Source organism: Athene noctua, chromosome 5, assembly GCF_965140245.1.
Source record: "Athene noctua chromosome 5, bAthNoc1.hap1.1, whole genome shotgun sequence".
Taxonomy (NCBI): domain Eukaryota; kingdom Metazoa; phylum Chordata; class Aves; order Strigiformes; family Strigidae; genus Athene; species Athene noctua.
This window is the reverse complement of record NC_134041.1, coordinates 29832778-29976475: the sequence shown is the minus strand read 5'-3', so window position 1 is coordinate 29976475 and position 143698 is coordinate 29832778. Positions and strand designations below refer to the sequence as shown.

General features: G+C 40.8%; 5 protein-coding genes across 13 annotated transcripts; 2 read left to right on the top strand and 3 right to left on the bottom strand.

Annotated features, from left to right (window-relative positions):
- Nucleotides 1-1728: 1728 nt before the first annotated feature.
- LOC141961398 (14 kDa phosphohistidine phosphatase-like) lies at nucleotides 1729-5080 on the top strand. Its single transcript, XM_074908268.1, has 3 exons — nucleotides 1729-1941; nucleotides 2381-2505; nucleotides 4887-5080. The coding sequence occupies exons 1-3, from the start codon at nucleotides 1812-1814 to the stop codon at nucleotides 4977-4979; spliced, it is 348 nt and encodes a 115-aa protein (XP_074764369.1). The 5' UTR covers nucleotides 1729-1811; the 3' UTR covers nucleotides 4980-5080.
- A 4209-nt stretch (nucleotides 5081-9289) lies between these two features.
- On the bottom strand, nucleotides 9290-11045 carry METTL18 (methyltransferase 18, RPL3 N3(tau)-histidine). 3 transcript variants are annotated; one of them, XM_074908266.1, is made up of 2 exons: nucleotides 10989-11045; nucleotides 9290-10629 (listed from the first exon to the last, which is right to left on the bottom strand). In XM_074908266.1, exon 2 carries the CDS (start codon nucleotides 10435-10437, stop codon nucleotides 9394-9396), a length of 1044 nt encoding a protein of 347 aa, XP_074764367.1. In that variant the 5' UTR covers nucleotides 10438-10629; nucleotides 10989-11045; the 3' UTR covers nucleotides 9290-9393. The 3 variants fall into 3 exon arrangements, with proteins under 3 accessions (XP_074764367.1, XP_074764366.1, XP_074764368.1); XM_074908265.1 differs by having other exon boundaries at nucleotides 10879-10994; XM_074908267.1 differs by lacking the exon at nucleotides 10989-11045 and adding an exon at nucleotides 10768-10854.
- Nucleotides 11046-11119: 74 nt separating this feature from the next.
- Nucleotides 11120-29749, top strand: FIRRM (FIGNL1 interacting regulator of recombination and mitosis). Of its 2 annotated transcripts, none has more exons than XM_074906882.1 (24): nucleotides 11120-11286; nucleotides 11781-11820; nucleotides 12524-12612; nucleotides 13804-13908; nucleotides 14504-14644; nucleotides 15636-15798; nucleotides 16161-16245; nucleotides 16794-16932; nucleotides 17396-17476; nucleotides 18421-18485; nucleotides 20191-20339; nucleotides 21238-21346; nucleotides 21849-22035; nucleotides 23068-23150; nucleotides 23510-23561; nucleotides 23899-23988; nucleotides 24642-24827; nucleotides 25477-25599; nucleotides 26474-26569; nucleotides 26986-27099; nucleotides 27569-27673; nucleotides 27991-28071; nucleotides 28849-28962; nucleotides 29259-29749. In XM_074906882.1, exons 1-24 carry the CDS (start codon nucleotides 11188-11190, stop codon nucleotides 29442-29444), a joined length of 2682 nt encoding a protein of 893 aa, XP_074762983.1. In that variant the 5' UTR covers nucleotides 11120-11187; the 3' UTR covers nucleotides 29445-29749. The 2 variants fall into 2 exon arrangements, with proteins under 2 accessions (XP_074762983.1, XP_074762984.1); XM_074906883.1 differs by having other exon boundaries at nucleotides 23899-23992; nucleotides 24646-24827.
- A 430-nt stretch (nucleotides 29750-30179) lies between these two features.
- Nucleotides 30180-47162, bottom strand: SCYL3 (SCY1 like pseudokinase 3). 2 transcript variants are annotated; one of them, XM_074906885.1, is made up of 14 exons: nucleotides 47055-47162; nucleotides 43098-43296; nucleotides 42393-42578; nucleotides 41611-41724; nucleotides 40830-40886; nucleotides 39974-40076; nucleotides 39284-39395; nucleotides 38520-38597; nucleotides 36714-36853; nucleotides 35827-36014; nucleotides 35140-35311; nucleotides 33322-33465; nucleotides 31982-32718; nucleotides 30180-30627 (listed from the first exon to the last, which is right to left on the bottom strand). In XM_074906885.1, the coding sequence occupies exons 2-14, from the start codon at nucleotides 43260-43262 to the stop codon at nucleotides 30565-30567; spliced, it is 2259 nt and encodes a 752-aa protein (XP_074762986.1). In that variant the 5' UTR covers nucleotides 43263-43296; nucleotides 47055-47162; the 3' UTR covers nucleotides 30180-30564. The 2 variants fall into 2 exon arrangements, with proteins under 2 accessions (XP_074762986.1, XP_074762985.1); XM_074906884.1 differs by having other exon boundaries at nucleotides 43098-43388; nucleotides 47055-47160.
- A 5753-nt stretch (nucleotides 47163-52915) lies between these two features.
- On the bottom strand, nucleotides 52916-125619 carry KIFAP3 (kinesin associated protein 3). 5 transcript variants are annotated; one of them, XM_074906880.1, is made up of 21 exons: nucleotides 125487-125619; nucleotides 120734-120865; nucleotides 119379-119533; nucleotides 118435-118440; nucleotides 118187-118242; nucleotides 117548-117689; nucleotides 116076-116175; nucleotides 115227-115351; nucleotides 114670-114768; nucleotides 113800-113978; nucleotides 111305-111467; nucleotides 98023-98123; nucleotides 93433-93541; nucleotides 92808-92920; nucleotides 91676-91841; nucleotides 91340-91465; nucleotides 90855-90953; nucleotides 89280-89365; nucleotides 80332-80521; nucleotides 75907-76006; nucleotides 52916-53359 (listed from the first exon to the last, which is right to left on the bottom strand). In XM_074906880.1, exons 1-21 carry the CDS (start codon nucleotides 125516-125518, stop codon nucleotides 53251-53253), a joined length of 2388 nt encoding a protein of 795 aa, XP_074762981.1. In that variant the 5' UTR covers nucleotides 125519-125619; the 3' UTR covers nucleotides 52916-53250. The 5 variants fall into 5 exon arrangements, with proteins under 5 accessions (XP_074762981.1, XP_074762978.1, XP_074762980.1 ...); XM_074906877.1 differs by lacking the exon at nucleotides 118435-118440 and having other exon boundaries at nucleotides 91340-91468; XM_074906879.1 differs by lacking the exon at nucleotides 118435-118440 and having other exon boundaries at nucleotides 52916-53356; nucleotides 91340-91468.
- Between the last annotated feature and the right edge of the window lie 18079 nt (nucleotides 125620-143698).

The window sequence follows — 143698 nt, the reverse complement described above, 5'->3', positions numbered from 1 at the left end:
ACTTAACTGCTCCAACTCGTGTCAGGTCAAGTCAGATACCTGGTCTCCTTGTTGAAGATTCCTTTAAAATTTAGCTTCTATTTGAGGCATGCCATAAGTATTTCTTTTGCCATCCTTGCCCTCACTCATCAGTGCTACTATTGTTTGTTGCTAGTTTCTTCCATGCATCATAACTAAAATGGGACAGTAAAGTTTTCCACAGCCATAGCCATACAACAGACTTCTATGCTTCAGGAAATGAAATATCCTCTTCCTATGGAAAAAACAACAACAACAACAACAACAACAAAAAACAACCAAACAAAAAAAAAAAAAAACAACAAAAAACAACATTTATTCAAACAAGCAAGCTCCATGAAACCTTATTTATAGCATAGCTATAACACAATAAAAAAGAGTATCAGATATCAGGCTAAATCAGTAGACAAAATAATGAAGGAACAAGCTACATACACAAAAGCAACCAAAGCAAAAATAGAGTTCTTAGCCTGTTTGAAAGAAGCTTTAAAAATTAACACTATAATAACCCTACAAGCCTTTACTACTCTCCTGAACTGGCTTAAGCAACCACCTCAACTTCACAGGACTCACTCACCCAGGCACAGACTTTATCACTTTCCCGTATCCAGAACAGCTGAAGACAGTAGGCTTGGTTTCTACTTAAAGCCCCTTTCCCTCACCATTGCTTAAGCTATAGCTAGCAACAACTTAGCTTACTCTTCTAGGAACCTGGTCTTTTATTCTCACAGTGATAGTGCTACTTTGTGCTCCGGAAGGTAATTAACATTAGTATCCAAAATAGTAGAAATTTTTATTAAGGCTCAGGATAACTAATAAAGTAATTTAGTAAACAACTTTTGTTGTGAAGTAATAAATCACAAAACAAACTAATTCATAAATTACATTTATCTTGTCATACACCACTAAATGCTGTATTAAAATGACATGTACTTTTAATCTATTTTACTGTCTTTAATGCATAACGTCTTATGTAGTATGCTGCTTGTATTCAAGCACTAGTTTTATATTGTAAAACTGTTATAAAGAAATTCATGCTAATAATAATTTACTACTGTTACTTTTATTAATACTACTGCATTAATAGAATAGTTCAATTTGAAGTGACCTACAATATAGCACTTAAAAGATGTGACTATGTTGAAACTAATTTGTGGACATATTCTGAGACTTTTAAAAAAATTTGTCTTTCCGATGTGAGTACTCATTCATGGAGTAAGCACATGATAAAATACCATGTTTTCACTGCACGTAGACAATTCTTTCTCTTCCGCTAGATATTACAGGTTTGCTTTTTCAGTAAGTTGGTGTACCTCAGTCATTCTAGACATCCATGACTTCCCGATGAATCCGTGTGGAGCTTGCCTAACTCAAGTGGAACGCATGTAACAAGGTGAACAAGAAGTAAATTCGTATCTCATTTAATATATGTAAAGAGTAACCTATCGATTCTGAGGGCGTTGAGCTCTCCGTCTCCACGACCCTTCCTTCCCCTGGGCTGCCCTGTGATGGCAGGCGCCCACCGCAAGGCCGCAGCTTGGGGAGCGGGCCGAGAGGAGAGGCACGGCAGCCCGGGAAGGGCGCACGGACAAGGGCACCCCTAAGGCCCGGACCAGCAACTCGGAGGAGTAGCGCCCGCGGGCCGTGAGGAGAGGCGGGGCCCGGCTCGGGCCCCGCTGGCCTCGCGCCGAACCGCGGCGACAGCGGCTGCCCCGCCCCCGGGCGGCGCCTTCCCGCCAGCAGCGGAAGACGGCGGTGTTGGCCCGGCCAGCTCAGGGGCTGGCGGCGCCGCCATGGCGGCCGTGCGGGACGTGGAGATCGACCCCGAGGGCACGTTCAAGTACATCCTGGTGCGCCTGCAGCGGCCGGGCGGCGAGGAGCGGCGGGACATCGTCCGCGGCACCAAGGCGGCCGAGTTCCACAGTGGGTGACAGGCCGCGGCGGGGGGGTTGAGGGTCCCTCGGGTGCGGGACGCGGCCGCCGGCTCCCCAGCGAGTCTGAGGCGCAGGGGGAGCTCCTGGGCTGTGGTGTCTGGTGTCAGCGGGCATAGCTCAGAAGGCCCTTCTTTCCCTTCTATGGGTGCCTCGTGTGAATGTGAAAAGAGGGTCAGTATGTCTGTCAGATGTCATTTCCAACCCTGAAAAAAATTCATTTAGGAAAACGATGTGTTCACTAAGTAAAAAAACTGAAATAAAACACCTTAATTACAGCTTTTCTGTGTTTGTCCAGAGAAACATCCCTCTCTTGGAGGTGAAAGAAGGGAATTGGAGAAAAATGAGTGGAAAATAGCTGAAAATAAGAGTTCTAGAGGATTTGATGCCTTGTATGTATTCTAATGGTTCTAACCGTTCTTCTTGTGCAGATCATATATTTGAAAAAGTAAATCCTGAGATGGAAAAGCTGGGATATGAGTGCAAGTGCCTTGGAGGAGGGAAAATTGATCATAATAGCAAAGACAAGAAAATTAGGGTATTTGGTCTCTCTACAGTAAGTGCATTTCTTGTATTCCTTTAAATCCTTTTGTCTCTGATGTTCTGGGATTTTTGTTTTATAGTATGGTGCTTTTGGCAATTTGAATCACAGTGTAAACATTAACTGGAAAACGTGCCTGGCTCACTTGTGAGATAGATTAGAATAACATTAGTTTTAAGGGCAGGAGATGAAAGCAAAAATAATAACAATGTTGAGTAATACCAAGAGTAATACCATAATGAAGACTAAGAATGGAAGTTAACCTCTTCTGACTCAATATTTTAGTCTTACTGCTAGAGTAGGAATAACCCATTTGTAGCCACAGGGTCTTGATCCAGCTATTGTGTGATCTTTATTTGCCAGTAACAATGTTGCTTGGTAGAGACCAGTTAAATTGTGAATCTTGTTCTGTATATGTGTTGGGTGAGAAGAGTAGACCCAGTTTAGGTGTGAATTTTTAGTAGGTGAAGATGTAGTTTCACATAAATGCATTTTATGGGAATAAAAGTAGCTTACAAGAATACAGAAACTTGAGTGGTTTTGTTACCTGTTACTGTTCAGTCTAAGTTCAGTTTCTTTATGAAAGATTCAGTGATAATGATTTCTTGAACTTAAGGAACATGCTATAGTCTGTTTCTGGTGTTGCTCCGTGAAGCATAGTTACTTCTGTAGTAATACTCTGAGTAAAGATTCTAGGTTTCTAATGTAGACAAGAAGAAAACAATTCTATTAATTTTTTATAGCAAGTGATGGTTACTTCAAACCTGCTTACCTTAAATGAGCAGTGAAGGTTGGGCCTTGAATGTGTTAAATGTTAGTGCTGGTTTTGTTCCAAGATTACTCTTGCCACCTGGAATAAGAAAAAAAAAACTCTTTAGGATTTGTGTGGGGTTGGAAGGCAGTGTATTCTACTAAATTCTTGTGACTGTAGGTCCTCATCATAATTGCATCTTTTAGACGAGACTTGACACCTGTATTGTTAATTCAGCTGTCAGTTTAGTGTTAGAGGAAGTGGTTGACTCTTGCTCTTGTAATGCAATGTCTATGGAGAGTACCTTGTTTCTCTGGTTTCAGTACCTTGATGCTTAAGATGAGCACCATGTAAAAGCAGAGTTTTATTACCATGAGGGCTTCTGTCAGATAAGAGACCGGGAGGCTCAGAAGTTTGTATATTAATTACATTGGTTTAATGCTTCTCTTTACTTGGAGATTTGTTGTCAGACTCTAAAGCAGAACTATCATCATGTTTTATGTGATTGACTTCTTCTGAAGTAGATGCTGTGCTATTACTTGCAAAGCCAGATGGGGTCTTCAAAGTGATTACCAAGGCAAGAGTGATCTGTAGGTCTGATGCTTTACAACTGACACCATAAGCCTGCATATTTCTGACATAACTATATTACCTAGTATTTTTCAAAAGTTTGTATTTTATAATGCATCAAGAATTTTAACCCGTGCAGTTTAAATGCTGACTTACTTAAGCCGTTCCTCTTGGGGCAGTCAGTGATGAATGAGTACCTGTTTTGTTTGATAATGCAATCTTGAGGTCTTTCTTCAGTCTTCCAAGTTAAGTTGCATATGAAATATTACTGTAAATCACATGGGTTTTTTGTCAGTACACTGCAATGTTGTGCAGTAAAGGCTTTTTGACAGGGAAGAACTTACTTGTTCTGAAATGAGAAATCAAGATAGTAACTCAAGTCAGAAGACAATAATGGAAAGGCACTTTCTACTACAACCATCGTAAATTTCAGTAAAAGAGTGACACTGTGATCAGTGATTTAAATGAGGGTTAAAAATCACAAGAGTCATCTGACCTTGCCTTGGTTTGGAGTTGCAGTGACTGAAGAGCATGGATATTTAAAATTATGCCATTCCCAGCTAAGACAAGATTGCAAATAAATAAATCATGAAGATTATGATTTCTTTAATGGCTAGAATAGTACTTAAATGTTCACACCACACATGTGGTGGCTTAGTCCCTTTTCCTTCAGCTGAGCCAAATCAGATGTTTGTATGCTCATACATTAAAGTGGGTAATGTGATCTCTGTTGTTTAAAACAACATTCAATAAGAATGGTGGCTGAGGGTTTGGGAACATTTTAAAACAAACTTTCTGTTGGATAAATGATGTGAAAAATGCTTCCTCTACTGCCTGAGATTGCTTGACCCCATCACATGTATTTTCTACAACTCTGCTTGGGGGGGAATTACAGAGTACAATAGAAAAATAAAACATGATACTGCAAGGATAACTTTTAGAACCTGTATTTGATTTGTATGTGAACTACTTGAAGTATCAAATCATAACTGGATAATTTGTGTCGGCAAGAACTGAATGGTTCTGTGGACTTACTATCTGTACATGTCTAATAAGCATTTGTTCTTTCTTGCAGGGCTATGGAAAAGCAGATCATTCGGTGACTGTAGAGATACTGAAAAAAGTGTATACAGATTATGAAATTACATGGTCAGATGACAAGAAATAAATCAGCTACTTATTAACACAACAAGCAGTTCAAAACTGCTAACCGTGAGTTGTAATTTGATAAATAAAATTGAACGTGTCTTCTATATATATTACCATAAATCTGGAGTAACTGGACTCTGCTGTAATTTATAATACAGTTAGTATCCCCAGATGTATCTTATTTTTCATATTATTCCTTTGTGCAGAATCTGCAGTTCTAAGCCTTTTTCCCCTCCTTCTGACATGCCATCTAATTAAACTCTCCCATATCATCTTACCTCCAGTTTGCTTTCATTCAGTTTTGTCTCATCAGTATATTGTAGGATACATCAGTTTTGCCATCAACTTAAAATGCTGGAGGACCAAACCTGTTCCCTGGTCTTTTGACCACAGCGTTCTCAGTTTCCTTTATTTTCTATTGCTCTTCAGGCTTTTCAACTTTCTTATCCACATTTACAAAAATTGGAGGGGAGGGTTGACTGTTACAGTTCTTCACCAATGATCTAAATCTTCAATTTACTCCATGGTTTTGAAAATGCAGTATTTGTGTTCCACACAATGATCAATATCTTCTATGTTTCTGTAAGATTCTTCCCTTTAGCAGACTGATGGCAGTGTCAAATTCTGACAGCACTTGTTTCAGATTCCCTGTACTACTTTTATTCCCCATGAGTATAATGATGCTTTTTTTTTATAGCAGTAATTATAGTTAACTACCTCCCAGACAGTACACCTAGGCAGTGTCTGAATTACCTTACAGCACCTGCTTCCTCCTGTTGTGGCAGGATGTTGCACTTCAGTTGTGAAGTTACTTGCTACAGTTTTTGCTTGTTTCCTGACAGTCTTCCTTTAATGCTGTTGTGGATTTCAAGGGAGTATCTTTCGTTCTTATGCTTACATTGTTGACTTGAAGCCTTCAAGAAGGATTTGTATATAAAGCCCAGTTCTTCTCTTTGCTGTGGTTCCTACTGCACTTATCTACCAGTATCTGGTGGTATAGAGTGGCTTTTTCTTTTCAATGTCTATGTGACTCTTTAAGTACAAACTGAAATTTGAGAGGCTTGAGTCCTGTTTCTGTCACAAAAAAATCCTACCTTACTGGGTTATTACACTAATTGTCCATCTTATGTCACCCTTCTGTGTCTTTGGAGAGGAGTTTCCTGGGTCTCATCCTTAAACCTTTCAGTTCCTTCCTCATTAGAAGAGTTCCAGGTAATCACCTGGGAGTAGGATCTCTTGAACCTCGTGCTGCAGGTCTCTTGGTTGACTTCCCCCACATGCAGCCTGGACCTTCCCCCCCAGCGCCCTTATGCACTTTTGCATCTACTGTTTGTGCTTCTCTTTATGCTCTTGTGCAATAGTCTTCTGGCTGCACCACTCCAAATGCCATGATAACATTGACTGCAGATTTGATTTTTCTTAACAAGATTTTGATTTCAGAAGGTGATTAAATGCCTGTGTACCTAACAACCAAGAATAGCATATGAGTCAATAATTTGCAAATTGGGCATCTCCCACTTCGATTTTCCTCATGGGTTTTTTCCCATAAGCTTTAGTAAAATAACTGTAATTGGTGCCAGTATTCAAGATTGATCTTTTTAATAGCCTCATTTCCCAAAACTAGCAAATAGTCTTCAAAGGGAAGTCATCAGCGCCTGTTAAAACAAACAAGGTTTTCAGTTTAGTTTCCTGAGAAGTTTAATGACTGATTTTAATGTTTCTCTCCACAATACTTACGGGAAAAACACAATTTAGACCGGATTTCTTATTGTGATGACTCTTTCAAAAAGCAAGGGGATGGGGGCGAGGGTAGAAAAGGGGTGATGATATGGAATGAGCTGATAAATTGAGTTACCAGCTGACCTCTACCTCTTGTTTCTTCATGCAAGGAATTGGCCCTGATGTAAGGGGTTATTGTATCATCAAAAAAACACTTTGAGGGTCCTCCCAATTCTGTTTTCTAGTGCAATGTCATTTGGGGAAATGTTACTTCATAGCTAGGGAAATGAACATGTACAAATATTCTAAGTGAAAGATTTTTATTCCAGATCATGAAGAGAAGCAGGGAACTGGTCACTAAGGTGGTGATGACTTGGTAAGTAGAGAAAGCCTTAATGCAGATCAGGGAAACTAGTATTATTTGATGTTGAAACAGGAACAGAACAACCAGCCTACAAAACTAAGTGTTGAATTCTACTTCCTCTTGTCATCTATCTGCTGAATTTTAAGACTAGAATAGAACTCATCTGGAATTATGGAAATCCCAATGGTAATTTTGCTGATTTCACCTGAGAAAAATATCCTTTATTAATTTTGATCTATACTTCTGAAATGGGAACTTAAATTATACTGTGTGGGGTTTCCTGTTTTGCAGGTGTGTGATCACTGTGTGATTGTAGCTCTAGCAGTCTTAAGTCTTAAAAAAAATCTGATTCTGTATTTGCATGAAAACAGCTATCTGAGCAATCCAAGAATGAGGATGCTGAGCAAAGGAGTAGTATAGTAAACCCAATACAATAAACCAATGAGTTTGATTGTGGAGTATTTTCAAAAGGACGCATTATGGTAGAAGATTGTAAGTGTTGCCTTCATTTACTCATCAGAAATACATGAGACTTTTTAACTGTATTCTCATAATGGTCAACTTTCCTTATTACTTTGTTCTCTGAAACTGCACTAAACCTAGAAGGTATAGAACAAGCTATTCAGTCACTCCATGCAAGCCAACATTTGTCTTATGACTGAAGCTTGAAAAATGGTAAGCGGTAGTCACTTTGTTTCCAACTTCCCAGTTTTGACAAAAAAGAACTGTTAAAAGTATTGATCTGCCAAAGCTAAAACTTCATTTTGTTCTTCAATCTGTAATTAGCAGTTGTCTGTCATCAGTAAATTTGAGTTGATGCAGAAAAATTCCAAAGCACAATCACAGCCATGGCACAGCTAACTGCTTTTTTCCTCTCTTATAAATGAGCAACTTCAGTGGTTTCCGAAGCATCCCTTTAAAATAGTCTTAAAACTTGCAATTGTTTTTGAAACGGTAGTTAAGGCTCTTGTGTAAAGTACAGGAAACCCTCTATGACTATCTTAAGAGCAACATGGTCAAAATAGGAATCTTGCAGTTGATTTCCAGAGCCTTCAAGGATGGGAACTTAATGTAATAGTTAAAGTGATGTCAGTCATTGCTGTAGAAAGTTCCTTTCCATCCCCTCATACTATTGCCCTTGCTCCCCTACACTGAGTATCCTTGCATCCAGTTTACTGCAGTGCTCGACTGTCCTCAAGTTTGTATTACCAGGTTTTGTAGTTCTTTGGGTTTGTGTTTTTGGTAAGGTAATTTCTTCAGCAGCATCACTATCTTCAGCCTAGGAGACAGGAGTGACTTGTACACAGGCTTTTCAGAATGCTTGCTGCCCTGCCAAACCGCTGAAAAGATTGATGAGGTGTCAGTGTTCAGTACTGCCTCCAGCAGGCTTTTGGGTAACAGCGTTATGAGCAGTTTAGTTTCTGAAAAAAATCTTGTAAAAAGAAAAACAACACACACACACACACACACCCCCCCCAGCCCACTACAGCACTCTAGTCAGCAATCTGCTGTAATAGTGCAGTTTATCTCCTTTCCCACTTGTCACCTAAAGCTCAGGTCTGTCATCCTCCAGTTGCCTGGACTGCATTTGTAGGTTTATTGGTTGGTTGTTATAAGGAACTTCTCTTGTGTAGAGTCTTCTCTGAACTCAGCTTCTAAACCAGAAATCAGTTTTATTCATTTCTAAAAACAGTATGGCTATTTTCACTTATTTGCTCAACTCTTCTTGAGTGTGATCACGTCAAAATCTGAATGTGAAAATTTAGACCGCAATAGTAAATACTCTCTGGTACACTTTTTTAAACGTTTGAATAAAAGTCGTGTGTGCATTACATATGAAAACATTACAGAGGCTCTTAAGATTGCTAGCAGAAGCAAAGTGATAAATACAGTGACATCCCCCTCTGGCGGCAAAGCAGCAGAGCTCACGGGCACGCAAGTGATTCTGAAATCGGTTACTGCAATTAAACTGTATCTGAGGAGAGAGCCTGACCCCTGGGAACTGCTTCCTCACCTGGTTCAGGCAGCGCTCAGCAGCCACTCCTGCGACACACAGTTTTGGCACTGCCAAAGAATGTGAGAGGGGGATGGGGTCGGTGGCTTGCTTCATTCAAAATACATATAAATGATAATTAGTTGGCATAAACGTGGTGGTTTAAGCAGAACTCCACGTTTGTATGCAAAACCAGAATTGGAAGAGCCGTTCACTTCTAGACACCACTTGTCAAACATTTCAATAACAAGCATCCTTAATTTTTCAAACCATAATAATTCAACAGAGGAAGCAGAGAGATATGAGGATTAAAACATTTAATCTTTATTATATTTTTGAAGGACCTGTGGTTGAATTTTAACTGGAATCCTTAAAGGCAATTTCCATAATACATCGCTGCAGTCCTTTATCAATTATTTTAACTATGCTGCTCCTAAACACATTTCTCTCTTCAAAGAATTTCTCAAAGAGGTAGATACCACCGCCAACCCCAAAATAGTGTGCTTTGCTTGCCAAATACACACGGCCATTTCTGTCTAAGAGCTGAGCCAGTGTATCGTGCAAAGCACTGTAGTAGTCAGGATTATAGATGGTCTCAGATGTGAGAATTATATCATACTTTGATAAGGGTTTATTGCTGCTTAACAGGAGCTGGCTGACCTCAGACCACTCTCCAGAAAAAAATCTGCATTTGGTGAGCATATCAGGAAAGCACTCCACTTTCCTGGGCCTCTTTGAAGGGGGCTTGCTGTCTCCACTGTCCCTCCTACTGCCTGCCTTTAGACAGTTAGCCACTACATTAGGCAAGGTTATTTTGTCAATCACTGTGCTGTTGTAGTCCTGAAAATGGACTTTTTCAGCTTTACCCCTTAAAGCAACTATTCCCAGCAGTCCAGCCCCACAGCCAAGATCCAATACAGTCTTGTTGGTAAACTCTGTTTCAGCTTCAGAAAGGTAGTCTATGAGATCAAAGGTGCATTCCCAGATTTTCAGTCCTCCCTCATAGACTCCTGGGATGAGATCAGAGTGAGAAGAAACACTTTTGGACACAATGCCCTCTTCATCACTGCCATCCAAACACGTCAGTTCCACTGCAGACATATTTATGTAATACAGGTCTGATACTGTTTCCAAGACTTTATTTTCCAATACTTTGTTGAAATCTTCTGGTATATCGTGCTCCTTGGCAGCTTTCAAGCAGAACTTTGATGGTGTCTCATCTTGGTGCTTGTCGGTACCCGGCCTTAGGCTGGAGTCTGCTACAGTATCAGGAGCTTGCTTGCTTTTTTCTGCAGATTCCTGCTTCTGTTTTGAAGAGCACAGCTGCAAGTCCATCTTATCATTCGTGTCTGGTTCATTGTTCTCATTTTCATCGATAACAAAATTAAATCGAAAAGACATTTTCAGGAATCACAGTGAAAAAAAGAAAAATTGTTACAGCCGGAAATATTCATTTAAGAGCTACAGTGATACGATTTTTTTTTTCCTTCTGTTTTCTTGCAGAGGATGTTTTTATATAGTTATCGCTATAGGGAAGGATGCTTTGCAGGCAGAGTATCAGATGTTTTACCAATGAAATCAGGTGAAGTACTTCTGGAAAGAGAGTAAATACGTTTTACGCATCATTAAACTGCCAAATATTAGCACAAGCAAGCCGTCTACTTGTAGCACCCTAATTTTAATTTAAAAACATTTAAATTTACGAAAATACAACATTACAAGCGACCGCACCTCAGGCGCAACGTAGGTATACGCAGGGAAACCAGGGCGGCCGCTCATTCCGGTAAAACTCGCGTTTCAAGCCACGCAAAACCAACCCGCGCAGAGGCTGTTACGACCCACCTTCCCCACCCCTCGGATGAAGCAAGCAGGACGGACAAGGAGACCTAGTCGCGGTTTCCCCCCGCTGCCCGGTTGTGCCCCTTCCAGCCCCGGTCGCAAGACGCGCTCACCCTCCGCCTCTCCCACGTGGCGCGGCGGCTGCTTCCGCTTCCTTAAGCGCATGCGCGCCCGCGGTGAAAAAGGGGGCGGGGCGGCTGCGGACGCAGCCGCCCCGCCCCCTTTTTCACCGCGGGCGCGGAGGCTGCTGGGACAGCGGAGGTAACTTTTTCCCGCCGCTTGCTCGGCCCTGAGGGGAGCGGAGCCGGCGCTATGTCCCAGACAGACCCCGAGCTGCTCCTGCAAGAGTTGGGAGGCTGGGACTGGGATCTCTGCCGTCGGGAGCTGCCCGCCGTCCTGCCCCGGCTCCTTATATCCTTCCCAGGGTGGGCTGTTGGGTGGCTGTGGGGAGCTACCCCGAAATGGCGGGGGTGGGGATGTTCCTCGGTCAGCCTTGTACAGTTCAAGCAGGTAAAGCCATGGAAGGGAACGCGGTGCCCCCTTTGTGAAAGGCTGACACAGGACAGAAAAACTGGGAGCGGGGTATTTCACTGGAAATGAGTACAGCCTTTTCGCTGAAATAAAAGATCACGGTAGAAAAGAGCGTGTGGTTCATTTAGCACTGTAGATAGCTCCTCCCAGCCCCCCCCCCCAACTTACTCTCCCAATATATTGTAGAAATACTTGTGCTAGTCATACGGGTATTGAGGTGTATCTGCCCACATTGCTTACGGAGCGTCCTCACAATTTCTTACGATGGATGAAGTCTACATGGGACAGCGTGAAAGAAGTCGCTGTGGCTTATACAGATGCTTTAAAGATAACCTTTGTGATAAAATGAATTTGAGTTTCTTTAACGCTTTTACTCTATGTACCAAGAGTCTGAAGACTGGACTGAGCATATTCGTAAGTAGCAACCAAGAAGTACCTCTTCTTCCTATGGATCCTTGTTTTGCAACTGCATTATAAATTCTACACTACTTAAAATACTTAAGCTATAACTAGTGACCTTCACAGTCTTCAACAGTCCTGCTGAAACTTGCATGTTACACGAATTGCATGTTGAATAAAGTAGCTATGCATGTAAAACTGCTTTTTCCTTCCTATTTCTGATTTTTAGGTACTTGAAAGAAGGGTGCTTTTTGTCTTCTATTTTATTGTATTTTTGGCTGTTATCTTACAGGTGGCAAAGCTTTTGTAATAACTGATAGTGATAAGAAAATGAGAATGATATGTAACTGTTAAGGAGTCTTGTTAACGTTCATGGTTAAATTATGTATTAGTGCCAACCAGCACATTAAATACGCAAATTTTTGCAGTTTGGAACGTGAAAAATCCTAGTTCTTTGGCCAAACAATTATGCTCAGCCTTCAACTGAGCGTAGTCAGATGTGATGCTATTATTGATGGGTTTATGCATGTTGGGGCTGTTAAGTGTTATGTAATTTTTCAGATAATGCATATCTGGTAAATGTTATGTTGCCCCTCTCAAAATCAAATATCTGATCTGTTTCTGCTTGATGAAGTTCTTTGTTTTATCTGGTAGGTTGTTACTTATTTCTGATAATCACATGTTTTCTGTAAGGTTTCATAAATGTTTTGCTTTGCAGGTGTTTTGAAGATCCTGACTGAAATGTTTTTGCCCCATATCAGCCTTGCAGATTTGGAACAAACGTTTTTCTCCAAAATATTACCTAAGGTATGACAGCATCAATTAAATGTGGAATTTTCAGTCAATCCAATGCAAAAAACCTACTTAAAATGCAGTGATTCTTTTTTGAGGTCTCATGATATATTTATTGCTTTGGATACAGAACTTAAAATTGTACTGTTTAAAACTTATAACAATTTTGTGTTGTTGGACTCTTTCTGTGACTGTTACCATTCTTTTCAGTGGGGAGATGATCGAACATACAATGTTCTACTTTATGTATTCAGTAACAGAATTGGGTTTTATTTCTGAGGAGATTGGGTTTGCATAAAATGACCAAGGTGGAGAATTTTTATGTGAGCTAGCCTCTCAGGACAAATAAACTGAAGAACCCGACACTCATACATCATGAATAAACACTGATATTTGTGAATAATATAGTGAATAAACTGTCAGACCATACTGGCCTAACCTATGTTATCTTTTTGGATTAAATGATGGAGAATTTTGTGCTGTAGTTGTATTAAAATTCAACACCTACATTTTAACAGAAGTAAACCAGTGCTGAATTAATGATTTAAGTTTCAGGCCTCAGCTTGTGTATTTTAAGACGCCAGCAAAAACGGCCACTTGATTTCCATTTTCCTTATTTTATGTCTTGTAGCAGATTTTGGAGATTACCAGAAAAATGCCCTGTAACAAGCATATCCTGAACAAGGATGACTGTACCATACCAGTTTAGATAGTATCCTGGCACCTACCTGGAAGCACCTTGCTGTCTTTCCAGTAACACTCATCAAATAGCCAAGGACCTCAATCAAAGTAGAAATTGTTTGTAGGTCGTAGGCTTATTTTTTTATGTATTTAAAATGTTAGTCATCATTCTCAACAAAAGCCAATTTTTCTGAGACAAAATGAAAATAATTTTAAAATGATGTGATTTTAAGTAAAAAATCCTTGGTAGAACGAGGTATATATTTCAAGTGAATTAGCTGTGAAGTTTGTTTTACTAACAGATTTTAGAAAAAGTAACATACTATAGCTTGTGTCTATAATTTGGGAAAACCATAAGATGGTATATCATGCTTTATGATTCGCATGCTAGAAAGTGTTATTTTGTTCTGTGAGTTCTCTCAGTAGCCTGTAACTCCATGCCAAGTACGCAAGCAGATATGGAATGGTCTATTTGTGTGTGTACATTTATAAATAAAATATTTAAGCTTTGTTTTGTTCTGACAGACTCTACAATTATTTGATAACTTGATGTATGAATTGTCCAGTGAGGCCAAGGGATTAACCAGCCAGAATACAGAGTTATGCAGTACTGTAAGGAATCTTCTACAGGCAAGTCCCGTGGAATAAGCTGTCAGAGGAAAGTTCACGTTATTCTTTGATTTTTTTTATTTTTTTTTTCTAAACAATTAAGAGATTTTTAGAATATTTTTGCCAGCTACTAACCAGGTGGTTAAAATGTAATTAATGTAATTTGATCTTCCTTTGCAGCTGAAGTTCAATTAATGTTTTGTGAATGATTTGATTACATCTAGCATGTGGTACTAATCATAATTTTTTAAAAAAAATCTCAAATTCTGCTGAATTTCCTAACACAAATGGAATGTAATTCTCCATATTTAAAGAGTGAATCTGGCATGTATTTTTACAGTCATTTAATTCCAAGTTTTAAAATTTTTGTAAATTGAGAACAATAGTCAAAAGAAATATAAAGCTTTCAAAGGGTATATGGTATTAGAGAAAAGCTCTGGAATTGCTCGATATAATTTTACAGAGCTTCATTCATCTTTAACAAACTACTTAATTATGCAAACAGCAGTGAACTTTAAATGCCATAAATATCTAGGTTCAATTCAGCTAAGAAAAGATGCGTTTGAAATTACTGCAGGAGTGAAAAACATTGACTGTTGTTTATTCTTGCTTTAAGACTATGGTGCAACTCTTAGAAACTCTGACTGGCTGTGTACGATACATCTGCACGCTGCAAGAGTGTGTGCCTCTGGAGAGTATCCGTACCCTTCCGTCCTCAGTTCTTTATGTAATAAAGAACACATTTACACACTGCAAGGTAGGTCGGTGTTAGAAGGAGAAAAATTCTTACACTGGTTGTTTTTTAGGAAACACTCACTTTGTAAGAAGATCCTATTTTAAAATAATACTACTGTTGATTTTTTTTTTAATTTAAATTTAGTTATCAAAGAGTTACAGAATGTACTTCGTGCACAAGCACAAATATGATTTTTCAGCTGTCTGCCCAGCAAATCTGACCTGGTAGTGAGAGGCACAGACTACTGTTTCTGTATTTTGCACCAAAGTCAGTTGAACATTTTGCTTATGAATGTAGACTCTCTGTGATATCTGTGCACTTCTGATAGCTGAGGTATTTTCAGAGCTACAATTGGTTACTGAAATGGTGGTGCTTACCTTATTTCTATGCAAGTTCCAAAGTGGATTGAAAGTTGAGATTAGGATCTTTGTCTGTTACGACGAGTAATGTGTACCAGTTTCAGATCTGTTTTTTCAGCTGCAACAATAATTCCCTCTAGAGCAGTGAAAATAAAACAAGGTTATTGTAAGGGCACAGTAGCTTTAGGTCAGCTTTCACTTTTCAATTCATCTTTCTTACAGGAACGCTGCCATCAGTTTTCCATGTCAGGACTTAAACTCAGGTGCTATACCTTTATCTAACAATTCTAATTTGAAAGTATTGGGCAATACTCAAAATGCTCCTTCCTTTATTGCTGACCTTGTACTGTTGTGTGCAGAAATATGATCCTGGGCTCATACATTGAGGTCTAATCCAAAGCCCACTAAAGTCACTAGAGCCAGGCAAACTTCATTAGTTGTTGATGAGGCTGCAGGTGAATAGCATTTTATATTTAGCAGTTGGTAGCAGATGTTCCAGATCTGGTTGTGTATTGGGTTAAAGAAGGTACATCAATGCCTTGTTCTTTTTTCAGCTGAAATGCTCCCAGTGTTTTCAGCATGTGAAAAATCAGGCTGTGATTCCTGAATGATTTTTTTTTTTTTTTAAACCTCCTCTTCCCCATTTCCTGCAGGACAGTGAATCAGTATACTGTGGGCATCTGAACTTAATTTCTGACCTCCTACAAGCTATGTTCAAGGAAACTTACTCTCTTCAGAAGCAACTGATGGAACTACTCGATATGATTTCCATGGGCTCTGCCTCTACTGAAGATAACATCACAGATATGGTGTCAGGTACATGTGTTAATGCTTTTTTTTAGTCTTGCTCAATCTTTTTTTTTCTATAAAGAGTATGTCTGAGTTTTTAAAACAGGGTTTTGAGTATGCTCAGTTCCTGCTGTCCTGACCAGCCTCTCGGAAGGTGGCATTTTGCAGCTTAAATATTTCCATTTTTCTCTTGAAACTTTCTCTGTGGGATGGGGCATGTTGTATAGGTTTTTAGGAAAGGGGCAACACTGAGCCATATTTTTATTGGGTGTCAATGCCCTATTGTATTCCCTAGTGCTTGTGATTGCCGCTGTTTTCCTAGGAGAGTAGTGTTGCTATGAACTCACGGATCTGATTTAACTCAGTTGTTCCTGTTATTTCCTCCTTAGTAATCCACACTGTGCTGGAGATATGTTCTGTCATTTCCAATATGGACCATGCTCTTCATGCCAATACATGGAAGTTCATAATCAAGTATGTCATAGAACTCTTTGGATTTCATTGTGATATAAACAGACCGTAATTTTAAATAACTAGTGTTTAAATAGGTTGATGTTCAGAATTTTGAATAAAATTGAAATTGGAGAATTCAATTTAGCTATTTAGCTAGTAAGTAAATTTAGAAATTCAGCTAGTAAGTAGTATTAAAGGTGCTGTCAGTGAAGGCAGTTAGGGATCATGCATGAAAAGTAATAGAAGCTTGACTTCTTTTATTACAGTGTAGAAGAAAATTTGAAACACCTTAGTCTAAATAATAACCTTAAGAGAGGGCTGCCTTGCAATTCTGTGGGCGTTTTTGGCTTGAGTTGTGCTGTCTTGCACTTTCATCCTGCCTCTCTGTTTCAGTCCTGGCTGTGAAGAGGGTTGTTCTCTGCAAATTTCTGGTTTCAGTGTACATGGATATTGCACCAATTAGTACTGTATAAAAGCCTAAATAGAAGAATTAATTACTTGGATTTGTACTAACTCATTGCATGACCACTTCTGACCATTAAATATCTCGTTTTATTCTGATCTTTTAGGCAAAGCCTGAAGCATCATTCTCTGCTGCAGTGCCATCTGAAACACAGTGACATCCTCAGTGGCCTGTGCAAGGACACTCTTGTTTCTTTTCACTCCTGTTTGGAACTGGCTGAGCAAATGAAGGTGTCAGAGATACAGGTGAATTAAAAAGCTCCCAAAGCTGCTGTTGAACTTGAGGAGGGTAAATTCTTTGTGTTGTATTATTGCTTGGAGTGGCTTGGGTTTGGTTTTCAGTTTGTTTGACTTCATGTGGTAGGCAGAATACCATGTTCTTTTGAAACCACATGAAAATGAGGCCTGTAACTTTGTTTAGATTATGGCGGTTTTGGTGAGGCACTAAGTTTCCACTATACTCTGTGAGAATTTTTTATTTTTTTTTCCTAAGTTGACGGTAGCTCGATCAAAAGATAACATTTCAGTTCTGAATATTGCTATAAAAATATTGAGGCATAATGAAGATTTTTGAAGTTTTTTTCCCCATAGCTGCAGAGTCTGTAGAGAATCAAGTTTGAAATGGGTTTTGAACATTGTTAGCAATCTTTCTCTTTTATTGTATTACTCCATATATTAAGTTTCAGAACTGCTTTTTTTTTTTGGACAGGAGGGCACTGACCTCAGGCTGTTCCAGAAGACAGTCAAACTGTGCAGGTTCTTTGCGAATTCCCTTGTACACTACACCAAGGTAGGTTTTAATACTTGAATTCTATGTTAGTATTAAATTTAAACCTCTGGTCTGCAAATGGAATAATTTTGTACTGCAGAATATCTTAACAGTGTACAACTATGCCATATGGGTGGTATAAATAACATCTGTGTATAACCTGCTTCTAGTTCTTCCACCTGTATATACTCACAAGCCTAAGCAGGGTTACTGCTGTGATTTAACACAAAATCAAACAAGAGTAATGAGCTGTTACAAGCAGCGTCACCATGGAGTTGGCAGGAGATGTCCAGTCTTTATAATGTTAGCTGGAAGAATCAAGTAGATGAAACCTGTCAACATGTTTTCAAAATTGTTGCTCATTTCAACAATTGAAAATGATGAGACAGTAATAAGAAATGCCCGCTTACTGTTGTTAGCTCTGTCACTAACTTCCTGCTCCTTTCCTGGCCCTTCCACTTTGTTGCTGTGCTTTATTTCTCTCACTATTAGAAGGTATGCTGTAAATCTACCCATCTTAAGAATTTATGTGAAAAAATTTTGCTCTCTCAGAACATCTGTGACACTGCATTCTGCATCTGTTCTGTCCCATGGGGTAAAAGCAGGGGGGTGATTTTTTTTGTTGTTGGGATTTTTTTTGGCACAATATGAATAACATTGTGACAGGATAAAACAGCCTTACAGCATGTATGAGACCACTTCAGATTTTTGCAGCTCTCTATAGCTATTACAACTACACTTGCCAATTTTTTTTAAAACACACCTGTGAATTTGTTACCTACAATATATATACATGTAGTCTAATTAGAATTACTATTACTATTGTTTGCTTTGCACTTACTTTGTTAGAAATTAAGCAGTTTTTGCAGTGTAGTACTTTACACACCAATATAGATCAGAAAGAAAGTGTATTTAATCATGTATTTTATATTAAAAGTGCCATTCAAAATTAATGGCTTTTGCAGGAATTTCTTTCTTTCCTCTCTGATTCGTGTTCTCAGTTGTATCAGCTCTTTCTTCAGATATACAGGTAAGTGAAGTACAAATAATTGATTATTGATAGTATCTTAATAACATCTCCAGGTTGCATTCTTAGTTATAAGTATTTTGAGGAATAAAAATATGGTTCTTGTTCCAGAGATTTTGCTTGCTTTTTTCATGTACAGAAATGTAAAATATTTTTTTTAATAAATTGGGCATTTTTGTGTGATACTAGTTACCTTAACCCCATCCTCCATCAGTGCTGTGAGTGTCGAATATTGACAAACCGCTAACATTGTTGCAATTACTTTTGTCAACATTTCTTAACAAGTTATGTGCAGAATATGCAGATTGATTGTCTTGGACACTGGGTCTGTTTATGCAAGTTCATTTGAAAATTCTTGTTCCTAAAGTCAAAATTCCTGAAGGTAGGATTTACCCTTTGGTTACCTTGCAATGAAGCAGTTAGGCAGAGGTGAAACACAGCAATCCAGCAGCGTACCTTCCGCTTTGAAACAGTAGAGTGACATTACTCAAATCATGCAAAGTCAAGGCAATTCAGAATTGCTGTTCCCTAGTGATCCCAATTCCTTCGTTTCATATACAACGCAATAGCCACGCACTCTTTTTTTTTTTTCCTGTCTTAAATTCTAGCTAAAGAAAAAATATTAGATGAAATACAGGTGTCGGCTGCAACATTTGACAGATTGTTTCTACTTTAAGACAAAGTATGGAAGCATTTGTCCTGAAGGGGAAGAGGATCAGAAACAGAGTATCCTGAAATTTCTCATAGCTTTACTGTTATGCTTATAATCTTGCAAAATCTCACAAAAGGACACTGGTTCTCCTGGAAGCAAATGCTTTTTTAATGTTATGCTCATAAAGCATAGCAGACTGCAAGCAGCTTATCATTGTTCTTTCAAAAGTTGCATTCTATTTGCTGCAGTAGTGGGGAAAAGTAGGGGAAAGTGGACTTTATAATGTGGATGGCTGATTTCAGTCATTCTTCTGGAATTGAAACCAGGTTCTGTGGCGAGATGCGTGCATGAGTTCACTGCATGTTTCCCTGCGAGATTGGGTGGATGTATTTTTTATGAGTTTCCTCTTCGAACTTTACTTACCTTGTAGATCTTTCTCAAGCGGAAGGTTGTAAACTTTTATTCACTCAGCAAAACTGAGCAGGATCTTTGAGTAGGAAGGTAGCGTTTTTACAGTCATTTTATAAGCTGCAAGAGTGGAAGTTTTTCATTTCATGATCTCTTTTGCTTTATTCTCATATTGCTGCTTTTTTTTTTGGCTTATTGCTCAGGTTTGGTTTTTTTTCTTCAAAGAAGTTGTGGTACCTTTTTATTAGTCTCATAAGTTAAGTTACTCATGTAACGTGTTAAGTTACTGCCATCACATTTATGACTGTCAAATTGCATATACAGGTGTTTCTTGGCTTTTCATTCCTTGACTTTTTTTGTGATTCAGTGTATTTCTTTATACATATTATGTATTTTACATGCATTTTCTGTGAGTTTGAAAGGTTTTCTTTCAATGTTTAGCAAATTACTGGATTGTGATACTTTGTTTAAAGGCTGAATGCAGAATTGCAACTCTCGGGCTATAATAGAGATTCTAAAACGGGAGAGACTTTTCTGTCTTACAATAACAAGGAAATAATGAATTTGTCTTTTTGTAGTTCTTTTCAAAAGTAATGTTACTGAAAATGCTACGGGGAATATTTAACTTTTCTTTTCATCCTCCCTTAGCAAATTTCCTCCAAGTCTCTATGCTCCAGAGATCTTGGAAGTTCATCGAGATGAATTATCCCGGGTTTTTCTTGTGGCTCTGGATCCTCTCATCAACCATCTTCTTCCGTTTAGCCCTTTTATGGAGCAAGTGTTAAGTGAAAAGTTAGGTGGGTTTAAACTACCAATGCTATAGTACTGTGTAAGGATCTCTAAGGGATCAGGATTGATATTTTGACTTTCTGGACCACCAGAAATATTCTGTACTGGTTTACTTGTCTCTAATTCTTTTGTAAGTAATATGATCTAGCCTGTGTCATGCTAACTCAGATGAATACAGCAGATGGTTCATGTTCCTGTTGAGTGCATCTTTTTCAAAGTACTCACAATAACTTCAATATTAATCTAGTTAACAGAAATCCTGTCAATTCTACTGCTTTGCATAATTTCAATCCACATTAGTCACAAACTTTCAAAGTAGGCTGAAATTTTTATGCTGTTGGTGGGGGAAGACGGCTATTTTTTCCTAAATGAAGTATTTTCTGCAAAAAGTAGAATGCTTTCATACTGAAAAATGATCAGCTTTTTGTTATAATGCAACCCGTCCACAATTTCTGTCCTCACCAACATGTCATAATTCTGAGAGCTGTCTGACTTCTCTCCCTTGTGCACACTCTAGCCTTGTGATTATCCTGAAACACTTAGAAGAAAAGTTTGTGTTTTCAGTGTTTAAGGTATCCAGTGTTTTCAAGGAGATGGGAAGCGTGAGGCATCCAGATTGTAACTCCTTTGCAGCATCTTGCAGTGGCAGTTCAGAACTGGAATATTTTAGATTTTACCTGATACAGTATATTGCATTTATTTTTCACTTCAAACACAATGTTCATGAGGAAACGTTCCTTTTTTCCCAGCTGTGTTTATAGGTGATTTTTTGATTGTTTCACTGGGAATTTTTATGTTTCACTAGTTGTTCATCATTTGTCACTTCCTTAAAAGCCAGTTTATACACACAATATATTTCCCAGGGCAACTAGCATCACATTTAAAAGAACACCCCAACTTCTACAGGTCTCCCTCCTGAGCAGCAGCTGTCCCAGTGTCTTGTCCTGATTACCATAATGGACAAGCTGTCCTCTCAGCCTGAAGAAGTGCAAACTCTCTGGAACACAGAAAAAAGGTACGGAAAAGGTTTTCACTGTAGTTCACCACAGCACTCAGTCTGTACAGGCACACAGAGGGGGTCAGCTGCTGGGCTTTCCCTTGAAACCAGACCGTGAATTTACATCCTTATGCTGAGCAAATCAGGATCTGATGTTCAGTGCTTCAGGATGAAGGATAACAGAGCCAGATATGTCTTTGTTTTTTGGGGAAAGGAATGGCGTTTCCAGGATAGTGAGAGAGAGATGTATTTCATTTGTTGATACTTCACTAAGTTAAAATCTTGCATTTTTATGCCTGAAGCCTCTAATAATCAGCTGAATTTGTAAAAGACAAAGGTAGTCAGGAACATAAATCTTGTGTAAAAATATTGAAGTTACTGCCATCGTTTCCAGTCAAACAAAAAGATTCTGTAGTACAGATGTTGCTTGCAGGATTTGGGATTTGCATATCTCTAACCCAACTGTTTTTCTTGTTTCCCCCCCCCCCCCCGCCCTTTTTTATTCCTTTTACCCTTCCAGCTTGTCTTTGTTCTCAGCTCTTTTCTTCAGTTTCCAGCAATGTTCTGGCGAGCTTTCTCTCCCTGTTTGTTTGCCAGAGGTGATCAGTACAGGACACCCAGCAGTTCCCATCACCCTCTATCACTATGTCTGTGTTCACCTGTGCTCCTTCATTGCTTCCACACTCCCATCACACTTTCCTCAGCTGGTAAGATTGTTTTTTGCTTATCATCTCTTCAGCTGTTGTGAAGCTTAGGTACTGTTCACAAAAGAAAGTTCTTTTAATGATCCTACCTCTGAAGAGATGCTTAGGTATGAAGTGGTTCTCTAGAAAGCAGCCATGATACAATTGCAGGACTGGAGTTCAGTCATACAGCAAATGTCACTTCTGGGAGAGGGGACAATAAAGCTTCATACAAGTTCTTGAGAACCTCAGTGGCATTGGAATTTTTTGTTCTCTTTGGCAGGGGGAAGTCAAGTTGTTAAAAAAGCTCAGTGCTTTCTTTCATGCGACATTCAATTTGTATTAAATTTATCTGGTTATGTTAGTCTATACTGTGAAGTAATAAAGTGGCACTTAATATTTAGTGTAGATTATATTGTGATTCCAGCTAAAAGCATACCACAAAATGTTAATAAGCATACTTTTCTACTTCAGAGGACTATTCTGGGCTTTGGTTAACGTTATATAATGTTTTAAAAGTTTTTCACTTTTACCACACATAGACAAAGAACATCTAGATAAATGTAAACCTTTCTAAAGTTAAGAGCTGTCACAAAATTTATAGCCCTAATTTAGAGGGTTTTTTCTGAATGCTACTTTCCTCTTTCAGATAAAATTTTTGTTCCTAAAAGAGAAAGAGGTTTTACTTGGTTTTCAGTAAGCTGCCAGTAAAGGTGCTGAGAAAGCTGGCAAGAAAATCGGCAATACATTGTAAAAAAAAAAAAAAAATCATAAAAAGTTGCCTTTATGAAGAAGGGATGCACATGGTGAAATGTTTTCAAAAGTGAAGGATCCTCAGCCCCTTGAAATGAATGTATGTGTACTTTCAAAGTATGCAAAATGAAAGATGTAGCTGCTTACTTGATGGTCTAGCTGAATATAAAGTATGAGAATGAGGTTTTTTTAAATTGGATAAGCTGAAAATCTTGCTAGGTTTTATGCTAATTGGTGGAGTAGAAGTAATAGTAGGTCTGCAGTCTGTTTCTACATGAATTTCTATATATTTGTTCTCCTCAGGAGTATGCTCTGCTGGATGCTGTGCTGGGTTCTAGTATGATCACATCTCTGCTAGCAATGGACGCATGGTGCTTCCTTGCCCGGTATGGTCAAGCAGAATTTCCACTCATCCAGTTAGTTCTGTTGTACATAATTCCCTGAGAGAGATTTTTTAAAAGACAAAATTGTCCTAGAATTGGATTCTTTTCAGATACAGAGCATAGTTTGAAAATTAGGAGCAGAAATGGCTTAGCTGTTTTCACTGTCATACAGAAAGGGGAACATACCTTTTCTGCTATTTAATAATTATTTTTGGAATGGTTTTCTTAAGTAAATTGTGTCTGTTCATATCAAGTTTAAATATGTTAGAGGAAACTGCCATCTCTCAGACAAGATTTTTCATATTTAGTCTGTAAAGGAGTAGGAAGTACAGACTCACAGGCTTTTGTCTCTCACGTTCCAGGTATGGAACAGCTGAACTGTGTGCTCACCACGTTGTTGTGATCGCCCACTTGGTAAGAACCACAGTGATGTTTGCGATTCAGCACCAGTTTTAATCCTAGTTCTAACAGCAAAGTTTCTAAATGACCAAAGAAAGGATTTTTCATTATTTTCCAAATCCAAATTAAGGTTGTTTTAATTCTTCAAATTGGGTTAATAATTAGCAAAAGCAGTACTGTGAAAACATAAACCAATATGCTTGGTATTTCCAACATGTCCTGCATTGTATTATTTTGAGTGTTACTGCTGTGATCCCACATAGCAACTCTTAGAATATTCTGTATAGAATTCATTTGCTGAGTGGCAATTTTTTCTGTTAATGAGATGCATTACCCTTTTATCCTAATTCAGATAAAGTCTTGGCCCAGTGACTGTTACCAGGTCTCTGCCTTGGGTGTTCTGCTGAGGCGTATGCTGTTCCTGATGGCTCCAGATCATCAGGCGAGTATAGCACCAGCATCTTCAGTCTTTAAGAGATGTGAATCAGTGGTCTGTGTTACAATACCCTCTTTCAGTTCTTCAGAAATTACAAGATGTTGAGTGTTCGCTTGCTGCACTTGATACTGTACTTGTTATTACTTTGTCATAGTGGATCCCAGTTTGTGCAGATGTGTTCTTTAAAACAAGAAAGGCACATACACCTTTCAAAGAGTGCTCTTGGGTGGCAACGAGGTCCTTTTTTTGACTAAGTATGAAAATGGCACATCTCCCAGATTTGCTGAAACTCTGTCCTGCCATTGTGACTGGTGTTCATGAGTGTTCTCATGTCACCAGATAGAGACTAGTATCCTTTTCAGTCAGTGCCTCTCTATATAACTTCAGAGAGACTAAAGCTCACTCTTGCTAGGGCCGTTGCTTCAAGCAGCTGAAAGAATAAGTTGCTTAATCATTCTGATGTGCCAAGAGAGCAGGCGGTTCTAGAGGGTTTTCATATATAAAGTTGGATTTTATTTAAACAAAAGGTTTTACACAATTTTTTTTTTTCATGCAATATTTCTGAAGTAAACTGGTAGTGCATTTTGTTTTCTCAGCTTTCTGACAGATTATCAAATTGTCTTCTGGTCTGTTTAGTTCCTATTAACTTTTATTCACAGGTAGAATTTGCTCATAAGTTTCTTCCAGAAGAGGTGGAGAACTTAGCTGTGTGGCAGCACGTATCCCTCAAGGCCCTGAATCCTGACCTTAGGAAACAAGTGGCCTGTCAGCTGTGCGTGGCAGGGCTCGCGCAGTGCAGGCGATGGCTGAATAGCAGGCACGCTTTGGGAGAGCTCCGACCTGTGGTAAAAGAGATTTGGTTCTCTTTGTAAAAATGTGTGAACTCCAGATTTCCAAACTATAAGGATTTCTATGTGTTGCACAGCTTTTTTCCATGCGTGATTGGCATATGCATGAGCAAGAACTCTCACTTTAATGTTTTCTTCTAGTCTAAAGCGTCTTAGGACCCTCTACCCCAAGGGTGACAGTGGGGGTCTTGTGGTTTACTAGTTATTCTAGTTTTTGTTTGCCTCTGGATGAGCAGATGTATTTTTCCTTAGAATTTTTTGATTTATACTATGTCATGCAATTACTTTTAAGTTTTAAAATCCTGGCTGTTTTTATGCAGCATCAAGTCTGAAAGACGCTCACTGGTCTCCTTGGTGAAGGAGTGTGAGAAACCAGAGACTTCCACATGAAGTATCTGCTGCCAGCTTTTGCCTGCCAATGCAGCTAATGACTGCAGCACCGTGTGAAACTCACAGAAGTACCGGATGCTTTCCTTGCTCTGGAAGCTTTATTGGCCGGTGGCCTGGTGGATTAGCTGTACTGTACAGCTGACAGCGCACTGGGCTTCTTGCCATCTTGTATCATTTTAGATGTTTAATATGAGCCCGGGGTTTTGGTTTGGTTTATGTGTAGCTTTTTTTGGTCTTACATGTTTTTTCCTACTAGAATACTGCCCTTTCTGTCCTGCTGTCTGCCTGCAATTTTGCTGGTGACACTCTGGAGGCAGAACTTCAGGCATCTGTCTTGGGAGTGCTTAGTCAGTTCTGGACTTTTCTCCAGGCTAAGCAGGTATGAGAATTTGCTGCTCCAGTGATGAAAGCACAATGTCTTTGAGAGGCTGGTGCTGTTCCATCATGTGTTTGTTACTAAGCTGTTTTACTTGGACCTGTAAAGCACAATCTGCTGTCAGCTGGTTTATGTATTAGGCAGGTGGTGCTCTGGGAAGCAGAGTTTGAATTTTCCTGAATGTTACATATATGGCTCCTTGTTACTCCATCTGTTACTCAGTGTCAGGTTCAGACTTGGTTAAGAAGTCTGAAATACCTCATTCTGATTCATGCCCATTACAAATTTGGCCTGTTTCAAACGTTCATTAGGATGTGAACAAAACTCATGGTGATTTAATTAGTACATAGCTTAGCACATGAAAACCCACAGAGCTAGTAACCTTCCTCTTATATTTGAGAACAAGGGGGTAAGGTAATTCCCTTGCGACTGTATACCTCTTTGTGTCTGCAGTTTCAGTAAAGAACAAAGGATTGCCATGGCTCATACTCTGGATTAAAAAGAAGAGTTTGAGAGTGGGGTGAAGAAGAGCCAACAAAGTGCCCCTTTAGAGGTCTCTTCCAACCTCATGCCAAAGACATTTGTCAACTGATAAGTGAAAAGAAATAGTTTGAATAACCTTTAGCTGCTTATATTAGTGAATGGAGGAAGGAGATGAGGGATAAGAAATGATCTTAATAAAAATCAAAGGAAAGGGTCTTGTAAAATATGACTACCTAGAAATATTGATACGACTTTTCATATTTTTCTTCTGCTGCTTATATGTGTGAAGTTAGGCAAAGAATTTTGGAACACTACTATAACTTTATATTCTTTCTTAAGTAGTTATTCCATGAGCTAAAATGCAATGTTACTAATATCTTGTGATCTGTTGAAGGTCTCAGATGAGCCATGTCTCCAGCAGACACTGTGTTTATTACTTCATCTTTTGGAATTTTTCATCCAAGCATTAGATGCTCAACTGATTATTCAGGTAAAAGAACTAACCAAAACCTTCTTAGGAATAATTTACTTCATGAAAACCACGTTCTCTGTGATTCACTGAAATCTCAAGTTATTTCAGGGTCTGGCTGCCTTTTAAGACATGGAGGGTTCCTAATGTTATTTCTTCCCTGATTGCTTTCCTGGTCTTTGCACTTTGGTTGACACTGCTTTTGAGATTCCTGTTACTCTGTAAGATAGAGATACATATGAATATGCCATAGAGCATGCTCATTGTAAAATGCACACTGCGGCTTTATCCTAGCCAGTTTTATTCAAGGTGTAGCACACCTCCTTTTGTTTTCAGTCCAGTTTTCTAAAATCAGTGTCATCAGATTTAAGATGACAGAATTCTGTTTTCACCTGCGGTCTGTTTGATGGAGCTTTGCTGGGGCTTGTTTTCTGCAGGTATTTGCACTGCAGTCTTCCCTTTTCCAGTTGGATCCCCCAGATCATGTTCGTCTAGCAATGGTGGATTTTCTGTCTTCTATGGGAAAGGTGTTTATACCACAAGAAGCACAGGTAAATACAATTGTGGTCTTAATGAAATACTTTTCAGCCTTTTGATGAAAAGATATGCTATTTATTTCAATACAAAGTTAAAGGATCAAGTTCATTAAATACATACAGGAGCGCCAGGACATAATCATCTTGGAGACTTATTTTGATGGTCTGTGGCAGTTTTATTTTCAATCAAGACATGCTGAGTGCATGTAAGATACTTGGTTTATTTACTTGCTTGTTGCTTCTCACCAGTTAGAAAGGGCTGACTTTTGATCCTCCAAGAAGAAAGAGGAGAATAGAGTGTCACCTACCTCACAGTGTTGGGTTTTTGTTTTGTTTTGTTTTTTTTTTTTCCTAGACAGGGCAGTACAGTCGCATTTCACAAACCTGTCCCTTGACCGTAGAGCAATTCTTTAGTGATAAATCACAATGGTAAGACATGCACAACTAACTCTTTGGAACTGATAGATATTTGTTCCTCTTTCAGAGGCAAGTTATACCCCAGTTGTCGTGTTTGTTTGCTTCTCTGCTAGCTGACCAGACATGGCTGATTCATCAGCACGCATTGGAGGCATTCACCCATTTTGCAGAGGTAAGCATAGCAGAACTCTGGATGCCAGTATTTGGCTCTATTAACTTCTATTGTATGGAAATTCTTCTGTCTTAAATGTTTGCTGCTCTTCACTGACCGGTCTGATCTTAGCATTACAGATGCTATTGCACATCAAAAGTAAGGAGGGCTAATGCAGTTGTAAGTGATTTGAGGAGCTGGAAGTGAAGGAAGATTAAGCACTGGTTGCCTAGATTGGTTGCAACAGGGAAGGGACTGTCATAGAAACATCTTTTACTTTTTCTATTCCTTTGTTAATATGAATGCATTAAATAAGTATTACTTGACATTTTTGACAGGAAACAAGCCATGAAGATGTTGTTCCTCAGTGCCTTAATTCTGAAGAAACTAAAACCAAAGTTGTTAGTTTTCTGGCTAAGGTATGTATTAGGTTGTTTAGCCATTCACTGCTCTCTTTAGTTGTTGTACACATCCATTACAAGCAGTACGCAACCTCTGTCTACACCTACATCATCTGCATGGCAATTCAATAAGTAAGTTTAAAATAAATTGTTCTGTTAACTGGGCTCTGGTTGAACTTTTCTATTTGCTTTAATCTGCAGATTAAACAACTGCTATTCCTATGCATGCTGCTCCTCTAGTACTTCCCAACTTCAGTTTAAATGTTTTGCTTTTTCCTACTTGAACAAAAAAACTTACTAAATTGCACAGTTACTGGTGTAAGCAGAGAAGCGACCTACTAAAAAGAGGAATTTCATCATCTGGTTTATGTGCTTTCCTTCTCTGTTTCTCCTGGATCAGTTTCTGAAAACTAAATGAACATGTATGAAACATCTTAGTTGTTTTTGCATGTTAGGAAAAAACTGTCTTAAGAGCAGATGGCCATTCATGCAGAACATAAGACAGTGGGAAGGAGGGGGTGGTTATCATGCTGTAACCTAGGGCAGAGCTGTCTGGATGAGCAGTTTTTGACAAGTAGATAATTAGCAAAAGAACTGATAGCTGCCAGTGCTCCATCAAAGCCGTAGATAACTTCAGTCTCCTGCTCAGAAGAGTGTGTGAGGAAGGAGATGCATTTCTGAACTGCATGTTAAGATCTCTCCCTCACTCCCCTTTGTTCTGGCATACAAACTGAGCCTATGAAGGCTGGTAATGCCACCCTGGTTTAGTTACCTCTCCTGTGGCTTTCTCCCTAGACGAGGCAAGTAGAAGAGACAACAGAAGCACGAACAGAACGTATGAAGCGAGAAAGAATTACCTGCAGTGCACAGTTTATGAAAACGGATAGAGAACTGGAGTCGACAGGAGAGGTATGCGCACTTAACTGGGCTTGATTGTTGATTTCTGTCAGTTCTGGAAAGCAGCTAAAGAGGTTCAAGATGGTCTTGCTGCCCTCCATGTCCTAAGAAAAAAGGTGGCATGCAGTCCTGGCCTTTAATGTTATACCTGAATGCTCTGCGCTGTCTGCCAGCCTGCCAGAACTCTCACAAGGCAAGGGAGCCTCTTGCAGCTCTTTCTCCACCTCTAAGGGTCTTGCATTTGAATGAAGGCCAATCACTGATGTAGAGCATTATGAATAATGTCTCATATTTACTTAAATCCACAGCCTCTGGCAAAAAGAGCATGTCCCCCACCCTCTGAGGAACAGTATAAGTCAGCAGTAGGCACAATGGAGGGGGCAGTGGAGGCTGTGAAGCTGCTGCTCCGGAAAGGGTCACCCCCCACCTGGCTTGCTGTGAAACTGGAGGCTCTACACACAGCTCTAGCCCTCCTCAGAGACAGTGTACGGTAAGGTGCTCAACAGGTTGTAGAGACAATAAAACAGCTCAGCACCCTGGTCTGAGGGAAGAGATGCCTTTGTACGATGATTGCTGGAGAAGAAAAAACTGTGACATAGGGTACTGCTGGGTCTCGGTTAATGTGCCAAAACAAACTGAGGTGTGAGATGTTGGACTGTCTTTCACAATAACTGGCTGGAAAGACTGATTTATTTTAATGGACACTATTGTGCATCTAAGCTGTCACTTTTCTATATTGCTGATGTATGGCTTGCTCTTCTAAGCTACTGTATGGTGATAAACATTTCATGAGACTGTATTTTGAATACTGTTTGAATCTGTTGTAGAAATAAGTTACCTTTGTTCCTGTTACATGTATAGGTGACCAGGCAGTAGGTGTTCTTATCTTTTTAAAATACACTTAATAATTTAAGGCTCTGTACTCTTCTCTGAACACACCTCTGCTGATAGATCCATTCCCCACTAGGCTTATCTTTTAAAAATAATCTTTATTGGTCACAGTTAAGAGCAGAAGGAACATGGTGCTTAAGCAGTTTGTGTTCAGCGGTCCTTCACTGCATGGTTCCTAGCACCTCTTGTGCCATCCACTGACAGAACTCTATAAATAGAAATAAATAAATTTGGTACACTGTACATTCATCTTAGATTAAAAAAGAGCCATTTCTAAGGGCTTTACCTTTCTAGAAAAGGAGAAAAAAAAAAAAGAAAAAGGCACATTAACCAAGGAACCGAGTGTGACTTTCATTTATTCTCATCAGTTTTTTCAGAGCAGGGATGAATTCTGAAACAATAGCTTACACCAGGCTGGGCCTCCAGCAGCATGTCAGCACCAGCACCCCTGTTGTGCTGTTCCTCTTTCTGGCAGCAGTGGCATGCACCACAGCTGGGCATATTGCTTGAGCGCAGGCCTCACCCTTGCAGTTTTTGGCACAGACTGGAAAGGAGCATCCATTGCAAGAGATCAGGCCCCATGGGATCTTGCTGGCTGCTGCAGCAAGCACCTGCCTTCTGGCAAAAACAGTGCTGAGGTACTTATCCACTGTATTGGGGAAGCAGTGACTTCTCTTACAGAATCCAACACACCATAAGTTGCCTTTGGCTCTTTCAGTCTCATTACCAGTTAGCATCGTCTTCCCAGTTCAACTCTCCTTCTTCACCCCAGCCTGCAGCTTCAGCCTAGAATCATGTAAAATTATCAGCATTAAGACACATGTACTGTACTTCTGTCCTTAGCACAGTCCCAGGAACTAGGCCTGAGCATCTCGTGATGACAGAGCAAGACATTCATCCAGAATGCTGAAAGCCCCTCATAAGACTAAAAATGAAGTGACAATATTTGCAGCTTTCTGACTTAAGGAATTTTTAACTACTAAAGGAAACATCTTGAAGAGCATCTTACTTTTTTTTCCCTAAAATTAAATGCTTGTACCAAAAAAATTTTCCATTAAGATCAGAATGCTATAAAGTAGATTATTTCTTTCCCTATAGGAAAACAGCTGTTGTCCTGCTGTATCCTACCACTACACCTTTGATCTCACCTGTCCCCTGACCCAGCTCTTCTGCTGCTCTGCAGCACTGACTGCACTGCAGTGAGTGTCTCCCCCCTCAGCACAGGGTTGGTATCACAACAGTGTTTCTGTCACACAACAGTCTTTTTCAAATGTTGTAAACAACTTCAGTTTACAGCTGAGGCTCCTCTCCCTGTGCTACCTGCTACCCCTGTGGTAGCTCTCTTGGGGCTCAGTTAGCAAAACAACTTGAAATCAACACTATTCCCTAATGGAGTTGCATGGGAGTGTTACCTCCCCTCCTAGGAAACAGAAGCTGTCTCCAGAGTCTCTGTGAGGGAGCTACAGGGATTTTCCTGCTTATTTACAAAGGCACTTTCATAACCCCCCTGGTTCTCTGAAATGGAGAAATGTCTTAGCTATGTTTTCATGAAAACAAAGCACCCAAAAATCTTTAATCCAGAGGTTCTAGGTTCCTGGTCTTTTATTTACAACACTATTAGGTTTTCCTAGAAGAGCCAGGAGCAACAGAGTCCTGAGTATCCTCTGTGCCCAAAAGCCTTGTTCTGTTTCTGTGTGGGGCCAAACCTGCTCAGCAGCCAGGATCCAGCCTTGTTTTATCTGCCTGACAAACCATGACTCTCCCTAACGTAGTGTAGGGTCTTTGCTTCCTGGATACAGCAGCACAAATTAAAAGCTGGAGTTAAAACTCCTCAGTGTCTTTAGTAGTGTACAAGTTAAGTCTATTCCCTCCCTGTTTCTTACTACAGTAGCAAGAGATGTGTGTTAAGGGCCTGCTGCATTACCTGCTGCCTGACAAGATGCATCATTCAGAGCTCAGCATTTTATGGCCGCAGTTAAAGACTCAACTGTACAGTTGTGTGCTGTGATACCCTTCTCAGGTTATCCACCCACTGATGAAGCATCTGGCTGCTGCTACGACCCTGTGTTGTGCTGTGTGCATGCCTTAGGATCCTCTCAAACATGCAGTCATTTAAACCTCACTGTCTGTAGCCTCTTACCTCAATGACATCAGCTGCTGCAAATTTGGATGAAAACAGCACATTCTGGGAGGCACCTTCTCTACTGGATGCAACAACAGAGTGACTGGGAACAACCACTTCTGTCCTTGCTTCAGGTAAAATCAAGATAGCTGAAGGAGGTTTAATGTCTGGGATCATGTCAGCAAACCAGTCCAGCTCAGGGTCCTGCACAGGTTTCCTCTTCACTTTGATCGTGAATTCTTCTCCTAGGCCAGACTCTGATGAAGACTTTGACCTCTCCTGAAAGGTCATTTTTGGCAGCACAGTTTCTCCCAGTTGTTCCTGGTGGTCCCACTTGTCATTGCTCCAGCTGTTGCCAGGGCAGGACTTTGGGGGGGGACTCGGTCTGAGGCTTCTGTATTCTTTGCTCAGTTGATGAGTACCTGGCAGAGACCTTGGCATTTCAACTGCATCAGCTTGTGTCACAGTGAGGCAGTTTCCTGAGGACAGTTCAGGACTAGGGCTGCTGGGCTCAACATCATCCCAAGGCTTCTCATCTACATCGTGTTCAGCAAAATACGGTCCCATGCTGCCCCGTGGCTCTTGGGGCTGAATTTGAATCTTCACAGTTTTCTCAGTGTCTGTCTCCTCTGGCTCACTCCAGTCTGGCCACTCCTCTGCTGCCTTTTCGGAGGTAGTCAAGGAGCTCCTGCTGCTCCTGAGTGTAGTAATGCTTCCTGGAATCCCATTCAATGGGGACTGAGTGTCTTGCTCTCCTGTGGAAGACAAAGGTGGTGTTACAGCCTTATTTCAAGAGAGCAAGAGTAGAGCTGGAGTTGTGCCTTTTAACTCTTCGGCAGCACAGGTACCACCTGGCATGGAAATAAGCTGTAACACTGGCTGCACAGATGCTTCAGCACTAAGCTCCTCACCTGTTAGAAAGCACATCTGCCCCCCTGCTTGCAAAGGAGGGGTGTTCATCTCAGAGCCCTGGGGCAATAAAAGCTGACTGTTGATGAGCAACAGGTAACTCAAAGAAGGCCACAGAAGTAAACTGAGTCAGATTCTGAGGCCAGAGAATCTAGAAATCTAGTATATCTGCCAAGCTGGGGGAGGGCTGAAAAAGTACAGCAGAGAACATGCTGTAAGGAAACAAATCCAAGGCTGGCCAGCTGGCCAGCAGTCTGTGCCTCTCAGATTCCCAAATAACTATTTCCTAGGAAGTCAAGGGTCATGCTCTTGTTCCTTCACTGTTATCTTCCTTGATTGACCCAATCTCTTTCAGATCAGCACATGGGGAAAATTAACGTCTTTTCCAGCAACATTTCATTTGTAGGACACTTAATTTCTAGAAAGGAAGAGCCAAAGCAAAGTTTTACCTGTCTTTAAAGCCAGTGGATTGTCTTGTTGCACAGAAGTCTTCTTGACAGGTATGTTCCCAGAGATGGGGAACACACTAGAATTGTTGTTCAAGGGCCGAGAGGTTTGATTTTTCCGATTGCTTAAAACATGACGGGGGGACTCTGCAAGGACAAAAGAAAGGACAGAAAGTCCAGAAGGTGTGTTGTCAGTCTTAGTTGAAGCTGCCCGCAGCATTGGAAGGCTGTTATTTGCAACACTGGCGCAGCAATCCAACAGCTGCACGTCACACAATACTCCTCTGTTCCTGCCAGCTGCAGCCCTTGCCAGGACAAAGTTTCAGCAACTGTAAATGGCCAGTTTCTGCTGATACATTCTTTCAGGAAGTACACAATGAACAAACTGATTGTGATCAGAACAGATGCTTAAAAACTGCTGTCAGCCCCCTGGCTCCTGTATCGCCTGGCATCACAGATCCCCCATTACCTGCCTCTTGTACAAAAGCACAGCAGTGGTAGTCACAACGATTCAAAGCATAAGCAAGCTCACACCACTACACAAACCCTCTCTGATGCCTGGGCACAAGCAAAGCTGCTTCCAGGACCAGGAGGCTGTCGGCAGCCCCTTGTACCAACCTGAGGTGAGGTGGCAGGTGGTCAAGGCCACGCTTTGACGCTGCATGGGGCCTGTTGGGTCCCCGGGCCAGCCATGACAGCTTGGCAGGTGTTCCTGTTCATTTTGGGCAATTGGGGTGGTGATTCCCTGGCCTCGGCTTGGGCCAGCGCTGCCATGGCTTCCAACAGTGCTGCCAGCCAGCCCACTGAGGCTCAGCGTTACCAGAGCAGAGATGCACAGCCTGGGGCCCCAGAAGGGCCTGCAGTGAGCACACAACACCCCAAAGGGCCCTCAAGAAAAGGTACATCCTTTCAGGGGCTCATACAAACAGCTTATTAAGCCTCACATGTTCAACCTCTGGTACTGTTTTTTGCAGGTTGTCTGTCACTGTTGAGGACAAAGGTGGGTTTTTTGTTGTTTGTCAATAGTTACATCAGGTGTCATTTAAAATATATCCTGAAAAACATCTGGTTTTACCATGCAACCCAAAGGGATTTATTTACTACAGTCTACTAAAATAATATAGAGAAAAATAATGCAATGAGCCATCCACAGATTTTAATAAAGGGGGTTAGCTGTCAGTACACAGAGAATCATGCATTTCTTTTGGTATCTATATGTCTAAAGTAGAACAAATGCTGATTGTTCCCTCCAGTTATAAGCATGCTCAGTTTCAATATCCAGAAAAGCTTTCCCTTAGTACGCTTGTTGGTTCCAAGTGATCTAGCACATGCAGGGACTACTGTCTTCGTTTGGATTAGCTGAAAAGCCTCCTGAGAGCTGAGAAAATAGGGAAGTTTGTATTCCTTTTCCAATCTATGAATAGAAATCAGGGGAAGAGGATGAGATTTACTGTTTATAAAAACATGAAGGACAGAGGGAATATTAAACAACTATCTGGATAAGTACATGAGTCCTTTAGAAGGGCAGTATAGTTTTTGCACCAAACACACACACTTAATCTCCTTTACTTATAGAGGTTCTTAAATGAAGATAAGATTTAAACTTTTTTTCACATATTTCCTACATTTAAAATACTTCTATATAATGCTTCTTTTGATATAATTTCTGTATCTGCAAACAGCACCTAATTTAATAGAAAAAAAGCTAAACTTCAATTCTCACATGTCAACAGCAACAGATTAATCATCCAAGAAATCCTGCCTATGCTGCTTGGACAGAATGGGTGAGAATCCCGAGCGCACTCTGACTTTATCATTTACCTTCTGGGGAGAGATCAGCAGTTTTCATGAAACTTGGTGCAGAGCTTTTGAAAATCTTCGTTCGTTCTCCCCCTACAACTACTTCAGGTCCCAGGAGGGAGACAAGAACTGCTAAGCTGTGCAGCGTTATTGCAACGATAGAGTCGCTGGTATCTCGAAGGCCCAGCAATACCTACACCAAGAACATTGTAACATTACCAAGAACTGCTTTTTCACTTCTTCCCCCTTTAAATGTTATATTTGCAGCATGTTTCATTTCTATGATCTCCCACAGCTCTCAGTAGATACTGGACATTGTTCCATAGCATAAAATCGGCCTTGCACTTTGTACCATAAGCTGAGGAGGGTGGCCAATCCCAGTGCCTGGTGAGCACCAGACCCCAATGCCAAGGCACCCCAAGCTGGGACTGCTCACTCCTTCCCCTCAACAGCTGTGGTGTGAAACAGAAACAGCCTCTTGCTAGGAGGTCAAGGCCAACAGGTATTGGTGCAAGTGGTGCCTGTGACAGGGTTTAACAAAACCAGCACTCCAGATCAGGATGGGGTGTATTAGGGCTTGCATAGAAAGGAAGTTACAAACTGTCTGTGGCCAGCACTACGAGGCCCTAACTTTAAGCAAAGAACCAACCCAAGCAGCACAAATCCCACATTCTAGGATATAGTGCATATAGTTTCGCTGTCCTTAACCTGTGGCAAGATGATGTTTTTCAGCTCCTCCCGAGAGAACAGTTCTGCGTAGGCATGAATGTGAGACAGCAGCACCATTCGAACGTGCTCCTCGTGAACCTCAAATAGCTTCAGCAGCACAGGAATGACGTGTGTCTGGAACAAGGCCGGTGACAGGAGGCAGCTGGTCTGGCTTTCTCCAGTTTGCTCTAGGGAAGAGAGGTGAAGATGGGAAAAGGCTGCTTCAGCAAGAGACAGCTCACCCAAAAGCCACGCACGGAGAAACCATCCCAGCTGAGATGTACAGTGTCACCCCACCGCCAGGTCTGACTCCCTGTCAGCTGTCCCCACAGCTTGCTTGGGATGTCAGGGAGGCAGCAGTGTCGGTGTCCACTGTGCATGGGCAAGGGCTCCGAGCACTGAAGGTCAGTCACAAGGCAGCTGCTGCTTGGCTGAAACACCAGTGGCTATCTCAGAAACACTTCTAAGAGAGGGGAGACCAACAGCAGGGACAGAGAGCTGGGGATCCAGCAAGCCATGCTGAATACCTCACAGAGGAGAGACTGCGTGCCCTTACAGGAGAATGAGTGCAGTGGCAGAATAAAAAAAGGCTGGCAGGGTAGGGGCAAAGTGAAAAGAGGGGTAGGCAGTGAGCCACTCAAAAGCCTGGGCTGCAGGGTGGGGTGACATGTAAAGCCCAGGCAATTCCTAATTCTCCCAGCATCAGCAGAGCCAGGGAGAGTGCTGCAAACAGGGAAGCACACCTAACTGTCCTTTCCAGTTCTGTATGCTACAGCATTTGTTCTGGTTAAACACCACTGTTCCCTTGATTCAGTGGAACAACTACTCTGAATTCATTCCAAACTTGTCAGTAATAATTGTGAAGAGAGAAAGTATTTAAAGGTCACCTTTCTTTGGACCCAGCAGATGAGGAAGAAAACTCTTGACAGCTACAGGTTCTGCAAACACGAGCTGATTGAGTAGAAGAGGCACCAGCCGTGACGCTATCAGCTCCTCTGACAAGCTGGCCACCCTGTCCAGCAGGAATCTGCGTTCAGGAGAGAGCAGTCAGCATCAAGGCAGCCTTCCATGCATTTATGATGGTTTCCCTTAATATCACTGTCCCCTCTTTTTGTGTCTGCCTCATCTCTTAGAGACTGTCCTATCACAGCCTCCCACTCGGCATCCTCCTAGGTTAGCATGCATGCCTGAAAGCCTCAGCTCCTGCCTGCAGCTTTCAAGCAAAGATAACACAGAACAGCCTCTCTGCCTGATAAAGGGGCAACACTGCTGTATCTTTAAGCAAAGTATTCATTCCCTCCCTCAGTAAACACTGCTGTTACAGAGACAGGGGGAACCATTCGGAATGCTCCTCCTAAGATCCCCTTTCTCTTCCACTTAGTCTCAAACTAGTGAAATCAAATTAGTGTTACATGCTGGTGACCACAGAAGCATAAAACAGGCAGGACAATAGCTCTGTAAGAACACCCAAACTATTTTATATGGAGAAAAAAAAACCCAAACAAATCGGCTTCTCCCTTTTCCAGGCCCAGATAATGCCATGACTACCCAGAAGCTTCCCTTACAGAAAACATCTTGGGGGCCATGACAATAGGATTTCCTTCAGAGACAGTACTACTGCAGTCGAGACACCCACTACAGACAGCAGCTTCACCCAGACAGGGCTGGCACCGCAAGATTAATTCACCCCACACATGTAAACTGCTAATGAGTTTTCAGTGACAAGATCTGCCTAAATGGAAAAAATTTTCAGCCTCAAGAGGTGCCTGGTGCTAGATTTCCCTTTTCTGCAAAGTCGCATCTAAAATAAACCTAAGAATGAAGAATGAGGCAAGGGAAAGATTCTTTCTTTCTAGCACATTAAAAGAAGCTCTCATATTTTAGAATATTTTTAAATGGGGCAAGCAGATAGCCTTTGTGTGAAGCAAGAGGAGCCTGGGGCAGCTCCAGTGAGGAGCTGTTTGCCAGAGCTTGAGCAGACAAGTGGTTAGGCCATGCTACAGCACAGGAACGGGCTTTTCAAGTGATTCCTGCTTAGCATGGTGCAGTGGGAGATGGGACAGTGCTGCTAAAGCAGGGTGAAGAGAACCTTAATAATTTAACTTCTGCTAATAACATCAGCATTATGCCCCACAAAGTGCATTAACTCCATTAGCACACGGACAATAGAAAAATTATTTCCTTTTCATATCCCCGTACTCCTGTTCTTGATGCCAAGCTTCTGTTCTTGGCTCTGCAGAGTTCAACCCAGCTGCTAGCAACCAGATGGGATTCAGAAAAGCATCCTGAAGTGACGCATGGCGCTACAGTCTGGTCCCTGACTGTTTCTCCAGTGACAGCAATTGGCCTGTAGCAGGTGAAAGCACTGCTGTCTGTACAGCTGCGCACGGCCTCACTCCGGAGGCTGGCAAGTATCAGAATGGTGCAGAGCCCAGCAGGCTCCTCCCAAACACCAAACCATTCACAAGAAACTGGGAAAGGAGGGAGTGAAGAGTTTCCTCTCTGATGCGACCATTACTTTGGCTGCAGTACCCAAAATAACACAGAGCAAACAACGTTCTGCCAAAGCAGTCAAAATCTGCCACCTGAGGAGCCACCTCTCTGGCCACAAGCCTTCCCAGTTCCCCCCAAGTCCCATTTGGCATAAGTACTGCTGAAATTAGAAGCTTCCAGATTTTAGTTTTTTCACTTACTTGAAAAATTCAGTTTTTTCCTCCTCAGACTTAACTGTTAAGGTCTTCAGAAAATTCACAACTTCCAGAAAATCATTCCTAAGCACAAAAATGTAGGCTGTCAAGTGTGATCCTTATTGATGCTTAAACCACCCACAACTAAGAAACTGCAAATCCCTGTACTTCACTTAGCAGGGAGAACCAGAGGGACACAAGTCAAATGCCGGTGGACCACAAACTCCAGCCCGGGGGGGTGACCAGTTACCCAAAAGTTGTACACGCACAGTGCTGCACTGTGAAGTCAGGAAATCACAGGGAGACCTGGGCAGCGCTGCATCAGCCACCTCTGACAACCTTTGGTGAGATAAGGAGGACAAAGTGCCACCCTGCCCTAAAGCCACCACCCAGAGAGGCACTCGGGTGACAGCGGACACAGCTCGGTGTGGATTATCTCGGAGCCTGCTTTGCTCCAGTGGCATCACTAATGATTTTATTTTCTAGAGCATTTCCCACCACCTCCCGCGAGCTTGGGGAGATCTAACTGACTGCGTGTGACTAAAGGACACACTTCTGTCACCACTGCCAGCTCAGCACCTCATCTGGAAAGCTGATAATGCTTTCTTAATTTAGGGAGTCTCTTTGACAAAGATCTCTGTAAGGGGTAGGGATTAAGTCTGCACTTCCCACCTGATAAGTAATACACCTTCACAAAATGAACATATTTGCAACACAGAAATAAGCTGTATCAAGACCTACCAAGAGAGGCAGGATATTCCTTTCCTTACCTGAAGAACTCATGAGACAATAAGCTGGACAGTGGTGCACGACACTTTGGATCTGGATTCAGCAGTGTACAGTGCAAGGTTTGCTGAAAGCTGGAGAGAATATCTGCTGAAACTGAAATCCAGAGCACGTACAGTTAAATTTCTCTCTCAAGACTGAACAAGCTACATTCAGGAATCCTCCACTCTCCCAAAAACTTATTTTTAGCTCTAGTTGATAGCAAAATTGCTCACATCTGTCCCTAAAAGAAGGAAAAATAACATTTCCATTTCTCTTCCTAAGTTGCTGGGCTATTGGGGCACCAGGGAGCGCTACTACCCTCCCAAGACACCTCCTGCTCACTCCCTGTGAGAAGGGGGTGGCCCCTGCTCAGCTGTGGCACAGCGCAGCCACATCCATAACCCTCGATGAGACAGCCAGTGGGGCAGGACCAAGTGAGCCTCTAAGCACTGTGGAGCAGATCTGGGAGAGCTCGTGACCTCCATCCAGACCTGGACCACCTTCAAATGCAGAAAAAGGGGAATACCAGAGAAGCCAAAGTCTGCATTTTAGCTTAGCAAACACAAGGAACAACAATGGCCACCAAACCTGTAGCACATCTGCCTGCTGCAACAAAAGGCAAACAGCTTGATGCACAAGGAATAAGCTACAGAGGCCTGTTGACAGCGAAATAAACACACGCCATTCCTCACCCTGATCATTTAGGACTGTCAGGAGGTTTTCAACCATTGTTCCAAATGCGTAGGCATCCCTCGCATGCCCATAGCTGTTGGGCAGAATTTTGAAATCTGCAGACTGAAAATAAAACCAAAAAGATCAGTAAAGCAGGAGTTTATAAAATACTTGGTAGTTTCCATGAGTCTCTATTCCCGTCCCCACCATATACACTCTCCAATTCTTTTTATAGCAGCAAAGCTCCATTAAGTACTCTACAAGTAGAATAAAATGCTAAAAAACCTCCACTGGGGAAGTTATAACCCAAAGGAGCAGCTACATCATGACAAAACAATTCCCCGATGAATGCACACAGCAACTGCAGGTCAACAGCTTTCAGCCTTTCTATGGAAACAGGTGATAATTAGAGAGAGGAAGAGCGTTCCTTTAGCATAAATAACTCATAGGATGCTTAATGGATGGGAGGGACTAACAAGGGAAACAAAGGCTGTTACAAGAGCTACAAGACCGCGTGACCACAGTGATCTGGGCAGCCTCAGCAACTAAGTAATTCTTGCAAAGCTTTGGTGATTTAGAAGCATTAAAGCGGCAACACCAAGTGTTTGAAAAATATTAGAGAACCTGCTGTCCTGTCACTCCTCATGCAGAATTTCACTTCCCTGTGCCCCACACACCATTCCCAAACCACGGATGGGACGGAAGGGGGGGGGAAAAAAAAAAAAGGGAAGAGTGTAAACCTCAGGTATTTACCAATAGCCACTTCCTCCCATTCAGGCATAAGGAAATAAAACATGGGAATGAAAACTAGTCCCCGAACATCACACTTCTATTTGCTGCCAGCAATAAGCACCTCCAGCAAGCGATGTCACTCACCATCTCCTCGCAAGGGACGCACGACTGGTCTCGTACCGACCTGACGTGACAGAGGAACTGGAAGGAGAAGAGGGGAGACATGAGCTGCCTCAAGTTTTAGCAGTCAGTTTGACTGCCATGCTCTTTGCATTGTTGTGCACCACCACGCACACCAGTTGCACGTCCGCCTGATCCCTTCTGAAAGGTGATACACGCCAGGGACGCTCAGTATAGTTTGTGAAGGATTTGCGGATCCTCTGGGAGAAAAGGCGATAGACATTTACAACATGGTGCCAGGCTGCAGCAATGACTCTGCACAGCATGCAGCAGAAATCAAACCACCAATTTTTCTGCTAAAACCAGTAACAAGCAATGACAATGCCAGCAGCAAAAGCTAAGGAGTCACTTAAATTATTTTCCTTGTTGATTCATTTCAGCCCAGATCTTTCTGCTTCACATGGAAGGCTTTTTTTTTTTTTTTTTAGTTTGTTTTTAAATCAGTCCAGAAGAGCAAAGTTTTTTCACTCTCCCCAGTCTTAACCTACCCTCCAACTCGCAGACTCCCTTATAAAAGTAGCTGCTTTTTGGCTAATGGGTAATTTCTGTTTGTGTAGACATCGTAGTTTATAGTTACAGTCCTTGGAGCAAAGATTCAGGTCAGAGCTGGAAGTGAGCCAACACACTTAACAGTAAATTCAGATAACTGGAAGGACTTGGGCCTTCACATCCATGGGCGGCCAGCTTCCAGAGGCAGCCAGGAGCCCTCTCCTGGGCATCAGAGTGCACGTTGCTTGGCTCTTACCTCCGGGGTGGCTTCTTCAAAGTTACACACTGTTTCCATTCCTCCCAGCTTCCAGTGCCCATCCTCACTTACAAACACGGATGATAAACAGACATTGTTATGTGTTAGGTTTCCCTAAAACATACCAAACAAACAAAAAAAAAAGGATAACAGACTCAGGGATAGATGAAGATTTAAAATTGTCATCAGCACTGAGTGCTGAGGAAAAGCTGCCAAAAACACACAATTCCGAAGGTCCTTCGGGATTTTGCAGGCGACTAGCAGGTGTCAGGCAGAAGGGCTGGTGCTTTAGAGCAGACAAAGCTGTAACTGTCACAGCCCTTGCAATACGACTTAAATCCAGAGAAGACCTCCAACTATGAACACAAAGCCCAAAAGCTACAGTCTAAGCTGGGATTTAACTGCAGTTCTGGACAACCACGCAGTGCCAAAACAGGGGAGCGGTGACACCGAGCTGCAACATGTAGCAACAGCTGTAAATAATAAATGCCAAGGCCTAGCAATCCCATTTCCCTAACGTGAGCAGCACTGCAAGCAGATGTCAATTCATGAATTGAGTACTGCTCCCTAACTTCCAAAACCCACAGCATTTTCAATTACCCTTCCTCCTACAATGCAGTCAATTATTTTAGCAGTTTCAGCCTAAAAGAATTGTTCGGTGTGTGTCTGTCTGTGAGGAATTAGGAATGAGAGTCACCCAGGCAAGCCCAGGTACGACGCTCCCCTGTCACATTTGGTCTGGCTCCCACCAAAGCCTGATGACTGCTGCCAGTGGTACCTACCCTGTCATGGAGAAAGATTAGTGCCAGCAACACGTCGTAGATCCCTGCACAGATTTCTGCAGAAGAGAGCGTCTCCAGGACCACCTCCAAAGGCTTCACACGTTCTGTAACCAGGTGGATCCCATTTGCTTCCACAGTACAAGAGAGGAAGCGCAGAAGGCAAGGGTGGCGCAAGGTTTTCAGGTGCTTCCAGGAACAAAGACATCTGTTAAATCTCATCCAAAGGCATCTCTTTTGGCTGCAGAGCTTAGCCTTGTACTTTTAGCCATGTTTTCTGCTTGAATTTAGACAGCCCATCCCTGCTCCTCACCAAGCACTCCGCACACTCACTCACTCACTCACTGCAGAACTTTTTGTAACATGTCTAGATACAAAGTCTTACACAGAATAAACACGGTATTTTGGGTAGGATCCACCCAAGAAAGACTCTCTGACTTGTATCTGCAGGAAAAGACCAGGGCTCTGCAAAGGAACGCAGGTACTGCTATCTGAACATTGCTTCCCACCACTGCTCGTACCGTGCAGCACCTGATGAGCTTCGCAGCTGCCCCTTTTTCCCCCTGCATGGCGGGTGTTGGCAGCCAGGGTCAACTTCGACCTTTTCTCCCGCCCTTACTACCCAAGGGTGTGGCCCTCATTAACTGATTCCCACCCCTCCAAGACAAAGGAGGGACAGCTCTGTCCCAAGCACATTCTCTACAGTACCTTGGCAGCTTTATTAACCTTATCTTCGTTCTCTCGCTTGTACACAAAGACCGAAGCAAGTTTGCCATCTTGTAGCACGGCTGGATAAATTGTGTGTCCAGTTGGCAGCGTGAACGGCGGCTCTTCTAGCACATAGCTCTTTAAAGCGCTGTTCTCCGAGCCCATCACTTGCAGAGTTGGGCCGTTGTAGAGGTTCCCCCTTGACAACAAACAGGCCTTTGGGTGAAGGAATATTTTTTCGGACAAATATAGTTCCCACAGGCACTGTCCCGTTTGCCTTCAGAACATTTTCTGCAAAGCATGAAGCAGCCATGAAGAGCCCCCTCCTGCCAGTATGCCCTCCTTCGTTAAGGACAAGAATAAAATCCCCATCGTTTATTTTGCAAAGGAAACCAAATGCCCACAAAAGGGTTCAGATCAACAGGCGAGCAGCTCTCTAGCTGTGGAGCTAGGACTGTGCTGGTGTCTGTGTCAGCATCACCACCAGACATTACCAGCTCTGACACAGTACTGCGTCCACAACTAGTCCTGGACCTGGCTACCAAGCCGAGAATCTGCCAAACCCAGGGCCCACCAATACCCCTAGTCATGCAGACACCTACTCCAGAGGTTTAATTCAGCTTAAGCGGTCAGCAGTTCGGAAGTGTGAGTGCCACAGCCATAGGGCACAAGGAGCCCCTGGCCTGCTTAAAAGCAGAGGTTCCCCAATTCTCCAAGCCACAGAGGATTTCAGTGAAACTACAGTCAGGTAACTCCCCCAGCAACATGATTTCCCCCCCACCCCAATTATCTTCTCTCCATCTGATAAATACTCATCAGCCTGCCAACCCTTTCTTCTTCCCATAGCCTCTGTCAAGAAGAGGCTGACACAGATTTCTGTGCTGCTTCCTCACATACAAAACTGGTAAAACAAACATGCTGATTGCAGAAGCTCTTTTAAAAAACACTGACCGAGCATATGCTCTGTAATCAGGCTTGCGATCGCAGGCTACAGGCAAGACCCTGAATACCAGTCTGTGTGCAGAAGTTAGCAAACAGTCTTTAGTGATGAGAGGAGAGCACAAAACCTGTTTTCAGGAAAAGTGGGGGAAAAAACTGCCCACTCCCAAGCATTTTTTTTGCAACTGCTTTACTGTGGTTGTTTCGAGCCATGACCTGAGGCTTCAGGAGGGCAACAACATGGGACCCTCTCAGCTCCTCAAGCAGAGCTGTTAGAGCAAAGCTGCTGCTGCTCTAGCCCCTCTCCCACATATCTAGCTCAAGCTGCCTCAGGAGCTCTGAGGGCAGCAGCACTGGGGGCTTCTAGAGAGAGAGAGCTGGAGAGAGAGCTTGTCTGTTACCATCTCCTGGCTTCTTTTCACTGCTTCAGTTAAGAATTAGTTATTTAAATGGTTGCACCCTTTCCTCAAAGTGTCCTATATTTAAACATGTTATGATCTGATGCTTTTATTAAACAAATATGCCAGGTGCACAACCCCCTAGTCAACAAGAGCACTGGGAAGGAGCAGAACACTGCCTTTGAATAGATTTCATACAAATCCTTGCTCACATGATTTAATTGCCCTTGCTAATTGTTCTGTAACAAACAGTTAGCTACAGATGTGCTTCTTGCTGGGAGGAACGAACCCTAGGAACCCATCAGATATGGGACCCAGAACACATGTCAGCTCTGAACTGTTCGATGTGAACAGACCTTAACCCTCCAGAGCATACAACCACTGCTACAGTCTGAAATTGTGTTTTTTTAAATTGAGCTTGTGTATCCTGACCCACTTAAAATCTAACACTGAATTAACTACAGAACATGGAACTTGCTACATTTCCCTACATTTCCTTCCCCTCTAGTGTCACGAATGGATCTGTGCCTTTTCAGTGCTGATTTCTTTAATGTAACCTTTAAGAAATAAAGGAAAAGCTATAGAAGTCTAAACTGCAGCTTCCCAAGACCACACAGAGGGCCAACAGGTGAAAAGGAAATACAATGCAGTAGTCACACACATTTCCAAAAAGGACTTTCTTGCAAACTCCTTGGCACAAGAGGATTCACACTGCCCTGAGAGGAAGGGCTCCTCTGCAGGCGGTGCCTGGAGCTCTCTCCAGCTCACCCTGGGTTAACCTTCCACACCTGTGTGTGATGGCATCAGCTGCTCCTCCTGGGCACAACCCAGCGCATTTACCTGCCTTCTCTGCTCTTTTCCCCTTTGTTCTGTTTGCTAGCTCTACCATAATTATTTTCCAGTCAGATTTTGCATAGGACAGCTGAAGGTATCTGAACTGACCTAGTGCCGTGTGTTCCTCCACATATAGGCATACTCACCGGTTACAAATTCGGCTTCAGAGATGCCCCATAGTTCACAAATATTGTAACATCAGAGTAACTCAGATAACTGCAATCGACTCGAGTGCCACTGTACAACAACAGCTCCAAACAAGCACCCCCTGCTCCAGGTAACCACCTCCCAGGAGGAGCCCAGCAACTCTTGGTTTCAAACGCCGAGCACCTCCAAGAGAGCAGCTTCCAACAACCAAGCAGCAACAGCAGCATGCAGAACCACGAGCCACACTCTTCAGGAACACGTCAGCTTCACGAAACTATTGCTTGGTTTCTTTTCTTTTTCACGGCACTCCAAAACACGTTAGCTATTGAAACTGCAGCAGGCAAAAGCACTGAAAAGGCGTACACCTAGATGTGGCCAAAACCCACAGAATTCTTCTTCTGATGCTACAGATAAACTGTCAGTCACACAAGTACACTGTGCAACGACCACATTAAGCTTTGTGGGTTGAGAGTGCTACCCACATTATCAGCCCTTAATATTTTCAATAAAAATGAAAAAAATGTAAAAGTAAACACAAACATTAGATGTAACACACCGTACACCCTGAGATGGAGGAGCCTGGCAGGGAAAGCCAGAAGGACTGGTAATTAAGAACAATTTGGTTTTCCTGATATAAAGAGTGTTAGAGTTGGAATTTCAGTTGAGCTTCTCTGTCAAGTGAGAGCACCCTGCACACAAGGTGTCCACCTGAAGCACATACACTAAGCTCTGTCCCTTCACTGCCAAGAGCGAGGCACTTCCCGGCTTTCCACTCGCCCTGTCCACCACCTCCCACGCCAGCAGAGCCTCTTGGAAGCTGCTGTCTGAGGTGACAGGAGCTTCATTCCCAAAGACAGAGGCTTCCCGACACGGCAACAGCAAAGCTCCGGCGGCACCTTGCGCAAGCAGTGCCGCGAAGGCCGGCGGGTGGGCGAGCAATAGGCGACGGCCTCTCTGGGAAAGGACGTGTGATTGTATATCACCTCCGAAAGGACAGTTCAACCCCGACACCCGGCATGGGGACAGAGCACGCGTGGTAACACGGAAGGCTCCCCGAGAAACAACACCGGCTGCCGGGGCTCAACGCCGCTGCCTACAGCGCGCTCAACACAACTACAGTCACCAATGCCGTATTTGCTTTTTTTCCCCGATAAAGCGATATTTTGTCCCCACCGCATACACTGCCTAAGAGTTCCAGACCCCCGCGCGGAGGGAGGGCAGTGTCACCACCTCCTCCGCCGAGCTGGCAGGACCTGTCCTGAGCGCGGCCTGAGGCACCTCGCCAGCAGGACAAGGTGGCACCGGCTGCAGCCCAAGCGGCCGGCCCGGCCCCGGCCCACGGGCAGCGCTAGGCCGGGCACCACCGGGGACCAGCGGGAGGCTGCCCGGGCGCCAGCGAAGCTGGGTTCACCGCCGCCCCGGGGCGGGTGGAGGAGCGGAGTCCTGGTCACCCCCACTCACCGCTGCCACCCTCCTCCCCCAAGGCCCCCATGAAGGACCTCCGCCATTAGCCCCTGCCACCTTCCACTACCTGCCTCCGCCATTAGCCCCTGCCACCTTCCACTACCTGCCTCCGCCATTAGCCCCTGTCACCCGCCGCCTCCCGCCCCGGTCACCCCCACGAGCGCCCCCTCCCCACCTGCTCCCCGCCGGCCCGGCCCGGCCCGGGGAGGGGGGGGTGCCGCCTCAGCCCCGCCGGCCGCTCCCTCCCTCACAGCGCGGCCACCGACTCCCGCTTCCGGCAGCGCCGCACCGTCGAGTCCGGCGGGCAGAGCGCCGCCCCTGCCTCGCGCGCCCCCTGGCGGTGGGCGAGTCAGGGCGAAGCGGGCGGTTCCCTCGCACGAAGGCGCGGCCCGTGAAGCGGCGACCGCCATCTTGGTTGTGGGCGAGCGTCCCCCTCAGGCCGCCCTTGCCCTTTCGGCGGCCGCTCCGTGCCGATAGCGAGCCCCTCGGGGGTCGCGGCAGCAGCTGAACACCGGCGAGAATTGCAGCCCGTCCGTGTGCAGCCTGTGCTGGGGTCAGCCCCGCGGCTCCCGCCTGCGCTGCGGTCCAGGCCCCACAGCAGCGGCCGGGCTGTCCCCCCGGCAGACCCCTCCTCCATTGCTGCCGCTCGGTGCCTCAGGCGCGGTGGGTCGGCCGGACCCTCCGCCTGAACCGCCTTTGCTGTGTGATTTATGGGTCTCGGGCTCTTGGGGAATAGGTGTTTCCCCTCTTCCCAACGAACAGCGGCCTCTTGTCCCCCGGCTCCACTTAGTGAGCTAATTTCCTTCCACAGTTTCCCGGCTCAGCCCCCACACCGCTGCTACAGGGAATCCGGCAATAGCTTCCCGACCAGCCAAGTAACTTGCGGGCAACAGGGTGAAAACTGCGTACACGAGGCAGGTGGTCTGTTTAACACATCTCCCAGTGCCATTGCCCCGAGCCCCACGCGTTTGCTTTGGTGGTGTAACTCCTGCATCATACGGAGATCTATTTAATGCCATTAAAACTAATTGCTCTCTATGCTGCAGAGTAAAGTGACTCCAGGGAGAAATTTCACGTATTTTGGACAGCAGAACGACCATTGAAAGGAATTACTATAGTGCAGTGGGAGGTCTGGGCTTTTCACACACTATTTTCATATCTCCAATGTTATTCCAGTTTCAAGCAGCGCCAGGGCATGAGGATGTGGTTTGCTCAATCATTCTGAACCCAACGCTTAGAGTGAGCAGGGCCCAGCAGCACACCCCATACCCGTGGCCTTGTCTAGACAAAGATTTAATGGCAACTGCAGCATGTTTAACAATGGTGGTCTAAGCTGTGCTAACTCCTTAGCTTTCTTTAGTAACTAAACTCCACCAGTTTAGCTTGCATTAAATTTTGTGCTGTCAAATCTGGCATGAACTTTGTGGAGCGTATTCTTCAGCAATATGCTTTCCCCCCTCTTTCTAGCAAAGCCCTCCAGTCCAGCCAGAGCATGGGCAGTGCAGATACCCCCAAAGACACAGGCCTGCTGGCCAGTGGCTTGTTTATGCTAGAGTCCCTTCAGCACAACAAAGCCACAGGTAGCCAGACAGAAAAAGGGATCCCCTCAGATCCACACACAAACTCGTTCAGGTGAGCTTCAAAGGCCGTTCAGGCAAGCAAAGAAGGCGGCTTGCTTCTAGAGTGTGCGCTGGGTGGTCTATAGGCTGGCATGTCAGGGTTAACAAAGGGGCAGAGGGCTAGGAGAAGCCTGCTCCTCTGGCAGAGGGATAAATTGGCACCTGGATGATCTAGGTCTCTTTCAAAAGTAAGAAAGTTCCGAAGTCTTTGGCCCAAATTGGACAGTCATGTCCCAAAGTGCAAAATAAGCGGAACTCTGGACATTCCTCACCACAGTTTACTCAAGGGCCTAAGCATGGATTCGTACGTCCTCTGTGTGTGTGTGTGTTTGCAGCAGTGGAAAGGCAGAAGATTGGAAGACCTGAACAACTGCAAGTACAGACAAAAATTCTTAATAAGCAACAACTGATTTCTACTCACAGCACCTGTGTCAGCTTCAGGCTACAGTGTAGTTCTTGTGGCTCTCAGGAAAAGAAGGAAAAAAAAAAAAGGAAACTCTGGCTGCTCTGCATCATTTACAGTGTAATAACTTTGCTGGTCGGCCTCTGTGGAGATGCACTCCTTCCCTTTATCTGCTTTTCCCCCACGAGCCCATTGTCTCATACAAACTAAAGAGGAATGGAGGGGTGCACCCTGCTCAGGGCCCTGCTGCCCCAAGTGCTGTGCACACACACCAGTGGGGCTTCTGGCTTTCAGACTCTGCAGTTTGCCTTTCCTAAGAGCGGCCAATGCCAGCTCCTTCAGAGGGTAACGCAGGACCTAACGAGTTAGGTGTGAACCCCCTTCCTTCTCTTTCAAGGGCAGAAGAAGAAAGAGTAGACAGGGCACTAGCGGGATTACAGAGCTCTTAGCAAGTTTCTAACTGGTTATCTAAGTCAATTGGGCAAGAAAAGATTGGTGTAGTGGAGAGACAGGCAGCTAGTAACTGTAGAAGAGGATGGCGCAAAAAGTACATCAATAGAATAGAGCCTGTAAGGGCTAAGGGGGCAGGTGGGGAGCACTGTCCAGCAGACACCGGTGTGGTCGCTATCTGCACTGCTGTAAAGCTTCCCAGCTCTTCCAGGCCGCAGGGCCTTTGGAAAAGTCAGAGGGAAGACACAGGTCTTGGGTGGTGCCCCCAGCGCCAGAACCGCAGCCCCTGAGTTTTCCAATAATGTCCTCCTGCTGCAGAGTCATGTTAGTTACAACATTACAGTAGCTTTTTGATGCTAAGGATATTTCTCAAGTACTCAATTTCTTAAAAAACAGAAGTGGGCTTCTCTTTTTAGGGGGCAGGGACCCCAACATACCAATTCCAGAAAAGTCCATGTTCGCATTCACGTGGGTTTCTAGACAGACTGGTTGCAAGCGTCACCTTCTACCTGTGACCTGCGTGCCGCACTGTCTTCCACTGCTCGTGCAGGCAGCCAGCCTGTACCTCTCATGTTGCCTCAGAGCTCTCTCCTTAACCTCATAAAGAAGAAAAATGAGCAGATCACAACAACTTTAACAGCTGACAGTTGCACCAGTAAGCCTGCTATTTTATTTTTCTTGAGGACTGTCATGGAAGGAATGCAGGTTGTAGCTATTCTCAGCCTTCTCCCATGAAGAGCCCACAGCTGAGCTCACCAGTGGCTTATCACAGGAATTCCATTAAAGAACCTGCCAGAGGGACTTGAAATCTCTTGTATCTAAACAGAGCTTGTCCTGCTTATTCCAGAAGAAGATACATCTTGTTCCTGTTTCATTTAATCCAGAGTGGATTAAATTAAACAGAATCATGGCAGTCTTATTTCAGAATGAAAGGCACATGTTAAACTGTTACCAGACAGCTCTACGCACACACTGATATTTAAAAGACTTTGAATCTGGCCCGTCATAAGCTTTCTAGGCCAAGGGTATTTGTTTACTTTTTCTTTTCCCCACCCTCTGTTGCCCTAGTAAGCTCCTAAATATTAGCGTGGTACAAATAATAATTTCAAACGAGATTTTAGGCTGCTGCATTAAGCAGATTGCTCACCAAAATTATACTGCAGAAAGGCTGAATAACAGCTAACAGACATATGAACTTCTCAGCCTATATTAACTTTACAGCCTAGTTGTATCTAAAACACCTGCCTAATCAAACTCATTAATTAATTAGCAGCAGACTGGAAAAGAGGATACTCCTGGGATGGTTAGGGATTGCTGCTGTAGAGATAGAAAAGAGGAGCTGTACAAAGTCAGAGAGAGAAAACAGGAAGAAGAGGAAAGGACAAAAGTTGTAGAAGTTGTTAAGAGAAAGCAGATCCATCCTCGCCCCATTTTATGCAGGATACAGTACCTGGGGACTGAATCCATAAATACAGATAATTAAAAAGTTACCCTACAGGTCAGACTCTCCAGTCTCCCTCTGACACCCACAGGAAATGTGATATAGATTGAAAAGTCTATGTACTCATATCTTTTTTCCCCTTTCTGGCTCAGGAACTGTAATTAAAGGAAAAATCAGCCGCTCTCCTGCCTTGGAGAGTATAGTGGCACAGCTGGTTTTCATCTTGGCTAGCAGGCTCTGTCCTCAGGCTACTAAGTGCTGAGTAATTTTTACCAAGCTCTGCTTGCAGATAAATGATGTTCTTCTCTTAGCTGCTGCCAGGCAAAGCTACAAATACTTGATCTTTTATTCTTTTCTCATAAACTCCTAACATTGAATACTAAAAATGCAGCCAGAGATTTTTCCACTGCCATTTATTCTCAGCATGGTCACAACGGAATTACAATTAAAGACACCCACCCATTTGCTGAAGCTCAACTGTAGTTCCTCGTTAACCTGAAGCTTCCAATTAAAGGCTCCTTCAGTTTCATTGATAGCTTGCATATACTCCAAGGACCCACTTCATTTTTTTTTTTTTTTCCCCAAAACACATTTCATGAGAAGAGCAACTGCTTTAAATAACTTCACAATAATTTTCTGGAAAAGCCTGATGAGTGAGTGCCAGTCTTAAAAGAGAAGCTTGTGTCTGAATATGCAGTTTGGGTAATTTCTCTCACAGCTATAACTCTAAAAATATCTGAAAGCTTTTGACTAAATGTGGCACAACTGCTGGGCAGATAAAGTGTGGGCTCAAACCAATGGAAAGAATCTAGAAAGGAACAACACTGGAAACCCATTAGTTTAATTTAGGTTTTCTGCAGTGTTTCTAATGTTTCTTATATTTTCTAAGAAACTGCATAAGAATTAGTTAAAAATTGTATAGAAAAATATTTTAAAAAATACTAGTTCATCTTGGCAGTGCTGTTCTACCTACCTCCATTAAGTGAAGCCATAAACATGAAGCCAGCACAGGGAGGAAACTGAAAAATGGTACTAAACACCATGGCTAATTTTAGAATCATTTTGAGTCCTACAGCATGAGACATAGTGAGTAACAGGGCACACAAAAGTACCTGCACGCTTTTAAGAGATAAAGCAAGGTTTCAAAACAACCTTGATCTCAAAGATAGTTTTCAAGTATAAGACTAATAGTCTGTAAGCTTCCTAAAGAAGCCCGTGCCTTTGAAGATCACCTTCCTAGCACACACACCAGTCTTACAGGATTACTGGCTACTGTTTTAGTAGTATCAGCCCCTTATGCAAGTCTAGTTTCTGTTTAAGCCAGGGAGAAAAGAGGAGAGGAACAATTCTGCAAATCCATAGCCATTTAAAAAGAAAAGATGAGGTGGAAGTAGCTTTTCTTTTAGAAAGTGAGAATTTGAACTGCTACCTTGATGGCTATGGCAGAGAGGGCACTTCATACGCTTTCTTCTGTCTGTTATGGGTGGGGATACACGAGAAGAGCTTTAGCCTAAACTCTGTTTGCATGTAGCATGTTTCAAAACATGGCTTAATACAATCACCACATTACAAGTCCAATGTGAAGGTATCTTGGCTTGTCTTTGCTGCTCAGTCAATGATCTGTGTTTAGACCCAACTTAAACCCTGCGAACAAGGAGGTTGAGATGCATTTGTCATTTAGGATAAGGAAGCTGGGGGAAAGTATCTGGATTCTGAACCAAGTTACAGTGTTTTTTTTCTTTTGCAAGTCCTCAGGATGTGGCAGTCTTGTCTCAGCCCACAGAATTCTATTTAAACGCTATGGTAAAGGTATTCCGTTGTAGTATAGTTTCTAATTTTAAATGTTTTCAAGCATTTGAACTAGATTGTAAATGTTTGAAGCTCCAGGGGAGAGAATCTGTGCCATCTTTCCATTATTAAAGTCTTCAGACTCAGGACTGGACTTCGGTAACTACGTGTCAGGGCAGTGCCAGGATATGCTTGGGCTTAACAGTGTTCCTGTGACTTAAGGGTTAGAGGGAAACAGTCCATGTTAAACACGCTTCACACAAAGCATTCTTCTTAAATGCCTTGTAAAACAAACGAAACGTTGGTTAGAAACACATTCACCACCGCTGACCACACAGGTTTTTATATTTAATAGAAATTAAATTAGTAGCTTAATATACATAATGTGACAATTTCCAGTCCAGTAGCTTTCCGATTCTTGCTTTCAAGTCACAGAGCAAATACTGTACAAAAATGATAACAAAGAGCAACCAAAGAGTAAACACTGTCACTAGAACACTGGGCCCAGAAAGGCTAGGTTTATCAGGAGCTAAACACACCAAAGGATACATAACGATGGACCCATCGTGGTACAATCATGCATTACCAAGGGGTTGATCTACTGCTGGCCACGCAGACGCTGGCTGGTCCAGGGCAGGTGGCAGCCTCCTGGGCTGCAGAGTGGGCTGTTTTACCGTGCCCCGTAGCTGTAGTAGTAAGGTTCATCCGGGCGGTATCCATAGGCAGTCGCTGGGCGGCCAGGAACCCCTGGTGATTGACCAAATCCATCAACTCCACTGCTGCAAAAAAAGAGGAGAGAAACTGAAGGTTTCTGTATGGTAGGGAAGGCACACTAGTGCTGGGGTCTCCAGTTCTTCCTGTCACAGAGATAGTTTTGTGAGGCAACTTTGCAAGCCATCTTCCCCTTCCAGCCAGCACTGCTCTGTCTTCCCTTCCCTTTATGGGGAAAAAAAATGCTGCAGAGAAAGAAATCAAGACAATTACTATTGAGGAAAAGCTTTCAGGTCAAATAGAAATCCCAGAAGAGTCAGAAGCCTTCTCTTCTGCCCTTTTATGGATATACTAGCAAAGCACTTTACTTCTCTGCCTCAGTTTCTCTCTCTGTACATTAAAGTTAACGTGTCTTTCGGGGAAAGGCCTCAAGCATGCTTCTGGCAAAAGCCCACCAGTAACCCTGCCCTACACAGAACATCTTATTTCCTTCCTTCGGTGCATTTCTGAAGCCCCTGGGAAAATACCAGCTAGAAATGAGAAAGTGAGAATATCTGGCACAGCAACGTTGTCCTTTGCTGAACTGTCTTTCTGGTGGGATACAAGACTGACAGCCAAATGGCAGAAAGAATTCATCACATACTGAAAAGCTATATATTAATGAGACAGAATAATTCATTTCTTATATAGAACAGCATCTTTTACACATAAAAAGTCACACAGCAATGAATTAGATACTAAAGCACAAGAGGTGCGTAGGGAAAAGTGGCACATATTTCATGCTCAACAGTAACTCTCATGCAGGAGGTAGAGGAAAAATGAACATTGCCTAAGATACCGGATTACTGCCTATTCATAGTTATGTCACTTCTCAACTTCCACTTCAGTAAAAGGACAAATGGAAAAGGATTCTGATTTATTGTCTGACTAAAGATGCATTGAAAGGAGTTGCACTTCCCTTCTGAAGACTGTCAAAACACAAAGAACCAAAGTGCTTTTGGAGTGGGGAAAAGCTGAACCTCATTACTGGCAATTATACATATGGAACATGGGTTATACAACAGTCAGGGCTGGGAAAGAAGGACCCATCCAGAAGATGTACAATGGGTGCGCCCCAGGCGCTGGCTCAGCAAAAAGCTGGCACTGCTGAATTGGTTGGACTGAAAGGGCTCAGCTGAAGTGGTGGGGGACCATGTCCATCTCTCTGTCCTTGCAAAGACATGTTCCTCAGACTGTGTCTCCATGAGGTCCTAGAAAAGGATCCCGGGTGCCGGGTTTCTCAGGGAACTAGTTCACTCATGGGATATTCTGATAATCAGGTGAAAGCGGAAAGTCTGAGGCTGAGATTTGTCCTCTGAGATGGAGGGGACACAGACAACAAGCCAAACTGCAGAGAAAGTAATTCTGTTTCACCTGAATGTATCTTGAAAGCGTTTTGCTATTTCCATGTCTGCCTATCGGTAGTTGAATTGGCAATGCCCCGTCTTACAACTCGCACACAGAGCCATCAGTCTGACCTTAAAGGCTGGTCAGTCCTTTCAGCATGGCAAAGGGAAGCAGAGTAGCTGTGGTGTACCCTGTAGTGGTGCAAAGCTATGCGAGTGCATGCCTCTGGCTCCACACCTTCCTCTGGCCACCCAGTCCTTCCTGTTTCCACTCCAAAGTCCCATTATGCTTTACCAAGACCATTACGAAAAGAGCTGGTAACCTCTGAGACACCTTCACCATGTCACTCCTTTGTACTTGGCAATCAACAGCTTTCTCATTAGCAGGCTTGAAGCTTTAAAAGGCTCTGAAAGTCGGGATTAAGAGAAATCCTGTTACATTCTCTGTATCTAACTCCCATCTCCAGAAACACCAAGCCCTGCACTCACCTTAGTCAGAGGATGGTCCCTGCTTCTACCGCTGTTACCAATTTGCAGTTTGCAAAGGGACTGGGCAGACAGAGCTCACATGGGCTTCCATTGGGTACAGCTTTATAAATACAGGCCACAAAGCTCCTCCAAACAAGCCAACAAGGACCTAGCATGAAGCTGACCAATTTGTTTGGCAGTTCAGAAAATAAACAAGTTGAATAACTACTTTAAAACAATGCTGATTCTTTAAGAGAGTTCTTTCAGTATTGTTAGTACTAGGAGTTAATAACAAAGGCGGTGTAGAGGAATTTGGAAGTGCAGAGTCCAGTTTTATTGTGCTGCTGCAAGTTCCCAGTGATGCCACACATGTGTAACACTGCAGAGAATCAGGACCCTTTTAGGCTACCTTCAAACTCAGGAATGACACTGTTTTATTCCAAAGATCCTGAAAGCATCTATGGTAATCTACAATGAGAAGATATTTTAACAGAAAACACTTCTCTGGGTTTATCTTTCAATTTTTTTTTTTTTTTTTTTTTTTGTGACTATAACCACATTAGTTGGGGATAAGTTGGTTTTATTACTACTACAGTAGAACAGGGGCTCTTTGCATTTCTTCTAACTACTGAAAACTTCATTTTGGAAAGATGTTGTAGGTGAACGAGCAGGTTGTGGGCACTGTAGGCTGCAAGCCAAGCTAATATGGGCCATCCTCGGGTTTACTGTGGCAGAGGAGGACACAACAAATACAGCAGCCTGAGAGACCTGTCTCGAAGAAGAATTTTCTTCCTAAACGTAAACGTGGCTTCTCTTGATGCTGCAGAGTTTCAAGAAGTTTTGGTCACTCTGTCACACACTAAAAGAACACCATGTTGTTGGGGGTGAGGTGTAATAACGACACTGAGCCAGGAGGTGGCAATGGGTTTCTATCACTGCAGGCAGAGCTGTTACAGCTACTTCCACTTTAGTACACCTTATTCAAGGAACTTTCAAATGTATTTAAATTGATAACGAAAGCAGGGAAAATATGGTTTCAATCACATTCTCAGCAAACCTTTTTTTTAATTTTTTTTTTATAAATGTGTAAGTAATTAGGTAAAGATCCCTAGAGTATAAACTTTGAGGAGTATCAGTTATTTCCAAATGGTTCAGACATATGTTAGTGTCCTGAAGAAAACTGGAAGAGATGGATCAGCTGATAACTGCTTTGGACAGTTAAAAAAAGAGAAAGGAACAGAAAAATCACAGTAAAACACCTTGATCAAATCACCACTCTCTCCCATCTAAATATTTCTCGTAAGTAAATGAAGGCTTGTCCATGCTTCAGAAAAAGTTGGCTTTGTTTTTACAAGTTGGTGCTCTTGAAACATACCAGCTTTGCCTACTGGATTGTTTGCACTGGCAGCTTGTAGCAAAAAGCTTCTCCTCTTAGTTGAAGGAAAGGCTGTTGAACCCAAGAGGTAACTGAGGGGTAGGGCAACAAAACAGCAAACACGCATCCATAGACTGAAGCCTAGCTTACTCATGAAGCTAGCAGGCCAAGAGCAGTGACTCTGCAAGTATAATCTACGGAGGTGGAGACACAGGCTTAAAAACGTCTTGATGAATCCTTGCCACTTCTGCCAAGAACAGCAGAAGGGTAGAGCCAGGAAAGATGGTAGCTTTTTGGCTGTAAACACTTGGTGGGTAACGACTGGCCTGAGATCATGATTTGTGCTGTATGTTCTTAGATTTATACCAGCCATCAACTTCAGAACTTGCTCCCAGGAAAAACGTGCCATTGGCCTTAATTATACAGCATCTACAGGAAAAGTCAATGCTCAGCACAGCCAGCAGCCTGTCTTCCCAAAAAGTAGGGATGCATAATTATGCAATTGAGGCAACAATTCCCATCCCCAAATTGGTATTTTTTCATCCCATTAGTCAGCCCTGTTCAACCAGGCACCTAGCAGAAGCACATGCAATGCCTGTAGTTGTATAATGGATGCAGATCACACAACACCACAACAAACTCCTCAAATAAATGACTTCTGCCGTTGCCCTAATCTGCAAGTCATTTAAGGCAGTTTTGTCGCACAAAATTGCATGCATGTGCACAGAGATTGGTGCTTGCTAACCACGCTGTCAAAACACAACTGTTTTCTTATGCAAAGTTACTGCTATGCCTGGAGCTGATGGAGTTAAACAGTGAACAGCACAGTTAATTACTATGTACTGCTAACCTCAGTTGCTGGTTCATTTTGAGAACCTTTAAAATATGAACTGTGTATTTTACCCCTATGCACTCTCTTAATGATTTGTTTTTTTTAGACTGAAATCACTTCCAGCCATCAGTTATACTCGAGGTCTCTACACATGCACTTCTCCAAGCACAAATATTTCTTTTTCCTATTGGTCTGCCAGCCCCTGTCAGAGCAAATTTCACTTTAAACTAAATGCTATGATACTTAAAACCTCTTGGATTACTCAGGCTGCTAGTGTGATCTATGACCTTCCCCAAATGACAGCTGAACTTTCCAATTTGCTTGTACTGCTGGGGAACACATGCCGAAGAGGAAAATGTTCCTGATGTGCATGAGTGAGGAGAGATTTCTTAACAGCTCTGCTTATTGATACTTACTCTGATTCATAACATCCAAATTAATATGTCCATCTCAGATCCTAGGTGCCCTAACATAATTTAAAATGTAAAGAGCAACCAGTCCCCCCTCACAGCAGGAAATGCCAGCCAGCATCCTACTATGGCCACAAAATACTTTCCTTAACTCCCCCCTGCACCCAGAGCCTCAGAGACTAGACAGGCTTTGTGGCATGTCTGGAAGACGCGGCAGGCTCAGAGAGGGAGCACTCTGCCAGCAACCCTCTGCTGGGTTCCCATTCAGGTACCTTCGCTGCTCCTGACTGCATGTGATGGGAGGAGTGATTCTTGAGCTTAGTCTGAACTAGGCTCATTAGCACCTGGGTGCAGACTGACCACGAGGTAAGGCTGCTTTCCGTAAGTTTTCCTGATGCGATAGACACCTGAGCCTGTCCACACTAGCGTTCACACTGTTACTAGTGCTGGTGCTGACAAGCTGCTCTAAAACGGGTACTCATTCCTTCAGCATAAGCAGGGCGTCAGAAAGGCAAATCTTGAGTCAGTGGGGAAATTCTTGGTCAAAACTAACCCCTTGAAGTCCAACTGGAAATCCCTCAGTAGGACGCATGAATCTCAGAGCAATCCCAGCAAGAAACACTGCTTAGGAAACAGGCCAGCATACTCACAGAAGAGGCAAGCAGCAGCATGGCAAGAATCCTACCAGACTGTACTGTGAAACACTGTGACTGCCTGTGCAGGCGAAGGTGGCCCAGAAAAAGTCTTCACCTTAGATGGTGAAATACCAGTTTAGGAGCTTAAACTTTAGGACCAAAAGTTCATCCTTTTCTGCCTATTGGTTTCATGGTTGGTAACCCAAAATTAAAAACTGTTTTATTAAAAAGTATCTATAAATTTATAATTCACTAGGTCTCCCTGACCTTGGTAAGACCAAACACTACTTACAGCTCTCAACGTATCAGCAACCCTACCAAATCCTAATGAAGGAATCGCACCCAAAGTTCTCCATGTGCTCAAGTGAGCTGCTGAGAGGGTGTATTTGCAGGTATAAACATGCAGCCTCTGCTGACACATGGCACCTTCTTGCTGCCAGCCACTGATCACACCTGCAGCTTTGCACAGCTCCTCCTGAGTATCAGACAATGGGGTTTGAACCAGAAAGTTTCCGAGCATCTTTCAGTAGCCTGACATCAGTACAGTTTGTATATCACTTTATACACCTTATACTGTTACTAAAAACCACTGTCTTCACTCTTAAAACATCTCCCACCTCACCCCAGGCAGACACTCAGAATTTTGTACAGCACATCCTTGAAGTCCTCATGTTACCAGTCTGTGAATCTACTCAACGTGTGACAGCACTGTTGATAACATATGGTGCAGTTACCATCCTATATTGCCTTTATAAAGTCATGCCACAAACCCTGTAATCTATAATGCTGTATCAAGTTCCTGTGTATAACAGACAGAAGTTATGTTCGGATGAATACTGAAGGCTGTACTTTTCCCTCAGTAGGTAGCTAAACCATCGGAGCAGCACACCAGTCTCTAATCTCGAGACAAGCACAGCATTGTACAACTGAGATGCAGTTTATTGTTTATAATACTTGACGACACAGGAGTTTGCCAGCAGTAAAGTCTGTATTTTTTCTCTCCTCTCAGTAGGTTTTTTTTTTTGCTTCTTTTCAAGCACTGATGGAAGGTGCTAGACTGTAGGTCTGAGACCACAATTGCAGTGCAGGGCAGCATAATCACGTAGGGTATGCAGCAGAGGCTGCAGTCCTGCTAGCCATTACGAGATCAGTTAGCAAATGCTGCAGCTCCCTCCCTTGCTCTGCAGGTTTCCTCTGCACAGTGACCAGGGTACAGAAAGGCAGGGGGAGCTGAGGGCACCCAGGCCTTGTCCCGTTGTACAGTGAGGATTCAGGCTCAGTGTGCATCCAGGCACAGGAGATGGAAAATGGTTTTGAACTCCACAGAATGAACACGGACCTTCAGCTTCTAAAATTATCTTCAGGTAAGAAATATTTTGCTAATCCTTCACAGGTACCAGCTAAGCACCATACTTTAACCAAGTCTCAAAGCCTGTGAAACTCTTTGGTCTTTCTGCTGATACTCATCACTCTACTGATACTTTACCTAACGCTGGCTGGGATACCCTTTTCATGACACCAGTCACGAAAGAGTGGAGAGCACCAGCAAGTGGCATAAGGCTGGTTGCTTTTTCCCTTGCTCAGAGTCTAGCGATTGAGAAGATGATCCTATTTACTTCTACGTGCCAGCTACCTCTGGTTTTCTTCACTGACCATAAATTTTCTGCCCTTCAGAGTCAAAGCACAAACGATGGGTTATGGAGAAACAGCATAAAACTGAGAAGTCTTAGAAAAAACAATGTTCCTTTATATAATGTCCTGTAACTGTAGATTCTCCCACTACTGGTAATGACGTTAAACTATAAACCACAAGTCTCTTAAACTCTGCCTCTTATGGCCCCAACTTTTTCCCCCCTATCTGTGAAGTTTTTTTCCCATGCTTTCTGTCCCTCAAGCTCAAGTGGGAAAGGAATTTTGTGGCAGGGACTGTGACTGCACACTGCATCAAATACCAAGTTCATCTCGACATTAACACTGAGTATTAACGTTCCTTAAATAGTAATACTTTATCTGCTCAAAAGACAGAAAATGTCAGAATGAACCTGTGCAATAATACTTTAGCTCCCTTGTGCATCATGATACAGCTTTTATGGATATGACAATGTCTCTCCTTCCATGTGATCCAGCTTTCTTCAGTGCACTTAATGACTTAAAGTTTCCAGTTGCTTCTAGACTTAGTGCCCAGTTATATCTCAGCACAATACTGCTGTTTCTGCCGTTTAATTATAAACAAATGCAAATCTGACAATTGAGGAGCAATGAGCACTGCATCCGTCCTCTGTGTCAGGCTCCAGCTATGCACCAAGCAGTAAGCATGCCAAAATTCACTGTTGGGGAGGCAGCATTTTAAAAAAAAAAAGACATTTCCCAGCTGAACAGTAAGAAAGCACTGAACTAAGCACAAATGACCTTGCTTCGCCAAATTCAGCAAGAGCCTTGACTGAAAGCTGTAGAGCTTGCCACACCAGCTCTGTGAAGGCAGCCTGGGACTTGGGCTCAGTTTCTTGCTCTGTCAGTTACCTGCTGTGTGATCTCAGACAAGTTGCTCCTTTTTTCCATGACCTCAGTTTCCCATTGGAGTATTTAAAGAAAAAACACCCCAGACACTAAAGACAGCAAGTGACAAACTACAGCAATGAGAAGACTCGAATTAGACTGATGTAGATAGAAAAGACTTCTGCTTATTCGGTAACACCCCTCAAAGAGGAAAACAAGAATATTTCTGATCTGCTAGAAAAGCAACCAATCCAGGATACAGCCAGGGATAAAAATAGCAACTCAAGAACTCAAGCTGTTTCATATAGCCATCTTGTTTCTTTGAAGGGCATCAGGATAATTTCACTAGCATTCCCTCACCCAGGCTCACAGCTCTGCCACATGGATGGGGAGTTTCTCAGCTATTCTGTACGGGATTTATTAAAAGGTCAAGTGCACTGTCAGAGCTGGAACCAAAACCAAGAGTTCTGCCTTCCCATTATAAGCCTAACAGAAACATCTCCTGTGCTGTTGGCTCAACAACTGGCCAAACCCACTGATTAGATGCATCCATTTTTTAAAAAATTAAGAACTAAAACAAATAAAAAAGCCCTGAGGATCAGGCAATAAAAAACAAGACATCCTTTCCTCCCCCTCTCTCCTTGCACAGTCCAAAGTATTTCTGTCAACTCCGTAACTTGAAGAGTACATTGCCTTAATCTTAAATTAATGATAGGTCTTGGCTTGGGAAGGTTTCAAGCATCTCTTCTACTGGGTTCCAGCAATGTCAGTGTTATGCTGGGTACAGAAGCTTCAGGCAACAGCCTGAGCAGAATAAGATCCTGAAGTGGCAACTTGATAGAGGTAACTAGTGTCAGTGACTAGATCAGCTCAGGATCTGGTCCACGCCTCCACCTAGCCTTCCCATTTCCAGACGGAAAGTGTTTCTTGTTTCCTGTGCTAGGTTACACAGCAGGGTCACTGTCAAAATGTACTCTTGAGCAAAGCAGTTGAAGCAGAAATGCAAGCCTTCGGTGCCCTGCATTGAAGGGCTCTTAGCTGGAGAACTATTCTTTTAAGTATTTATACAAGCTCAAGTCCATGCACTGCCACTCAGCTATATGCTTCAATATAAATGGGGAAAAAATGTTCCCTCCTGTGCACAAATACCGAGAAAAGCCATGCCAACAGGTTACTGGCCGATAGTCGTGCTGTCTGCAGGGCTCAGCACCAAGAACCAGGCAACTCCATGTGGATGATAATATAGATGGAGAGAAGGAGTGAGGGAGAGTCAAAAAATCTGTTCTGCTTTGACTTACAGCTGCAGCCAATAAAAGCTTTCAAAGTCTTTTCTGAAAGTTAACATTACTAGGGGATTTGCAGTGTTCACTTGAGCACACACAGCAAATGCAGTTGGAACATTATTACTGATGAATAAACTTTAAATATTTTTTACCACCGTAGATGATTATGCGGATTTCAATCACTATTATATATCAACACAGGGCCCTAGTGAAATCTCGTCAAAATCTACTCCAAATCAGTGACAATTTTAGTGTAAACTAAGAAGGAAGTAAATCTCTGTCTCTTACTGGTTGCTTTCTTAGTGCTAACACTGGATATGTTAGGGAACAAGCCAGATACAAATACAGACACGGAACATTTTCTACACCTTGGAGTAGCATTATTACGCAAAAATTTCAACTTCAATTAAATGAACAAAAATAAAGTGTTTCCAGGCCAAAGGTTGGGCAGGGAGTTTTGAAAAAAAAAAAATAATTAAAAAGCTCAAAACCCAGAGGGCAAATAAACTCTCTAAACTTATTATTTTTTTAAATCCCACAGTTAAAAAAATCTTCTAGTTTTCCAGAAGGAAAAGGATGGCTCAGTCATCATACTGTAATGGCTGAAGTTGATAAACAGATTCAGAGAACCAAATTTTAGAATCAAAACAATTTTTAGCTATTTGGCAAAGCAATTAATTTGGTATGTTACATTAATTTTTATACTAGAGACTTGTTCGCAGCACATGTTCAGCTCAGATAATAACCATAAGAAATATCCCACTGATACACAGGACTTTTAAAAACTACTCATTGTAGGTTTAATTTTGAATCCTGTGAGCATGCTTATACATAGCATACAAAACACCCTTCACTTTATTACAGTTTTAAATCTTTCTTCGAGGTCTGGCCTTGAAACCACTTGTCTTGATAAAATAGGTCACTTGAAAAAGGAAGGCTCAATAAAATGAATTACAAAACCAACAAGATTAAACTGATTGTGCTGTTTTTGTACAGTGCAGCTGAATTCTCCAAATATGCTGCTGGCTGTGGTTTGGCATTTAACAGCATGCGATCAGTGAGAAGGAGGAAATTTTATTCTCATTAACTGTTGCAGATTTACTGCAGTGAAAAAGGGCTATGTAACCTGAGAAGTGACAGAATGGAAAGATCAAAGCAACAGTCTGGAAACTAAATAAACCTTCTGGCTACTTCCTGCAAGGAAAATTCACTCTGGCAATGTAAAACAGAGTCCAGTTAAAAACTACTCTCAGTTTTATGAGCTGTCACAGCAGCTTGAGTGGTTTGGACCAGTCAAGTTTAGAACATTATATTTCCTTGTTTTTGTCTCAGATACTTCTGTAAGCAGTTTTATAGTTTCTTTCTTTTTTTTTTTTTTTTTAAGAGAAAAATAAAATTCTTTTCTTTTGGTTGAAATCGAGAAGGTCACAGCTAAACTCATTAAAAACAAGCAGGTCTTCATTTGCACATTCCATTCCCGTTTACTACATTTTAATATTTTACTTTGAGATTTATAAGCAATGTACATTTTCTTTAATAACTCTTCCGCATTCTGTTCACTTATTGTTTAATATACGTGCAAATCAGTTTACAGAGCCCAGATGGCTTGTAACCAGGGAGCCAGTCTATTCCTAGTAGCACATCTGGAGGGACTAAGAGCAGACAGAATGTGGGAATTAATTAATGTTACATTTCAGAAGAGGCAGACCCAGGTTTGGGGGATTTTTTGGTAAGACATTCCAAAGGACTTGAACAAACTGTTACAGCATTTTGGTATTCTTTTAAAATTCTTAATAGCCACCTAAACCATGGCGGTTAAGTGAGGCCAACTGCAGGTGGAATACAGTAAAATAAAAAGCACCTAAAAAAAAAAAAAGTGACTGCAAGTGAAAGAGGCCCAAGTATCCTATATTCCGAAAGAGTTGAAGTGCATTAAAACCTCAGTGCTCTCCTCCCAAACAGCATCTGCAACTTGCTGAAAAAAACTGCACCTTTAAAATATTCCCAAGCAAGCTATTTAATCTCTTGGAATACTAGTGTAATTGTTCAGAGCAATTAAACAGCTCTTACAGTAAATGAAACAAGTGTAACACGAACCTTCATGATTACGGACCACACACCTTGGAGAGGTGGTGTGGTCCGGTCACTGGGGCACTATGCAAGCAGCCAGGAGAGCACTGCTCTACTCCAGGCTCTGGCACCTGACTTTGGACAAGTAACTTCTCTTCTTGCCCTCAGTTCCCTGCCCATCTTGACTATTGCCTCTTTGGGCCAGGACTGTGTGTTGCATCATCTGCGTGTTGGGGGATACAAGAGCAGCTGCTTGGAAGCTTGTCCCAATACATTCTAAAAACAGAAGAATAATAAATAAGCACCTGAGAACATAAAAAAAAGTTGCTGTATGTAGAATACTGGACATGAAGAACATCATCCTCATCTGGATATTCCCAAATTACAGGCAGTGCTGTGCCCTAATTCTTTAGTGGTGCAGTATGCACAGATCTCTAAACCCTGGAAAAATCTCATTCATAAATATGGGTCAGAGAAAAATCTTCTTCCCCTTGAATAATCAGATGCCTGGTCTTTAAAAATGCTCCTATAACTGTCCACATAACAACAGCATAATTTGGTAAAATACATATTAGTGACACCTAAACTGGATTACAATATGATCAAGTTGCAGTATTTAATTTCTATAAACATGACTTTAAGAAGACAGTATGAAAAAAACTAAGGAAGTGACAGCTAGCAGGAAATATGACTACTGCCTAAAAAAAGGGAAAAGAGAGATAACTCTAGTTTTGTACTGGTGCAGAAACAAATTATTATAAGCCACACAAAAAAATTCAGGCTCGCATTCAAAAGCCCTTAGCGATGAAGCACTCACGCTCTGGAAGTGCCACTCCCACGTTTAAGTACTGAAGAAAAACAACTATACAGTGAATTTTGATTAGGCCATGATCCAGGATCTGAAGAAATCAAGTCAAGTCTTTCAATAAACTTGTCCCAGACAATGATCAAAACCCTCCAAAAGGCTCCTGCTTCCTTATTACTATCTTTTAAATACAACATCTTAATTCTAAGCTTAGGTACCACCTGAATTGGCACTGACGAACAAAAAGAAGCTTACCTGACTGTTTCACAGGAATAGTCAGTAAATGTATTGTCCAAATGAGAAGTGCACTTTATCTCTGTTACATTCAGCCATATCAGAAATTTAGTAAAGTCCTCCCAACCACATTCAGTTTAACTTCTTTAAAACTAAACATGTAGGCAGTTAGGACAACACAATATGATAAAAGATATGACTCTGCTACCACTAAATATTTTTGTGGGATTTAAAAAAAAAAAAAAAAAAAAATCCACCAAAAAAATCTCCTTGTCTCCAGAAACTTCATTGGTTCTGGACTTCTCTTTTAAGGCTTTTTCAAATTCGTTTCAGTGGGATTTACAATTTGCTAATACTGATGTGTGATAAACTAATAAAACCTGCCTACAAGGTTATAGGCCCAATTTACTAATAAAACCTAATTCAACTCTCTTGGGAAATGCAAATTAAATAGTGTCCAAATGGTAGAAGCTGAATACAACTCTGCTGGACATACTGCAAAGGCAAAAAAGGGTTGGTTTTGTTTGTAAAAAAAAGTTTAAGTATGGAAAAGAACGTAATGCGCAGAACTATCACTATAGTAAAATGTTTGAAAGTAGAATCATGTTATAATAATAATTTACATTATTAACTTTTCTTTCCATTAATTAAAAGATTTTGTACTCACTGTCTGTCCACCTCCAAGACAGGAAAACATTACTGCCTCTATTCAAATGATGAGGAAAGAGAGATGTGGATACTTCCAATTCTACTGTGGCACAGACCCCACATAAGAACATGTTTTCTCTCTAAGCTAATCTTTCCAAGAACGAGGTTTCTTCTGCCACTGACAGCTCTAAAGCCTTGCCTGAGGCACCTCACTTTTACTGTGCACTAAGGTATTAGCTTTTCACCACTAGAGATAACCTGCAGGATGGCACTTAGCTGCTGAAAGGCTGAGAAGGGAATACTGAAATTTCTAAATGAACTATGCACATTACTGAAAATACAACATGGATGAGAAATACTCCATAGTAGGGTGACCAACTCTTTCAGTCCTTTCCTTAGGAAGAAGATTCTTATATAAGCAATGTATCCTGTAGGGTTTAGAGACTAAACCAGGGAAGAGATGAAATCCTAACCTCAATGCTAGAGAAGTACAACATGTGACTGTTAGTTGATCTATTAGAAGATGATGAGGATCTATTAGAAGATGATGAGGATCTATTAGAAGATGATGAGGATCTATTAGAAGATGATGAGGATCTATTAGAAGATGATGAGGATCTATTAGAAGATGATGAGGATCTATTAGAAGATGATGAGGATCTATTAGAAGATGATGAGGATCTATTAGAAGATGATGAGGATCTATTAGAAGATGATGAGGATCTATTAGAAGATGATGAGGATCTATTAGAAGATGATGAGGATCTATTAGAAGATGATGAGGATCTATTAGAAGATGATGAGGATCTATTAGAAGATGATGAGGATCTATTAGAAGATGATGAGGATCTATTAGAAGATGATGAGGATCTATTAGAAGATGATGAGGATCTATTAGAAGATGATGAGGATCTATTAGAAGATGATGAGGATCTATTAGAAGATGATGAGGATCTATTAGAAGATGATGAGGATCTATTAGAAGATGATGAGGATCTATTAGAAGATGATGAGGATCTATTAGAAGATGATGAGGATCTATTAGAAGATGATGAGGATCTATTAGAAGATGATGAGGATCTATTAGAAGATGATGAGGATCTATTAGAAGATGATGAGGATCTATTAGAAGATGATGAGGATCTATTAGAAGATGATGAGGATCTATTAGAAGATGATGAGGATCTATTAGAAGATGATGAGGATCTATTAGAAGATGATGAGGATCTATTAGAAGATGATGAGGATCTATTAGAAGATGATGAGGATCTATTAGAAGATGATGAGGATCTATTAGAAGATGATGAGGATCTATTAGAAGATGATGAGGATCTATTAGAAGATGATGAGGATCTATTAGAAGATGATGAGGATCTATTAGAAGATGATGAGGATCTATTAGAAGATGATGAGGATCTATTAGAAGATGATGAGGATCTATTAGAAGATGATGAGGATCTATTAGAAGATGATGAGGATCTATTAGAAGATGATGAGGATCTATTAGAAGATGATGAGGATCTATTAGAAGATGATGAGGATCTATTAGAAGATGATGAGGATCTATTAGAAGATGATGAGGATCTATTAGAAGATGATGAGGATCTATTAGAAGATGATGAGGATCTATTAGAAGATGATGAGGATCTATTAGAAGATGATGAGGATCTATTAGAAGATGATGAGGATCTATTAGAAGATGATGAGGATCTATTAGAAGATGATGAGGATCTATTAGAAGATGATGAGGATCTATTAGAAGATGATGAGGATCTATTAGAAGATGATGAGGATCTATTAGAAGATGATGAGGATCTATTAGAAGATGATGAGGATCTATTAGAAGATGATGAGGATCTATTAGAAGATGATGAGGATCTATTAGAAGATGATGAGGATCTATTAGAAGATGATGAGGATCTATTAGAAGATGATGAGGATCTATTAGAAGATGATGAGGATCTATTAGAAGATGATGAGGATCTATTAGAAGATGATGAGGATCTATTAGAAGATGATGAGGATCTATTAGAAGATGATGAGGATCTATTAGAAGATGATGAGGATCTATTAGAAGATGATGAGGATCTATTAGAAGATGATGAGGATCTATTAGAAGATGATGAGGATCTATTAGAAGATGATGAGGATCTATTAGAAGATGATGAGGATCTATTAGAAGATGATGAGGATCTATTAGAAGATGATGAGGATCTATTAGAAGATGATGAGGATCTATTAGAAGATGATGAGGATCTATTAGAAGATGATGAGGATCTATTAGAAGATGATGAGGATCTATTAGAAGATGATGAGGATCTATTAGAAGATGATGAGGATCTATTAGAAGATGATGAGGATCTATTAGAAGATGATGAGGATCTATTAGAAGATGATGAGGATCTATTAGAAGATGATGAGGATCTATTAGAAGATGATGAGGATCTATTAGAAGATGATGAGGATCTATTAGAAGATGATGAGGATCTATTAGAAGATGATGAGGATCTATTAGAAGATGATGAGGATCTATTAGAAGATGATGAGGATCTATTAGAAGATGATGAGGATCTATTAGAAGATGATGAGGATCTATTAGAAGATGATGAGGATCTATTAGAAGATGATGAGGATCTATTAGAAGATGATGAGGATCTATTAGAAGATGATGAGGATCTATTAGAAGATGATGAGGATCTATTAGAAGATGATGAGGATCTATTAGAAGATGATGAGGATCTATTAGAAGATGATGAGGATCTATTAGAAGATGATGAGGATCTATTAGAAGATGATGAGGATCTATTAGAAGATGATGAGGATCTATTAGAAGATGATGAGGATCTATTAGAAGATGATGAGGATCTATTAGAAGATGATGAGGATCTATTAGAAGATGATGAGGATCTATTAGAAGATGATGAGGATCTATTAGAAGATGATGAGGATCTATTAGAAGATGATGAGGATCTATTAGAAGATGATGAGGATCTATTAGAAGATGATGAGGATCTATTAGAAGATGATGAGGATCTATTAGAAGATGATGAGGATCTATTAGAAGATGATGAGGATCTATTAGAAGATGATGAGGATCTATTAGAAGATGATGAGGATCTATTAGAAGATGATGAGGATCTATTAGAAGATGATGAGGATCTATTAGAAGATGATGAGGATCTATTAGAAGATGATGAGGATCTATTAGAAGATGATGAGGATCTATTAGAAGATGATGAGGATCTATTAGAAGATGATGAGGATCTATTAGAAGATGATGAGGATCTATTAGAAGATGATGAGGATCTATTAGAAGATGATGAGGATCTATTAGAAGATGATGAGGATCTATTAGAAGATGATGAGGATCTATTAGAAGATGATGAGGATCTATTAGAAGATGATGAGGATCTATTAGAAGATGATGAGGATCTATTAGAAGATGATGAGGATCTATTAGAAGATGATGAGGATCTATTAGAAGATGATGAGGATCTATTAGAAGATGATGAGGATCTATTAGAAGATGATGAGGATCTATTAGAAGATGATGAGGATCTATTAGAAGATGATGAGGATCTATTAGAAGATGATGAGGATCTATTAGAAGATGATGAGGATCTATTAGAAGATGATGAGGATCTATTAGAAGATGATGAGGATCTATTAGAAGATGATGAGGATCTATTAGAAGATGATGAGGATCTATTAGAAGATGATGAGGATCTATTAGAAGATGATGAGGATCTATTAGAAGATGATGAGGATCTATTAGAAGATGATGAGGATCTATTAGAAGATGATGAGGATCTATTAGAAGATGATGAGGATCTATTAGAAGATGATGAGGATCTATTAGAAGATGATGAGGATCTATTAGAAGATGATGAGGATCTATTAGAAGATGATGAGGATCTATTAGAAGATGATGAGGATCTATTAGAAGATGATGAGGATCTATTAGAAGATGATGAGGATCTATTAGAAGATGATGAGGATCTATTAGAAGATGATGAGGATCTATTAGAAGATGATGAGGATCTATTAGAAGATGATGAGGATCTATTAGAAGATGATGAGGATCTATTAGAAGATGATGAGGATCTATTAGAAGATGATGAGGATCTATTAGAAGATGATGAGGATCTATTAGAAGATGATGAGGATCTATTAGAAGATGATGAGGATCTATTAGAAGATGATGAGGATCTATTAGAAGATGATGAGGATCTATTAGAAGATGATGAGGATCTATTAGAAGATGATGAGGATCTATTAGAAGATTGCTATAAATGTCGATGGAGGATATGAGTTACAGGTACAACTATTTTAAAACATTTTGATAAATGTTCACAAAGTACACATTTGCCAGCACCTGATACAGTTCCTGTACCTGATGGGCACAGGAGCTATTCAGCTGTGACTCACGACTGGGAGTTCCCACCACATTGCAGGAGCCAACAGGAATGGAAGGCTACAGACCAAAGTCTCTCCCCCACGAAAATTCATGTCTGATTTTCTTCAGGGTATGCAAACAAAAAAAGCCTGTAGATACAACTATTCTCGCCATTCAATGCAGACTTCTAGCGCATGCAGATACTACATGCGGGCAACTTAGCTAGAGATAAGCTAAGTCATAGTAACAGTCCTCCCTGTGCTCCCACCAGGACCTACAGCCATGTATTCAGTTACTGAAGCCCAGATCACTGCAGTTTCTGTCAACTCAAGCCACAACAGCTTGCTTATGCATGCCTATACTTGCCAACAACAGACACAGCTTAACTGAAGTCAATGCAGAGCAGCCTGCATGGTCCTGGCTCCACATACTTAGCTCACAAAATATCACAATGATCTGCCATGGCAAAAAAGAAATGCAGCTACAGTTTTAGGCTGTAAATCCAGACGAGAGGAAAAGATCTTCCATCAAGGACAGACAGTCACCCCATAAAACTGGTTTTGTTTGACATGCCAAACCTCAGTGCTTCCTGGGAAGAGGCTTCAGTCAGATCTCTGTTTGAGAGGAGATGTGAGTGCACACACAGAAATGCCTTGTCTTAGTGAAAACGAAGACTGTGCAATGGCAACTCTGCTACATTTTATTTACAAGGTTAAAGGATGCTGTACTGGAGAAAACTTCCTCAGGAAGAAAAAAGGTTTTGGCTAGCTCCAGCATTCCAAGCAATCTTTCTAAAGCTACAGACAGAGAGGATTTGGGAACTCTGATGAAGATATTAACAAAAATAGGCTTTTGCACTTAAAAGTTTGTACCATTATCTAGTTATAGCTGGGAAAGGTTAAAAAGTGCTCTCTTCCCCAAAGGGTAAGGAAAACACTGTGAACATTTCTATTATAACATATGTAGCCATCACTATTATGTTTGTGTCTTAAGAAAGTAATTAGTCTCTTGAAGGTGATTAAAATTTGATAAATGACCACAGATTCTTGAAGATATCTTTCAGCTGGTCTTTATCCCTTGCAGCTCAGACACTAAGCTGTCATCACATCTGCCAAAAGGTGAGGGATTTTTTTTGTTTTGTTTGCTACAATCATAAAACTTTCACTCTATATTAAGAGATATCAGAACCAGGAACCTTGAATACAGATTTTAATAACAGATGAAAATTTCAAATCTATGCCTAATGCCCATCTGCTTCTGAAAGACAGTAAGATGATTCAAAGCTGGTAATCTAATCACAAAAGTCTTTTCCTAGCCAATGAAAAAAACCTGGATACAAGCTGTCAAAACAACCTCCTCAGCCATGTATTTTCTGCTGAATGGAAAACATACCTTACGATCTGTTTGCATTCTGCTCCAAACCTTTGAGGAAAACAAGAGACACTGTTTATATATTTTATCACCACTTCTGCGTACATCATATTCTGAAATAATTCTACTTATAGACATCATACACAATAGTACAACTCCACTAAGAATATAGTTCAGAAATAAGAGCTGTAAACTAAAGCTGAAAAACACACAAGCTAGATAACCAGAAACAAAACATTTCTAGTTCTAACAATGCCTTGGGTCCCCTAAAGTGAGGGTGGAAGCATTAGAAAAATGGCAACTTTCCAGATCTTCATTTATGTGCTGCTACTTCTTTATGCTGACAAGTACCAGAAGCAACAATTATACCTGTTTGCTTCAGGGTATGTCCAGAATAGCAAGCATGCAAGCAAATCTACAAACTGAATTTCGGACCAGATACTTTTACAATTCCCTTCAAAGTTGTTCTGCACTTCATGATGCAGGAATTGATCATGCAAGGCAGCATTCTCAACTCTGGACAGTAGTCAGTACTCCAGGTTTCAAAGGAAAGCCCAAGAAACCCCATAAAGAGAAGGCAACATCTTTGAAAAAATGCAGTCCCTAAGATACTCCACCTAATTCACCAGATCTATACATATTCTTACTGCTAATACTATTACTTCATGTTTCCCTCTTAAAAAATTATGGGGGAAAAAGCCCCCTATGTGCTAACCCAGTGAGTGCAGATGCCTATAAATACCTTAACTTTGAAAACTCCTGTTTCACTCTTGACTTCAAAAAAGGACTTCCCTGCCCACCTAAGACTGAGCAGCAGGTCTAGGTATGTAGGTCCAGTGTCTCCTGGGACAGGGACTCCACAGGAGAAGGCTGCAATATCCCTGCTGGGTTACAGGGAAGCCAACCACTTCATTGATTGCACAATCTGGATACAGCTGCTGCTCAAATTCCCATGAATTTTCCTGAAAATAACATGGTGGAACCGTAATGGCAGAAGCTGCCCTTGGACCTCTGCTAGAACTAGCATCCTACTAGCGAAGAAACACATTGTTTTCGCTATCTGCTCAATACAGTGTAACTGGTGTAACGATCTGATATATGGCAACTGGTGTGGGCTGAGCTCCTTTGCACAGGCATTATTAAATATGGCTTACATAGAAAATCTTCAAGGCAACTTGAGTTTGGTTGTGGTCCTTGAAAATCTCTTCTCATAGATCCATTTCTATGGCTCCAAAAAATGAGGTTGGTGATCAGAACACACTTAAGGCCCAGTAATGCACTGGGGACACCAACACTGGTTCAACACTAGCTCAGCTCCTCAATGATGTGCAGGCACTAAAAAAGTATTTCTGTCTGACTTGTTAGGCTCTCCTGGAGGCAAGGAAAAGTCCTGATTCAGTCTGAGCACAATGCAAGGATAGGAACTAACCTCAGAAGTTAAAGAGGCAACATTTCCTCAGGCTTCCTCATAAGAAAGCAGAAAGGAGAAGAAAGGATTAGACTGTTCAAAGTTGAGTAGCAAGAAGTCAGCTCATGGTTGTCACCTACCTCAAATTTCACAGGGTGGTCTTAAATGACGAAAAGACTCCTTCAGAACTCACCCCATTGCTTAGCAAACAACTGTTTCTGTTACAGAATTAAAAAGCCTTATATAAAAGGCCGAGACCAGAAGACACGGGCGCAACAAGTAGAAAAGTATAATAAATGAGAAAAAATATGTATCTACTCATTATTAGGCCACCTCTCTTTCAACTCACAAAAAATGTTACTATTAACTGACTTGCTAGTTGTCTATGCAAATCATATCTCAGCTTTCTTTAAAAAAGTTTCTGAAACATATTCCAATATTAATAATAGAAAAATGAACCATTTTTATAACAAAAATCTTGATTTATTAAAAGCTGGAACTGGTTAAAAATAAATCCTTGACATAAGGTTCTTGTTAGCTTTCAACTGTAAGCATAAAAATACCCTGGAATTATGTTTTGGTATGGATGAAATGTACACTATAACACACATAAAAAGAGCCTTGACTTGCTGCTATTATTTTTAATTAGGCTCTCTAGCACGTATGGTTTTACCTTCCAACACCAATTCAAATTTGAGAAAAGGGAGGGTCTGACTCTCCAACTCATGGGACTGGCAATTCCATGGCTCATGCCTTGGAGCACTAATGCATTTTACATTAGCTCTAAGCATCAGGAAATCCTGGCTTCTGGTGCCAAGAAGTTCAAAACGGTAATGACACACATCTGAAAACTAGGATTCGCCGTTCGACTGCCAGTATCTATTCTATCAAACAATTCAGTCTTGCTCTGTTACAAATAGGATAGAACATTTGCAGCAGTCCACACTGTTTCCAATTAGACTGTGTGTCTGACTGCAGATAAATCCATAGAGCAATCATATTTAAAAAAGTCTTCCTAGAATACAGAATTCTAATGAGAAATTTACAGATGCCATCATCAATGGCAATTACCAAGTTTGTCATTAGCCAAACTGCAGATTTTCTGTTTTCTTTCTTTAGGTGAGTGTCTAAAATGCCCTGAGACATTACAAGAAAATTCTACAAATACTTAATTTAACTAGGTATACACCACATGTATTTTGCTACTCACTTTAGTTGGAATACAATCAGATTACAAAGCAGCTTACTAATGTCCCTGATAAGAGATTGAAATTTGAGGTTGAGTGATCTACTTTAACTTTTACCCAAGGACACTCAAGTTGGGTTTTTTTCCCAGTTGAAAGTTTTCTGTTAAAACAATAGCACTTTGACTGGGCCTATATTTAAGTTTTCTGGAAACAAAGGATTCTGCAAAGCTTCACCCTACATACCTTTCTCCCCACCTCCAGGGGGGGCATGAAGACTGTTGGCACCACATACCCATACAGTGTTCTGGTTAATACAGAAATCTGTCATCTCCTGAGTTGTGTCTCTATTTTAGAGTTAAAATGGTAAGTTGCATAGTAAGACTCCAGAAGTAGCACATACAGAAACTGAGGGAACTGAGCCATCACCTGCATGCTCTGAAACAAAGGGCTACATGCTAGTCCGAACTTGACCCTCACTGAGTATAAACACTTCCTTTTTTCAAGAGGATCCATCTCTTAAGTCCTACTTTTTTTTCCTGATTTGACTATTTTAGTTATTTTAATTTGTTCTTAAAAATGTTACCACCATCCCACCTTTGCTGAATGTTCAGCTTTTTGGTGCATCACAGGTAGAAGAAACAAACAAGTGTAACCATCCACTGCCCTTTAGCAATTACAAGAAGCCAAAGTAAGGGACAAAACCAAAAAATTATTTTTCCTTCAACTGTATATACTGTGAATTACTCATATTTTCCAAGTGATGACTGAAGTTCTAAGTGGTGAAAAATAACCTGGAAAGAAACAGGCCCAACCACAGGGCTGGACATGTCCAGATAGCATCCTGTTAAAGTGAACTCCGTATCTTGACTGTAATGCATTTGAAGTATTTCCTGTTAATGAGTGAACATAATTTATGCTCTATAAAAGGCATTTCTTAACTGATACAGGATCTATGAAGATTACATTATTTGAAGCAAATCTTTTCTGTTTTTAACTCATAGGAGAAGTCTGCTCAGAAATTCAAACTGGAACAGCTTGCTAACATTCAGAGAAGGAGAGGTCATTGACCAGAGGAAGAATTCAGAGAAACATCTCCCAAAAGTCAAGCTGACATCTTTTGCTCATCTAGCAAATTATCAGAGTAAGTGCCATCTGTAATCTCAGAATACCTTGGGAAGACTTAAATTCAGAGAAAACAAACAAAAAACAAAACCCACAGAAAGAGTTTCGGTAGCTGAGAAACTTGTTTTTAACAGTTTAAGAATATTGGAAACAAAAGTTTTTGGGGTAATCAGCATTTCATGCCTCTCCTTAGATATTTCCCAACAACAGTGTCTGAATAGTATTTGAGTAATTGTCATAACATAGTTGTGTGTTCCAGTTTTACTTTTCTATTCTACAGGCTTTGGGATCGCTATGATGTGTTACAACACACATTAATATGTTAAAAGAAACATGTAATTCAGAAGGACAGACTAGAACCACTTTTTCAGTGTAAACCATTCCTACTGCTATGATGGCAAAAATTGTTGAACACCACAAATGAAGCCATATATAGACATTTGAATAGCCATTGTTGGATTACATACATTCTGTACAAACGGCAATTTACCTGCTAGAGAAGGGATGCTGCCCAACAAGGTCTCCATTCTGAAGATGGTAGTCACCGAAGAAATCCGGACTCACTGCTCCATCAGGGACTATAAGGCCATCTATAAAAACAAGAAAGGTCCAGTGACTGTATGAAGCAGCATGACTTCGAGGCAAGTGGGCAACACAACCTGTGGTTTGTCTTAGAAATTCGTTAGCAACTTGCAATATTTCTGGGAGGAATGTCAAGCAACAATACTGAAAAACAGCAACTTCAATTACAAAAAAGCCTCCAAGTAGCTCAGCATACTGCCCTGAAAAAAACTGTACCTAAGAAACATTCTCTTACCCCTTCTTACTCAGGCCTGTAAAGATTATATCAAGACCCATCTTGTCTGCCCCATCACAAAAGTGAGCCAGGAGAAGTAGTAATGAGAAGGGTCAAACATTAACCTGGGCCAGCAGCATGAAAGTAGAAAAGCAGCAAAGGTTTTAATTGTTCAGACTCTACCCTTCACCACTGTGTCTCTAAAAACTGATTAAGAAAAAACAGGAAAGCAACTTCAAATTTATTTCACCTCCCCTGTATTTTAATGTTGTCTAGCTATTTCCTAGAAGGGTGGTCTTTCCAAATGAAATCCTCTCAACAACTTTACAGATTACAGTTTTATTCTACTTCCTTTATATTCAAACACTGGCATATGAAGATGCAGACATTTGTAAAGCCAGTAGTACCCTTAAAGGCTTCACAGTCTCTACTTGCTTTGTAAGGAAGAGAATAAAATCAGGGAGTAACATTTTCCCCTCTGTTACATCAGTGTAAATCCAGAGTGTCTTTGAAGTAAAGTCAGTGAACTGATCCCAGCTGAATGAGAGCCCAGCTCAACTCTTTCCTGTTCTCATTCACAGAACACATTTCTTGTTAATATTAAGGGCACGGTTCTTGCTTGTTAATTAGTCTTAGGCTCTAATCAGATAAAATGAGCTATTTCATTAAAACAGACCCTACATCAGTTCATCTCCATTACTGTATGGAAACGATCCCAGACTTGTAGTGCAGAAAGCACCCCAATAAAAACAGGATAGAAACAGGTATGTTCAGACTGGTACTTCAATAGTTCAGCAGACTAGAGAGAGATTCCTAATGACTAGGAAGTTACAAATGCCATTCCACTTTAAAGAAAGAGATAAGATCCAGGGAGTTACGGGCCACTTAGCTTAACCTCTGTGGTTTCAAAACTACTAAAAGTGCCTGTGCAGGAAGCAGTGGAAAGTTACTTACAGACACAAGGGCTTAGAGATGACGACTCAGGCATTCAAACAAATCTCCCTGTGCTTTATGAATTTACTTGATGTTTTTTGAAGATAATATAGTGACAAATGATAAAAGGAATAGAATTGACACATCTAGATTTCTAACAGACATTTGATGAGGTGCTACATCGGTTCATTTAGAAGATAATACCTCATGGGAAAGTGACTGAATACAACGCAACAGATTGTAAATGAAAAATGCTAGCCATGATCAGACTACATTTTAGCAGCATAAGATAGCTGTACCTGGCTATATTCTAATTGTATACATATGTATACAGTATGTGAAAGAGTATTACTTGACAAGCAAGTAACCTGGCACAGATCAATATTACTGTCTTTCAGCATGGTCGGCAAGACACAAGTGCCCTGTGATACCATATGGATGTAAAATGACCTAAGAAGAGCAAAGACAGTCGAAATGGCTATTATTAACGCTTGTGCCTATCTCACCAACTATTCTGTATTTTTCACAGAAATGAGGGGGAGCATGAGCACTTTTATACCCACAGTACTTCAGATGAAAACCAATTTAAGAGACTATGTATTTTAAACAGCCGGTTTGATTAAAACTGATTTGAAAGCAGAAAGAGTTACAACTGACATCTATCTTTATATTAATAAAGCAAACACTACATTTTAACTCTGAGGCTAGAGCTACCACTACTTAAAGTGTCTTCCATCAAAAGTGCTAACATTCAAACCATAACACTTGGACTTATGGCTCACATTAATTTATAGGAAAATGAAAGCACATGGATAGCATCAGCTGCATGTAATATGATTATACAGTTAAAAGACATCTGTTGTTATGTACATTTCAAGATAAATTAGGGTGTACTTTCAGAGCAAGAGAGACACCGAGCTCATGAAGGTAACTTCAGAGATTCTACCAAGCTTTTCATGTAGGTTTAAACTACTATGCAAAAGAGATGTTGGCATATCATTACAATAAGGAACTCATCTTGCCATCAGTGAACTGAAGAGCTATTATGGCTGAGGGGGGAAAAGAGGGAATTGTAGTGAGCATCAGCCATCAGTGCAGGTTATTTCTAAAATTATCAAATTGAAATACAAACATTTAATTTCTAACTGCACAAAGATTTGTACTTTTGTTATTTTTTGACTAAGTAATGCTCTGTCCTTCAGAAACCCAAATGCCTACTCCAATTGGTACAATAATCCGTAGTCTTTCCAAAGGAATATTATGTCCCCTCTGGCCATGTCTCAAAAGTATAAATCTAGCAGACTTCAGAAGCACACCATTACTGGCACTTGTCAGAAGGAACCCGAGAAGTGAATCTGTATTTTGAATATCATCACCTACTCTTATACCTTTAAAAACAAAAGCACTTTTCAAACATCTGCAGAACATATCATTGGAAATCTGCCTCTCCTTCCTGGTCAAATATCAATTCCAACACAAAAATCTTTGTTCAAATAACATTGAGCCTGTAACATAAATGATTAAAAGCCAGGAAATTCAGTGTTACTGGTGCCACTCCATCTCTAGCTCACACTATTGGGAAAAGAAATAGCTATGAAATAAGCAAAGGTTTATTATTAAGACCTGTAAAGGGGAGACTACAACAGGCATGCTGGCACATCTTTAACTTAGGAAGCCTGAGACTTGATGTAATAAAAGACACTGGTACTGTACAACACATGGCTCAAACTGCTAAACTTACAGGTCTACTAGACCAAGATAAAGCTACAGAATTCAAAAGGGAAGAAACATACCACTAAAAAGGCAAGCTGTATGGCTGACATGTAATCAAAAGTAGAAGAGAAAGAATCATTAAGTTCTTATATCCTTTGAGAATAATTTTGGAAATGCTACTTGGAGATCTTGCACAATTATTTTCTCACAGCAACTACAAGTAAAGCTTATGGGTTTTAGTGGTTTTGTTTTTCTTATTACTATTCCTGCAAATTCATCCAGAGTCAGAGGAGTTTTGTGACTCATGCTTCATAGCAAAGGACTGGACACTTATGTGGAAAATAAAAAAACCACAGACTCAAACCCAGCAATTAAAAAAAAACAAACAAAAAAATCCATGCGCACACACAGTCATCCAGGAGTTTGAAAAGGATATAAAACCACAAGTTTGAGAGCATAAACCAACTCCTAGTTATGAGGAGTTATGAAGACATTTATCCGGTGGGCAAATTATTTCATGATTGTCTCCTGCAGAGTTTTTTGACCCTTCTTCTGAAACAGCTGGCCATGTTGGGTTAGAAACATCAGTGTCTTAATCCAGTATGGCAACTTCTATTTTCTTAGGAACTACAAAATCTTTACGGAAAGAGGGACACAGAGCAGATTCCACTTGAGATCCTCCAGAACTGTGCCACTTTGCACTGCTAATAGGATTAAGCAAAATAACGAGAAATATCTCTTTTCTTTAGAAAAAAAAGTAATAAAGGTTAGTCTCAAATAAGAACATGACTCTTCTTAAGAATAATTCTGGGGTTTTTTAACCAATTTCTTCAAATTATTAAGTAATAAAACTTTTTCATATGAGGAACTTAAAAAAAAAGAAGTATTTACAGAAGAGATTCACACACTCCCCTAGATATACAACAGCAAAAAACATGCAAATTAGATGAAAAGTCACGGAATGATTGCCTCTGCTAAGGAACCTACACATCTGATATGGCTCAACTGAAGTAATTCATCAAGATCTGCAATAAAAATTCCATTACAGAACACACAGAGGAGGCAGAACAAAATTCAGCATCAAATCCCATAGCTGTGAATTTGACATGGATGAGAAAAAGGTTTGTGTTTGCAAGGCAAACAAGCTATGGACACAAGGAATTGGCATAAAGAACAAGGCTGGGCCACCTTTATTGAAATCAGTCGTCATGGTCAATTAGCTCCCCAAGACAGGTCTATTCATATTTCTCAAGATCTGTAACACTCTGTAAGATCATGGATATGCAATACTCAACCCATCACGAACATCCTAGTAAGTCCAAGCCCAAAGCCTGGCTAGCATGCATCGGTGCTGCTCCCAGTGACACAAAAGGGTAACTGCCCTGATGCTTTGAGTCAGCAGATTCTCTCTACAGCCCCAGGTCAAGCTGCCATTCCAATTCCAGTCCTGAATACTAATATATGATGCCTTACCTGCATTGTAGTAGAGGTCAGGTCTTTCCAGAATATCCCCTTCATGGATGTAGGGCTCAATACGATCATCGCCGTACAGGTACTGCTCACTGTCATCCATCTGCCGACTCTCCACCATCTCCAGCCACTGAGAGTTGTGCCATCGAAATTTCTCACTCTGTATTTTTTTAGCCCATTCCTCGTCATATTCCTGTTAAAAATCACCACACAATATTTTAGGATGAGGTATAGACAAAGCTGTGTAGTTTAACAGGAAAGGGCAGTGGAATTTAACATCAATGAAAGATGTATGTTTCAGGGTTCAGTGACTTAAATCCTCTGCTCAGTTTGCAGAGTACTTTGAGCAAACAAGGGAATGATTTTGCAAGCACTAGGCATTATTCTGGTTTTGTACATGCAGCAGGAAAATCTTCTCTTTGTGATTTGTAACTTTATACCATCCAGAAAAAAATATGCTTTGAGCAGGGAAGTTCCATCATCACAGTCTCCTTGCTTGGTTATCAAGAAGAGTCAATTACTGTCAATTTTCAGGGGGATTTCAGCAATTAGTTACTAACACTGGCCAAATGCCCTATACATCTTCATTAGATGAGCATTCACTAGGACAACTAGTTACTAGGAAATACAATTAAAACGGTTGTGATAAGACCAATAATTCTGTATTTGTTTCATGAGCTCGCATAAAACAGGATTTAACTTTCAACTTCTTGTCAAATTTTATAATGGCTTTCCATGTTTAATATTGAATACCCAGAAAAGTGGTACACAACATTTGTAATAAAGAGGATAGGGGAATCCAAGATACAAAACCAAAATCTGAGAGAAACTTCTCCAGAAAGCTGAGGAAAACAGGATATAGGTTCAAGTCACTATGAAAACAAAAATCTAGGCATGAAATTTCAATCTGGATTACAGCCAGATTGTACTCAAGTGATGCAATATTCAATATAAAGGAGCATCTGATGAAGTGACATAGCCTATGGTCACTGCAATCAGCCGTTTAGAAGGCTCTTCTAAACAGACCAGACCACATAGGCTGTTGATTACTACGTAACACAGCCCTGTGGATAATACTCAAGTTTCTCAATATGACCTGAAAGATGGGGCACAGCTAACTATAGGAAACTCATCAACATATGAAACCTGCAGATGTTATCAGTTTGGGAAGATTCACAAAGAACACACCATGGTTAAGACTTTTTTTAATCAAAGGATTGTGAACAAGAATAACATTCATAACCAAAGTTTTTCTACTTGTGGGAAGAAACATCCTCATGAAACAGGTTCCACTTCACTGTCTTCTAACCTCACTACAAAGGACAGAAAAATTGAAAATCATTTCTTAACTCTCACATTGGTTAACACATGATCTAGACAGACTTTGTCCCTGGAGATCTAGCTGGAGTAGTTTAAGGTTTTTAAAATCTGTTTTACTTAGCCCTGAATGGGATGAAGAGCGTTCACACAATTAGGAACAATGCCTTGGCTGAGGAAGTGGTAATTTCTTAAACTGCCCCAGCTAGACATGCAAAAGTAGATCTGTTTATAACCAGATGTCAAAAAATAGCAGTGGAGACAGAGTAAATTGGCTTAGTAGCTCAGGTTAAACTTCTGAAACACCTACAGACTGAAGTTGAGCTTTTAAACTGACTTAATATTCAACCTACCTTGTCTTCACTGCTATTAACCCAACATAGGTAACCCACTCTCTACCCTGTGCCTTTTCCACCCTTCTGACTGGTCAATAACACAAAAACCATTGGCCCCATCATTCCAGCAGAGGCTCCTCTGACATTGCTAACTAGTATCTAGAGCATCCAAGATTTCATGGGGAATCATGCTGCATTGTGCAATCACAAACCCTTATTCTATGGCAGTAGATTTTTAAAACTTTGTTTTATTTGGAGAAATGGCAAGTTTGCTTCTTTTGGCTTAAAGAACAACATAAATTCCCTTTTGATGGGACATCCATGCAAGTACCTGCAGATCTGGGGCTCTCATCAGTCTGTGACATTAGTTTCTCCAATTCCACCTCTGATCAACACTAATTACTAGACCTTTCCAATTCCCCTCTGCATGATCCTGGCACACAGAGATCCTGTTCAAAACCTGGTCTCCTGCAAAACTTCCATACACAGAGTAGGTATCACTTGTGGGATCTATAGATAGTCTCAGTGCTTAGTGACCTCAAGCAAAATTCCAGGTTTCTGTCAGCCATCCAGTAATGCAGCAACCTTAGAGAGGGAGAAAAAAAACACCCGAGACACCAAAAAATAACAAACACACCCCTATGCCTCATACTGTTTGGAGAAAGAACATCTCATGCTATTTCTGCCTCTTGATCTTTTCCCCCACTTCCACTCTTGATTAAAAGAAAGGCTAGAAATAACAGCGCAAAACAAGGGTTTCCCTGAAAAAAGCAAGCTCATCACTGAAGTTTATAAAATTACCCATAAAAAAATGAAAGGGCATGACTTTCAGTGATGACATCTGACCTACATTTTGGAAATATCTCCTTTGCTGAATCTGCCAGAGCTAAACTGTGAGTTACCTATTATGTCAGTCTCCAGCAGTTGTGAGCGAGTTACAAGCTTTACAGAAACACCTTGTAACTGCCAGAAATCATACTGCAGTCTTAAGAAAACTATTCCCAGAAATCATGATTGCAAAGAAGTGGGGGAAAATAAACAAATTTAACAAACAGCAAATTCAACTAATCTGTAGGAAAGCTGAATCCCTTTTATGTTACTCTGTTTACCTTTAAAAGTTCTCAAAAGCAGAAAGGCCAGCAGCTAAATCACCTAATTCACATTTACCATAAATGCACTTTGAAAACATTTTAACTTTCCCAAAGTTACACTTGCCCCACACTCTGTTCCATTCCACACGACTGTCTGAACATGCTGAATGTCTGTCAAATAGACATGAAGTTCTTACATTCTTTAAAAAAAAAATCAGTTAACATTTCTCAGATCCTAAGGGATTTTTTTTCTTTAGACAAGGACAACAGGGCAGAATATTCCTATGTATTTGACATTTTCCATTCTATATTAAGAAGCTTAAAACTCCCAGGTATTTTACCTCAGTCGTTCATCTATATTTTGGAAAACAGGATTAGCAACCTAACAGCAAGTTAGCAACTCTAAGATTGAGCATAGCTGCACATTACTTAAAAATCACTAATTATCCATTCAAACAGTTTGGCTACTTTGTTACATTTGTACCTCACATTTCACTATGAATGAGCAAAAATAACAAAGTGACTGCACCAGATCAATGATCAGTTTTGCCCAGAGTTTCATTCTGGCAGCAATCCTAGAAAAGGATGATCTGCAATAATCTAGAACAATTTACATAACCTCAGCACAAAAAAAGGTCTTTTAAGTACTGTTAGATCAGGAATATGTCTGTAGATTTTCCACAGAAATGTGCAGAAACACCACTGGGTAAATGATTAATGGAATAACATCAGAATGGAAGAAAAGCTGTAAATGCAGGACTACAGCCAAAAAGCACAAAGAAATTAAAGAAGTTTAGAGCAAAACAATTCTCTAAAACACAGCAAGTCTTCCAGTAATTATATTTTGAGCTATTAAAAGCCTTCTTTTAATTATTTTATGTGTTTTTTGTGGTTAGGTTTTGTTTCTGGTTTTTAAACACATGAAGCACACCTCCTTTACTAAGGAATTCCCACAAAAATGAAACCAGAAAACTAAACATCATGGAGATACAAACATGACTTTGTGCCCTCCAATCCTTCTAAATGTTAGGCTACTAGAAAAGCAGCGGATGGGGGAATGAGAAGAAAGTGGACAGAATGTCCAACCCCCAGCCACCTACCCCCCCAAATACTGCATGTTCAGAAACATAAAAGGAGGAATCCTGAAGGTTGATTTTATTCTCTTTGGAGCTCCCTGACATCACTGTTTTTAACATTCGGTTTCCATAAATCCAAAAATGTCATAGAAGATGTATGGTTCGACTCTGCGAGGAATGTGCCATCCTTTTTGAAGTTCCACTTCCAACTTTGTTTACTACTGAACCATTGAAATATTATGAAGCGTTAACTGGCCTATTATCAGAGCATGTCTGTTCCCTATCAGGGGTCCCCTTTGTCACTGGCTTCCGTCACACCTTGTATCTGATTAACACACTATAGGATAACATAGAGCTACACAGATCTGCTTTGTGTTCTCTCACAGCTGATGAAAAACAGATTTTCCTTTTCACTTTAATGTGGTTGCCCTTTAATTGGGTCTGTAATAGGGTTCATTTGATGCGATTCCTCATACTAAAACTGCTATACAGTAAGTAGAATGCTCATTATGTTCAAGGCTGTACTTGGTGATATGTTACATTCTTCATTATTTAACCATCCCTAAAACACACAGTTTACATGAAAGGTTAAATTAATCACTTAAGAAAAAAAAGATTTATCTTGTCCAGCTATTCAAAAGTTGGGCATGTCATTTGAACTATGTGCCTCTATAAATGAAGGAGAGAAACAGATGTTATGGATCACCTTCTGCAGGTGTCTACAACACCCACCTTACAGTAAGTACCACTGGAGGGCAATTCATTCACAGGCCAAAAAAAAAAATCCTTCTACCATACACCTGTGCAACCCAGAGTCACTTCTTCACAACCAGGTTCATCACTACATGTATTGTGATGGGAAGCTAATAGAAACCTGTGATACGAAACTAATAGCGAAGCAGAAAAGAGTAAATAAACATCATGCCCCCTAAATTTAGGTGCCTACATAAAATGCACACCATCCACATGGTTCCTATATTCTCAATAGCTGAAGAGAGAAACTTTGGAGGAATATAAGGTATCTCATTGGCAAGCTATTATGAAAGTAACAGAGATCAGACATTTGGCTCACCTTCCTAGTCTTAAAACTCCAAAGAGCAAACACCAATGCTAGAAGGAAATGTGTCAGAGTTTGATTTATGTGAAGACAAAAAACAGGACACGCCTGCCCTATCTGATGCTGCCTAGACCAGGTAGAACCTTTCCTGTTGGGTGCATGCTCTTTGCCACAAAAAGCTACCAGCAAAGCAGACTGTTTGCAAATTTAACAATGCAGAAATTATCAGTGAAAACATTATGTCAACAGTTCAGCCTGCAGCCCTACACCCTAGCTGCCCTTCTGCCCACCACACTGTATTCATGACTATTAGAGGACAACAGGGGAACAAGAGACATGGAAGAAAGTCGGACAAGTGAAGGGAGAACCTTTTTTTTCTTGGAGTGACTACAGCACTCTTCATGGAAAGAGGACACCAAGCTGGAGTCAAAAGTTACCTATTTTCAGAGCCCACTGCCTACTCAAATATAGCCCACCCCAAATCCCTGGGGTCTGCTCTTCCTTGATTCTAAGAGCGCTGGCCAACATCTTGTACAGCTGGCCCCAAATCCCAGAGCACTGAGGGTTCACAGCACATTCCTTCTTATGTGAAATTCCAGCATTCCCAACATGGAGGATTTCTGTCAGGGCACTCAGCTAACATGGAAAGTTGCAAGCTGTTCATTACCACAATTTTCCATACGAGGCAAACGTTATTTGGCATTTATTACAAATACCTGGGGCAAAGAACAAGAGCTGGAAAAACACCTGAGGCATAAAGCCCTTCCTAAATCACAGGGACAGTGCCATCTAGAAGAAGTTTTACTTCTGCAGGAAGCATAATGATAACTCTTGATCATAAGAGAAACAAGATGGTACAACAGGCCTGGATTCAAATCTGTAAAAACACTGAACTGGAAAATGGTGGAAACAGGGAAGGCTCAGACTACACAGACCAGGGATCTGCCTACGGTTAATTAAATATCCTTAGAAGAAATGACGAAAATCATTTAACTGCAATAAGACTGATCTAGGAGCAGAAAGCAAACAAGAAACCCGAGAGATTAATAATCCCTTTAGCTCTTGATAATATTGTCTGAGGTGAACAGAGTAAAACCATCTCGAGTAAGCTGACATTTCTTTCCACAAGCTCTGAGTTGCAGGTGTCCAGGCTTCTGAGGCAGAGGAAAATGGAACTTTATTTGCTTGAGACTCCTACATCAGCTGTTGATTCCAAGCTTTCAGCTAAGCCACGAGACCTGTCCCCTTAGGTGTACAAGTACGTGAAACTAGTTGCTTGGTGTCAAGACTCAGCACGTGACACCAGGCTGAAGCATTCCTAAATTATCAATGCAGAGTTTCTTTTTGACAAAAGGGATATCTTGTATCTACCAGTGCAAAGCTGAAACTCCCCAGTACATACTACGCTAAAGCAGCACATCTGTTTCAGTTCATCAATGGCAGAGTCCAGCCAAGCTATATTAAACAAATCATCACTAGTGTAACATTTCCGTAATTTCTGTGACAATTACTTCACTACAGAAAGCCTATCTCCCCTAAGGCTTATAAGGCATGCGATTTTCTTCAGTGTTATTTCAATCACACTATATAGAGCTTATTGATGAGTGAAAGAAGCATTTGTCTCCCTAAGAAGAAATTACTTTCAAATCTTTATTCTCCAACATTTAGTTTCTGATTTCCATCATCAGAGGAAGTAATCCTGTCAGCATGTATGGAACAACAAGACTGAAAAACTTAAGTTCTTCTTGTTGTGGGTTTAGCACAGAAAAGAAGTTTCACCAATCTTAAAGACTATGTCTGTTCAGACACCTCAGAAAGCACTAGTTGTGTAAAACTGCCACACAACCAAACACCTCAGTGTTTACAGACTGCTTTACCATATCCTCTGAGCTGAATGCAAATCACCTATCAAGATCTGAGCTTCCAATAACTTACCATGTTGTATTTTCTACCATCACCATCTAGAATGTGTTGCCTTTTTTTGCCTATGATTCTTGGTACTGAGAGACACAGTGAAACCAGCTTACAACATTGCCAAGAAAGCAATCAGTTAGTGGTTCTGTCTGTCTTCCAGAGAAGAAGGCATATTGTGCTTCCTGCTCCCCATAGAGGCATGGTGTTAGTTATGGTTTATGCAACTTATAACCCAACAGCTAGATGATAAAGCTAAAAATGACCTTTGTGGAAGGGAAATTCTCCTAACTTACCAGTGAACACCATTCTAAGTGTGGCACTGCTCCACAACCAAAGAAAAAAAAAATTACTACCACACAAACTATTCTCAGTATGTGCTCATTATCTTCTCCCCTACCCCCAGTAACAGTAGTACCACATCATTTCCTCCATTTATTCTTCCTCAAGGCCCAACAAGTCCTGTCCAGTGCTTTTTGCAAGCTCAGAAGCCTTTCTCATCCCTTATCACAGCACTCATTTACTCATGGCTAGCATAAAGATTACCTCTTAGGAAGGGGAAAAAAAAAAAGCCAAGTATATTTTACTCATGTTAATATTGAATATGAAGCTATGTCTTAATTATTCTTCCAGATTCTATAAATGTTCCTTAATAATACCCCTAACATAATTTTTCAGTAACTAGATATAACTATGGACCACATTGTAAAGCTCCCCTAAATGAACAAATCAACGTCTGAAACACTTGAAAACTGCACTGGCCCCAAGATAAAACAAGCATTGGAAGCACTAGAAACGTCCAGCTTCACTCGGAAGATAAAGATCTTTCTACTGTTTCACTAGAGAAGTCCCTGGAAATAATTTATCTTGGTAAGCTGAACATATAATAGCCATCATAAATAAGTACTAAGTGCAAATTCATCTTAGTTGAAAACTTGCCCTTAACGAATGTCAACAGCAACTCTGCCATTAACTAGTGTAGCACAATTTTCATTCCATACCTCCATGAAGCAAAACCAGAGTCAGATATAAAGAATCCCAACAGAGAAAATGTCATATCATTTTACTTTTTTTAGATGAACATTGAATTAGAAGGTGTTACTAATGAGTATAACAGAAAAAGACAAAATAGACTATAGTACTGTGCAGCGTAAGTTAGGTCTTACGCTATCATAAACCTTTTGGTGAACAAGCTGCATTATGCATAATTCAACTAAGGAAGAAACTAAGTAGATGACAAGAAAAACATCAAGGTAGTCAAAGACACTACTCGACTCATAGTTAAGTTCTCTTTGGTTACAAGCTTTAATTTCATGATAGCTACTCTACATCCAAAAGGATGTACAGTCTGCACAATCCTAAGACACTACAAAATGTTGAAATTTCTTTTTGTCAGTATAAGTCAATTCAATTAAACAGGCCAGGAGGAATTTTAACAATGAAATGCAACTTAATTGGAATAAGTTTCACAATGTTTACTTCAAATGAAGAATACCCTAGAAAATACTAATGCTTCTAGAGTCCAGGTTCCCTAGAAGCAGACTATGCTTGCTATAAGAGCTGATAAAGCAATGGCACTTCATAATTCAGTATTCTATCTTTTTTCAAAGTTTGCAGTTTAATGCAAAACAACTGTCCAAAAGTTTATGGTGATCAATGGACAGCTGGACAAACTAAGTCATGTAGCTAAAGGAAACCTATCCAAGAGCTGAAAACAGAAGTTCAGTATTATACTGACTGTTCCCCCAGCAAAAAATAACCAGCTTCAGGATCACTGCCCACATTTTCTTTCTGAAACAAATACTGGCAGCAGGCAATGTAGAAAAACTGAATAAAAGCTGCTGGGTAACAAGAGCCATTTGGAGAACTAAGAAATAATGAAATGTAATGTGATTAAGTATAAAAGCACTCTTTAGAAGTGTCTGTAGCATAAAGGTAACTGGCATGAATTTTCAAAGTATATATGCAGTTTTTGGAAGTTTGGTACACAGCCTAGATTAATGATTGTCATTATCCCATGAAAACTGATCTTTTACCTACATGATTAGAAAGTTGAGCATGAAAAATATTCTCAATTTGCAAGTTATGGCTAGTTAGTTATTTTAGAATTATCTCGTGTAAAGAGGTTTGTGAAGGACAGATGATATAAAAAAATCAGACCTACCGCTATAATATCCAGAGTGTTGTCACAAACTTTGCGAATTTCAGCATTTTTATCATGCATCAGGTCTATAAGATATGCTGGAGCCTCTGGAAAGAAACTGTTAAGGATAAAAGCTATTTTTTTCCACAGCTCAGTCTTCTTCCAACTGCAAATTTCATTAAGAAAGTTAGTCAGGAATTTTCCATCACATGTGAAGTTCAGCAGCCTTCCCCAACCACTTTTTAGTTTTGGGTTTCCTTTAAAATTATATTTTAAGATACCAAATTTTCTTCCAAATTTCTGAAAAAAAAAAAAATTACATGTCCCTTATAAAGAAAATACATTCTGAACTGTCACAGGAAATCCATGCACCTAATGTGTTAGTCCAAAAGACACAGATTCTGTGGAATGATGTCATCTTTTGAGACACTTAACTTTTGTAATCTTCAGGGAGTTTTCATGTTTTAGAAAAAGGTTTCCAGTGCATTTGTCTCAAAAATACTTAAGATAATCTACTGTGTAAATGACAGTATTAATACTAGTCTTGTTCAATTTGAGTGAGAAAAGTGTTGTTCAAATGCTGGTGTTTTACCATTACAGATATAAAGAGATAAATTTAAAAAAAAATTTTTTTTTAAAGCTAGCCACCTAGGAGTTCAAACAGGCGACTAAGAACAACATTCCAAATGGCTTCTCAAATATTCCACAGAGCTTAAAGGAAAAAGGACATTAAGAAGTAGTCTTTGTATTGTTAGCAAAGTAATTGCTAATTTGCTATTCCCTACAAGGGCTTCATTCAACCCATTTTTTATGTTTCAATAAAATTTAACATTCAGTTAAGGCCCACAAAGACAGCTAGTGCCTCTTACCACAGTTTTCAGGTTGTCTGAATGAGCTCAACATAAGCAGTGACTGAAAGATTAAGTAGTAAAGACTGACTAAGAGTGCTAAGTACCATGCAAAAAAATTGAACAGATCCATGACACGACAGATTCAGCCATCAACAGACAGGCAAAAAAAGGAGAAAAACCAGGAACAGAAATCAAAGTCTCCACTGTGGGAAGAAGATGGGAGACTTCCACCGAACATAAAATTCAAAGAACAATTAGGTGGACAAAAACACAGAGCAGGCATTATTTGTTGCCTAGACTGATATAAGAAAGAATGCTACTAAACTACTTTAACGCACGTAACTTCAGACTATGTAACATATCTATATATATAAAATGATTCGGTACAAGAAGTTTGTCTATGCTCTATGTTAAGTTTTTCTATGGACTATGATTTTGACTGTGATTTGAAAAACAAATTCATACAGTAATTCAGACTGGATAGGAAGTAATGAGTCATCTGGTCCACTGATTCCCCTCCAATCCCCCTCCCTGTTTCAAAGCAAACTAACTTTTAATCTTTACTATTAATCTTCCCGTCCCTCTACATGCCTAGGCTGCCTGGATTTTTTCTTCAGCTGAAATAAACCATTTACAAAGAAGCCTCTGAGATCGAGAGATTTATGCAAGAGAAATATAGGCCAAACATCAGTGATGGCAAATTAAGTGCTGTAATTCTACATGTTTAATCTTTAAAAAAAGATACGGGTTTCCTTGATAATGACATCTCTGGTAGCTTGGTGGAAGACCATCTGATAAAATACATAGATGATCTGGCAGACAAACTCATCATCTTCCTGCTGAGCTGCAAGAAAAAAAAGAAACCACAATTTCAGATCCCACAATTAGAATCTCTAGATCCTTAGAAGCAGCCTAGCTCTTACATGTCAGCTAGACAGTTCGGTGGTATGTGTGAGATTTCATCTCTTGACAACACAAAATTAGTGTTTTTTTCCCTGCTGTAGTCAAGTAGATTGCAGCAAGAGTTGTGGAGGTGTGGGATATATCAACTCTATTAGACCACTAGTCCCTGTGCCTCTACCAGTAAGAGTAATTGCTCCTCCTTTCATATACAAAACACTTACCCCCCCGTCTTGCAAGGGAAAATGAATGGTGCATTTGGTTACAGCACAGCTATATCAACTAAGCTTCTCTGAAAAACAAGGCCTCAAGTCAAACATTGCAATATACCATTTAGAAGCTCAATGAGTGCAGGGATGATTCCAGATTTAGCCAGCAGAGCAGCGCAAGAGTCATCCATAGAAACTGTTCCAATCATTATCACCACTTCTAAAACAAGGTCATCTTCTGCAGAACCTGCTAAGTCAGAATGCAGAAAGTATTACCTCTTAGAAATTCTTAATATTGTAGCAGCTGTATATTTATCTGTAGATATGATTCTGTTCTTCAGTGTTGTTTCCCCAATCAATCACAAATTATAAAGGTCAACAGACTCTACTCAAAAAGAGTATTCTTCAAAGCATTCTTCAAGAGACTCTACTTTGAAACACTACGTTTTGAACAAACCTGGTTTTAGTTTATCCTTGAGGTACGGAACAAGTTTGTATTCTTTCAGCACAAGTTCCCAGTCCAGATCTGGTAAGGTCAAATTTGCAAGTGTTCCCAAGCATTCAATCACAAATTCCTCCTCTTCATCATTTGATATTTGAGCTGCTAAGTCACCAACATAATCCTAAAGAAAATACAGAAACAAACATTACAGGTGAATAATCTGGGGTTCTGAAAAAACTCACCACTTGATCAAATCAAAACTAGTTCTCAAAAGAATGTTAAAGGGACTCTTCTCCCAAAATGAGGGCTAATAATGCAGTTTCAATTTCAATTGAAGAATAATCCAAGAAAGCATTTCAGCATTCTTCCTCTCCATCCTTACACTTTAAACAGATGTAGATCATTGGTTCATATGTTCCAAAAGTAGCTACTACACACACAGTTTGAGAAAGCTGTTATAAAATAAGGGAGAGAAGATAGCAAACACCATACTGCATTGGTGACTGTAACACAAGTTCTCTTCCTACAGATTTTCTGAAATAACTACAAGATTTTCTGAGGACATGAACAGGGGACTTATGAATTCTACTTACTATTTCCATATTGCATTGAGACAAATTGATATTCAATCCTCAGTTTAACAGTACACTTTTCCACAATTAGGATGTTGCACTTCCCCCCCCTTCTTTTGAAAGGGCAGCTTTACACAGTTAACTGAATATTAACTCTTCAAAATTTTTAAATATCCACTTACACAAAACACTTGGCACAGTGAAAAAAAAAAAACAAACAAACAACATTTTAGTTTGCCCTCTAGCTCTAAAAGCAGAGATTTAGGATAACTGTTAATTGTTACAATGTGCACCCCAGCAGTTGGGTGGGTTTTTTTGTTTGCTTGGTTTTGTGTGTTTGTTTTGGAACGGGGACTTACTGGATACAGCTTAAGATCTGTTTTCCCTGTAACGGGGGATCCAAAGCCTGATCTACCAACTAAGATAGCCTTATAAAACAAAACATAAATCAACCCATGACAGCCAAGAAAACTTAAACTGGACACCTTGTAAAGACAAAACACAGCAGCTCTCCAAAGCCAGTCTTTTCCAGTAGGAAGAATCAGAGATCAGTTAGGTAAATAGATAGTACTTACAATAAACAGGCTTTTTGTTGGCCCATCGTGTTGTGAAATATTCCTGATCATCTTCATTAACAATGGGTCCTTAAATTTCAAAGCCCGCTTCATTAGCATTTTCAAACCATTTCCTAAAAAGAAACAAACACTTAGGAAATCCTCCAAATTAAAAAAAAAAAAAAACAAAAAAAAACACACACAAGGAAAGTACTAGCCAACCAAAACCCAACATGCACAAACAAAAATCCACCAGCTTTATCATTTAAAAGTTCAAAAGGAAAAAGCAAAGAGTCTAGGTAACAACTATTTCTTCTTACAAGTCAATAACAACAACAAAAAAGACCAGCTCTGTATAAATTTTATAGCTTTTTTAAAACTACTACTATGATCATATGTACTGCTGGGACACTGAAAAAAAAAAAATCATATAATTAAATGCTTCAGGTCACTCCTGCCACCAATGCTGATGAGGAGATGGCCATTTGCTTGAAATCATTACTGAAATAGGTGCATTTTATTTTTTAAAAACACATATACAGATTTATAAATAATTCAAATATATGCAATTTATGTAAGTATATATCAAAAATATATATAAAGTCTTGTCACCTCCAAGAAAACAGTAAAATCTCAATACACTTACCTTCACAGATAAGTTGTACATTTCTTTTGTTAGCAGCAAGGTTAATACAGAAGGAGATAAGTTCCAGGTCAACTCGCTCATCAGGACATTCAAAAAGCATCTTCATTAACTGCCAAGAAACACAAGCACACTTAAGTCATTAATCTTTCCAAAGCATTAGAAGAGCAATGTTATGATGTCAATGATAGTAGCTTTTTCTTTTTTTCAAAAGAAAAAAAGAATACTCAACATTTCTACAGGAACTGTAAAGTTAAAGGTCAGAGGCACAAGATCTATAGTTACATTATTTGGGGATAACAATGCTTATGAAGTGGCAAAAATGGCACATTCATCACCTTAAATTAACTTGGGTTAGTTACATTTTATTGCTACCACTTAATTCTTTATTCTTTACTCATTTTTTTTTTAAAGTTATGAATGGATAAATTTGTTTTGAAAGTTTAGGTAGACAACATAGGAAAAAAATCCCACAACTCAAGTTCCACAGAAAGTCAGATTAATACCTAGTTGTTTACCAAAATTATGACTTGAAATAGATACTTAACTGCAGAATAATTCTACTACTATTTTGTTTTGAGATTATTCTGTTGATAGGTAAATTAGCTGTATCTGCAGCAATGTGCTTTATCTTTGCAGCTTGCACTGGTAAAGATGAACACTACCATATATCAGAGACTTCTCAGTGGTAGTCCTATTCTTTTGGTACCAGGACAGGAAAACCTGGGTTAACATAAGTAGACAATTGCCTATAATCCTGTTCCAACTGTTTAGTAAGTGTCAGTGAATTCCCAGATGATTCCTTAGGCAAATAACCTATGAATTGCCATCATTTGATATACTGGCACCTGTACTGTCGATTACATCACAGGCTATCTAGTCTTATTTTGTTCAACGTGAACATTTTTTGAAATGGCATACTGAATATACAAACATGGCTCAAATACATCCGTTTCTTTTTTCTCTGTTTCCAACCACGGCAGAGAAATGCATGACTTCCTCATTGAGGGGTTGCAGGACATCACCCTATTTACTCCTAAACTCTGCTCAGTTCACAAAACACATCAAGATGATAATTGCAAGGCAACGTGATGACAAGACTAAGATTTCTGGAAGTAGAAACAACCGAACCTAAAGATAAGCGGGGCATAAGGTACAAAAAAATGTAGCTCAGTTTGTGGCAAAAAGTTGGGGGGGGGGGGGGGGGAAGAAAGCAGCAACTAACCATTAAGTATTTGTGTGCTTGCCCCCTGGTGGAAAGAGAGTTTGTAAGGCATTAAAAACTAGAGGAAGTGGGGGAACAACTCGTTTAGAGAGGAAAAAAGGAACAATAGGACTGCAGGAATTTCATTCCAAAGTATTTTAGAACAGTAATTCTGTATGTTTATCTATTATCAGATAGCAAGCTGTCATTCCAAATTGACCCAAATAAAATTTTTTTTAAATTATGTTACAACATAGTTATTGATTTCTCTTTCAGGGACTTTCATGTACCGATTTAAAAGCTATCATTGATTTCTTCCTCCCTTTCTTAAAAAGGTAGAGTCAGATTTCCCTAAGTTGTTTTAAGAAGTTATAAAATCCCTAGTTTATTAAATCCGTAAGCCTGACAGTCACATAAGAGTGAACTAACCAGAGAAAAAAGTTGCCAACTTAACAAGTAGAACATGAGCATTCAAAAATCACCCCCTGCAACTCTTCTGTTACAAAACCTTTAAAAACAGATTTTTAAAACCCTTCAAATAATTTGAAAGGAAACATTCTCATTACTTACACAATACAAAATCTGTGGAAATTAGATGTTTAACAAGATGGGATTACACTGTTAATTACTGAACTACTTCTCTATAAAAAGAAAAAATATATCCAGTTTCAATTAAAGCCGTTCAAATTTTAAAATAATAGTTTCGTACGAGCTCCATGTTTCCCATTATGTCTTCATTTAATTTGATTGCTTCTTGTGCCACTTCAAAAGGAGGAGTAATTGCTGCCAAATAGGAAATATTAAAATTAAATTTGTTCTGCTTTTACTATGTCCATTGTCATCTTTTACTGATTTAACAGGAAGGCAGTAAAAAGACTGCAGCATGTGCAATGAAGAGGCAGTAGTGTTCAATCAGACAAGTCCCATATTGAGTATCAGATACCACAGACCAGGACTGAAATCACTGTGTCTAGACTCTCTGGCACCTGCCTTCACTTATTTACCAGTGACCAGAGGCCAACCCCCACAGCTCTCTGTTCACATACACCTCTGTCCAACCCCCTCCCCAAGCCCAGCTCAAACATCTTTGAATGATTATGCCAGAACTGCATGCCTCAGGAATCTCTCCTGACCAGCTACTCCCTAACTCTGCTGTTTGAAGTGATGCTCTGGTTTCTGAACTTCAGCAGATAATGGCGGACAGGAGCAAAGGGTGCTGTCAAGAGAGGACGTTTACCAGCATTAAGCTGAAAAGAAGCTTATAGATCAAAGAGGGGCCAAACAGGACAACCATGGTGGAAAACATGTGGGTAGCTGCAGAGAACCTTGCACACTGCTCTGCGGTAAAATATTAAATATCACCATGACATCACTGCCTAACCATGCCCTTTGATTGGCCAGGTTATTACCAATAAAGGCTTTTATAAGCATCTGGATGGCATTTGCACCTATTTAAACAAAACACGCATTGCTGAGGTCTAAACAAGAATGAACTGTTAATACTCACTTTTAACTGTTACTAGAATAGCACCCACTAACTCCTGCAATCCACAAGGATGTTTACCTGGGACAGCACGCGCAAGCCCTTGTCAAGCACTTCGCCTGTTCAAAATGACAACAGGGGATTGATTTTCCGATCACTTTCTATAACAGCTAAACATTCATTATTGAGTATTTGCCAGTTGATGTACACCTTTCCTCAAAAGGAAAGAAATCCACAAAAGGGCACATACTACTATTGAAAAGACATTTTAGTTTTCCAGGGCAGAATCAGATGGCAGGAAGTCCTTTTAAAAGGGCTGCTTTCTTCTGACACCTTACCCACTTCCCCATGTTTTCTGCTACCTCCATCTTCCTTAACTGTCCTAGTTTTGAATATTCTTTAATAAACTTTAAGCTCTGGTTGTCCAGTTTGTCCTTTTTGAACAGTGGGCAGATGTGATCTGTAAACGATTACATTGACCACTGAAGCATCAACAGCCATAATTACCCTTCAAATTTTGTAGTTTTAGCCAAAGTCCAATGAAGACAGTGAACTTGTTTCCTGCTCCACTAGTTTTTAGATACTGCTCTGTAAGCACCAGTTTGAGCAGTCATTGCCTATCAGAACAACGATGTTCACCAAAGGTCAGAGTATGGTATCACAGAATTTTCCACAGCTCTTTACATTTGGCACTCAGAATCTTAAGAGTCACACCAAGATTCCCTGAAACCATGTCATAGGCGAACCCTGAAACACAGGCATGAATTCTGGTTTGGCTGGTAACTGCTCAGAACAAACCAGGTCCCTTGTATCATGCAAATGCCTTAACATGTAGTTGCTTCTTGTGGCAGGGCAGAAAAGGCAGTCAGCAGGATGTTTACAAGACCATTTTGTAACATATACTAGTTATTCACACCACTTCTCCCCTCTCTATTCTACAAAATCCTCCTGTATTTGGAAAAACATCATAATTTTTGTCATGAGATAGTGACCAGAAACATTCTGAAAATTTTCCATGGCAACTTCCCATTCTGAGTGTATTTGATGTTAAAACATGTTTGTAAGGAAAGAAAATATCATGGTGCAATTCAGAAAAAGTTACCAGAGAGCTCTTACCCTTATGCAACACAAGCTCTCTCAACCCAGCCTCATCAGGACAGGGGGGAAAAAAAAAAAAAAAAAAAAAACACAACCCAAAACCAAAAAACCAAAATGATAAGAGAGGATTTGGTACTTGTTAAAACCCAAACAACAAAACATACACACAAAACCCCAAACCCCATGATACTGCATCTGTGCTTGGATCAAAGACCACAACTGGAGACAAAATGTTATGCAATGAACTGCATCCTGAAAGATCGGTGAAGAGCCTTCCATGGTCTTCAAGTCTCCCCTGTTGTACATGCCTGCAGTTGAAAAGGAATTGTCATGTCGCAACACAACACTGCTTGGCTAGTTTCCAGTTCATATCCTGTAATACTGGAAACGTTGAAATTTTGATACCCAATGGGATCAGAAAAGAATGTCTTCTAAAACTGTAAAGGAAATACTTTCCACAAGGTTCCCTAAGGACCTGCTGTGCACAAACTTTAATCTCTTTCAAGAATTCCCAGTCTTCTGTAGAAATTCATCAGGTCACCTGTACTTTTACCAATTCACTGATGGAGTTCAAGTGTTAACAGCACTGACAGAGAATATGTGACCTATCCTTTTTCTGGGGACCATTAAAAGGCAGCAAAACCAGACAGGCTGCCCGATGAGTAGGTGGTTCACTACCGACTCACCAGCATCGTGGTTGTTCCCACTGTCACCTGTGGGTGTCAGTGCGAGCTCTGCTATGACTGATGAAAAGACCTGCACAGGGAAAGGTGTGACTTACCACCTCATCATATAGAAAAGTACATACCTGTGGGATACAGTCTGTGTATGCAAACATTGATTTAAAGCGATCATCCATGCTTATGTGATACAGAATACACATTGCTACTTGTTTGTAGTTTTCATTTGCTAGAAGGAGAAAAAAAATCTGTATTAATAGAAGCCTAGTATTTTAGGTGTTGTAAACATTTAAAAGGGGAAAACAAAAAGCACATAAATCCTAGCTAATAGAGGGAAAATTTAAATCAGAAGTGCAACGTTATTGAAAGGGTCTTGTCTAGCCTATCCAAATGAATCACATATTTGAGCAGAGCGGGAACAAAGGCAATACTAACAACTACCCCTCTCCCCAGCACCTCAAAACACTTCCTTAACCACACTTTGCAAGGAATGTATTTTGTGAAAGGACACTTAGTAATGATAGGCCATCTAGAGAGAACCTTCATCAGTTTCCAGCTTGGAAATTAAATATCAAATGTAATGCCAAATTAGCTGTGGTTATTCCTGTCGAAACAACAAGCTTGTCTCAAAGTGAAATGATAAGGAATGTACCAAATGCCAGAGAGAAAAATAACTACCACTAAAAAGTGTTGTAGAAGGAATCTAGTGCCTTTCAAGTAAGTCACATACTGATTGTTTTATTATCCTAAACGACAATATTATCCTGTGGGTGCCTTTTATGTTTCATACACTTCAAAGATGACATTAGTGTATTTTCACATTAATACTTACCAAAGAGAAAAAGATTCCCAAGAAAAATTGGAGTGGCTAATGTGAGTAGTCCGTGAAGTATTTAACTGAAAGGTTCTATAAAACCAACTCAGACAAACATACAAATGTTTAAGAACAACACAGACAAATCTGATCTTGACTCACTGCTGAAATCCACACTGAGCATTCTCTTAAGCTCTCCTCTAGCCCTACGTTAGCAGGATACCGACTATATATGGGATAAAACATTCATCTGAACGTTTATGTTAGACCAGGATGCAATAAGGTCACCAACTCAGAATTTAATCACAGTTCTTATACAACTGAGCAGAAATATCCTACCTCCCACTTCTATTTGAACTAAGTTAGAATGTGTCTGTTTAACACTTTGGCAAAGCATCAAGACCTCAAGCAGCAACCAACAGTTAAATTTTTCTTCTGCATACATCATTAGGAACTGGAATTTCCTTTAAGTAGCAAGGATATGCCGCCTTCGTCCTGAGAATGTCCATTTGTGCCTTTTTTCAAAATTGAATTACCAAAAAAGACCCATGAAACCCTTCTGGCAGTTGCCCTACAACAGTGAAGTTTTCTTTCCCATGCCAAACCTAAAAACACAGCTGACCTTTCAGAGCATTCTGGATTCTTACCTGTTTGAAAAAACATAACTTGTATCACAACCTTCCACATGCTTAATAGCTGGCAAAGGATGACTCCAAAATCTGTAAGCTACTCTGGCTATTATTAACATAAAAGCACAGACAGTACTATAATCGTTGAAGCATACACACTCTGTTTTAAGCAAACAAAATGAAGTGTTTATTATCTTTTGTGCTTCTCTTATCACTGATCATCTTACCTACCTATTCACTTGTAGTGACATTCTAAATCCAGCAATTACATGAAAAAAACTTCCCATACATACAGCTAAAGGCTTCTCCTAAGCAAATATAAAAATTGCAAGAGTAAATTATGCCTTCAAATTTCACGACACTAGGAAAAATAAGAGCTGTTTACACTGCTCTTAACACTTCTTTCCATGCTTCTATTTAAGACTCAAACATCAAGACTCAAATTTAAGGCTCAAATTACAATTACACTTTGCTGGAAACGCAGGAAACACTATGTGAAGCAAAAGGTAAGCCAGTACAAAAGAGAGGAAAGTTTGCTTCCCAGAACAGCCACAGGAAAAACAAACTAAAGTGAAGTTCGACCAGACCTTCAGCAGGTATGAACTGGCAGGCAGTCAACAAGAATGATGCTGCTTTATATCTGTTTAACCTCTGTCCTTCATGGGTACTTTTCCTCCTTATTTTTGTAAGCTTCTTCTGTGCTAAGATAGTCTTATAGTTGGTAGCAACAGCAGTTCCCTGGTATTCAGCAATACTGGCAGCTTATTTTCAAATAAAATAGCCTACTTTAGCAGCAACAGCCTGTTTTTTTGAGAAAAAACCCTCTGTGTAATTTTCTCTCCCCTTTTTTTCAAAAGCCCAGCCTGCCACAATTTTGATGCCTGAACACATACCTTGGGTATCAGTGCTGAATGACAGTACTGCCTTGCTTTCTAAACTACCAAAAATAATCAAAAAGATTAGGGTTAGGGTTAGGGTTATAAATTAATAATTATTAATAATCTATATTATTAATATAATATATTTATTATTAATAAATTATCTATATAATTATATCTATAATTTATATATATATAGACCTACTCAACCTAAAGTGTGAAGAATATCCAGAATTCAAATCAGTTTATTTTATCTGAATGAAATCTTAAGGACTTGGTTTTTAATGACTGGCACTTAAATCATTCTCTTGAAGTATGTTCCATAAGACAGACTTCATGATACACCAAAAGCAGAGACAGCTATAGTTTCAAAAAGAACAACTGAATTTAAATTCCTTCTTGCTGTGCAGTTAACTGACCCAGTTCCCTCCAGTTCTCCGTCCTACTATCAACACAGGGAACAGAGAAGGGTTCAGAGGATTTAAGTCAGAGGCACTTACTGCAGAGGCTCAGCAAGGAAGTATTTTTCAATTGTAAGTAAATGGAAAAAAAACCCTGAATTCTACTGACTTGAAGATGAAAAACTACAGAACTAAAGCTAAAAGAAAACAGTGTGCAACTAAACCAGCTTTTAAGTATTTAATGGTATGGATTATAAATTTAATTTCATTTTAATTTCCCAGAAAGGAAAAAATTTCAGGCTGGTGTCACTGTCCCACTTTCCCTATGGAAGCACTTTGGTGGAGAAAAAGCAGAACCTCCTGACTTTTTTCAGTTCTCATGCAAAACAGTGGCAACACATGATCCAGAGAATCAAAAGCTTCAGGAAAATCAAGAGGTGGTAGCTTTTAAGCACAGCCAGCACAAATAATGCAACTGTTAATCTCGTGCTCAATTAGGAAGCACAGAGTCTATTGGAAAGTTGACTGGAAACCATGCATAACTAGTTTGTCGAAGATTAGAAAGAGAAGAGATTCAACAGCTACAGCATTTTAAACACTAAGCATCATCTTGCAGGCTGAAGATTGTATAAATGGGTAAGAAGCAACTGGCTGTTTGAAAAATCCACCAACCCAACTGCCATGCTTTTACACAGGGACTTCACTCCCAAAAATATAAACTGGCAGCTACTGACTATTACTTGAATATACCAGTACCAAGCTTATTTTGTTGTTATTATTTTATACTCATCTGAATGCTAATGAATAAAGCCTTAAGTCAATTATTGTTTAGAGACTTGGCTGTAAAAATTTCAAACTCTGCCCAGTACCTGGCTAGAGAGCAGCTTTCCAAAGCACGGTGGTGATACCTTTTCTGCTATTTTTGACCACTGCTGAAGGCCACACATGGAACAGCAACAGACACTGCAAGGAAGACTTCCTTATGACTCGGTACAATATGCAACAATTATCCCCCTAACTAGAAAAGCAAGAGAAAGAAAAGAAAAAACAGATCTCTGCCAAACGAGTTCATATAAAATCACCAAAGTTCTGGTAGGGCGCCAAAAAGTTGTGGCCTACAAATGCTGGTAGTTTTGCGCATCAAGCTTTTTATGACTGAAGGTGGAATAGCCAAATGGCCTAAAGCACTAAGGGCAGCCCTGGAAAATAATGGCCTAGTCATTATGGATTCTTCTGGTATTTATGGCAATAAAACATGAATCATAATGAACTCATTGGATATTAAATGTGGGGGTCACAAGTACTTTGATAGGATTTCCACAAGAATTTACCATTAATTAACCAAATAATTATTTGGAAGTGTTACTGAATTATCCTTAGTTCTTATACAGCCATTCCAGAGAAATTGGTCATTCCCAGCTGAGTGCAGTTAATGCCTTAACAAACCGGTCATTAACTGCAGTTACTGATTTTGTGGGAATTATTGTGTTATAAAATACACTCAACAGTTTATAGAAACAATACTTAGAATTTTTTTTTTTGCAGCTGTAGTTCAGCTGGAGCAGCTGGGATGGAAAAATACCGGGTCCCTCGGGCTGTTTTCACAACTAGTTTTCTGCAAATTAGAGAGGGAAATAAATACATGATGGGTTCTGAGTTCAAAATGGCTTCAGATTCTTAGCCTTTGAACATTAATAAGAAGCCATGTGCCAGTTCTGGGGACCAATGCCTGAATTCCATGTCTTGTTCTTACTAAGGTTAAATTTTGAAATGGTACTAGTTAGCAGAAGCTAGAGAAAAAAACCCACAATTTCTTGATCACAAGATCAGGTCCTGTGTTTCGGTTGAGATGGTGAGCTTAAAATGAAAAAATCCTCAATTAGCTCCATGACAACAAAAGAGAAACCCTGAAGCTGTAAAACTGAAATGCTACTCTGAGTTGCAACAGCAGCATTCAGTTTTCAAATGCTAAAATAAAAATAAGAATATAAATCATGGACTAAATTATTCAAATGTAACACTATCAGCAATTCAAGCAGCCATCATTTCTAATGGAATCATCAACGTCTCCCCATTGGATATGAAATATACCCTATCCAACTCATGTGCAAAACATTAAGTACACCAAATCAAAACCAGAACACAAACGAAAGTAAATACCTATTAAAATGGCAGAGAGAATCTTCATTTCAGTTTCAAACTCTGATACTCTCAAGTCAAATCTGCTGCAGAATTAGGCAAATAAGAAATCTAGATGGTAAGAATGTCACAAACTGAGTATCAGATCTATATACTGTCTCATACTGCTGTCAGAAAATATTGAAATCAAGAGATTATTCACATGGATCATAATTAGCAGTGATCTTAGGAAAAAAAGTGATAGAAAGGTATCTCTGGTTACTGCTGTCCCACATTATTCCTTGCAACCAGCTCTGAAACAGTTGGACTAAGTTACTCCATGTGTGGTTTTAGACACATACTGATTTGATTTACATATATAAATATAAGTCGTATTGGATATATCAGTTTATTTTATCAAGAGAACCTGAAAGAATTTCAAATCTGCTCATACTCAAGGAGCCTAGTGATTCTAAATAATATATTATGATATTAATTACACACTAATAACCTCTCTTGTGCCACCTTTATGTTATTTGAAACTGGCTTCATACCATAAGCCTAACTTAAACCCCTGATTTTGCCATGGTTGGAGGCTTTTTTGGTGTTTTAGGTTTTTTCCTTTCCTTTGCCCCAAAAGAACTAAGTACATGCCACATCTGAAACATGGATACAATCTTTTTTCTAAGAAACAAAGAAGGAATTATAATGATGAATCCGAAGTCAAAGGACTACTAAATGACTAATTCAGGTTATTTAATGTTACAGCTATAGACAAAAATTAAGCTGCACATCTGGAGCCCCAGGCTCAACTTCTTTGCCTGGAACTCTATGCAAGACAGACTGAAAAGTATACAGTAAACGCTTAACTGCAGTACTGCTACTCATAAAAGACAACAAAGCATTGCCACTGGGTAGACAACGTACTGCTAAATTTAGATATGTCCTTTTTGAAGGCTTGATCTTCCTACAGGAAAAAAAAATTTTGTCATTCAGGATGTCCTACAACCAATCATACTTGAACTCATGTGAGTTCACACAGAAACTGGAAACTGATTGGTTGCAATATCCCATGTACTGCACAAGCCAGAAATAAATGAATTAGAAGTTCAGATTAGAGAGAAACATGAGGCAATAGGATTTTCCCTGAAGGAAGAAGATAAAGCTACTTCTCTTTTCTCCACAAAAGAAATATGTTTTAGGTCAGAGCAAGGAAGAAAGCAAGAAATATAAAAAGAATTAACTACTGTTATTATAATAAACTGGAAATTAGAAGAGGTGGTTCTCAGCTTGATTCAAACTAAGAAAACTCTCACTTTCAAAGTAGGTGGAAGAAATTCCATGCAAAGCTGTTCCTTTAGAAGTCTCCGCAAAGCTACATGCATTAAATGCTTACATATGCTATGTACAATTAAATGGAAATTTATAGGACATGTATAATTTTTGCCATATCTGCACTATATTTAATTGAAATACATCAGCTGCTCCAGTTACAATCATCAGAAAATATTCAGACTTCTCTGCTCTAAAAACACCCTTCCAATCTTCTTGTTTGGAATTCAGCAGGAATGGAAACTGGAAATAGGTTGAGGCTTTCTATGCTCCTGTGTCTGTGGCTGCACAGCTCAACAGCAGAACAGCCTCAGTCCTGAATGGATGGTGCAGCTATATTTCAAAATGCTCCTGCTCGAAGGAGGAAAAAGAAAAAAAACCATGCATCATGCTGCCTTTCACTCTGAGAAAGCAATGATTCACTGCATTGAAATGGAAACCGGTTTTACCCATGTTTCGAAGTACAAACCTGAGGTTTAAATCTGCTAAGCCCAAAAAATGGAGTTAAGTATTGGTTGAGCTTTTGAGTCTTCCAGATAGCAAGAATTAAGCTCCTTTTTACTCAAGAGATACTGTTCCTGTGGAAGTACCAGCATACTCCACTGGCAAAGTCTTGGAAGAAAGGTAAATAATTCAGTTATATTATTCTTATTGTGAAAACATCATATTTTTGTTATTTAAAAGGTCATTCACCGATTATCTACAAGTTTCTCACAGATCTGACAGCTTTTCCAAAAAGGAGATATTTGAGGCCCCAGCCTCACAGAGAAAGTTTTCCTCTGTTCAACGAGACTACTCAAATACGTAAAATTATAACCCGTCCTGCAAAGCATCTATACATCAGAGGTCAAAGGAACAGAAATTGATTTTATGGAGATATATCAGCACTATACTCACTATAGTGCAATAATTTTTTATGTTATCCTATCTCTTCCCCCATCAGCTCGAAGAGTTTGAAGATAATAGTATTAACTGATAAAGGATTTCTCACCTTAGCAACTGCGACATGAGGAATCCGCAGTTGGTCTCCTGTACTGGAGAAGATCAGAAACTCATGAGTTAAGATGTTTCTGCATTTCCAAAAAAGAAGGTAAATTGCAAGCTTCCTCCTTATGCTTCAATTTGTAAAAGCCTCAGGATCTATGGGATTCTCTGCAAAATTGCTCCATGTGATCCTTTGAGACCATGCCTCTGCCTGCAGGCTTCACAAAGGCTTTGGAGAAGGTGCTCCTCTCTCTTCTACCTTGGCCCTCATAAAGGTTTAGCGAAGATGTTACCACAGATTAGGAAGACTAGCAGCAGTACCCCACCCCTTCTATACGGAGATGTTCCAAGAAACTAGAGCTGGTTGATTCTGTTCTGTCATGCTTTAGGCATCCAAGTTATGCCCTGTGATGCTTTCAGACATCAACAGTTCACACAGAAGACTAGATTTACTTTTTACTGTTAAGTATTAATTTGTTCTTGCAATATGCAAAGAAGCAATTAAAAGAATACAATTACATGGTCACATATTGTAAGCTCTACAGTAGAAATACTGGCTCAGGGGATCCTTCTCATTCATCAGTTTAGTGATTTTCCAACAACTCAGGTCCCTCAGCTTTAGATTGCTGCCATCTCTCCACTCCTGTGCTTGCTGCTGCCAGAAGCATTTCTATTTTCAGTCAACATTCATGAACTTAGTTTCTTGTGTTACACCAAAGTTATCCTCTTCATTAAAAAAAGCTAGTAACACAGCTAAATACACATGTGCACTTGTGAGCAGCACACCACAGCAATGAGCTTTCACTCACCTGAACAGTCAAAGGCTGAGTGTTCAAATTAGCAAGGATCCACCTGTAATAGCTACAAAATGGAAAAACTGTTTCCAACTCTGGACAGTGATAAAGGAATCAGAAAAATCTTAGACAACGGACTTCAAAAACTTAGAAGTTTATATAAAAACATAACATTATGAATTTCAGTTATTCTTTTCTGGTAATTCACTACAATTTACCAGTAGCAGGAAGCCAGGACATAGTGATGGTGTTTACCTTAAAGTTAGTTGGGATTTTATTTCTGCTTCAAACACAATATTAGCAATACTGACATCTCTCTACTTGGAGTTCTGTATTTCTCAACAGCTGAAGTAAATTTTTTTAATAACACTCAAGTTTGCTGTCTAATCCATAGTTAAGGTATCTAAATAAGTGCTGGATTCTAAGACACACTGTGCACCCACACTCAAGTCAGACAGACATGGTAGGTTTATTTGCACTTCTAAAAGGATTTAGAAGTTGAATGTTAAGAGATGGTTTTGTTCTGTTTCTTTTGGTAGGTTCTTTTTGTTTGTTTATTGTTGTAGGTTGTTTTTTTTTTAAACCTTGGCCATACTCACCACAAATTAAAAAAAAACCTACCATTAAAATAAATCCCTTAATAATTACTGCTTTACAACAGACTGGTCCCTGTAGTTGAACTGTTACTTAATGTGCTTCAGCCAGCCTCTACTATAAAGGAATGGAGACACCCCAGGCAATATTCACACAACAAGTATTGGAACCAGCTGCTGCAGAGCCACCTTAGGAAAAAAAGGTTTCTCAATTTAATTGGAAAACAGGAGGAAGCATAAATTTTACTGCCATTAATAACTTCAAGCAATCCCAATATGACTTTACCTCACCCTGATGGCTGGACATGTGCTTTTTGTTAGGGTCTTTGCCACATCTGACCCCTATTGTTTGCTCACTTGATCAGGTAAGAAAATGTATGTTTCTTTATAGGATAAACGAGGCCTATTAAAGCCAGAAAAAAACACTGCAGTAGCCTATAAGAAGCTCCATTTTTCAACAGATGTGTGAAGCTCCATAATAAGTTCATTACAAAAAGGCCAAGTGAACTCATAAAGAGAGCACATCTACTTTAAGCCTTCTTAAAAGAAACTTTCATAAAAGGAATAGAACGTTAAAAACCCACAGTACTCCGTTAATTAGACAGCAAAGTACTTCTTGGGTTTTTAAACAGCAGTCAACATATAATCCATCTTGGCTGCATACCATATCAAGACTTGATTGTTAAGAAACCTAACATACAACTGTTTTGTAATTCTTTGACTGCTCATTAAACTTAACTTGTAAAGAATTGAAAAAATTACCAGAGCAATTTCAGCAGTTTCCAGAAAAGATTTTAGATAATAAAACTCCCAAAAATCCTATCAATGAACCTAGTGAAGACAGACTCTTCAGTGGGGACTAAATCAGACTGTCAAAGTTACCCTGTGCTCTGGCCATCTCGATCATAAATAAAGAAGTCCTAATAGAAAAGTCTGACCTGCTGTAAGTATTCAAACTATTGCACAGAGCTTAGACTTCTGTATAAGATCTGGTGGCTACTACTACTCTGTGTGCTGATACTAAGTCCTGAAACATCAATAAACTAAGAACATCAGGCCAGGATGCTCACGGGAATAAGGCATATAGTCTCAATGCATACTGTGATGGCAAAACTATACTGTTGCTACTTGGGACTGATCACACTGTATTTCAGAGTGTTGTACAGCAAACGCTTATCTGCTTGGCTGAACCTCCAAAGCCACTTTTCTTTCAGTCACTGTAACATGTACTGGAAAACACAACCCAAGATGTTCACCACCACTTAAAATCTCTGAGATTGAACACCTTGGCACTGTGTAACACTTTCAGAGCAATATGCACAACGCTGGCACTCCATGTCCCATTTAGGCCCAATTTGCAACTGGTACTGTTCTGCGACTCACTCATTTTTCAGCTCACCAATACCTGTGTTCAATCAGCTCTTGATTTTTAAAAGCATCTAGCAATTTCAAGCAACCAAGAAGAGATACTTTAATCTGACTTTCAAGCATAATGGGTTTTCACTCTTTAAGCATGGCTTTCACTGGGAAATGTCAAGAAAATGGCATTTCAAGACAATATGCGTTCAGTACACCTAAGAACTGTCCCGGGATGAATGCACACACCTTAGAAAAAAACGTTTCCTCCCCACATGCAGTCAGACCCACCCCTTTTACTCTTTGAGCAGCAACACAGTGCCCACTGTAACAGCTTTTGCACCATTCCCTATCATTTATATCCTTTTGAGAGAAATAATGGGTTAGTTAGAAGCCCCAGTACTGCCTGCCACACCTGTATACTGCCAGGAGCTCCTGAACAGTGGTCCACCAAGAAGAGTTTGCAGCCTGCCATAACACACACCAGCACTCAGCTGGTTCTACTGTACAAACTGCCTGCTGTTCTCAGAGAATGGAGAACTATTTGTCTCACTTCACAAAGGCTAAGAAACCACTCAGATGCAGCACAAAATAGCATCCTTATTAGAAGAATGTGAATCACAAGCTGTGCCTATATTTGAGAGCGCTGTATTAATGTTTTTGTATTTGGTTTGGTCAGTTAACTGAAAAATAAAGTGGATTTGGTCCAAACAAGAAGTGAGGCTTTTTTATTCTTCCTTGTAGACAATGTTTTCTTCTGTTTGCTGCCAAGGCATTTACTTTAGAAACCAATCACACATCCAGAGGAAGAATTATGAAAAAGGGTAGCACTTCCCTTCTGTCCAACAATGGAAGAGCATTCCCAGGGATAAAGGAAGGATGTGAATCTGTTTTCTTCAAGCTCAGCTCTACATTTCCCCCTTTAGGTGAGAATACTTGCCACAAGCAAATATACTAACCACCAAACTACTGTATTTGGAGCAAGTCACTCCTCCACTCCACTTGAATTACGCTGTTCAAAGCAAAATGGGAGCACTCAGAGTGAAGCAAACCTCTGCAGAATAGTCTATAGCATGCTGCTTTGGACTCTCCTTCTGAGGTGGTAACGAACACGTTTTCCACATTTCAGGCAAACATCTAGTTTAAACCATTTGGTGAATTCACATGATTTTTCACCTTAATCCACCGAAACCATAATTCACATACTGCACATAAAGCATACACACACAGAGAATATATAAAAAAGATTACTCTGTAAATATAATTTCTAAGTATTAAAGCAAAGTCACCAGTACAGAAAACGTTCTCTGCAAGGCCCTGGTGACTCCACAATTACAAGGTTTTCTTCAAGAACTGAAGTCATACAAATCAACAAAATCTCTTTTCATACATCTTCAATCAGCTTGTGTATGGAAAAACCTGAATACAGCAGGCTATATCTCCTAGGCCTCGACAATTCTGCCCCAGCTTCTGATCTCAAGTCTGAAGCCAAATTTCCCTCAACTGCACCCAGTTCTTTGAGATTCAGAGCATAACAAAGATCATCGGTAGTTGATTAACTTGGGTGCCTGGAGGAGTCTTGTCATATACAATACTTCAGACTTGTGAAAGGAAGCCACGAAAACTAGCAAGTGGTGTTAACTGGCAAAGTTACACAGGGAAGCAGGCACTAGCACTATTAAAAAGAAAAGGCTAATTAAAACAGAAACCAAGATTAAGCAGAATTTCTCATGTCCATACTTTCAACAGCAGCCTCAACACTCTGAAGTGAGAGGGAAAGAAAGAAGATGGTCCTTCTCCAATATATTCATGTCATACTTAGTCCATTCCTGATAGCTCAGCTGAAGGCAGTCTATCCCCTCCACTTCTAACCTCCACCTATGCTTAGAACATTCCTGCTCCCAAGCCACCAACTGTCCTTGGGAAAGCAACACGTTTTCCAGAACTGTGGGCTGCAGCCACCCCAGTGCTCTGTCCAAAACCACTGCTTGACAAATCCTGTCCTTTAATTCTTTGCAATCTCAATTCTCCCCTTAAATATCTACTACATTTAATTTATACTCATCTCAAACCCAGTACTAAAGACTCAAAGGCACAGCATGCACAAATGTTAAGTTTCAGTAGGCTGAGTCAACAAACTTGACCTCTTGGCATTAGGAGCTGCACGGTAACTTGTCAACAGCTGTTGAGGTGTGTTAGCACTTTAAGGTGACCTGCAAATGTAAGCTGAAGGGTACTGACTTGAATAATGTGTGTTTAATACCCAAGTAACTTGTATAAAAGGGGCATCTGGCACAGGACTATTTTATTATTAAGGTTGCAGGCTTCCCTGAGACAGGACACAAAGTGATGTATTTGAGAATTACCTGAATCACCGTATCAAGCAGAATCCCATGAATCAGGGCTGGCCTTACAAACAAGTAAGAGACAATATTTCTACCTACGTTTTCTAACCAGCACACTGCAAAATAAGTATCAATCAATTCTACAGGGAGAAGCTAGGGCAAACAGCATTTGCCTCTATGTTAAAAAAAAAATTAAGAAGTTGAACACTTCCAAGTAAAGAATCACCACAGACAGTGAAGCTTCTGAAAGTACTAGCAGAACTTGCTGCAGATTACCCTAACAGCCACTTCAGGAACCAACTGCAATTTTAGCAGCCAGTTCTTCCAAGCTAAACAGCCTTCTGCACAGGCCTGCTTACACATCCAAGAGAATGGCATTTGAAAAGAAATTTTCCTATTCACATTAAAATAGCTGCTTTCTAGTATTTGATTCTACTGAGTTTAGTCTGACTCTAATATTAAACAAGGAATATCTGGAAGCATGATTTGTCACTGCCACTGCTTGGGGTGACAAGCACCCAGAAGCCCTAACTTTAGGCCACAGCCCTAGCTGCTGTACAAACAGAAGAAAGAGACAAGTTCCTGCTCCAAAAAGCTTACAATCCAAGCTGAGCCAGACTACCTAGCCAGATCCTCTCTCAAAAGAGATAAAATATATTTCCTGATCAGCTTCCACTTATCAGTTTACTGACAAGTAACAGTCTTAAGGAAAAAAAGTATAAAGAAGAGGGATTCCAAATGCCACTTTTTTTCTTCCTTTTACTCAGCCCAGAGGAGGTTATCAAGTGCAAACACGGTTGTGGGGCAGAAAGCATAAGAAGATCTGAGGCATTTCAGGATATATCATGTAGCTGTTATATTAATCACTGACAGGGTTAAGGCTTCCAAAGCGGTGTACATTTTCATAGTATTAACTTGTATACTAAACCACAATAAGGCTACACTGAGGTTGCATGTAAAAAATTGAGAAGGCAAACAATCCTAAGAGACTATACAAAGCTAGGGGAGAAAGTTCATAGATTCACCATTGCATTCCACTTGTTCCAATCACATCTGGATACAGTAACTGCACTGGATTTTGTACATCCCAAACCCAACGTATCTCCCGACACAAACAGCTTTACTGTCCCTGCTGAAATGTCTATGTTAGAAAAAAGAAAACATACCTAGAAGTGCAGTGAGTTTGGGAAGCAAACCAACTTGTACCATTTTATTTCTCAGGCCTGTGTCAAAGGAGAGATTCAATAACAGTCGAAGAGTGATGTTCAGCAGGTCTTCATGTTCACAGGGTACCATTTTCACAAGTTTTTCAACAATATCCATTTCAACCTGTATATCAGTAAAGAAAAAAAATCCATAATCCATCCAAACTCTGCTTTGTCTCCAACGTAAAATCCCTCTCACTGTGTTATATATTCACATGCACACATATGCAAGTACATATCCAATTTGTACCCATAATAGCAACCATCAGTGGATTTTCATCTGAAGCAGCTTTGCTTATGTCTTTGTGGTTGAAGTCTTCTAGATTGGGTTACCGGGTAATGTTCATTAAAACAGTTTTTGAACCGAACAGTTCAGATGTTTTGGAAATATTCCTCACAGTTGGAATACTGCAAGAATGTGGTCAAGACATCACTTGCAAGACTAGATTGGGGGCAGGGCAGGGAGACTCTTTTAAACTTAAACACAAGCACCCCTGAAGCAACTGACATTAGAGATACCCAACCACGACAGACAAAAAAATTGGCATCCAAAAAGAATTTGAGACCTTTCATTATGAATTTCAAATGAACCCCTAGACAAAACTTTGCATGTGCTCTCTGAAGAGGCATGCCGTCCTGTACATTAATTTAATAAAAGCATGAAAGTAATCTTGAAACATGTATCACTTTCAAATTAAAAAGTGGAATCTAGGAACTAAGAAGTGGTATCAGTTCCTGAGATCATGTTCACTTCACCAGCCAGAAGAGACATCTGAGCATTGACTGGCAAGACTTCAGAAAGTTTTTATCAACTTTTAAACAACACTTCTCTGCTTTTATTTGACATAATCTTTTAAATGCATTCATTTCTCATTTCCCAGAACCTCCTTTGGCCAGAAGGACGCACATAAAATTACTCTGCATTCTTCAAACTTTAGCGTGTATGTAACTAACCTTCCAGTTATAAATACACACAGAATGAATACTAAGAAAAAAACCTACAGCTCTCCCCACATGGCATAGTGCAATAATCAAACAACTGACTGAATACCTCTGATCAAAAACAATCAGATAGCAAGAACTCCTACTTCACTGCTTTGAATTTAATACGGCACTTGAATACCAAAGGAAAGAATGTGCTATAAATATACATGGATTATTCAATTTTTCTTAGAATCAGGTGCTGCACAACTAATTTTGGTTCATTCTGCCTTTGACATTTTTGTGTTATTCCCTAATATTTATATTAGAACATCATCTCCTTCATTGGTAGCTTCCTTAATAGTACTGTGGAGGAAAAAAGTATCATCTTTATTATGAGTTAGAAATGCTCAGACAGCTGACCTGAAGTGCACAAACCTTTTCAAAGGTCTTTTCAATACTGTTAAAACACTGCAATAAAATAAATTCAACAGTTTTGTTTCACTTGTCTTTCCACTAAATCAAATGGAATGCAGAAAGTGTGCCAGCAAAAATCAGTGGGCTGAAGAGCTAATCCTTATTTTCCTAATAAAGTCCTTCAGGGCACTAAACAAGTATAAACTAAATCAATGACCAATCACCTGATAAACAGTCTACATTCCCCCCAGAACGCGTGCTTGGCGTCTGACTTTTGTTAAGAAATAGGACACTCATATATAAATAAGGGTGATACCTCATCTGCAGTGTTCAGTGCATGTGCACGTGAATGACGGATCCAGTAACAAAGATGCAATTAATTTTCTATTGCATTTACATGCATCTTTTCACCCCACAATCTAAGCATTGGATAAGGTGAATTTATCATTTTCATTTCACAAACTGGCATAAAGGCACAGCAGGGAAGGCATGTATCGACGTAAAGCCATTGAGAAATCAGTAAAGGAGATAGTCGGCTAGAACTCAAAGTCACAAAAGAAAATATACTACAATTTCAGGAGTTTTGAGACTTCACCTAAAAAAAAGCTTATGAAGAATAACAGTGCCTACAGTTCTTAGGAGCTACTGGCAACATGAAGGAACAGTTGTGAGGTAGCTTTGAAGACCAAGCTGACCTAGGAAATAACTAGTCTAGCAAACTGCAAAAGGATAACTACCTCTCCTACCAAGACAATATATGGTAAATACAATAACATGTTGCCAAAATAATCTAGGTTGGGGCAAGGGTCATAGGCACCTCCAGAAGCAGTAGTATGACAAGACTCTGTAGCGCTGACTTCAAGATCTGGAATTTCATGTATCATACTTTGAAGTAGCTTCACTGTTTGGGATGACAGTTCTTCAAAACTTTTGCAGCATGTTATGGCTGGGTGTTGTATTGCTTTTCTTTTACTCATTTTACTATTAACAACAAAAGAGGACAGTCAGTGCTACAGGTATTTTGGATGGGGACAGAGATGACTCCCTCTTCCCTCCAACCACCCAGTTTTCAGAGTCCATACCTTTCCAGTATTGCAGTAGAGTGTTATGAGCCTTACCATATCATTTTTGTTCTCCATAAAAATGCTGAGTTTCTTCAAGAAAGATACAACCAGGATAAGCAGCTCAAAATTATCACGGTCCAGTGCTTTCACTAACATATGGACAATGTTCTTGTTTCTCATCTTCAGCTCAGTGCGAGTATCCTCAGCAAGATTTAGGAGCAGGTAAAGTGCAACTAATAAAGTCCAATACAAACCATACCAACACATCAAAGACAACAGAACCAAACAAGTCTCTATATACACATATTAAGTGCTTAAGACAAAACATTCGGAAGCATTCTGCTCCCTTCCCAATGAATTTTGAAGGAAACTGACCATGAATGCTTTTTATTCCTGTTTAGAAAGCATTAAGAAAATTAATTCTAATAGTGGCTTTGAAAAAAAGTATTACGATCACTAGAAGCTTTTTACATTTTTTTTTTCCTTTCAGTTCTAGTGGGAACCATTAAAAGGCCCTTCCCAGGAAAGCTCTGCCACTCAGATCATTTCAATCTAACATTAAGTGTATTTTAGTACAAAAACTGAAAGCTATTCAACTTGAGTCTGATACAGGCTAAGTTAAAAAAACCCATATCAAACATACAAAACCAAAATACCCAACTCCCCCTCAAATCAAGATCATAAGCAAGGAAAAGTTAAATGGATTGCTTTTACTACTTTTCCTCTAAGACAGATCACTTCAAAAATTGTCAGCGTACTGTCAAACGATCTGATATTCATCTTCTCCCTGTTCTTTGGCAATGTTCTTCCATAATCATCCACACATTCGGTATGTTTAACACATCCTAGTTATAACAAGCATCCAGTAGAACTCTCTATCCACATTCACCAACAAAAAAATTATTTGCTATTTGGATTTGGTACCTCTGAGTAGCTGTTCCTGCTTGACAACCAGCCCTTGGTATTTCTTGTAAGTTTTCTCATAGTCCTTTTTCAGGGTTTGATTTTCAGGATCTTCATCAAGTAAATGGTAGAAGTCAAGGTGTTCAGATAAAAGTTATACAGCCTAGATGACTATTGTGCTCAAAGGTGTTACTCAGTCACCAGTACAAAGCAAGAGATCTGTGGAATGGCCAATGTAAAAACACCACCTCAGCCACAGCCTGCTACACCTATTTTTTTCCTCCTCCTAATCCTGGATGTATTACACCCTGATTGTTAGCAAAAATGTTCCTAAGACATACTGCTAAAAATAAAACATTTTTCTTCCTGTGTTGTTTTAGTAACTTCAGCTTAATCTCTTCATAAGCCCAAACTTCTTACTCTTGGTCTCTTTCATTATCTGCTATTATATTTTTGCACTGTCTAGTAAATTCTACTGCTTTCACAGAAGTTGCTGTATGGCCATCGCTTATAACTCAGCAACAGCTATCAAGTCAAGTCAGAAGCCATCAAGATGACCCAGCATATCAAAAGGATATCAGCTTTCTTCTTTTTAGCAAGTTCTTCCTGCCAAAGCTCATGTCTCTTCAGTTCATGGTCTATGATATTCATGCACAGAGCTCCAATTTTGTAGTGTGTGATTATTCCATGAAATTGAGAAAAACTGCATTGAAGAAAAAAATAAATGCAAACCACTCCAAATCTGCTGGGACATCTACAATAGCAATGTCCCAACACTGCACCACATGAACTATTTAAAAAAGGTATTTACTCTCTGCCCCATTCTAACACTTCTCTATTGGAAAATTATTTCAAAACAAAAACAGTTCCTGAAAACATTAATATTTTTTCCAGACTTGTAGAAGGAAAGTTTGTTGTTCCAGGTCAAATTAAAAATTTATTCCAATTTTCATGTGCAATGGAAACTGTTTTCCAATCAGCCCCACCTTTCATAAGTGCTTCAGAGGACTCTCTACTCACCAGAAATATAGTAGAGGTCAAAAATCAAGTTGCAATGCAAATTCCATTTGAATTATTTCTAGGCAGCATACGCTGAAACACTGGCATATCTAAATAAGACCAAGCACTTACTTCAGTTTTAAAGACCATTTCCTTCCTATAGGAATGCTGAGGTAAATAAAAGGTGGCAGCTCAGCCTAAGTTATGGGTCAGAATCCCTACTAGTTTCTTTCCAGGTCCACTGCACACTGTCTCACCGTGCAGGTTTTTCTTGTGCCTCAATTTTGTCATTTATAACAAGTGTGTTTCTGTCTTCTCAGCAATTTTTTTTCCTGTTTCACTGAGGTTTTTGTAGTGTAGAGAACAAATGAAAAGCCACTAAGCAGAGAAGTTCCTTATGTTCCTATACACAGGGACTCTGCACTCACCTTGAAAAGCAGAAGAAAATATAAATTATATTGGTAGCAAGTTCCACACTTTGTTTCCAGTCTTCCCTCAGCACTCTAGCCAATGCACCCAGGGCAGTTTCTGAAATGAAACAATGCTTAGATGATCCAGTCACAAATCCTAAGAAGGGGTAACATGCAAGGAAACTGCAACCAAACACTAAGGTCTTCTTAAAACTACCACTATGCTTAAGATCTTGTGGTCTCTGCCAGCTGTATGTTCTGTATTACACTGTAGCCTCTACATAGAACATCACCATGTTGACTTCCAAATTCCCTTTAAATTCTACCTTAACAAGTATAATTTTTCATCCTCTTCTTTCTATTTATTTTTCCCCCTGTATCAACTTTGAGTTATTTAATAATTTGGTTTATATTTCTTCTTGTCATACTTCAGCTTATTTCTCTCTGAATCACTTCTCTTTCCCTTTCACTTTTCCCTATCCAGACCCTCTTCACATACACCATGTTACATGATCAAAATGACAAAAGTAGCAACTGGTAGTTTCAAGCACTAGAATATTCTAAACAGCTCATGGGGACAAGCCATTATTTGATGGCTTACCATTCCCCTCCCATTCCAATTCTTGCTGACATTGCAAGATGGCTAGAGTACATACTGAAGCCACTCAAGGAATGTAGGGGTATAAGGGCTCAGTAAAAGAAACAAAGCAGGCAGGGTAAGAAAATTACTAAATTAACAAGACCTGAACCTACCATCACTTTGGAGGTCTGGTTTGGCTTGCCCTTATCTTTGTTTGTCTGACACCTTTACAGAGTATAGGGTCCCTTTTGCCCCCCCAGAAGAGAGATGGCAATGGGCAACAAGAATGTATACGCATGTACACACATATATTTACAAACACACTCTATTCCACACTGAAGTAGCTCTCAGAATGTGCATGGCACAGCACATATGTAAGCACACATAGAAGGACAGCAATATGAATGTCCTACCATGAATTCTGATAAGATTTTAAAATGGATCCATAAGCAAAAAGAGTATGGTATGCTAGTGAAATACTTGGGTAATGCATCCACATTCAATTTATTAATTCTCTTGGAAACTAGACACTTCTACTTATGTCAGCCTGCACATACCATTTTCAAAGCAAGTTTCCTGATCTTCAGGATACAGTTCTACATTCTCTTGTCTCCAGCAGCAATGGCAACTGAAGTTAACTTAGCATCAAAATAATTAGGATCAGAAAAAACAGTTGAAGCCTACTGAGGCCACGAAGATTTCTGTGTTAGGCCCACCTAAGAACAGTCTAAGAAGCATCCATTTGTAGAGAGATCCAACTGGGCTTTGACAGCCAGCTTATTATGTACTGAGAAACAAAGCCTAGAAAACTGGAAAAAATCCCAAATTAAACTACTTTTCCCTTGAGAAGAAAGCACCACAAATAAAGTGCACAACATTAAGAGAAGTTACCATTGGGTTTTAAAATTACCGTTGATAAGCAGTTCTTCCAAATTATCAGGATTCCTTGCAAGCTGCAGAATGAGGGCAGAGCCACGCACCTTGTCAGGAATGTCCTCATACAGTAACTCAATGTACTCATCCATGTCATTGATATTGGCAACTTCATCAATCTGAAAAGCAGTCATAAGCAAGGGTTTCATAGAAAGAGATGTCAATTCAACACAATCAATCACAATGTTACTCAATTGCAAGACAAAGGAGCACACAGCTTTGAGTTGAGATCTTAGGGAAAAAACAAAATACAAAGAAAAAAAAAATCAACACATCCAGAATCACTGCCAATGAACACCAGGAAATCTGAGAAAATTTAATTACAAAAAACAAAGGATGCTCAGACAAGACTCCCTGTGTCCTGTCCGATGTTCCAGACCTCACTTGCTGTCCTGCTGCGTGCTATAGTTGGAGGGGGTAGTATGCAAGTCAAATATTTTACCCTTTATGGAGATGATTTTTATTCCATTGTGCAATATTTCCAAACCAAATTCTTTGTTTAAAAAACAAGCAGCAAAAAAAGTTGAGAATTCAGCATTTCCTCACCCCTCTCCCTTACATAACTGCTTACTTAAGTAGTAAATGGGTTTTACATTTCTCTAACATCAATATTTACCTCCATTCCTTCAAATGGGGGTGGATCTTTTGGCTTACTGGATTTCTCTTTCTTTTCTACAAAGGAAAAGACACAGTTGCAGTGAAGTTATACATATTCACAGACAAAAAACATACCAAATATTCTCACAGTAAACACTATGGTTAAATCAAGGTCAAAGTCCTTTTATGTCCAGATGACCTGACAGACTAACGCAACTAAGGTATGTCACATTTCTAAAGCTGAACAGCCCAGGGAGCAAAATAAACGATCAGCTGCTTTTTGTCTTCTCAGTCTAAGTGATCAGTTACAGCCCAGTCAGCTGGGGACACAGAGGTTAATAAACCTTAGTGAAAGACAAGAGTGACAAAACTCACTTTCACAGTGACACCTTAGCAGGTTTGATTCCACTTGTTTGCTGCCCTGTGATACACCAAGACACATACAAACAGAATAAAAGGATAAACCACCCAAAGCAGTTACAGTCAAAGCATATAAATAACATTAATCTTTGTTTTAAACTCCTTCCATTAAGATTAGAATTCAGCTTGAGAACAAAGCTTACCATTTCATGATCACAAGAAACCTTGCTAACCACAAGGCAATGTGGGATCATACATTAAATATGAAACTGTCTCATGAGCTGGTACTTTAACATGAACTTAAGACATAAATAGCACCACCAGGATGCCAGGAACTTAAGACAAGACAATTACCCCAAGCTGTATGTTACACTGTACCAAAGCTTGTCAGACAAACTCCTCACTCGAGCTTTACAGAGAGCGCAAATTCAGCCTAGGAACACTATTAACCCTTGCAACAGGTGATGGCAGAGATCTTTCTAGGAAGGTTCTCAATACAGTCTTTTAATGTCACTGAAAGTGCAGATGCAATATGAAGAAGCTGCACCAAGTAGTGGGATCTGTACCTCTCAAGTCCTGCTAATGCCCAAGGCAGCCAAGGAGTATCAATACTAAGTTTAATTAACCAGAAAAATGAACTTTGATTGTTAAAAAGATAATTCCCTCCAATCTTACGCCAAAATTGTAATTTTTTCCAAGCATGACTTAACTATACATCTTCCCCACCCTATCTCTGAAGAACTCATACATACATCAAGCAAGTTAAGACCTCAGCTAGAAAAGCGTCACACAGCAGTTGTTCAATGCTGAAGCACCCCAGTCCCAAGCTACTTTGTTTATCTATTATTTACCTTTTCCTGCTGAGGCATCTCTGCGATTCTGTAGATAGTACAACAGCTGTTCTACTTCTGCAAGTTTGGAGGGGTGAATGAGCTTGCATTCTTCAACCACCTTTCGAGCCAGGGAAGCAACATCTGTATTTGCATTAAGACTCTTTAGCCGAATGCTGCAAACACAGGTAAGTCTCTTTAAATTTTCATATATTCGGTCCTTCGATTTATGTTTACACAGCCATGAATTTCTTGAAGCAGAAATGATCCCAATACCCCCAATGCCTGTGCCATGGCTTACAAAGGTAACGCCACAGCAGTGGCTCTTTACAACTACAAATGGCAAGTAACTGCCAAACAAATTTGACAGAGGGTAACTGTCCATCAGCTGACAAGCAGCAACACCTAAATGCAGCTGTATGAACAGATCCCTTATAACATCTTAGACACAGCAGCCAGTAATTTATTTGCAATACACCCCAAAAAAGTACACAGGACTGCAGAGTACCACATACACAAAAAATCCAAAATGAGAAGCAGCTATGGCTGTTGACTACACAGGAAGGTCCTTGTGCAGTGCCTGCAGGTAGCTCTGGCAGACCTACAGTCAGGTCCACAAGAAATGAGCAGTAAGAAATCTCTGTGGGAATTAACAATAGGATAGATCAAAAAGGAATTCCACCTCATTGCAGATGCAAGTTATGTTGATTTATCTATAAACTAATTAAGACTTCTGATATCTTCAAAAATTTGAGACAATTTAAATATTCTCTTTTTCTTCCTCATTATTCTTCTTGCATGCACTCACACAGTTAGACGCTTCAGCTCAAATTTTCAAAAAGACTTCAGCATAGAGATAAAATAAATGTAGGAAAGGTCTCATAGTTTGGAAACTATGACAGTTCTCTTGACTTTTCCAATGGGGAATATTCTAATGCTCTTAAAAGAAAAATACCAGGCGAAACTAAAATGTAGATACCATAGTGAAATCACTAGCAGGGGTGAAAGATCAAAACAACAGGAGAGCCAACAGCTAGACCATAAGGCTGTCAGAAGGCTCAATAGTATTACTTGCTCCAAAATTTACCATAATTTGATCAGGAACCAATCACTTCACTTTACCTCAAGTTTCCTTCACGTAAAATGGGAATAATCACTTTTCTTTACAAAACACCTTGTGATGAAAAGCAGTTTACAACATGTGTTTTAGATGTTAACTTTCTTAGGCACATGTTATTCCCTGGCTTCTAAACCCTCTGCTAATCTAGCACTAAGTTTTATAAAGATTAGAACACATTATTTCTTACAGGCTGTTGATGCTTTGAGTTACTGAATTTATGATTATGAGAAACAGAAAAAGCTTGCTATGACCTTACATTTTCTGACATTCCTTGCGCTCCCCCAGCATGGGATCTCCCATCTCTCCCAGAATTGTTGCTTCCACTTCATAGTGGACAATGAGGGCTTTCTCAGATGGATGCACATCTATGTTGCCTCCTTTTACCTTCCTGCCATGAAGAAAAAAAAACCCAACTGATTAAATGAAAAGCTCAGAACACACACCAGAACGTAGATCAGTAACGATGACCTGTCTCCTGTTCTAATCAGATCCTAAACCCAAGTACTGTCCTCCTTCCACACAGCTGTACCAAAGCTCAGTGCAAGTGGCATATTCTTGACTATTACCTCTAGTACATTCAGAAATACCCAAGCCATTGGTCAGGCCTTAGTCATATAAATTAAGTAAAGAATAAACAGGATAACTCTTTGATTTCGAAGTCTCCTAACTCTCTTAAGGAACTACAATTAGGAAGAAGATACATTTCACAAAAGGTGAATTTCCTAGTTTACTCCCTGCTAACATTGTCAGTATTGAGAAACTTTCTGCTAAAGGCATCGATCTAGTGCAGTCACTTACAAATGGAAATTTTTCTTCAAAGACCACCTTGGCTAAATATTAACAGTTTTAAATGTGCAAGAACTAATTACAAATAATTTAAATTTCAAATTAACCATTTGCTCCTCAAGCACAAAACTCTTTGCTACTGTTCTTCACCTCACTGTGTCTGTTGCCAGGCTCAGGAGATTACCAGATCAACAGCTATAAAATCAGGCATGTCTACCTGCTTTACTACAGCTACAGATATTTTGGACAAGCTTTCTGCAGGAAAGCACTCTGGGGGTACATCACTGCCAAAAAGGCATGTCCTGCTCTCTCCTCCTTTGTGCCAGCTATTCTGTGTCCATGAAGAGATGCAAGGGCCAGGAGGATAGGCCATGAATGAGAGGCCATGCAGATACACCTCATTTCTGTTTTCAAGTGATGGCAGAACCACATTCAGAGAATACAGTTACACATTTCTGTCCTTGGTGGTAAAGCTGACATTTATCCCTTTTCCCCTTGGTACTGCCAATAGAGGATGTACAGTTGTGCCATAAACCAGGCTGCTAAAATGCTGCAGATTAGAAACAACTCCCTAATGTGGGTTTGGTTTCTGGTGTGTGTGTGGGTTGGTTGTTTGTTGTGAGGTTGGGGATTTTTTCAGACAGATCATGTCAATAAACAGATTTATGGGTGGCTTCCCCAGTAGTTATATCAGCACAAACGAGCCAGCAGCTAGCTATGGTTGGGTCAATTAGATTAGGGAAAACTACTTCAGCCTCACAGTGCTGGAAACATTAACAAATCGGATGCAGCCTTTGGTGTAACCACTCGAGAAAATGTTTGAAATGTGTGCTCCCATCTATCCAGCTACTATGGTGGCTGCTTTCCCTTCAGCACTATACCTTTTTCTTGAGCTGCCCCAAAACCCCCACAAACCACAAAAAGGTCTGCTGTAGGAAATGAAGAGTCTAGTTCAACTACTAGCCCTGCCAGGACAAAGCTACAGGGCAAACAAATATAGCTCACTGCTACAGAGCAGTATCTTTGTTGATGAGATTGTAGCTGAACTCCATTATCACTTAAGATCTTCTGAAGCAACTTGTGGTTTTTTTCTTTAACAGTACTTTGAAGCAGAGGCTTCCTTACAGTCTATTCTCTGTTCTTACAAGCTCCAGCCTAGCAGGACAGAAAGCTTATGGCAAATCTATTTCAACAGAAACTGGCTCTCACTCCTCACCCTCAAATATTGTTCCCGTGGTACTTAGACCTACCAGGAGATCCCAACCACAAACGCTCTGCCTGACAGTCAAACCTCTGTACAGTGACAGCCTGCTAATGTTCAGAGATATAAAGAAAAAGATGGGAAGAGAACAAGTGGGCCTGAAAGAGTTTAGTATAGTTTTACAAGAACTAAGCTAAAGTAACACTGCATCATTGCCAAAAGGATTAGATCTTCCATTTTTTTCTGTTCCTGCAGTCACCTTGGTTCAGCATGAGGGCTTGTCAAACCCTTTCACAGCCACTTCCAGCTATGCAACAGAAAACTCTACATATTTTGGGCAGAGGGAGTTTTTCAACATGCTACCGAATTAAAGTGCACTACAGAAAGGGAGTAACACATCTATGAGCAGGGATAAAAAGGAAGGAGTGAGACCTCCTCCTTTTGGCAGGAATAAACCACTGATGAGCTTAGGGACCAGCAGAAATTCAACCTAAGACTGCTTAAATAGTTTTAGCATTTCCCATATTTAATTTTTTCCTTAAGAGGAACAGATGGGTAAGCTGAAGAACTTACAGTTGCAGAGATTTTCTGCTCTCTGACATTGATAACCACCCTCACACCATTTGAGCTATTTCCTAGCTAATAGTCACAAATAATTCACATTTAAGTTTCCTCTCTGAAAAAATCTTACCTTGTGAACTGCTCAAAGAGCTACACTAAAATGCACTACCCAGCCACTAAAGTTGTTTTCCATTTAGAAAACACCGCATTCGGACTGCCAGCATCACAAAAAGAAAACGTATTTGAGAAAAAATCCATGCTCCTCCCTCAAATCAACAGACATCGGGTGATTTTCTATCCATCTTGAATTTGTAAGTCACTTCATAAAACATTTAAAAAGACAGATATTCTTATAACTGGTAGAAACAGCAATGCACTGGGGACCTCTCGCACACATCAGCCCATCCTTTCACTTCACTGCCTGCTTTGTCAACAAGAATCCTGCTCTATGAAAGGTTTAAAAGAGGAAGGCCTTTCCTACAGACAAAAGCTGTGCTAGCTGAGCTCACATAACCAAAGCTAGTGTGTGAATACCCTTTATTAACTAATTTCTTCAGGGGAAAAAGCAAAACCAAACTATCCTAATTACAAATGGCACAAATTGTGCACGTGGATAAGGCTGAAAATCCAGTAACAAATACAAGCAAGTCAGACTTGGTGGGAGGGGGACCATTCATGCAGGATGACAAAGGGAAATAGGGATCGGAGTACCAGACCTGAGCATAAGCCTAGTCATGTTAAATAGCTCAGTGGATGGTTTTTGGTTTGTGCTCTCTAGAAAGGGAGAAAACCATGCTTGTTGTAGTGATGACTACAAAATAAGATTCCTCCAAAGTCACGGAAGATGGCACAAACACAACATGCAGGGCTAAAAATAAGCATTGCATTAAAGTTACAGTCATTTATTTAATTACATGTGGCCATTTGATTTTTACCCGTTATCACATTTATATGACAGAGCTAATGTTCAAAGATTATCACAAGGTTGTTTCCCCCCCATTGTTTCTACTTCTGGATCTTTAATATGTGGCATACAAGGAGGGAAAAAAAATAAGGCAAAACCCAGACAGCCCAAACAGCAAGTTCTGCAAATGCTAATAACTAGAAAAAAAACAAAACAAAACAAAACAAAAAAAAACAAAACAAACAAACAAGAAATCCACAGGATTCAAGATGTGATGGATAAAAACATCCACATAGTAGGAAAAAATTGACACTGTTCACACATCATATCTTAACAGAGGACTAGATGGCCTGACAACTTTTGGGATTGCTATCACTTTTGCTAGTGATTTGCTAGTGAAACAAATGATGGAGAACCTATAGTTGCCTACTCAAACCCCATTCTTTAGGCTGACGGATCTCACTGCCAAATATAGACAGATAAAGACACCATTCTTTCATCACATCTTTAACATCAAAGCCAGGTCACCCATTTTATTACACCATGGTTACCTCTCAAGTCCATCCCAACTCCCAAACCATTCCATTCATCCCACCTCATTACCTGTCCCCTCCCCCACAAACTGCCTCCAGATCAATTCATCTCTCCCAGCTGCACCCTGAACCTGCTCCTTGGTCCCCAGTCTACCTGGTCCCCAAAGGAACCACCTGCCCCATCTCAACTCCTAATACCCACACAACCCTCCCCACTCATCTACTAATAACATCTATTCTCCTCTCAACTTGCTGCTACCTCAGTACCTCATCCCAGACATACACCATAAAACGCCACCACAGTCATCCCCAAGTCAGTGCATCACCCAAACTACCACCTTGCCCCAATAAGTTACTACCAGCATGCCACTCATTCGATCGCTCAGCCTACACTAAACCCACTTTATAACCTTCACTCATTCCTAAACCAGCCTCCCAGTCCCCACCCAAGTCTCCTACACATCAGACTAGGCAGCCACCCCGCAGCCTGCCCCAAACAAATCTATCTCCCATTCCCAAACCACTCACCCCAAAGAGTCCCACCCATCTTCTCCCTCAAACCACAATCTCCAGCCTTTTCCAAACCAGCCAGCCCTCAATCCCAATCCCCCATCCACCTCATAATCTCTCATTGCAAAACACTCTCCATTCTCACCTTCCCACCCGTGATCGCACACCCATCCCCAAGCCAACCCCCACTACAACCTCAGCCCCACACCCCATCACCTCCCCACAACCTCTTCTTGCCCCCCTACCCCACAACATCCCACTCAGCCCCCACTGCAGGCTAAAACGCCTCAGCCCCACAGCCTCAGCTCCCTTATAGTCCCCCAACATATGACCTCCCTTTCCCCCGCCCCCCTCCCCACAGCCCCGTACACCCCACAGCGCCCCACCCCTCAGCACAACCTGCCGCGCCTCAGTCCCACGGCCCCCTTCCACTACCCTCCCCCATCACCACAACCTGCCGCGCCTCTGCCCCACAGCAGTCGTCTCCCACACCCTGGCCAGCCTTCCCGGTTACCTCTTGAGGTACCGGGCGTCCTCGCCCTGCATGGCGGCGGGGGGGAGGGGAGGCCCGGGCCGGGCGCGGCCCCGCAGCTGCTGTTACCAGGGGGAGCGACAGCCCCGCCCCGCGCACCCTGAGCGCGCACGCGCTGCCGCCACGGCCCGCGGCGGCGACCGCGCATGCGCACTTCGCCCCCCGGGCCACGGCCAGTCTGTACAGGGGGGCGGCCGCGCGCGGCGGGGCGGGGCCGGCGCAGCGCCCCCTGCAGGCGTGGGGGGGGGGCTCTGCCCTGCCGGGCGCGGCCCGAGGCGTGAGGCGGCCTCCCCGCCCCGTCCCCGCCGGACTCGGAGGCCGGGGCGCGAACCCTGCTGGCACTCATGGGGATGCCGTGCCGCGCCGTGCCCCCCTCTACCCTCTCTTGAGTGCAATGACCAGGCAAAGGCCTCTGTCCACCGCGCTCGGTAAGCTCCCTGGACCTAGGGCCCTTGCAGACCAGGGGGTGTAGTTAACCGCCCTGAGGGCCGGGGCTGCCCCCAAAGGCCTCGGCACCCCCGCAGGGCCGTTACCTGCTGCCTCAGGGGTTGCCCGCTCTTTCACGGGACAGCCAGTGGGACATGGCAGCCAGCAAAGTTAATGGTGCTGAGAAAAGCAGGGCGTGGCCAGAGGTCCTTGATCCCCGAGTGAGTCAAGAAACAGATCTGCCCTTCCAGAGACATCCATATGTTTCGCACTTAAGGAAGCTGCAAGTAGCAGGAATAAAGGGACTTGATGTTCCTGGTTGCAGTATTTAGGGGAGGATTGAAGAAGAGCTGTTGTCATGTCCTCCCCCATTATGCCCATCTGAGCTGTCAGTTTTCTTCAGCACCATGTCTGAGCTGAGTCCAGCCTTAATGCAGCCTTGGTCAGCAAGGTGTTTTGAAATACAATCTTCCTCTTGGGTCAGCAGCATTGTTCCTCACCTGCTGATGTGCAGGAGACATGTGGCTCCAGCCTCAGCCAGGTGACTGGAAATCCGAAGTGGTGATACTGGGAGATCTTGTCACCCTCTACAACTACCTGAAAAGAAGCTGCAGAGACCTGTGGATGAGTCTCTGACAAAGTAACAAGCGATAGGACAAGAGGTAATGGCCTCAAGTTGCGCCAGGGAAGGTTTAGACTAGATATTAGGAAGAATTTCTTTACAAAACGGGCTGTTAGGCGTTGGAATGGGCTGCCCAGGGAGGTGGTGGAGTCCCCATCCCTGGAGGTGTTTAAGAGTAGGGTCAACATAGCACTTAAAGGTATGGTGTAGTTGGGAACTGTCAAAGTAAGGTTAATGGTTGGACTAGATGATCTTGAAGGTCTTTCCAACCTAGATGATTCTGTGATACGTTCTTTTGTACAGCCAGCTTCTGAGTTCTCTGTCACTTTTCCTTGTTTCCCAACCACTCTACAACCGAATGACGTTATATCTGAGAGGTATCTGAAACCATCTTAATGGACTGTAGTTTAACTGAAGTTTGTATCAGAGCAGCATCCAGTCCCAAATGGAGATTCCTCTGAGCTATTAGTTCTAATACCTGTGATAGAAGTAAACCAGGCCCATCCCCAGCTGCCTATGGGTCCTGCTGTTCATCTGGTTAGAAGGTAAATGGCTAACACAGAACTGGAGGCAGCAGTGTCCTGTTGGCTTTTTGAACTCTCTCTGTACTTTCTCAAAACAGGATTTTCATTTCTGCTTGTTTTTGTAAAATTCAATAAAACTGTTGTGTGGAATTTGCAGAGATCCTTTATTTAGTTATTTGAGAAGCGTGGATTGTTGTTTGGATTTCAGAATAAAAGGACAATACCACTCTATAGCAACTAACAGCACTTGCATATAAAATGCAGGGCAGATCCATGCATGCATTGTTTTCTGGAGTATTCCGCTGGACTACAGCCCCATTACCTACAGCTGAAATGGGGTAATGCAGCAATAAATAATAGGTACCTAAGCTTCTGGTTTTATTGTGGCAAAATATTAAGAATAAATACTTAATGTCTATTGATCCTGTTGAATGCTAAAACTTGTATTTTCATGATCTGTAACAGAGCAGAAAAAAATATTTTGCAGTATCTATACTGTGTCCTGCCTTTCTTTTCACAGAAAATGGAAAAAGAAAGTAGCCTGTGAAATACAAAGTGCTACCTTAGAGAAATCAATTTACAAAACATTGCTAGAACATAACACTTTTGATACCATCCTTATTCTATTTTTATCACAGTAATATTTTCTACTAATGACTGTCATAAAGTAAAATGCATATATGACTACCTGAACAGAGCAACAGTTCTTCAGTGATTTCAGCAGCTCTTCAGATAAGCATGAGCCAAACATTAAACTCTGAAGTCTTAAAATAAATAATCTGATATTTCTTGAGTACTAAGTACCTGACAATCTCCATCTATTTCACTCAATTTCTTTTTTTAATCTGGTCACATATGCCTACAGAGAATAGTTATAGACACCTATGGAAAAGTAGGTCAAAGATTACAAGATGAGAATGATACAAAAGAATGTGAGACCTGAAAAATAAGAGAAAATGAACATTTACTGCAGTTAAGCGTGCCACAATGTTTGGGCTAAAATTGGCTGTTTGTCAGGGCCTGAAAGGACAGCAGAGCCTGCCTCAGCCTGACAGAATCCAAATGAAAATACCTCAGCTTTGTAGTGACTGAGCCACAAGCAGTGCCAAGATCAGATAATTTTGTCTGTCAGTGATAACCAGTTGATGCTGGGTTTAGAAAACCACGTGAAGAAAACATGAAAAACCTTGCATTGAATGGTAGATTCTTTTAAAATTAAATTGTAAAATAGATGCTGCCTGTTAAAAGGCTGTTCGACACCCTTTCCCTGAGCTGTTGATGTCACTTTGAATAATTTCTTATTCCCTTTTGTTATAGTGTGATGAGGTTTATGGCATTACCACGGGACCCTGGAAATTCTCCTCACCTGCATGTTAGAAGCATACACAAGGAGAAAGAGTGGTATTTGAGGTGGAAGGGTGATTGTGTTGCAAAGAGAAGCTGGAACATGCAGTATTTCAGGGTTTCTCCTTTTTTTGTTTTGTTTGGGTGGTTTAGGTTTTGATTTTTTTTCTTAGAGCAGTTGTAGGAAGTACTGTTTTAGAGTCAGAAGAAAACATTTTTTCAGTGAGGGAATACAAAGAAGTGTGGAAAAGAGCATGGGAGTTTCAGAGAAAAGCAGAATAGGAAGAGAACAGTGGAGGAGGTTGCATGAAAAGTTAGGTGAGAGGAGCAAAGCAGGTGGGTAAACAGAACAAGAAAAGACAACTGCAGAGTGTTAAGTATAGAAGAAATAGACAACAATATTTTTGTGGAATGAGTATAGGTGAAGAAATGAACATTTTTATTCTTTCTTTGCATTGAAAAAGTGAAAACCCTTTTTAATGTCCTTGAGGAAGCACACTTTTATGAAAAAAATTGAGATTCTTTTTTATCAAGATGTGGCTAGATGTTCTTAACCAGATAGACAGAATACATGCTGTAATATTGGAGCATGACCTACCAAACTCTCTCACAGTAACTTAGTTTTATTTCTTCCTATTTGTTCTCTTAGTATAAAACAAACATTATGACATTTTGAAATCAAAAAAGATACTGCCATTGTCTTCAGTGAGCTTTATATGGGTCTTCAGTATATAACCACAAGAGTGCATGTTGAAAATGCCTTGGGGTCTGATTTCTTCAAAGTTTCACTGAAACCTACACAGACTTTTTTACTTCATTGTGAAAAATAATTAACAAACATTGCTTTTCTGGAGAAAATAGAACTGTTAAAATGTAGTAAGTTAATTTCTGTCTTATGAAATTAAGAAACCAAAGCAACCCTGAGCTTTGTAATCCGTCAAAGATTGTGTGTTGCTCTCAGGAAAACAGTATATGGCTGGATTTCCAGGGGAAAATAGGAATATGAGATATTTTCTTACTTCCTTGTAAAGGTGAACTATGTATAAAACTCCTTAACGCTTTTTATTAGCTAAATAAAGTACAGCAATCTGAAAGAATGACTTTCAGAGAAACATTTTAAGTGATTAGACTATGCTGCTCAGTGGGGAATGGAGATGATGTTGTTCTGATGTGCTGTCACATAGTAAGTGATGGAAGGATGGAGGTAATAAACCCTGGGCTTAAAAGTTTATGTTGGTAGGAAGAAGTGAAACAAGGCAAAGCAAAATCTGATATGCAACGGGAAAGTCTGGCTTAACTCTGGTGGGTGAAATTAATCTGGGGCACAGATCAAGGTGATTCTTGAAAGCCTTTTTGATCAGCAGTGACAGGGACATCTGTGCAAGAGAAGGGCATTTTCAATATGACACATGATCATGCTGGTAAATACTGGGTGCTCTTGCTATCCTTGAACACGAGACTTCACAAAAATGAAAACAAGAGTCTCTGTGGAGAGCTTGATTTGTATTTTATAATATATCTAATTCAACACTGACCTAAGTAAATGCATCAATTTGCAGCTCATTTAAACCAGTGAAGAAAATTAGCTGTAGGTTTTCGTTGTTTCAGATGTAGAAAGAAAAATATAAAGATGTGAAAAGAAGCAGACCTCTTCATCGGAAAGCAGAGCTTTCTTTTAACTAGACATTACAGAGCAAAGGGTATATTGTTTTCTCCCTTGGCTTACTCAAATCAGAATTTCTCACTTCCATGAAAGTGGTCTTGTTTGATGGCCTTGTACACTCGTTCACTTGGGCAAGTGAGAATATCCAGCTGGTGGTAAAGTGACCTCTGCGGTCTTGTGCCTCAGTGCTCCTCAGCAGCTGGAGTAGTAGAAAGTCTGCGCAAGGCTGCAAGACAGGAGTACAGCACCCAGCCTCAGCTGCAGCTGCTGATGTGGCAAAGCAACCACCTACAGAGACTTTCAGTGCCTGACTTGAGACTGGAGGGTTGCTACTTAACTCATGTCCTAAGCAAGGCTGATCTAAGAAGTGTTGGAAGATATAAAATGTACCATAATGGTACTACATTACCCTTTTTTTCCTTAAGGGAACAGCCCTTTAAGAGGGACTTTTGCTGTGAGGAACACAGAACAGTATGTTGTGTATTTTCATGGAATCATAGAATCATTTAGGTTGGAAAAGACCTTCAGGTCCAACAGTAAATGTAACACTACCAAGTCCACCATTAAACCATGTTCCTAAGTGCCTCATCTACATGTCAATGTGTTCTCTGTGTGTACGTTCAGTATGTATGATGCAGTAGAATTTGTGTATTTCATTTCTGCTTTTTTTTTCTGACAAACAACCTGAAATGCAGTATCCCTAGCCAAAGAGCCAAAGATGTGCTTTCAGTTTGGGTTAATTTTAACTAGACTAAGGAAAACACAGAAAGATTAAATATAAAAGTATCCATACAAGAGTGAGCAGATGGCCTCTTCTCTGCTAATCATCTTGTGGGCCTCAGTGACAATGATGGAGATTTCTTGTGCAAAATCCTAATTTGGCTGAAGTCAATGAGAGTTTTACCATTAACCCCAATGGGGACAGAATTTCACCTCTTAATGTTTATTAGATGCAGCAGGCAGAAAACAGACTCATAGCTATAAAGGCTATGACATTTTATGGTTCTGACTCTGCAACCACTCAAGCACATGCTTAATTTTGCCACAGTAATAAAGTTAAGCGCCAGCTTAAGTGTTTTCAAGAAGGGGTCTCCTTTACACTTGAACAAGTCTATATTTGATCATAAATCAGGAATTCCCCCTCTTCCTCATCCCTCCCAAAAGAAAAGGATTCTGCATTTGATCATCAAATTCTTTCTACTTTGCTCACAAACAATTGCCATTTTTTTCTGGTTTTGTCAAAAAAAGAAAAAGGAAGCTAAGGAATAAGTACCTCAGCTGAAGCAGTGTTGCTCAGGTGATACTTAAAGCAAGTTCCTCATTTCAAACAGATTCAAAAGGGAAATTTCCATGTCTACCAATTTATCATAAATATTTTAGGCAATAGCTGTTTGCTTAGAAAAAGTGAAGATTTTGCACAACACTTTACAGCCAAAATCTTTTTCATTAAGTTTTTGAACTGTCATGGACAACACTAGCCTTTTTCTTCGTATAAGGGCAAATCCTACTACTTTTGCAGATAGTAGCATTTGTGTATGTTTCCACTTAATTTTAACCAAAGCACATGAGAGGCATAGCAGAGAGGCATGCAAGAGGTATTTAAGCTAGATGAATTCAGACCTGTACTAAAGCGTAAAATTTTAGCGGGATAGCACTTAACCAGTGGAATAATTTACCTTAAGAATTATGACTGGATTCTTCCCCATTATTAGCAGTCTTTATGCCAGGAGTAGATGCTTTTGTGAAACAAACATTCCAGCTTACATAAACTCATAGGTTCATAGCAAGTTGTGCTGAAGCAACTTCCACTCTATCCCCCTGCCCCAAGCCAATAATTCATATCCATATTATTCCTCTGACTAATGTCATCTTCAGTAACATGCATTATAGTCTTCCTGGGGAATCTATTCCAAGACTGAGTTACTGTTATTGCAAGAAAACCATTATTTTTTGTATCAAAGCTACTCAGTCAGCCCATGTGTTTTTTGAAGAGCCATGCCCAAACTTCCATACAGTACTTCAGCTGAAGCCTTTCCAGGTAAGAAGGATGACTTTACGTTTATGGGGATGAAGTAATTGTTCTGCTTAGTAGTGATAAGGCTGGTCTTGATGCAGCGATCAGTGGATGGGGGTCTTTGGCTTGTATTATACTGAATGGCCAACAAGGTAGTCATGGAAGTCCCTCCTGGTTTTAAATTTAAGAAAGAGAATGTGGGTGATGAATGTACAGTAAATTCTTTCAGGGGTTCTCTTCTCATGCTAATTTATTTTATTTACATTGTTGTTGATAATGATAGAGGAAATAGTTGTTTTGCCAATTATTAGGCCTAGCATAAAGAACACAGCCAGCATAAAGATGAACCAATAACCAAATTGTATTTGATACAAAAGAGTCAGTACATGGGTGAGCACTGGGGGTACAAACAAGTCAGATTATACATAATCAACAACAATCCCACTGACCCCAACAACGACACCACACAACCAACAATGGGTGGAATAAATGGTGAAATGCAGTTTCCCATAGAAGGGACAGGAGACAACCAAGTCAACAAACCAAATACATAAGACCAAGGAAGCCACATACTGAATCTCTACACAGCCCACGTTTACAAAAGCCAGACCTGACTGGAGCCCAGTTCCAGGGAGGCAGGAGGCCTTTCCCCAACAGGAAACTCTGCAAAGTGCATCCACCTCACAGACAGACACTGCCCTTCCTGCAGGTGGTCCCAGCTTTTATCCCCAAGTGGGACACCTGACCTTTGTTTGCTTAACGCAGACACCTGAGGCTCATTTAACCAACGGCTCTCCCTGCAAAGCCGGCCGCACCCTGGAGGGAAGCCTAAAGGTAAACTCACCCCCCCTTTGTGAAGGGCTGTGGGAATCACCCATATGTCAGCCTTAATTTGGGGCTTGGGCTTGAAACCCCAGCATTTCAGTAGTCTACTGGGTAGGTAGAGTTTTAGACTCATCAGGAACCCAAGCAGATGCTGTACTTCTGTTTGATTTAGTGCACTTGCTCCTTCACCCTACTTGGTCTTTCTAGAACTGTCTGTGGCAATGTGTCTGGGGTGCAAGCTGGGAGAATGTATACAACAGAGATGTTTGTAAGGAGAAATGTAACTTATGTGACAGTCAGCTGGGAGCTGATGACAGGCAGGATGCAGAGAGTGAAGGCTTATCATGTGGGCTGTGGCTGCATTTCCCTCACAGTTAGGAGAGCCTTAAGGCTGCACTTGCTTACTGCCTAGACCCCACCTCATAGTCCACCTAGGCCATCAGTTTTGGTTGGATTGGTATCAGGCAAAATATCTTTTGCTGAGGAGCCTTCCAAAATGCCTCTGACAAGAGTAGATGTGACTTGCAGGCAGCCTGAGCTCTGGAGCCACGTGTGTCCGAGTGCTGTCTTAGCCAGGTCAGCACAGAAACAGTCAGAGGGATTGCTGGCCATGAGATACAGTGAAGGAACAGCAGCAGAGTGTATGGGATGCTTGTCAGAAGAGGAGGGTGCTGGTGTTCAAAGCAAGGTGTATGGGGGGCAACAGGAGACCTGAGAGGTAGAAAGGAACATGGAGTGAAGAATATTTTTTCACCCTCCTAGCTGTACTTTCTAGGAGTCTGGAAAGCACTGCGTGAAGGAGGGATCCAGGGCTGGTCTGGCTGGCCCGTGGGTAAGAAAATACAAGAGCCCAGGAGTTCAGCTCTGGTAATTACTATTTCTCATGAGCTTCTGGGTTACAGTAATGGAAGTTTTACAGTGCTGTTGAGCTGTGTGTTGAAAAAACAATCCTTCAGCTTTCAACTAATTTAGTTGCCATCTGTAAGCTGTTTAGGTAATTCCCCTCATTTCACTTTCCCCATTTAATTTTGGTATGTATACCTTTTCTTCATTACACCTTCTACATATGCATTTATATGGGCACAGAACAGCACATAGGTGTGTAACTCAGGATTTTCTGTAGAACTGAAACCCACAGTTGTCACTGATGTGCTTTATGGGCAGAACAGGATAATCCTAAATACTGCAGCCCATCCACAGACTACAGGCATTTTGCTGTGGGGACCTGTAATCTGTTCCTCACACCACTGTATTTCGGACAGAAATAGAAAATGCGAAATACATAAATAAAAAGTGCTTTATCCTACAAAACTCCAATGTTGGCGTTTGTATAGATGTCTGAGTTTTATTTTGTTCCTTCTGTACAAAACTCAGTTTGCTGTTGGATTTCAGATTTCAGAGTTAACATATTAAAGTTGTCCTTAGTTCACCCAGCTCTGGCTAACTATTGCAACTCATGATTCATAAGATTTCCCTGAAACCCAGGGGCATATCAGTTGTCATGGCAGGGCACAGCAAGGTGAGTTAATTAATAGCATTCCAACATATCCTGGGCTTTATTGGCTAGTAGTGAAGAATCCCAGAAGAAGGAAAGCACTGTAATCGTGCCAGATCCATCCTGTGTTTCCTATAGTTTAGTTCTTGAATTTTTTTCATATATATTATATTATCTCGATGCCAATGCTCATGGTCTCTGAAATTAAAAGCATTCCTCATAAAGGGGATTATGAGATTAAAAATATTGCTCATAAAGAACACATTGATCCTCACTGGGAGGATGACAGATGTAAAAACATCAAATTACTAATGTCACCAAATAAAACTAATTTAGGAGATAATAGTGCATTTTTAAAGAAATAATGGGGATGTGTTAGATTTACAAACTGTAAGAACTTTCCTTCCCAGTATTCTCATTCTTCATTTATCATTGTATAATAAGAAAACCCCTTAAAGTTAGTCTCATACAAATGTCACTTGCTAGTTTTCTTGCTAATCCAGAGGAAATATTATCCTAGTGGTCCCTGAGGTCCAATGTCTAGGTGTTGGATACATGATAAACTTACTTGAAGCTTTCTTAGTGAGATATAGTCCTCTGGAGACAGCTGTGGATTTAATTTTTCAAGCTTTAGTACAACCTAACCCCTTAAAAATAAGATTTAAGTTTCCCTTGTCAGGTCACTTAAGAGTTTCTTCTCTTTTTTTACTCCTTTTTTTTTCCTCCTCTGCTACTTGCCCAGACATCTAATCCCCAGCCTCTGGAGGAAACATTTAACCATCTCAAAGTTTTCATGTCTTGATTATATTTTGGTTCCAAAGGACAACACACATAGATTTGGCTTTTGAATGGTTCTAGCCTGAGAGCTCAGATATAAAGTGTTCATGCAAAGCAAATAGTTTCCAGTCTTGATCATTTCGGTTTCTCCTTTCAGTTCTGAACAAAGGTGTTTTTTGCAAATTTTGAACCACTCCTATATGTAAGAGCAGTATTTCACAAGAAGAGGTGTGTTTATAGTCTCTGCAGTCCATATTCCCATGTGTTTATGCTGTCCAGGAGTTGGGCTTAATCTAGTTTTCTTGCCCGTTGATACTTATCACTTAGTTTTCAAGAAACTGAGTTTAATGTTCCAAGGCATGCACAGGATTTAACTGCATAGTTCCTCGTATTGTGAAACTCCACACAACTCAGAGACAATTTGAGGATGAAGGATATCCAAGCCAACAATGTCACAGATACAGTATAGCTGAAATGCAGGGGTAGTATACTTGTGTTACTTTTACTGATCCGGTAAAAACGCTGCTTACAGCTCCTGACCTCCAATTTCCCTGCTGTGCAACACACACACCCCCACACACACACCCACACCCTCCCAGCTTCTTTCAGACCATTCCTTCTCAGGAGATAAAGGCGGAAGAGGCCTTTCAAGGTCACTTGTCAGATTTGTTCCCTGAAGTCAACTTTTCTTTTTTCCTCTGACTGTCTCAGGAAATTAATTTTATCTTGCCTTACCGATTTGTACATTCATCAGGTCTCTTCTTCCTCCCTCTAATAACGTCATGACGTGTTGGCCAAGTGCAATCACCATTGAAAGATGTGCACAGAGTTTGAAAGTTAATTAAGTTTCTAGAGGTTTGTGTGCTCTGGCTGCCAGGTAGATGAGAGAGACCCATGATAGGGACTGCACTGGGGGAGAGTTAAGCAGAGTTCAGCTCTTTGGCAGCAGCGAGGGGTCAGGCACTCTGTGCATACTAGCCAGCCAGACAGCACAGATGAACGGGCTGGCCAGGCGGTCCCAGAGCAGCTCCAGACTGGCTGCAGCATAGGCAGTTTCTCGTCCAGAGTGGATCTTTCACAATAGATGGCAAATGAGAGAAGGTATGTGGCTTATTTCAGGTAGAAGCAGTAAGACACAAATCTAAAAGAAACTTAAGTGTCATGTTGCTCTATGGCTCACAGAGCAACACCTTTTCCAGTCTAGTTTTAACTGCCATAACAAAAAGGATGTTCTCCACCACTGCTGTGAAATGTGCTGCTGTAGCAGATCAGGGGAATGCCAATCTGATAGTTGCCATCCTAGCCAACAGCAGAGAGGGGTCCATAGAGCTCCAGGTCTGAAAGCCTGGGTCTTAACGTCTCAGCCTCTCTAATAAGAGAGGCATATTGCAGAAGGTTAAATGATCTCTCTAACCCATCTTTCTACAGATCTGTTGTTACCCATTACACTCTCTACTTCTGCAGGTTGGATGGAGTTTCTGTTTTGTTGGGAGTTCACACTACAGAGAAGGGCTGTCCCCTCCTCGCATCACCACTCCCATGTCACGTCACCAGCAAGTGCCCTGGTACACCCAGGATGAGAGACTTTGTGCCTGAGCCTTACAGGAGTTCGGAAAATATCTGGTCTAGCTCTGCAGGAGCAGCATGTAAGATAAGAGCCACCCAAAGCACATTTCCTAGCTAAGGGGTTTAGACTGTTTCCCTAAGGCATTGCTGCCGTTTGCTCTCAGAGACAAGGTAACTGGACAGGATGTTTTTTGGTCTGAGCAGATGGGTCAGTCATATGCCTTAGGTAGGAAGGATCCAGCTGAGAGGAAGTAGAAAGGCATGATTTTCTGACAGTGTTGTGTGCAGGAGGAGCTTTGATGGAATTGAAAATAAGGCCTTGAGAGACTTTTTACCAAAGCATATTTGGCAGTTGCGCACCAGAGCTGAAAGACATTAAGACTAACTTGTCTCCCACTTGCCTAGTTCTCCCACAGGCTTTTCTGTATTGCTTTTTGTGCTGTTTCCTGAGTGTGCAACATCCTCTTTATCCTGGTTCACCAAACGACTATCCCCTCTGGTCACTCCTTAAAACTCTCACTGGCTGAGACAGGCAGTCCCCAGACCCCCTTCCTCCCTGGTTAAAGAGCTGTGCCTGCATTCTTAAATGCAGAGCTATGGGGGAATATGAACTATACACACACGCACGCATAAGGCTACAGCTAACTTGATCCTGCATTTTCCAAAACCCACAAACCCTGCCACTCAGCCAGAAGGAGATTTTTGTTAGCTTTCACCTAGAAAATGAGCTTTATCATGCTCTTGAGCCAACAGAGGGCAATATATGCAAAATTCATTATTGGGAAGAAATGCTTTTAAAAGACAGCTCTAAGCAGCCCAGCCCTTACTGTATCTGGAGTCACATATCACAGTGAAAGGCGGCATTCCACGCTGGACCTAAAACCTTCTCAGGCTCCATCAATTAAACCACCACATATGGGGTGGAAGAGACTCAGCAAGGAACTCTCACTAGGGTTCAATGAAAACCAGATGTTGTGGGCACAGCTGTCATGCTTCTTATCAAGAACAACAGAGCAGCCCCTGCTGCAGTTTCATCAGGAACCCTGCCCTTCCTTTCCTTCAGCCCCAGCACTACTGAGAGTCCCTAACCAGAACCAAATAAAATCCTCACGGCCAAAGCATGCAGGAGTCCTCCCCAAATACTGCTATTTACGTTAGCATACTGTTTATGGGTCTCCAAATCAGGGTCCCGCTGTGACTGTCGAAGTGCTTGAGACATGATTAGACAGGCTCCCACTCCTACCTAAGAGTGGCTTCGCTCACTCCCTTAAAAATGTAATTTAGTGTTGGCTCCAGAGTTAGAAGGATTAGAGGGAAAGAACTGTGTATTCCCTCCATAGGGATAAAGCTCTGGCCAATTTCATTTACATGAATTATAATGTATTTACCCATAGGGCTCACATGCTGTGTTTTGTTGCTTTAGATGGAATTCCAGATTGCTAAATTTCAATTGTATAAATGATAACAGATTGCTGCTGTGACTGCACCCATGAAAGCCCACGGGAATTGTGCAGGATATTCCCTGAAGGGCGTGAGTCATCCTGACCTACAGGCAGTGAACTCTGCTTTGGAAATGTGGTTCAAAGCAAGGGTTTCTCAGGAGAGATCAGAAAGCCTATCCCAGGGTTGGGTGTTTGCTCAAGGACCTGTTTTGCTCTGCATTTCCTTGGGTCCTTTTGCCACAAAGTGATTTTGCAAGACTAGTCTACTGGTGACAACATTATTATTGTTTGCACTCGTAAATGATATGCTGAAACCAAATTTACCTAAATTTAATTACAAATAAACAAATAAAGAAGTGGAAGCAGGGAAATAGCCCTGCAAACAAAACAAAACATTTTGTTTGGCCTGACACATAAATTTTTTTTTCGGGTGAAAGAAGAGAAATATTTCAGTTTCTCGTCAACCCAAAACAATATTTTTTCTCAATTCCACACTCAACTCAAAACCAAATTATTTTCACAGGCATACTTCTGAAGACTGCTGAGTCTAATTGGACCCATGAGCAGAGTTTAGGTGGGTGAGGATTGTGACTAAGAGTTCTGGACTTCAACAAGTCAGACAATTAGTGCAGCCATTGTCCTATTACTATTTCCCAGCTTGACACCCAGACACTGGCGTACACTGTTGCTCTGAATAAGTTACCGAAGCTGCAGTCGGAACAACACAGGCAGTTGCCTTTCTGGCTGCAGCGAAGGCAGTTGCAAAGGTTACCACCTGCCATCCAACCTGCAGCTGTTGGTCACTGCCCTCACAACTGCACGTGTGCTCTCTGCCTGTGCCTCTTCTATCAACATGATCCTGTGGTTTTCAGGAACTTTTAAAAACTTGTTGTCAAAGATAAAACAACAATTACTTGCTTTAACCACATCTATTCCTGACAGCATACGCCAGGCATAAGCATGAGGGAGAAGAATTAACATAGAGGCCTTTTTAAAATAAAGAGACATTTTACAGCAATCCTGATGGCTTGTCCGTGTAGAAATCAGATTGCATACCAGGTGTTTTGCAGAACACAGTAATTTAAAGGCAAAATTGACCCTTTGTGACCTGCATGATATGTGGAGCTAATGCACATGTTTTTCTGTTTCTCTTCTGTGCAGCTGATGTGTTTCAGAAGTAGCGTACAGCTCAGATCTGCAGAGACAGGTAGTTGCCTACTAATACAGAAGTAAGTCCAACTTCTCTTTAAATACCCTGATTCTCCCACAAAGAGATCTGCCTTGGATCTTGCAGTGACTCACAATTAGCCATCTGATACCTTAATTTTAAACCTCCTACCCTCAGACAAGGATCAGCTGCAGGTATTTTAACAAGAAGTCACCCTAGCTGGTCCTTCATTTTAATCTGTGACAAACCTGATGTCCTAGAACTGCCTGATCTGAAGCGAAGGCAGAAGACGGCACATGGAAGAACTATTTGTTTACCCACATAAATACAAACACAGTCTTACTTCAGACCAGAAGCTGTTTGAGGCAATGACTGTCATACTTTATTGTTGTGTCTGCTGTTATTTCAGTGTAGGGCTTCAGTTTATCCAGAAGTCCAGATTCTCCAATGTCCCTCCTGTCAACAAAAAAGCTGACTAGCTGGCTTCAATTTCAGAGAGTCAAATGGCTGTTTGGGAAGGGAAGCTAAAATTGAGAAGCGGGTTTACTCACCTTTCAGCTGTGATCCTACAAGTGGTATGGGTGCCACTGTGCCCATGCTCAAGTCCCACACTTCCTGTTAATGGAGATGTTGAGTATATAATAGTGTTTTAATTGTTTGCAGCTTCTGGATAGACTGATACTACTCCTGTTCAGAATATGGGGTTACGAGACGGTGTGAAGCAGTTGTAAGTTGTTCTTAGCAGAAGAGATTAAGATGCTGCTGTTGACAAATAGGCAGAGAATATAGCATCCACTTTTAGAAAAAAACTGCTTTTTCTGTGGCCTTTATCAGGCACTTTTGGGCACAGATCTGTGCTTCTGCCTTGCCTTCGACAGCAATAGGAAGTGCTTTGAAAGAGCTGTAAAAGGCTTGATGCTGTTGTGATTCACCCGCTTAGCTGCACAAGTATCCTGAGGACTGAGTGTGTGTTCATAGTAACTCTTCTAGAGTTGTTTGGAGCAGGGACTTAGTCTCCATCATGTGCAAACAGACTAAATAGAATTAGTGTTTATGCAGACTTCTGTAGATCTTCAGTCTTTTTGTGGAGCAGGACTACTGTGAGTCAGACCCACCACTGCCTTATCAAAAAGACATAACCAACATTCAAATGAAAAACTAATCCTGTTTCTGACACATTTGCAGTGGATGGTTGAGAATGGTACCATGGAAAGGGAGGTGCAGATGTACCCTTGCCTGTCCCGCGTGGGTTTTATGGTGTCTCAGAAGAGCAAAACTCACTTTGTTGAGTGAACTAGAATGAGACCTGTTTCTCTTCTCCATCTACTGTTTTGATGCAAGCTTTGAAGTAGTTCTGGGATTTGTTTGTGATAGATAGGTTTAAATGTTATTTGCTGATGGAGTAATAAAAGTCATAGACAGAGACGTACACAACATGATTGCCCATACCTTTGTACTTAGGGAAAGTGGGCTAGGAGTATGAGAGGATCACTAGCAGGGCATTAAAATGATGGGAGGTTACTCTGAAATATGCCCTGTTTCCCTTGTCTATGTATTCACTGTCATAATTGCCCAGATTCTCAGAGGGTGTAAATTGAGAAGAGCTTCACTGCAGTCACAGTCGCTGGGGTGTAGGGAGAGGCACTCGGAAGATCTCGCGATGTACGGGAAGAATAGAGGCGCATGAAAGATCTCACGATGCACGGAAAGAACAGGGAACGAAAGACCTCACGATGTACCGAAAGGCATATATAAAGCAATTGTGCAGTTAATAAATTGAGCAAATAGCAACCACCATATTGGCGTTTGTGCTTTTGTTCCCACGAAGGTTTTAACCTCCTGCAAGGGTTAGCTGTGATCTGAGTGTCGCATTTCTGTGGCTCGGCAGGTAGAAAAAGACAGCTAATACCTTACCACAACACTGGGGCACTTTGTAGGCACCATGGAACCCAAATGTACAGCTCCAAAGAGAGAGTTAAGCCCTTCTTGTGCACAGAAGCCTGGAGAAACTGTGCCCTTTTCTGCCTTTGCACTTCACATCCTCATAGCGAAAACAAAAGCTGAGGCCCCCATGGACCTCATGAGTGTCAAAGCTATGGGGAACCCTGGGGCTACAGTCCCAACACCCTCCATGGTGCTATCACAGCTTTTGACTCCACTAGGATGTGTCAGGGCTCAGGTTTCATGCTTGGAGTCACTGCTGTCTCTAAGCAGAGGGGTCACTTTGCTACACAATGGGCATTGCCAAAACTACAGCCATGACAAATGTGAAATGTGGTGTCAAACACGGAACAGGTGGGCTCTGAGTTCCTAGGGGAATCTTTTGTTGGTGACAAAGTGAGCTTGTGCAACATCTTTCCAAAGCCTTAACATGCAGTCTTGACTCATCTATTCCTGGCGCACTAACTGGTGAGTGGCTGAAAATAAATAAGCAAAGAGAAAGGGTCAGATTTGTGAGAAAACCAAGACATACACCAGGATTGTGTCTGGGCCCAGATATTTCAAAATTGGAGAGAGCCTGGTGTTTCTCTGATAGATAAATAACCAGGAAGACATGAGACGGAGTTACTTCAAGGGATGGCTGAAATTTCTAAGGCTGCATGAAGAACATTGCACTCTGTTCAAGGAAAGGCTCAGACTTTGGTGCAGTGACACTAGAGCTGATCTAACCACTGCCGTGATCCCACTCTCCCCACCCCATCCTCAGCTGCACATTTCTGCCTCCCTTCTTGCGCCTCTCTGGCAATTGTAAGCTCTGCACTGAGCTGGTTCACAGTGCTGACCAGACAGAAAAAGCCAACTGATGTAGCAAGCTGAAATGGCTCATCAGAGACCCCAACAACAGGAATGTGTGAGCAGAGAGTGGTGGGAGCATAGAAGCGTATCTTCTAGTACTTAGATTACCTTTGGCTATGTGGAGCCCCCTCCAGCACACCTCTCTGACAGGACACAGGGAGGAGGGCTGCATTACTGGTAAGGCCACTGTGTATTGTGACCATATGGCTACCTCCTCCACACCACCATCCCAGGTGGCTGTTCCAGCCCCCATATTGTAGCAGATGACAGATTCCCTTGTGTCAGCTTGTGGGCTGGACTGGGGAGCTGATCTCACTTGAAAGGGAAACAAGTATATTTTTCTGAATAAGATTTCTTCACTTGTCTGTTCACCAACACGTTTGCACAATCATGTAGACTGGAACAGCTTGGGGAGCAGTGTGCGAACGCAGTTAGGTAAGAGTGAGTGGTACAGGATGGTAGCTGGGGAAACAAGAAAGGCAGTAATACGGCAGTAATACCCAAGCATGGTTTTACCCCTAAACGCTTTTAGTAAGTAATATCAAAGCAGAGATACAGAGATTGACTGCTCCAAGGAAGCGAGCCATGTTGGAAAATATGCTTTAATTGATGCACTGCTAAATGCTGCTTAGCATCATCTGTAGCCAAATTACTAGCAATTTTCCTTGGTGGAGGCTAGGTCTTCTTTGTGCTGCTCTCAGAAATTTGATCAGATGTTTGTTGGGAGTTGCAGTATCGCTCAGGACATATGGCAGCCCCTTTTTACTGAAAACATCCAACCTTCTGATTGTGTGTTGCTGTGTTACAGTGTACTTACACTGCAGACGGCTGGAATGAACAGCTTGAAAAGGGGAAAACCTCATGGGCACAGTGTGTGGATGTCCATGCAGTTAGTACAAAGCCCCAGTTCCCTTGCTGGGTACCTTTGCAACTTGGGAGGCTTGAAGATGTACCACACTGAGTGCCTGAACGAACAGGGGCAAACAAGGTTTTAAAGCAGTACCTGTCTCCTTGTCCCTTGAGGGCCTGATCCTCCTCTGGGATGGGACATACATATGATGTACAGCCCCCTTCAGAAGCTTAGCATTCTCCATCCTAGAAACACTTCAGCTTCTCACCCTACTCCCCCTTTTCTAGAATTTTGCCCACTCTCGTGGCCTGAACCTCCTCCTCTTTTCCACTCAATGTATTTGTCTAAGTCTGTTAATGGGCAGTTTGTCTCCTCTTGTTCTTCAGTGTATTTTGTTAGCTAAAGCAAAAAGCTTTTACCCTTTCCTGGCTTTACCATTCCTGTGTTCCCAAACAGCAATTTCTTCCAGCTAGGCTCTGCTGATGAGATAGTCTGTACCTTTTAAACATGGGCCAAGTAGTGCATAGAGAGTGGCCCTACACAGTGGCAAAGCAAGAAGTTGGATTTGCTGCTATCTCTTTGCCTGCTATAATCACAGGTTATTAGGACACACAGTTTGTGTGGAGGCATGTCCATGTTCTGTCTTCTGGCCTTCCTCTTGCATGCCCTGGACTGAAAAACA

What these genes read in the sequence shown, in the direction of transcription:
- METTL18 (XM_074908266.1), bottom strand. Translation starts at nt 10,437, where the DNA reads ATGTCTTTTCGATTTAATTTTGTTATCGATGAAAATGAGAACAATGAA.
- LOC141961398 (XM_074908268.1), top strand. Translation starts at nt 1,812, where the DNA reads ATGGCGGCCGTGCGGGACGTGGAGATCGACCCCGAGGGCACGTTCAAG. An exon ending in CAAGGCGGCCGAGTTCCACA is followed by an intron (nt 1,942 to 2,380) that starts GTGGGTGACAGG and finishes CTTCTTGTGCAG; the next exon opens with ATCATATATTTGAAAAAGTA. An exon ending in GGGTATTTGGTCTCTCTACA is followed by an intron (nt 2,506 to 4,886) that starts GTAAGTGCATTT and finishes TCTTTCTTGCAG; the next exon opens with GGCTATGGAAAAGCAGATCA.
- KIFAP3 (XM_074906880.1), bottom strand. Translation starts at nt 125,518, where the DNA reads ATGCAGGGCGAGGACGCCCGGTACCTCAAGAG. An exon ending in GCAGGAACAGCTACTCAGAG is followed by an intron (nt 113,979 to 114,669) that starts GTACCAAATCCA and finishes GGACTTTATTAG; the next exon opens with TTGCACTTTACCTGCTCCTA. An exon ending in CAAACTCACTGCACTTCTAG is followed by an intron (nt 98,124 to 111,304) that starts GTATGTTTTCTT and finishes TTCTCCTTCTAG; the next exon opens with CAAATGAAAACTACAAACAA.
- FIRRM (XM_074906882.1), top strand. Translation starts at nt 11,188, where the DNA reads ATGTCCCAGACAGACCCCGAGCTGCTCCTGCAAGAGTTGGGAGGCTGG. An exon ending in TTGTTGTGATCGCCCACTTG is followed by an intron (nt 23,562 to 23,898) that starts GTAAGAACCACA and finishes ATCCTAATTCAG; the next exon opens with ATAAAGTCTTGGCCCAGTGA. An exon ending in CATTCACCCATTTTGCAGAG is followed by an intron (nt 27,674 to 27,990) that starts GTAAGCATAGCA and finishes CATTTTTGACAG; the next exon opens with GAAACAAGCCATGAAGATGT.
- SCYL3 (XM_074906885.1), bottom strand. Translation starts at nt 43,262, where the DNA reads ATGGGCTCGGAGAACAGCGCTTTAAAGAGCTATGTGCTAGAAGAGCCG. An exon ending in TTGAAGAAGCCACCCCGGAG is followed by an intron (nt 40,887 to 41,610) that starts GTAAGAGCCAAG and finishes TTCTCCTTCCAG; the next exon opens with TTCCTCTGTCACGTCAGGTC. An exon ending in TTGTCTCATGAGTTCTTCAG is followed by an intron (nt 38,598 to 39,283) that starts GTAAGGAAAGGA and finishes TTTTGTGCTTAG; the next exon opens with GAATGATTTTCTGGAAGTTG.